Here is a 144,179-nt window from a genome sequence, read left to right as displayed (position 1 = left end):
AACTCTATAGCAAAAGGTGGGTGAAATCTGCCTACACCAATAGCAAAAGGACTACTATGTCATTAATGATGTCCACCCTCAGCTTTCTGTGAATACAGGTATTTTATCTCCCCCACTGAAGTGACAACCCTGGATGATTAACATTAAAGATGATTAACATTCTTGGTTCCCTACTGCTCAGCAGGTACAAAGACCCTCGTGCCCCAACACCAAACCAGCCACAAACCCTTTGATCCACAATGGTGTCCTATCTGCAAGATATGCTAGTGCAAGAGTGGCACAAAGCTATGGGAGTGACCAGCCACTCCCTCTCTACCACACGATAAACCCATACCTGACACTGCTTGGGTGACCAAGACCTGAGATTTGAGACTAGATAGTCCAGGGACCTAGGGTAAAACCTAATGCTACAGTTGAACACATGACAATAAAATGACTCCTAGTGACATTCTGCTGTACTCCAAAAAACAACAACAAACAAACAATGAAAAAACCCAGAGCCCCTGAACCAACAGGATGGACACACGTATGAACTCACAGAGCTGAGGCAGCATGCACAGGGCCTGCATGGGTCTGCACAGTGCTGTCCTAGGGCTGAAGAAGTGGGCACATGCCCACCCCTAACCCAGAAGCTGTCTCCAGTTGGTAGGCACTTGCAAATGAGCATTTCTCTCTGTCCAAGGACATCTCGCTGGGGACAAATGACTCTAGAATAGGCAGTGTGCCCAGTAAGAGCAGACGGACAACAAGGAATGAACTCCGGGCGTCCTTGGAGGTTCCTTCTCTCACGATGTCATGTCAGGGTTCTTCCGTTTTCATTTTCCTTTTTCATATTTATTACCTTAAAATTTTTTATCTTATTATTTTCCAGTTTAACTTTTTAATTTTATTTATATATTTTTCTTCTTGCCTTTTTTCCTTAGAGACCTTTTTTGTGTTGTGGCTTCCAGTTTGGGAATTTTGTAGAAGGACCTCTGAGCATGTTGCAAGTGTGTCTCTGTTTCTTGTGCTATTTTCCTTCTGTCTGTTTTATCCGTTTTCAATGCCTTTTCATCTTATGATATCACAGAGTATGTATAGTATGTACTTGTGTCATTCTGTTTCCTCAGTAGCCGGTTTGTTTTCTAATTAGAGACAGAAAAGTGGTGGATCTGGGAGGGGAGGTAGGGAGTAACTGGGAGGAGTAGAGGAGGGGAGACCGAAATAAGGATATATTCAGTGAGAGGGAAAATTGTTTTCGTTTTTTTTGGGACTATATCTTTCTATGTAATCCTGTCCTTGAACTCAGAGATCTGCCTGCATCTGCCTCCTGAATGTTGGATTTAAAGTGTACACCACCATGCCCAGCCTAAGAAAAAGAAGTCTATTTTCAATAAAAGGAAAAACTTTTCCAAAGTTGAGCTGGAATGTGGCCCAGCAATAGTGTGCTTACATTGTCTTCGTATGCACAAAGCCCTAGGCTCTGTCCAGCACCACAGAGGTGAAAAAACGGCAACAGCGACAGCAGCAACAACCACAACATCAGTAGGAATCACAACAACACAACAATCACAACAACAGTAGGAATTACACCTGGCAGAGTTGTAGTATCCAGAAAATATAAAGAACTCAACTGAAAACGGGCACACGCCAACTCAGGACCATGAAGACATAGGAAATTTGAAAAGGGCCAATTTAGGAGATTAAATCAGAAACCAAATATCTCCATAAAGAGAAAGCGAGACCACATAGATGGTTGAAATCTTCCAAACATCAATCAAAGAATTCATGCCAGTCATCTTTAGACTGATCCCAAACTGAAGAAGTACGTTCGAACCCAGGAAAGAGTTTCTGTAAGAGAGGCTGGCAGTGTTATCTGATCACTATTGATACAGAACTTGTGGAGGAGACGCTGGCAGCTGTATCCATCGGCACAGGAAGGGGAGTACACAACCGGCACACAGAAATTGTTCTGGGAAGGAAAGGATGCTTCACCACAGTAAGATCATGAGAGCATGTTAGCAGACAGACAAACATACCATTGCTCCAGTTAGTGCAAAAGAAGTATAGCCAGCCCACCATTTGCTGTGGTAAAAATAAGTAATAAATAGGGGAAGAATGTAGAGAATTACCACAGCCCAGTGAAAAAACCCAGCTAGCATCAGGCTGAATGGTGAAAGTCAGCTTTTCCTCCAAAATCAAGAATAAGAGAAAGGTGCTGACTTGAACCATTCTTTTCAAGGTCTGAACACCTAACCAGGGGATCCAAATTAGGAAGATTATCTGTGTTCACAGATGATATTTTACATATTAAAAGAAAACTCTAAATATCTTAGTCTGGGGCTAGAAAGATGGCTTAGGGGTTAAGAGCAATGGCTGTTCTTCCAGAGGTCCTGAGTTCAATCCCCAGCAACTACATGGTGGCTCACAACCGTCTGCAATGAGATCCAGTGTCATCTTCTGGTGTGCAGACAAATGTACAGAGAGAGAGAGAGAGAGAGAGAGAGAGAGAGAGAGAGAGAGAGAGAGAGAGAGAGAGAGACTTATATACATATTTTTTAAAGCTTAAAAAATATATATCCTATATCATATATATTATAAAAATATATATCCTATATCCACACATACATACTCCATTAGAACAATGGATTCAGAAATAAGACAAGATATGGCCATCGATCAGGTAAAGGAGCATGTCACCAAGCCTGGCAGTCTGTTCAATCTCAGGACTGACAAAGCAGAGACAACTGGAGCTGTGCTCTGTCCTCTACGAACATCCCACATAGTTCCCATGCATCCCTCCCTATGCACTATAAATACATACTTTAAAAAGGCATGATACAAACATGATACAAACTATTTCTATGCATTAACAATGAACAAGTCAAAAAGACTGAGCACGGCCAGATACACCTGTTAGACTGGATCAGGGCACTACTTGACTGGAGCAGGAGGATCTTGAGTTATAAGCCAGTCTGAGTTACACAGATAGCCCAACCCTGCCCCCGTCCCAAGAAACCCTATGAAAATGAATATCACATTTCCAAAACCACCATGAGAATAAAATACACATGCTTCATGGGAACCCTGTGGCATTTGATCACTCCGCACTTTGGAATGCAGGCTGTGTTATCCCTGGCCACCTTGGATTTGCCATACATTTTCCCCTGCTGGTCCTAGAGCCACTCCTTTCCTGGATTCCCTTCCCAGGCACCGCACATAGATCTTTCTCTTGGCCTACCCGGGCCCAGGTGCTGTGCTTCTGCCTGACCAGACCGGGAAATAGCCACAGGCTTATAAATGACCAACCATCTCCAGCCAGCTTCTGAACCTGCTGGTGGGAGTTTGTTCTGGCAAGGTCCTGGTGGGACCCTGTCAGACCTTCTAGACACAGGATCAACATTACACTCTGGACACAGTCTGAAGCTACAACTACAGTGGAGAAAGAATGGATTTTGGTCATCAAAAATATTTTTTAGAAGAAGAAGAAGAAGAAGAAGAAGAAGAAGAAGAAGAAGAAGAAGAAGAAGAAGAAGAAGAAGAAGAAGAAGAAGAAGAAGAAAGAGGAGGAAGAGAAGAAGGATGAAAAGAGGAGGAGGAGGAGGAGGAGGAGGAGGAGGAGGAGGAGGAGGAGGAGGAGAGAAGAAGAAGAAGAAGAAGAAGAAGAAGAAGAAGAAGAAGAAGAAGAAGAAGAAGAAGAAGAAGAAGAAGAAGAAGAAGAAGAAGAAGAAGAAGAAGAAGAAGCAGCAGCAGCAAGTGGGAGGACTCACAACTCCTGCTTTCAAAGCATATTACAGAGTTAGAGCAATGGGAGCGACACTCGCATGGAGCCAGTCACAGCACAGTGCATCCAGAAGCCCATGACCAGCCCCTTGCATATGGTCAGCAGCCTTTAAATAGGATGGGAGCTGCATTCAAAGGGGAGTGGTAGCTTATTCAACTAGTGCTGCTGGGAGACTCACATGCAAAACAAGAAAGGCCTTGCTCTACCCCAAGTCAAAATGAGGTTGACTAAGGATGTAAAACGCAAATCTACACGCTTTAAAATTGTAGACTAAAGCGGCTGGAAATACTCATGAGCTTTGAGCACAACAGCTCACACCCATGGTCCCAGCACTAGGAAAGCTAGGACAGGAGGACCCTTGGAGCTCGAGGGTCAAGCCAGCCCCGCTGTCTGCTGAGGTCCAGAATCAGTAAGAGACTCTGTCTCTAAAAACAAATTAGGAAATGGTTGAAGAAGACACCCAACACAGACCTTCATACACTTCATCAGGATGGAAAAAAAGACCTGTAAATCCTGTATTGTTAAGGGTTAATAACCAGAATATAGAAAGAACTACAACTTTACGAAAACAAAATCAATTTAAAAAGGGCAGCGGACTTGGACATCTCCCAGGATGATGTGCAAACAGTTACCAGATATGAAAGTGTTTAACCCTGAAGAGGTGCAAAGCAAACCCATGATGTGGGACTCGAGAGACGGCTCCGTGGTTGAGAGCACCGCTGGTGGTCTTCAGCTTCTTCTTGAGGACCCAAGTTTGGTTCCCAATAAACTACCTGTGAGTACAGCCTCAGAGAACCAACTCCTTCTGGCCTTGATAAATACCCACAATATTCATACACGAACCTCTGCGCAGTTATACACGTATACACATAATTAAAAATAAAATGTTTAGATATTATCCCACACCCTTTGGATATTTACTTTGAAAACAGAAGGAAAAAGAAAGTGATCGTAAGTGGTCAAGACACTGGAAAAATGTTTAGCACATGGAGTACTGTTGGGAAGGCTATAAAGCAGTAAAGCCACTACAGATAACCACGTCCATCCCTCAAAACCCTTAAAACCACCACATCCTCTAGTGATCTCACTTCTGAGCATAGCTCAAAGCAGGGCCTCAAAGAGGTGTATGTACACCTAGGCTCATAGATGCGCTGTTCCAAATAGCCAAGAGTTGAAAACCATCTGTAGATGCACGAGGAAGCAGAATGAGTATGTGTGTAGACATACTGTGGAACTTATTCAGCCTTGAACAGGAAAGAAATCCTGCCGTATACTTCAAGGACTTTTGTGGGCATCCTGCTGTGAAATAAGACAGTCCCAAGAGGACAAGTGCTGTGGTTTCACATTGAAATCTAAAGTAGTAAGTTCTGAGAAAAAGAAAAGTTAGTGTTGATTGGGGACAACAGATGGAAGGAAGCGGGACGCTGTTAAAAGAACACAGAGGTATTGCTGTTTTAAACAGTGTTTATCATTCAGCAGAAAGCCGAAACAGAAATTCGGCTTATGAAAATAAGAAAGCAGGAATTGCTGCTCGCCAAGCACAGCCTCCATCTATAGTGAAAGGCCCTGGCAATCCTTTGGGTCATCATTCCTGTCTCTATTCCCACGTGGAGGCTTGGACCGGCTGGCTGGTTTTGCATGACGGTCTGGCTGATCATTACGGGGTCTGCAGCAATAGTGACCAGTTTGGCGGCCCCATGTTTTCCTAGGTGAAGATTTACAGCCCCAGCTTCCAGCATGCCTTTTACAGTAAGAACTAACAACTTCAATATCTAATCCAGAACTTTTTGTGTCTTGGTGTACTACATAAAGTTCTCACATTCTTCCCTGGTTTTACGTCAACGCCCACGGGATAGCTTCAAACATGCCAGCAAACCTCCTAAAGGCATACTGTGGAAGTCCAGGACATGTATCTCCGTATGAAGTGATCTGTGGGCCAGCGTAATCTCACTGGCCTCCGTCAGGTATAAAATGTGCCTCTGAAAACTGGCTATCAACGCCACTGTGCACTGGCTTCCTCTACCGCCCATCCGGCTCTCTACAGAGCTCAGCTGCAGCACAAATGGCACCTTCTTTTTCATGCTTCACCATCACCTGTGTCTGACTCCTGGGAGTACACTTGTCACAGTTCCAAGTCAGTCTGGGAAGAGCTTCAGTGCCAACTGCTTACGTCTTCTGAGGTCCTGTTTTGAGCTCTGCCTCTTCACCATATTAGGGTCACCCAAGGAAGAGTCATGTTTACCGCTGAACTGCCAGTCTCTGAGACCTGCCCCAGTGCCAGCAATGGCTTTGGGAATCCAGGAAATTGTCTTCTCCTCCCCACTAAAGACTGCAGTCTTTGCAGGCACTGCTCCCTTGGTCTCTGCTCTGCCAGCAGGACAGGCCTATGCTGCTGTTTTTGCACCGTGGAGCAGTAAGTTCACCTTTGCTCTCCTTCTTAAACATGGGCCGAGAAACACTCAAGAGCCTAGGACTTTACACTGATTTTATAAACAAATACACATGCCTCAGCAAGAGTTTAGCCAGAAAACTTCATTATCGTGTGTGTGTGTGTGTGTGTGTGTGTGTGTGTGTGTGTGTGTGTGTATGGATGGATGGACGGATGGATGGATATACATACTACATGCTTCATCATGGGTCACAAACAATTTATCATTTAAAAGTCGAACACGGGTGCTCGAGAGATGACTCAGCAGTAAAGAGCACTGCCTGGTGTTCCAGAGGAGCTGGGTTCAAGTCCCAGCATCCACACAGCAGCTCACGAGTGTCGGTAACTTCAGTTCTAAGGGATGCGATGCCCTCACACAGACATACATGCAGACAAAACACCAATGCATAGGAAATAAAAAAGTTGAACAGACTTTAGACTAGAGAATCCTAGGTATATTTCTAAACATTTAAACAAACACTTGTATATAAATGTAGATAGCACTATTATTTAACCTAATATCAAACTAAACCCAGACTACCTATCAACTGACAGCTACATAAACAACGTATATCTGTACAGTGAATGTACTTTAGTTATAGAAAGGAATGGTGCTGTTATTCATTACAGTATATGGTAAGCCTTGGGATCATTAAACCACAAACCATGTATTTACGATTTCGTGTATGGGAAATGTTCACGAGGGATGGAGCTGCAGACTCAGGAAGGCGTTACCACGGGTAGGTGCCGAGGAAAAGGCAGCTGGGGACAGTCCAGAGGCCGCATCTTTAGTGGAAATGTTCACCACTGTACAGCCTCAAGAAAATGGGAAAAGCTGTTGAAATTGTACACTTTAAGCAGGTGACGTTCATTAAATTATGTCATAATAAAAATGTTCGCCAACTAATACAAGATGTGAAGGCACACTATAACCAAGTGTGCTTGATCCAGAAATGCACGTGCTCTAATAGCCAAAAACGTCATCAGTGTGGTACATATGCAAAAAGGACAGCCAAAATAATGATCTAAACAGACATTTAAAAAGTACTCAGAAAAATCTTTTGTTAACTAGGAAAAATGGCATTTAAAATACTTATCAGACCTAATGGTGAAAAACAGATGTTTTCTCTGTAAAACTGGGTAAAAGGCAGGACACTTTTACCATATCATACTATTCAGTATCAACACCACACTAGCCAGTAAAAGAAGACAACAGAACGTAAATCCATATGGATTAAGAAGACAGAATTACGCCATCGTCCTTTGCGAATGGAACAATGATCTATGTAACATATCGTGAAGGAGTCATTGAAGATTGGAGCTTATAAAGGCGTAGAGCAGCAGCATGGCACTCGGATAAATGGACAAAACCTCATTTTATTCTACATACTAGTCACAAAGTATTACACATGAAATAAAGAAATTCACAGTGACATAAAAATGTAAATAGTGCAATTCTTATAGGGAAGTCACAAAGTTTGCTAGGAGAATTTAAAGATCTAAGCTAGTAAATATATATTATTCTTCTGGGGTAGATTTTTCTTTACACCTAAAATGATGATCGTTCTCAATGCACAGATTTAAGGCAAAGTTTCTGAACAGCGCTCCTGCTGTTTGGCCCTGAGCGCTGCTTCCTGGGACACTGTGCTTGCTGTTCACCTGCCCCTGTCCACGAGGTGCTGGCACTCCACCACACTCCACTTGTAGTAAAACGTGTCTGACAGTAGAACTGGGAAATAAACCCCACGTGGTGGGCTGCTGGCCTATTGACAAGGTATCAGTATGATTAAATGGGGGAGGGTATAACCTGATCGAATAGAACTGGAATCTAGACTCTGTACCACATTAAAACTTAAATGGACCGAACTCAAGTGGTCTGAACTATAAAATACATAGAAAAGGAGGAAGAAATCTTAGTGACCTTCAGTTAGGTAAAAATCTCTTAAGTTATAACACAACACTTGTCCATTGTTCTTTATCAGTTTTGGGTCAAGGGAAGGAGGGTTGAGATGAGGGGAGGAGGAGAGGGAGGGAGGGAAGGAGGAGAGAGGAGAGTGGGAGGGAGAGAGACTAAGAAAATGTAGATGCCCCTGCTTGAGCATGCAAACACATGTGCACACACTAGATGCAAAATTTATACATATTACCTGGAATAAATGACCATGCCCAGAATATATTTAAAAGTCTCTTATAACTCAATAAGAAACGAGGCAAGAAGGTGGAAGATCAGTGTCAGCCGGGGCTACATTTTAGATGGACTCTGTCGTCTATAAAGCCCTGTCACTGTGCCGCACCCCTGAGGACCCAGAAGGATGGAACTGTGGGAGAGAGAGCTGCTGACAGCCTGAGGAATGCATGTTTCAACAGCAGACACAGTCTGAGGGTACCGAGGGGGCTTTTCCTTCTCAGAGGGGGAGTGGACCATTTGTGTGAGAGGGTTACTGGGGGGGGGTGGGGCTGGTATTGGGATATAAAGTGAATACATTTTTTACTGTAGAACATAAGGCACCTCAAATTCTTGCTCTGAACTTCTGCACTCAGCCCCAACAAACCAACCCATAGACCAAACCAAAACTGCGTTTTTCGTATGAGCTTCTGACTGGCTTAAGCCTGCATCTGAGTGAGTCTCCGAATGGCCTGGAAGAATTCAGTGCCGTTTCCTACAGTGAAGCTTCCTTGTTCCTGCTTGCTCAGGTCTTCTTACCTAAAGACATCTATTCTGCAGGCCCAGTGCTGCTCTCTTAGATGAGATGCTGCCTGTTCATACATTTCAAACAAAAATCTGTTAGGGCATTTAACTACTTTGTTGAAATTCTGTCATTCAACAGTGCTCAGGTGTATTTGACCCCTACAAGGTCCTCACCTTTCCAGTGCAGACGCGTTTACTGGCATGGAATCAGCCAAACTAGCAAGACTAGAGCAGGTTCCTTTGCTCTCAGGAAAAGGAGCCATCCACTTCCCCTGTGGCACCTAAAAGTGTGCAGAATCAACCTCCTTACACATATGGCAATGCTTTCAAAAGCTGAGGATAAAGCAGGAGAAGCTCAAGGGAAATTCAAAGAATTCTCTAAATGTAGAATTCCCAGCTTCTTCAGGAAACCCTGCGGGATATTATTAGAGTTTGTGTCTTCTGTCCCCAGGTAACAGGAGGACACAGGAATTACCAGCCACCCTTCCTTGCTGCTCAAGGGAGGTACAGCAGGGAGACCCCTGACTCAATGCAGCTGAGTGTAACTAATCTATACAACAGCCTCACGACCCTGAGGGAGAGCAGCAGGTACAGCCTGCCCCAGGCCAACCTCTTCCAAAGATCTGAACACATCAGCCAGGTCCCACTGCAGGCATTTACCAAGTTCCTTTCATCAAAGATTACGAAGACATAGGTCTTTTTAAAGGGAACATTCTGAAGGGGAAATTGAAGGCATGTGTGCACTAATCCTGCATATTAGAAAAACGCCTAATTAAGTACAATGTATATGCCACCCCAAGGCATAAGGCTCAGTGTGCTCAGGTATCTAATTAGCTTGCACCCATTAGCAGACATTTTCACTTTCCAGCAAGCGCTCCAGTCACAAATTCTTCTCCGTGACTCTGCCTGTTGTACACACATCTTACAAATGGAATCATAGCTTTTCCCCTTTAAGATGTCAAGGTCATCCACGTTGTGGCGTCTTATTTCCTTGAATTGGCACACACAGCACTGAGTGTAAAGTAACTACAGAATCTCCCACTGGCCACCTCCACAGCGCCTGCCCATTCTGCCTTCACAGCACGGGGTCCACTCCCCTCCCCCTTCCCCTCATGGTCCCCTGTCTACTTTTATAGCTAGTAGTTACACTCATGCCCAGAGATATACACATGTATAAAATCAAAAGGTAAGGCCTGAGTATGACCCTGGGTTACCTCAGTATTTTCTACATTTCCTTGCAATTTTTGTATTTAGCTGAATAAAATTCAACTGTGCATATGTACTGTACTTTCCCTATCCATCCGTCCATGGATGAACACTGTGGTAGTTTCTGTGGTGGGATGGAGTCCTGAGTATACACCCATGAGGCACACATGGCTCACAAAGTACTGTCTTTACAGATTTCTACAATGGCTGCTGTCTACGTTTACTGCCACCAATAAAGAGCAAGCGTTATTTCTCCACATCCTCACCAACAATTTGTTGCAGTTTATGATAAACATTAAACTGGAGTTAAAATCTCAAAGTAGTTTTATTTTGCATTTCTCTAATATCTAAGGGTGTTTTTAAAATACTTTTTATTGCCCATTTCATTCCTTCCTGACAAGCACGGTCGAACTCTGTAGGTGCACATCCCTTCACCAGCCCGGTGTGCTCACATCGCTTCTTGTTAGTTCCCATACTTTGAACATTTTATAATTTTTTTATATGAATGGCTGTTTTCCATTCTCTTGAGTATACCTAGAATTCTTAGATCACATGCTAATTCTGCATTTAATGTATTCAGGGAAAGCCAATCTTTTTCCTGAAGCCAGTGCAACAGTTTCCAATCCCACCCACAAAATCCAACCGTTCACTTCTCTACAGCCTCAGCCACAAGTCAAACCCAGGGGGTCACGTGTGCAAAGCAAGGGCTGTCACCTGACAAACTCAGTTCCTGCTCAACTCGAGGAGAGCAATGCCTGTTGAGAAGTGGCTTCTCTGCAGGTTGATTTACCTCATCCTAGTGATGATGTTGGAGTCTTTCCTTATGCTAAGTGGACAGTTAGAAACAAAGAAACTACAGAAATGACTGCTTCGTTTATTTGGGAACTGGATCTAGGAGTCTGGCCTGTGAGTAAAGGTGCCTGCTGCAGAAGCCTGGCACACACACACACACACACACACACACACACACACACACACACACGCACGCACAATACTAATTATTTTTTAAAAGGCCAAGAGTCCATCTATTTTCTCAGCCTACCACATTGGCTGTTTCCAGTCTGCTGACCTAACTATAAACTAGCTTCTCATGTCACATTCATTAATGTTCAAAGTATGTTCAAGTTAAGATACATATTTTTACTAAGTACATCAAAATTTCACTATAAAGTTTTGAAATTGCACATAAAAAATTAAAGCCATGACAGGTATCTCAAATAAATTACAAGGTATAGGTGAAGGGATTTAGGAAGACACATGTAATGTATGGCTCCTGCATGCATCATACCGCATGCATAAATACTGACTTTACTGTGTATATGAAAACACAGTTTGCTGGGTGGTGGTGGCCACACTTTTAATCCCAGCCCTCGGGAGGCAGAGGCAGATGCAGTCAGATGTCTAAGTTAAAGGCCAGCCTGGACTAAAGTGAGTTCCAGAACAGCCGAGACTCGCACAGAAAAACCTTGTCTTGAAAAATAAAAGCAACAACAAGAATATCAACAAGAAGAATGGGGTTTATATGGCATTAGAAATGGTAAGAAACTACTGATAACTACATGGAAAAATAGAATGTGGTAATATTTTAAAACCCTTACATTGAAATAATTACCAGTTAAATAATTTGCTTTCCGGGAATTGCTTCTAAACGAATCAAGGTCCAAACACCGTGGCATGCACGTACCTTATGCCTGGCACACAGGTGGCGAGCACGTACCTTAAGTCTGACCAGGAACTAAGCATGTTTTTGTTTCTGACTTTTCTGTCTGAAAATTTTCATTAAAATTGTAAGGAACACAGCTGCATAAAAAAGCACAGCAGTTTGTAATCTGAAAGGCTGGTCTGATTTATTTGTTGTCATGGGAGCCTACCTCAGGGCCTTGTTCACGCTAGACAAGGGCTGTTTGAACAGCTAAGCCCCGCCCCCAGTGCCACGCTGCCTTTTTACCCGGAACCAGGGACTTGAGGCAGAGGCAGCCTTGAACAGTACACAGGCAGCTGAAACAACAGAACGGCAAGCAACACTTCGGGAATTTCACCAAAATTTCAGTGACCTCAAAAGTAAAAGATCCGGAGAGCATGCACAGTACTTCACACCATTCCAAAACCTCACACCTAAAGACTAATGTTACACATGGCACCGTGCAGTCAGTCACCACCCACCCTGCACTCAAGGCGGCTCCAGAACCACTCACTTGCACGGCTTTGGGAAATTACCTTCGTGGAGGAACACAGCCCAGACTGATTCTTTTTCCCAGTTCTAGAGCAATCTCCCAGATCATCTCAAAGTCCCCCAGACTGCACATCCTGTAGACAAGAGAGCTAATCTGAAAAATCTCTCCACTGGAATGAACATGTGTGTAAAGTACCGAGGAGAACCAGCAATACGTGTGTGGACGTAGAACATCTCTAAGTGGTACAGCCACAATTCCAAATCTGAAACTGTGAGAGACAAAAATGAATCCACGAAAAGATAGACATTCCTTCATAGCATCATCATCTTAAAAAAAAACCAACTGGGAACATTAAATGTCTGCCGCAATTGAGAACACAGATGGAGTCAGGGTCACTCCAGACTGGAAGCACTCGAGGTTCAACCAGAACAGAACACCCCAGGGCAATGCAAGCTTACAAACTGTAGGATTCTTTCTTGAATGGAAATGTCTTTAGGAGGTAGATCAGCAGGGGTCCTTGGAGGGACAGGAGCAGCTCAGGGGACATTTCCAGTCTGGTGGCCCTGTCCTAAAACTTGATAAAGCTATTGAGTCTGCTGGGTGACTGAACCATGTAGGTGCAAGGATTATACTTCAAAGGAGCCATGTATGGTGCTGATGCCATGGCTACCACCGACTGTACCTTCATCCTCCTGTGATAAGACTGTTAGAGCTCTGGCTGGCAGGCAGTCCAGAGACGAGATATCAATTCTAATGACTGTTAGGACACAATCCACGTTCGCTTGGAAGCATGTTACCTGTAAAGGATCCCATGTCAACATACTCTTCTCAGTGGCTGCTGTCTGCTGAGGGCCACGGCAGCCACGTAACCTCTGTCCACAGCAGCACAGCACCTGGTCATTTTACACATTCATCTCACTCTAAACTTATCCATCCCAATCTTGATCTCTGTTTTCTTCTGGAAAAAAATTCTTGCTCGATATCACCTTTTTTTTTTTTCCATTGGATAAAAAGTTTTCTCTATCTTATAACCTGAAATGAAATTGTAATATTTATATTGGATATATTTTTACATACAAACACTTCTAGATGTAAAAGGATTGCATTTTCTCCTTCCATGTTTGTTAATGAAGCTGCTCCTTGTATGTTTCACACAACTGTTCCAAATCGACCTTTGTTTTCACGATTTTGGTTCAAAACTCTTCCATTTTCTTTAAACTTGATGGGTTCTTTCTTCCAGGGAAGGGCTTGCTTCTAAGCTGATGCTGGCTTTTCTTCTCATCTTCACGTCTTTGCTCTGGCTGGCAGATGTGCTGAAGAGGCAGAGTTACCTTCTCAGACAACCAACAGCACATCTTAGTGGCAGGTGTGCAGCTCTGCTGATCAGTGCTTCTGGGGGCCCTGGGTTCTGTCTCCAGCACTGCATAAGCCATGCCCATGATCCTAGCCCTCAGGGGTAGGAGGGTCCAGGTGTTCAAGATCATCCCCAGTTATAAGAGTTCAAGGCCACATAAGACCACCCTCAAAAGCAAAGACAAAACATTTTAAAACTCAAATATTAAGAACTAAGCTAAGGAACCGGAGGGAGGCCCAGCAGTTAAGAGCACTGGCTGCTCTTCCTTAGGATCTGAGTTCCATTTCCAGAAGCCACATGGTGGCTCACCAGACTTCTGTCTCAGGGGAACCAGTGTCCTCTTCTGGGCTCCTTGAACATGACATACAGAAAAGCACAAAGGCAAAACACCCACACACATAAAAGAGAGGAAGAAAAACCACCCAAGCCAGTCATTTGGGAAGTGGAGAGGCACTGGGCTATAGAATGCCGCATTTCCAAGATTGCAGTATCAAAACAAAGTTAAAAAATCTAATCCTAACAAATCCCCCATGAAACACTTGGAGGAGAGAAAAGCAGTAGGGTCTGCTGACACGCTCCTTTAACCCCAGCCTTTAGGAGGCTGAGGCAGGGGGATTTCTGAGTTCATGGCCAGCTGTCTCAAAACCCACACTAACAAAATAAGCAAAACCAAAACAAACCCCCCAAACCCCACTAGCAGCAGCAGCAGCAGCAGCAGCAGCAGCAGCAGCAGCAGCAGCAGCAGCAGCAGCAGCAGCACCACCACCACCACCAACAACAACAACAACAACTACCCACAGAAGATAAGAGTGTAATATCCTGACGGACGTCTCAGCACCTTGTGCCATAGCTTGCAAACCAAAGGACAGTCTGACTGCAAAAGCTTAAACAAAGTAACCTGCTTGTGAGGGAAGAGAGCCTGTGTATACACTTCAGCCCGTCTTTAACATTTCAGTTTAAAAGAGTAGGTGGGTGTGGCTTAGTATTGCTTTGCTTGTCTAGCATACACAATGCCACCTTTGATCCATGGCTCCTAATGAACCAGGTGTGGTGGTACACACTTGGAATCCCGGCACTCAGGAGGTGGGGGCTAGAAGATCAGAAGTTCAAGGCTATCCTTGGTTACAAAGGGGTTCTGAGAACAGCCTAAGAGTCCATGAGGCCTCCATTTCCAAACAGTAACAACAAAAGCAAAAGTGAGTAACTACAAAGGAATTCTCTTTAAACCACCCTAGATAGAGCCATTACCCTTTGGGCTGTGATAAGTCTGCTCTTTTCACCATGATTTCTATTATTATTATTATTATTATTATTATTATTATTATTATTAGAGTACACTGTAGCTATCTTCAGACACACTAGAAGAGGGCATCAGGTCTTACTACACATGGTTGCTGGGAATTGAACTCAGGACCTCTGGAAGAGCAGTCAGTGCTCTTAACCACTGAGCCATCTCTCCAGCGCCATGATTTGTTCATGAGAGGTTTTATGTTATTATTTTTGATGATGTTTGTTTTTCAAATTAACCTGGGGCTGGAGATTAAAGATAGCTTGCTGGGCTTACCGTCTCGGCAGCTGCTTTAGCTCGCTAGCAAGGGCCCATTGCTCTAGCTGTCCGGGATCCCGTGCACTCTTTTGGCCTTAATCAGCACCTGTAACCATGTATACATACCACACATACCCTCAGCCACATAATTTAAAATAAAAGACTCTAGAAAAACAGTCAATCAAAGAGAAGTCAAAAGCTGCATTAGCACTGATTACTGAGCCCAGGGCAAGGCTGTCCGAGAGGTGGTCTATAGGAAATGACACTTCCCAAACAGGCAATACAGAAAAGATGCCACCAAGAGGGCCCTGAGGAACAATGGTGACAGTTCCAAGCTTATCTGTTTTGTCTCCAGATGAAGCCAATTCAGCTAAATGGAGTAAATGGAAACCAGAAATTAACTTCACTAAACTCCTATGAAACAAAAAATATTGCTTTGATTATAAAAATGGAAGCAATAAAAAGGTTCAGAAATACACTCAAGTTTATAATCAATTAAATGGTGAGCCAGTGTGACCCTATCCGTCATCTGTTATATAAAAACCACAATTCAGTTATTAAGATAAATAGTTCACATTTTAAAACATTTATCATTACATTATCAAATTTGATAAACTCTTATCAAAACATCTCAGCATTCAATATAAATCATATTATTCAAAGTTTAAGGTAACAATAATAACAACAACAAAAAAAGCCCAGAGATGTCAGGTAAATTATTTCCTATTAAATACACAGTTTAACATTCAGAGCCACATAAATTCTCACTAAAAGTTGATTCATTTTACAAAGGCATACTTTGTAAACAATTGTAATTTTTCCCAACACCATTTTCCCATTTTTAATCCCAAAATTATTCTTAGGTCAACTTGTTTCTTCTATTTGTATGCCAAAATTACAGGTTTCCAACCAGCAGTCCTTAACAGTAACATACCTAAACCCCTAAGCAGAGTGGGCATGGAATGACTCAAAACTTATCATCAAAGGAAAAAATAAATAACCACAGTAGATCTCTGAGGAAAAGAGTCGTCTACCTTGTCTAAGAATTGTTCAGGAGGGCTGGAGAGATGGCTAAGCGGTTAAGAGCACTGACTGCTCTTCCAGAGGTCCTGAGTTCAATTCCCAGCAACCACATGGTGGCTCACAACCATCTGTAATGGGATCTGATGCCCTCTTCTGGTGTCTGAAGATATAGCTACAGTGTATTCATATACATAATAAAGAAATTTAAAAAAAAAGGATGAAAGGTTAAGTACTTTAAAAAAAAAGAATTGTTCAGGAAAGAGATTACATAAAAGGCTTCTGACGTTTTCGCTGAGTGAATTTACTGTCACTAAACTTTTAAAAAGCAGGACGACGGATGCACACTCATAACGCCGCCGTACACGACAACACAGTCAGATGACCGTGTGGCGAGCAGTGGCGGCGAGCAGTCGTGGACACTACGAGTGTGCACTTGGCACAGCTTCTCTCCCCCAGAGGAGCCACTAGAGTTCGTCTATCATGACTCTTCTGCAAACGTCCTCAAGTATAGTCTAGCTTTGTGAAACTCTGAAACACTGAAATAAGATGTAAAGGATTTAGTCATGGCAAATTTACTGAAGCTTTTATTGCCTCCGTGGGTAATATGACAGGGGTTGGAAAGACACACTTGAACTTACAGAGATATGCAGATGAAGAGAACCTTGACCAAGTATTTTTATATGTGGGTACTTCTCATTTTATACATTTTACTATTTAAAAAGCATTACATTTAAAAATGTGTACCTGTTATGACATTTGGCAAAAAGTAAACTCTCCTTGTGGCTCTGTCTGAAAAAAGAAAGGAATCGGCTTGGAAACCTCACCCAAAGACCCCATGAACTGAAGCGGTAGAGCTCGCTGTGTACGCACATGGCCTCTCTCAGACTTGCCGACGCCCCTCCCCCAGCAGGGTAAGCATTTCTAGTACAAAACATTCCCTATAACCAGACATTCACCCTCAGAATAAACACATTAAATCAACTTTCTCGTTTGAGCCCTAGCAATGGTTTTGTTTAATTCTAAGATGCCATCACTGTGAACAGCCTTAACGTTTTTTGCTACATAATCAAAAGCTTTATATATTTTTGTTTATAATTACACAGTAATTGTAAATGTTTAGTGCCAAACTGATGACAATCACTATTTTGTTCCAAAGTCTTGCATTTAAAAATAAAATCTGTAAAACCCAAAGCATTAGGCCACACACAAATATCAAGATTTTTATGAAAAAAAAATTTATGAGGCAGGGAAAGAAGCTAATGGAGTCTCATTTGAAAACAAATTGTATCTGAATCAATCAATCTGAAAACAATACCAAGAACTCAAAATGTTCCACGTAGGGAATAAACAATATAGGTCTGCAAAACTTTTAAAGATATATATATACATATATCTTTAATTTTTTTCATAATTGAAGTTCTTCATATTTACAAAAATAAAATCAAGAAATACTGAAAACAGCAAGATTCTATTTTCTTTTAATAACCAATCCCTGTAACATGAATAGAAATTTACTCTAAGCTTCTTTTGGTAGAAATGCATTCCTCAATTAAAGTTATGATTGGATTAATGATATGTAAGTTTTCTATGCATTCTCCAAATCATGTGACTAGAAAGCAGTTTTAATCATTTCCATATCTGCATAAACTGTTCTGCTATCCTGAGGAACACTCCTTAGTACCCTGCAGAGGACCTGGATACATGAAGCAAAATCTGTTCCTACTGAAGACCAGTCACCCAACATTTAGGTCATCATTTTCACTTCCTCATGGAGATATTTATGAATACACGTGTCAGTGTGTTAACAGACAAACAAGCATTTTCAGCAGGAGAGCAATTCGTGAGTCCTGTCATGGAAAAAAACCCCAAAACCAAAACAAACAATCAAGACTGCATTCTGCTTTGATGTGGAAATAGCAAATGCAAGGGAAACAAAAACAGTCAAAAGTCAAATAATTTATACAACAGAAGCCATTGGTATTCTGCACCAGTGCTCGCCCGTCTGACAGTCTCCGCTCTTGGAGTAAAGACTTGGCAACCACAGTGATTTAGCAGTAAAGCCATTTCAGCAGCCAGCCGTCAGCAGGGCTGGCCCATCGCCTGAAAGAGCAGTGCCACATGAGAAAGGGCGAACTTCACGGCTCATCACAACCATTTTGAAAATTTAAATCTTACTGTCTTCTTATAAATTAAGTGAATTGCATTGTGTTCCATTGTGCGATGACAAAAAATTAAAAAACAACAACAAAAACAAAATCCAAAACCTAAAACCCTCATGCCTAAATTTAGAATATTATATTGTATAGCAATCCAAAACATTCAAAACCAATGAAATAGTTTAACTTATTCGAAAGGCATAGAAGCATCTCAAAGCGTAATGGAATCCAATGATGTGGTGTGTGGTGCACATGAGAGTGGGGTCTAACATTCCATCTCATTACAATACTTTGTAAATCAAAGTTCACTGCAGGACACTGTGTATACACGGGTAAGATAGCCACAGACTTGTTTTGTAGAACCTTCGCGAGAGTCTGAAACACAGGGCATATTTCAGGGAGTCATCAAATTATCCTTTTCATGTGTTGGCTATTTTGACACGTCTTTATCAGGTATTCTACTCACACCAACAGTGCATATGGTTTGCCAGGAAAACTAAATTCCCCCAAATCAAACACCACTCAAGATGCGGTACACTCAGATAACACTCTCATTTGAAGTGCTACAGCATAGTCTTTGCAACTAGCCCAAAGCATATACTTAACAAGTTTTTATAAATTGTTTGTGGTGTTCATTATTATGTTTAATTCTTATGCCAAACTGTTTTCTGATGAAGACAGCATTGTGCTTTATGCAAGAATGGAAACCTCAAAATAATCCCCATCAAGCGTCTATGACTTATGGGAAGACAAACTAAGATGGTCCACAGGTTTAAGATGGAATCCACAATGTTGGAGTTATAAATGTTTAGAGTGGCCCAGACTAGAAGACAAGCCCAAACCACCAGTAGAAGAATGGAGTACGATATGGTCCGAGATGTATCCTTAAAGTTTTGTCTCAACCCTCAGTTTGAACTATGAGGATTGATCTTCAGTTCAGTCCAGCCAGCAGAAATTGACTGTGCATTTTTCCGTTGTGTTTATTGTACAGACTATGTACATTCTAGAAGGTTCCTTTAGTGCTACACTGTTGTACTTTTTGTCCCAGCAATTTGAGGGCGTGCAAATTCCACAAAGTCATCAATAAGAACAGGCCATGCTCCTGGAAAAAAAGAAAAAAAATGGGAGGAAAGGGAACAGAGAACAGCAGAATCAAAGCTAATATTTTACTAGGATCCTTTGTTGTTCATAGCTTCCTCAGAAGAATTGCACAACGTTACTCTTATCACTCTCACTGATCACTCTTTAAAAATACCACCATCATGTCTTCTGTTAATGTAGCCTGTCTTTAATCTATTATTCTAAAGTGGGGTCATTGCTTAACCAATGAAGATTATATCTTCTGAGCAATAAATCAATAATTCAGTAGTAGTACGGTTTTCAAAGAGTTTTATTAAGTCAGGCAGTCTACTTAATGATGTTGTGAAAAGTTCTACAGTCCTTATGAGCACTTCTCACTTTTAGTGACAAGGAAATGGAGGCTAAGCCGCAAGGTCCTAGGACATTGTGAAGACAGGAAGTCTACGGGAGGCCTTTCAAAGAATATCCTACACTCAAACATTTAAACAATGATTGGTTGGTTCTCATAAGAAACTAGGCAACTGTGAAGAATTAACAGATAGAGTTTATGAACAATGGCTGAATGCAAGTAAGACCACCAGGCAGCTGGAATCATTTCAAATTATACAAATCCAGCACACAAGTTTGCAGACAAGACTAACAGAAAACAAACAAAACCAAAAACAACCTCACTAGATTCAAATGCGATAAATACATTAAGAGGCTGCAACTCCTAAACTGAAGATGTTGAGTATGAGTGGGGATTCTTATGTCTCTCTAGAGGACAAACACTGGAAGACTTTTTTCTCCTTTGTGTGGTGCTACAGAGTCCAGACCCCACAAACGTTCTGCACCTAAGCTAGTACTTCATCCCATCCTCCTTCACAGCAGTTGGCTAAGAGGCAAAAATGAATGAATGAGAGAATGAATAAAAATAAAAAATAAAATAAAAAATTCTGATTAGGCACTCAAATGCACTTGTGTTACAGCAAGTGCTTAGCAGATTAAAGCCTAGGTTCAATTTCTAGCACATGTGCACACACACACACACACACACACACACACACACACACACACACTCACACTCATATATACACAGTGGGGTCTGTATATGTAAGAACTCAGAAAGCAAGGTCACTTCCATGGAAACAGTGGGTGAAAGGTCAGGCAAGGCAAATGCTTTTGCTACCTTCTTCATCGTAATTGGACATGTCATCTGCAATCATTGAACTGAAGTCTAACAGAAGATTCCACGTGTCTTTTGGTATTGATCGTTTATGATGCTCCTATTAAGATATCAAAAACAAGATGCCTTTAAACTATGGAAACGGTTGGGAAAAGCTAGTCCAGCTGTTACAAAACATTAGAAAATGTAACACTTGTAAATGAAATTCTGGTAATCAAATTTCTCATTTACGTCCATGACATGCTGAGGTTAATGATGCCTTGAAATAAATTAATATTTAAGTACAGTATAATCTTCAGAGAAAACAGAAACTGCAAAAATGTTAACTTACCAACAAAAATTTATTCCATAAGTCTAAGAATTTAAATCTTCCATTAAGCACTAAGTTCCAGTAAGCAATGGCCATTTCTAGATCTGTAATATTAAAAATAAGTTATGAACTTTAATGCTTTGAATATATGTCCCTGCAAAAGAACAGTGAAACAAAGAAAGCCAGTTGCATTCTGAGTGTCATAGATCAAACTTTTCTTAAAGACCCGAGTCCACATGTGTAACCTGCTTCCATTCCAGTGAGCCTCCAGGCAGGGCCTCTGGGGGAAGAATAACATGGCTTACCTCACAGGGTGTTCTGATGTGGACAAGCTGGTGCAGTCACGCACTTTCCCACTGTCACGTACTCACATGTGGAGGTCCCCAGGTTCAGCAGGAACCTTCCAACATTCTGAGGCAAATAACTATTTGCTGTAGTGGCTGTGTATACAGCATGGGCCACTTAGCAGCACCCAGACTTTATCATCAGACACCAATATGTCTCTCATAGCCAAAGACAACATCAACTGGTTAAAATGCAAAGGATTGCTCGATTTCTAATCTTAAACTTCCTACCCTCCACAGTTGATGTCTAGCATGCCCTAACTATAAAGGGCCATGAAAATATTGTGGGCTTGCTTTGTTTGTTTAAGCTTAAGTCTGTTGCTCTCTTGCCCCAGAACATCATTCTCACAAAATGCATGTTCACGGCAAGGTTCATTCCTCAGCACCATGGGAAAATAAAGTAATTTAAAAATTAAACACTACTAATAACCTATGTTTTTTAAATTTCTCCATGACAACATAAAAGGCTCTTTAGCTGTACATGAACACAGAAGGCTACAGGAGTGATCCTGCCAACACCCACTGTGACAAATTCCAACTCGTTCTGCAACAGAAAGGACAAGTTAGATCTTCTCAAGGGACTCCAGTAGCTGAAGCCGCTACTAAGCCGAGCTTTTAAGAAGAGACTACGCCTGCTGCTATCACGGTGCCCACTGTGATGCTCAGAGAATCGCCCTCTGAAACTACAAATCAGAATTAAATGCTTTCTTCTATAATTTGCCTTTGTCATGGTGTCTCTCACAGTAGAAAAGTAACTACATCAGGGTTCCTTAGTAATTAGAGAAATATAAACAAACGACTTTAAGATGTCAGCTTATTGCAGTGTTAGAATAGCCAAAATTGGCAAAACTTACAGTAAAAGTTGGCAACGACAAAAGGGGAGAGGAGAACCCTCACTTGTTGTTTAGTGACTACACTGTTAAGAATTCTTAAAAAGCTAAAAATAAGCCTACAATCTGGTCCCTTCCTCAGCATTTGTGGCCTAAATAGGAACAGCCCCCTGCATATATTTGAAAGCGTGGCCATTAGGGAGTGGGCAGTGGTGCTACTAGACAGGGAATAAGAGGGGCAGCCTTGTTGGAGTAGGTGTGGCTTTGTTAGAGGAACTGTCACTGGGGTTGGGCTCTGGGGTTTCAAATGCTCAAGCCAAGGCCAGTGTCTCTCTCTCTTCCTGCTGCCTGTGCGTCCAGATGTAGAACTCTCAGTTCCTCCAGCACCATGCCTCCTCGTGTGCCTCCTTGCTTTCCACCATTCTAATAACAAACATTATGTCTGAAACTCTAAGCCAGCCTCAATTACATGCTTTCCTTTATGAGAGTTGCCATGACTGTGGTGTCTCTTCACAACAGCACAACAGTGTCTCTCAGAATACGGTTCATGAATGAAGCTGTGTGAGCAGAATTCTTAAAGCGTGTGAGTAACTCCAAGGAAGCAAGAAAAAAGTCTTGTACCCTCCATTTCTCTGTACCATGGGTTGTTCTTGGGCTTTCTGTGCCCTCCTCAAGTACAGTAAATAGCAGTGGGTTTACTTCATTATCTTATTAGTCTATTCAGATGATGGTTCCAACCACTAGTTGTCCTGACTCTATACAGCTGAAACTCCTATGACCTGTCCTTCTGACTGCAAATTGAACTCAAGTGAACTCTGCTCATCTGACCTTGCTTACCCATCAGAATATTGCAGAATACAAATTGTCCAACACTGAATGAAGTTGGCTATTGCATCAGACTTCAGTGCACCTCATTTCTAGGTTCTGCTCCCCAGTGTTCATGCTGCCAACTAGAGTGGTGACCAAGACAGAAGAATTCCAGGAGTGGGGTATTGCTGTGACAGGCCTCATAACGGTTCTTGTTCACAGATTCTGGACTTCGGGAAGGAAGGCAGCTAGTGCTTTATGGCGGGCCTCCTACTAGGAGGGAAGGCAACGGTGCTGAAAGCAACATGGACTATGATGGCCTGGCCCAGAGGTCTCAGGAAAAGAATGCTAGTAAGAAGCCTAGAAACCATTCTTAGGATATTTTGCCAAAGGATGTGCCTCCTTTTATCCTTGTCTGAAAAGTCTACCAGAGGCGAAACCAAAGAGCTTTGGATTAAATGGCATTGGCAGAGGTGATATCAAGGCAGCCCAGTGCTGACTCTGCCCTGTGACTGTCTGTAATCACTCTTCTGCGGTTGAGAATGAAAAGGTGCGAACTAAGCAGACGAGATTACAAAACGCAGCTGGAGGAGAAAAGGTGACTCTGATAATAGAGCTAAGTCCAAGGTTCAAAGACAGAAAAGGTTAAAGAAAAGCCTTATTCTAAATGTAATAAAGAGAGTGGTAACCTCAGAGCAAGATCCCAACCAGCTAGGCTTCTAACTTGTGAAAAGAAATTAAGAAAAGGTTAGGCCATGAACAAACCATCGAAAACAGAAGGCTGATGCAGGTGTAACTGAACGAAGGGTCATGATCCAGCCCCAGCAAACAGCAGAACTTGGCGACTAAGGAAAGCTGCTGAGGCCAGGCATATGTGCCTGTATGGAGCCCAGAGAGGCTTTTCCATGAGGCTGTGAAGGGAGTCACAATTAAGAAACTGCCATGAATCTCTGAAGAGACTTTGGACTTGTAAACAGTGTTGCCACTGTGGTACTATATGGCTACAAGCCTGTGGTGACCAGGAAGTGAAATGTGCTGTTTGAATAGGAATGGCCCCATAGGTACTTATAATTTGAATATGTGGTCACTAAGGAGTGGTGCTACTTGACAGGGATTACGAGGTGTGGCCTGTTGGAAGAAGTGGGTCACTGGGGTTTCAAATGCTGAAGCCAGGCCTACCTATTCTCTCTCCCCTTCCCTCTCCCCACTTCTCTCTCCCTGCTTCCTGTAGGTACATTCATAGAACTCTCACTTCCTCTAGACCCAAGTCTTTCTGTGTGCCCCCACGCTTCCCGCCATGCTGATAATGAAATATACTTTTGAAGTTGTAAACAGCACCCAATTTAATGCTTTTCTTCCTAAGAGTTGCTGTGGTCATGGTGTTTCTTCATGGCAATAGAACACTATGGCAGGACTCAACATCCTACTCCACAGACACCTGCTCAGCTCTATTCAGTTCTATTCACAGTAGTTAATAGAAACAACCTGAACATCCTCCACCTGATGACTGGGTAATGAAATGTAGTTCATGTACACTACAGAAAACTGTAAAGAAGAAAAGAAATCATAAAATTTCCAAGTAAATGGATGGAACGTACGTGTGTGTGTGTGTGTGTGTAAAGTAATCCAGATCCAGAAAGGAAAGTGTTTTAGTCAGGGTCTTACTGATGTGAGCAGGTACCATGACCAAAGCAACTCTTACAAGGATAACATTTAACTGGGGCTGACTTACAGGTTCAGAGGTTCAGTTCATTATCATCCAGGCAAGAACATGGCAGCACCCAGGCAGGCACAGTGCAGAAGCTGGGAGTTGTATCTTCATCTGAAGGCTGCTAGAAGACTAACTTTCAGGCAGCTGGGTGAGGGTCTTAAAGCCCACACACACAGTGACACACCTACTCCAACAAGGCCAGACCTCCTAATAGTGCCACTCCCTGGGGTAAGCATATTCAAACCATCACAGTAACATAATGTATTCTCTCTCAAATCCATACTTCATAGCACCAGATCTTTAGATGTAATTATATAACTTGGAGTAACTGCAGAAGCCGGGAAAGAAAGAGAGACTGTGGGGTAGAAAGCTTTAGATTGGGTCATCACAGGATATGGGTCATGTGAAAGAGGAACATGAAAAAATGGGGAGGCAGGCTCTAACTGGAGATGGAAGGTGGGGAGAGGGGGCAGAAGGAAGCAGAGGGAGGAGAGATAATTAACACTCTAATATATTTGAAATAGTCATGAGGAATCATAGTTCTGTATTTATCTAAAATTTCATAAAATATATATGTCTATTTGTACACACACACACACTGTTTAAGTTATGCTACTTAGGGTGATAATGTCCAGCATGAGCTTCCTCCTTGAGGCCTAGTATTTCAGTTAGAAGACAACATGCAGACTGCATAGAAGAGAGGAATCATCCTCTTACCCAGCTGTGATGTCTATGAACCACAATGACAGCATGGCATGCTGTCCCTACAGATGCAAAATGATAGCACTTCTGTCCTGAGAGTGACTGACAACAGTCTGAGTGGGTTTACCTACTACATGGAAATCACACCTAGTACTGTCAACTTAGCCATCTGTGGTTGGTGAGGTCACGGATCTTAGAGGACTGCCTACTATTGCACGGCCATAAACTTGAATGACTCCTAACTGTGTTTTAATTATTTATCCTTACACCCATAGATGAGTGTAGCTCTCTCTCACACACCCCAATTAAAGAAGTTTCTTTTTGTGGCAGTCCAAGCCATTACAGACAGTTACAACTGATTAGAATGCAGAGAGCTAATGATGTGGGTGCCCCACCCGACACATCCACAACAGACCAGAGCACCCAAGTCTCGGGCACATTGCTGACGAGGAAGTGGAAAGCATACAGAAGCAAGGAAACTGCTACAGAACTGTGTCTTCTAGAACATGCAGCATTTCAGGTCTCTGTTTATCCTGAGGTTGTATGACCTTGTATAATATACATCCTAATGGTATCATTTTTCAGTATATTTTACGATTATATTTTTCTTTTGAATAGTCTCCTTCCACTCCCCTCCCCCAATCCTCATTACCCATTCATTTGCTGATGGACCATTAGGTTGATTCTGACTCTTTGCTACAATATAAGAGTAGAAGCTACGATCCACAAACAAGAGAAAACATGCAGCATTATCTTTCTGGGTCTGGGTTACTTTATTCAGGATGACGATCTTTTCTAGTTCTATCCATTTACCTTCAAATTTCATTTTTTCTTTACAGCTGAAGAGTATTTTATAGCTTTATTATTTAAAAGATCTTACAAATAAAAATCACACACCAAAATGAACCAGACCCAAAGTCTATGCTAAGCAAAGACCTCAATGAATTCCTATGCATTTAGAATTACCGTCTCTGAGGCTGTACAGCTTCCGACTGGGTTTTACAGTCACTGATGAATATATTTATACACTTATCTACCACCAAAGATAAAAAGTCCACAGCAGAGTTAGACCTAAAACTGATTAGCTTTATATTCCCCTTCATAACTCATGTCGATCACCTACCTATCCTTTCCTCATGCCTTTGTCTTCCTCTTTTCTATACTAAATCTGTGTGTGTTGCCTGTAGTGCGTGCGTGCGTGTGGTAAAAGTGCGTGGGTGTGTGTGTGTGTGTGTGCTGCGTGCGCTTTACATTCGCAGGTGCACACGTTTTACTGGGTAGGTTCCACATAGAGAAGGAATATGTGCTTTAGTCACCTGGTGCTCTGTGAAGTCTGGCTGATCCCAAAGATCTCTGGTGTCATTTTCCAGTAAGAGTGGTCTGGCACCTTAAAGCACAGAAACCACTTACGCACGTATCACACAATTAAATTACTAACGTTAACCAGAGGAGAGACAGGCTTTGACAATGAAATTTATAGACCATGATGAAATTGAAACAAAAAAAAAAGTGTTTTTGCATTATAAGAATTAATGTTGCTAGAAATATCACAAAACACCTAAATGATGTACAAACTCAATGACATTTTCAAAGAACTAGGAAAACCAACCTTAAAATTCATGGAGAAGCATACCCTGCATAGGGCATGAAGACCTAACTCAGTGGTACACCACTGTCTAGCATGCGCAAGAACCACGGAGCGACCCTAGTACCACAAAAATCCAAACAACAAAGTCAGAACAGCCAAAGCCGTCTTCAACAAAAAACACTAACATCTGGGCCAGGCAAGGCATTCGCTGTACAAGCCCAGCAACCTGCGTTCAAGGCCCCACACCCACATGAATGCAGACAGAGGGAACAGCTCCCTGAGTGGTCCGACTGCCTGCACCTCGGCATGCATGCCTCTGTGCTCACACACGCACACACCCAATAACAAACACATAAATTGACAACATTAGTGTAGGCATCGGTCTCTTGGCTGAGACCTCAAAAACACAAAGGCTAAAACAGAACTCAAACCAGGAAACTTTAGCATCTTTACAGAACTAGAGTGAAGAGAAAATCTACAGAAAACACTTGTAAACTGTTTATCTGACCAAAGGCTAACTACAAAACTAAATAGAGAACTCAAAACAATAGCCACAAAACATTCCAAGAAATAAAAGAATGGGCAAGTGGTCTGATACATCTTTGTCAAAGAAGAAATACAAATGCCCAACAAATATATGAAAATAGTGTTCAAAAATGCAACTCAAAACTCCCATTGGAAAAGACAGAGACGACGAACACTTGAGGCTAGTGGTTGTCTCGTGCTCCCCCAGGGCCCACTCAGGGAAGCTCACAACCTCCTGCAATGCCAGCTCCAGTGGGCCCAAGGCTTGCATTCGCCTTTGCTGCCTCCCTCACACGCACTGTCAAACGCGTAAACATATACTCACTTAAAAACCACTTGAAAGGATGTAGAAAAAGAAAAACTGGGACTGCAAATTACTGTGGTGGTTGTGGTGGGGAATTATGGATGGGGGGAGGGGAGCCACTCAAAAGACTAAAACTGGAAACCAGGCATGGCTGTACCCATCTCTAATCCCAAAGGGTTTGAAGCCATCCTAAGATCACTCATTTAAAAAAAGGAGAGACAACAAACACAAAGATGTACCATATGACTCATATATGTTCTAAGGCAACAACTGGATATCCAAAGAAAATTAAATAAACCTACCAAAGAGATAACTACACTTCCATGTGTATGGTAGAGCAGAATCAACTTAGGTACAAATCTGAAGGAACATGCGGATATTCCACAATAATTATAAAAACATTGACAACATTTAGTGAAATTGGAGGATACAAATATACTACCTAAATTCAAAGAGAATACAGATACATGTATTCTACACTGCCAGAGTCCAGCTTGGCCAGTAGGACATGGTTTCTTGCCCCTGGAACAGAGCCAGCAGGGTGTGGGCCTCCGCAAGTGTTGACAGTTGCTGTGGGGATAAGGCTTGTTTGTATAATAGTGTACTTATTTTCACATTCCTCCTTCGAGGAATAAGACCTCTGCCAAGGCTAACAACTCCATGACAATCAGAGACAGCATGAGTCTGGGAGGCAAGGGCATGCCTATGTCTCAGCAAAATGGTAGAGCATGTGACCTCCAGGACAGCCCTTAAGGCTGTGGGAAAGCATGCTAAAAACATGAGTTCAAAAATATATAATTTCTCAACTATGCAAAATAAAAGGATGCAATATGAATTGCTTAAGGAGCCTCACAGATGTAAAGGAACAGAGGCAGCTGCACTATGAGTCAGCAGGTCAGAAAGGTACCAAGAAAGGAGAGAGAGAAAATTAAAGATTGGTGATCACAAGGCAAGATCCTACCCAGCTAAGTTTCTTTGTTTATGCTTACACCAAGGCAGGTAGATTTCTGAGTTCAAGGTCAGCTTGGACAGAGCTAATTTAGGTCCAGGCATGGTCAGGATGGTAATTTCAGGGCAGGGTGCCATCCAGGTATATTACTGTCTGTGCTTGTGCTTGCTGTCTCTTTCTCAGCATCAAGGAGCTGGGATCATGGGATGCTGACTCATCGGATGATCAAAACGGAACCAGGGGTAAAGACTGAATTGATAAGTAAATAAAGGACTGGGCTTTTGTTCTACAAGAGCCATCCAGAGAGTTTTTAGAACAGCAAGAGAAAACCGTCTCAAGCAGAATGAACACATACACACACACACACACACACACACACACACACACACACACACACACACACACTGGAAAGCCATCTCGAGCAGAACATAGACTGCCAGCTTGGACTTAAGAGTCCTTAGTTTTGCTACTCTGAAACACCCCTTCTCTCTTAGAAGCCCTCTCCAAGCCAAGGCTGGCTCTTGGCATTATGCTCTGAAAGACAGTAACTCTCAACTAAGATTATTATATCCTGCAAAATTTTCTAGCATGATTAGTGGAAAAGAAAAAAAAAAACTTGTATGGTAAACAGACAATGTATGAAAACTAAGCCAGTACTAGAGAGGCCTAAAGAAGTTCTATGCACTGAAGAGAAAAACATGTATGTGCATATGAGGACACAGAAAAGAAACACCACCATAGGGCAGTGGATAAGCAAATATGAACATGCAGGGCATAATAAAGTGACATGAATATATAAACACCCTTCGATAATAACTTGTAATATTTAACACTAGACTTTAAAGCACAATTTGAAGAGATCAATTCATACTGGACAAGGGAGCAATCAAAAACTGCTTTTACTTGTTAAGTTAGCATACAATATACTAGATATCATGCATGGCATTTTCAAAGTACACTTGGGCAGATTTTCTCTTCCTCTTATTCCCCATCTTCCTGGTACCTCTAGTTGCCCCTCATAACCTGTCAGCCAGTCTCTTTACTCCTCTCATGTCCCATGTACCCTTCTGCACACTATCCTTCCTCGTCACCCATTTCTGCCCACTTTGGTGGTCTGAATGAGATCAGCAGACACCATGGATGTGTATTATTTTCTGTGGAGGGCATGGGTGTATGCCCAGGAGTGGAACAGTTAGGTCGTATACACGACAGTAACTACTTTTAAGTTTTTGGGAAACCTCCAATGCTGAACTCATAACTATTCTACTTTGTGCTTGCCAGCAATGAATTAAAATTCTTCTTTCCAGGCTGAGAGATGGCTTAGTGGCTAAGACCACCGACTGCTCTTCCAGAGGTCCTGAGTTCAATTCTCAGCAACCGCATAGTGGCTCACAGCCATCTGAAATGCTGGTGTGTCTGAAGACAGCTACAGTGTACTCACATACATAAAATAAAGACTTCTTAAAAAAACTTCTTTCTTCCACATTCTTCTCAACATGCACTGCTATTTTTTCTGATAACCATTCTAAGGCGAGATGGTATATAAATTTACTTTTAATTGGCATTTCTCTGATAACTAGGGATGTTGAATATCTTTCAAAAACATTTGTTAGCTGTTTCTTCCTTTAAAAACTCTTGTTAACTGGAAGTTTATTTTTTTTTTTAAGTGTTAATTTTTATAGTTCTTTGTAAATTCTTTCTGTAGTTGGTAAGATTTTCTCCCATTCTGTGTTTCTTTTGTTGTGCAGGAACATTTTTTTTTTTTCATTTAAGAATATTTTATTCCAAATAGTGCTAAAGACCTATAAGAAATATAGAGGCTCAAAACAAACATATAGCATTACTATTTCATTACTATTCTACTAGGTCAAAAGTATGGATTCACATTTTTCTCTGCAATTGAATTGTTGTAGTCAAAAGAAAAATACCCTGATATTCTATATTTAAGATTAGTGTTGAAAATAGCACCAAATAAATGATGCAAGACTGATCCATTTGATGAAATAGTAGCTGGAAAACAATAATACTAAAGATTGGCTTGACCTCTATTTGACCAAGAGGAAAAATGGTACTTTAAATAAATATAAAGAACAGAATCATTCTAAGGTATGTTCTCTCAAAAGTGAGAACGTTTAAAAGAAGAGCAAATCAATCCATATAAACAGGCTGCTGTCCTGACTGACTGACTGATCTGACTATGTGGAGTTAAAAACTGTCATTTATCTCCTATTAAACCCAGCAGCATAGAGCAAGGTTATATTATCATTCTCATAAGAAAAATTCTAGTCTGCTTTATTACTGTTTTGCAGAATCGATCCCACATTCACCAACACTAATTAGTTATACAATATGAAGTGTGCAGGAACATTTTAATTTAATGTAGTACCACGTGTTAAATCGTGGGGCTCATTCATGAGATACTGGAGAGCTGTTCAGCAAATTCTTGCCTAACTTCAGGTGCATTCTCCAAATTTTCCCCTAGCAGTTTCAAGTTTTTTTTAAGTTTTGTTTTTTTTTTTTAAGATTTATTTATCCATTTTATGTATGTGAGTACACTGTAGCTGTCTTCAGACACACCAGAAGAGGGCATCAAATTCCATTACAGATGGTTGTGAGCCACCATGTGGTTGCTGGGATTTGACCTCAGGACCTCTGGAAGAGTAGTCAGTGCTCTTAACCGCTGAGCCATCTCTCCAGCCCCAGTTTCAAGTTTTAAATTAAGTTCTGTATATACTTCAAGTTGATTTTTGTATAGGGAAAGATGAATTTAATCTCATTCTTTCACAAACAGACATCCAGTTTTGCTGAATAGTCCACCTGTTTGTCACTGAATTCTTCTGACATTATTTCTGGCGCCTCTGCTCTGGCCCACTGGTCCCCGGCCAGCACCAGACTGACTGCCACTATAGCTCTGAAGTACAATCTGAGCAAAAGCATTGTTATATGTCTAGCTGTGTCCTTTCTTCTTACAATTTCTTTGCTTATTCTGGTCTGTTTGGTTTTTCTGGTCTAGTGAAGAAGGACATGAGAATTCTGAAGGCAATCACACTGACTATATGGATTTCCTTTGGGTGATGGGGCCCTTCTCACAGGATCAATTCTACCAGTCCATGGAATGCCTTCCCAGCACCGAGGGTCTTTGATGTCCTTGTTCAGTGCCCTGACGTATACATGGAGTAGTCGTTCCTCATTCTGACTAGACTTACTCACAGATTATTTTGAATTCTCAGCTATTATGAGTGAGGCGTTTCCCTCTAATTTCTTTCTCTTTTGTACATGGATTTCTTCTTTCATCCTGCAACTTGACTGGAACTGTTCATCAGACCTTGGAGTTTTCTGCTGGGTCTTTTGGATGCAGACTCATGCTGTCTATACACAGGGATTCATTACTCCTCCTTCTCTTACTGCATCCCTTTCACATTTTTCTCTTGTCTTGTTGCAAATAAGACTTCAAAGCAGTCTACTGGATGGGAGACGTGAGAGTAGGCGTCTCTGCCCAGCTACGATTTTTTTTTTTTCTTTTTTCTTTTTTTCGGAGCTGGGGACCGAACCCAGGGCCTTGCGCTTCCTAGGTAAGCGCTCTACCACTGAGCTAAATCCCCCAACCCCCCAGCTACGATTTTAAAGGCAGTGCTCTCAGTTGCTCTCCATGTAATGTTATCTTCACTTCTGTGATTGGTTCATAAGTTATTTATATGATTTACTGCATCTATTAATTTGTATATGTTGAATCAACCTTCCATCTTAATATGCCCCTGAATTTGGTCTACAAGTATGTTGATAATTTTTCATCTATGTTCATTGAGGAAACTGGTGTGAAGTTTTCCTTTTATCATTGTCTTTTTACCTGGTTTGGGTATCAGGATAATACTGGCTCCATAAAACAAATATGGTAGTGTTCCCTCCCTTAATATAAAACATAATTCTAAATATATTGCTCTAAACCAGCTTCATATAACAAACTCTCCTGGATCTGAAGACACGGATTTAATCTCGATGCAACAACAGTGGCTCACATCCATATTCTACTCACCAAAGTCACTCAGACAAACAAAACAAAACAAAAATATAAGTCAAATGAAATTATTGATTAAATGGACCTTAGGGGACCTTGAGCACATTTCATCTAAAAATCTCAGTATATACTTTGTTCTAGCAGATCAGGACATACTCTAAAACAAATCACACAACAGGGCATAAAACAAGCGAACCATTTCTTTTATTATATCCAATCATGACGAAGAAAACAGAAATCATCAGCAAGAGAAATGGCAGAAAATATGCAAACGTATGGATGAGGAACAACACACTACTGACTGACGGTCACTGAAGTAATTTAAAAAATTAAGAATGCTTAAGAATCAAATGAAAATCAAAACATAACATACCAACACCCATGGGCTGCAGTCAGTGAAAGCAATCAGAGAGGAGAGTTAATAGCTTCAAGTGCACGCTGAAAACTCAGGAGTACAGGCAGGGCAAGGCGAGTAAAGGGTAAAGGGCCAACCAAGCCTGCAGCCCTGAGGACCAGGGTACGACGCCCACCACTTACACGGCCAGGATGAGTCCCACAGTTGTCCAACTCTACATATATGCCTGTGTATACTCGTGTGTAGGGCATGTGCAAGCACACAAACATAGTTGTCCAAGCTCTGCGTAAGTACCTTGTGTCTATTCATGTGTGGCGGGTGAGCGTGCATACACATACACACAAATAAAATAAATACTAAAAGCCAGAGCTCTAAGCATAACGACTCAAAAATGTACTTTAGGACCTTGAGGGGGCGGGGTGGGGGGGAGAACACGGCATACCTACAATTGGAGACAGAAATAAGAATAAAGATCAGGACAGAAGTAAGTAAAATGGGGCTGGTGAGATGGTTCAGCGACTATGGAAGCTTTCCACCAATATGGAAGCTTGATGAGGCCTACGGTTTGATCCCTAGAACCCATACAGTGGAAGAGAGAACTGACTCCTACATTGCTGTCTGACCTTCATGTGTTAGGGCTGGTGCGCTCCCGCTCTCGCTCTCTCTCTGTCTCTGTCTCTCTGTCTCTGTCTCTCTGTCTCTGTCTCTCTCTCTCTCTCTCTGTCTCTCTCTCTCTGTCTCTCTCTCTCTCTTCCCCTCCCTCTCTCAATAAATGCATTTTTTAAGTTGAAAAGAAGAAACAGATGAAATAGAAATGAAAAGGGGTGCGGTTGTTCTCAGCCCACGCTGAGCCTGCTGCCACATCTTCTGAGCTCTTCGTCAGAGTCTGAACTCCCCCCCACCCTTCTTTTCGAAATGCCAAAATCCTAAGCATGCTTGCCTTAACACCAGGTTTCTCTGAAGACCCCTCCCTCCCCACACTTTTTATAGCTGTTTCATCCCCACTGTTGATGCTAACTCAAAACCAGGAAACTCTCTCCTTCCTCACCATGTCCTCCCTCCAGGCACCACCAGGATTTGCAGCTTCTCTGTCCTGCTCTGTTTTATTGTTTTCTGTCAGATTCCTGAAAATGGTCCTTGAGCTCCAAAGAGAATAGCAACAACACATTGCAAAACGTCAGTGACACATAGATGGTTCTTCCAAGGTGTGAAAAAGGACACATTAAAACAGTTTTGAATTAAAAGAAAAATCATTAGGATCCATCTTAAAGCACATTTTAGAGGCCTGGGGCAGTAGTGCTGTTGATAGTGTCCTAGTACAGCATGCACATAACTCAAAGGTCTGCCAGTGAGAGCCACCTAGAGTGTTATCAATTCAATCAGAGGTGACGGCTCATACCTGTCATCGCAGCACTGGGGAAGCAGGGGCGAGGAGCCTTAAAAGTCTGAGGCCAGTCTAGTTGATTTACCAACTTCCAGGCCAGACAAAGCCACATAGGAAGAGAGTTTCAACGCCCCCTCCCCCAACCCGAAACAGCAACAAAGAACACTGTAAATTATTTCTAAGCAAATTCATTTCTTCTGAGCTAAGGTTTCACTATGGAGCTTGGCTTGAAACTCACAATCCCCCAGCCTCAGCCTTGGGTGCTAGGATTGACAGACAGGTACCACTCCAGCTGGCTTTAGAGTAAATATTTAAACAATGAGGTTAAGATCTTTGAAATCATCTGCTTCACAAATACCTTTTATTGTGGTTGCATATATGGGATATGGAATTTGCCTCTACTTTTAGAACCACAGCTCTCAAGAAAATGGCCTTCAGATTCTATTCTGAAATTAGTTTATTTTAGTGGGTGTCAGAGGTGTCAGAGGTATCAGAGGACACTTTCAGCAAGCGGCTCTCTGCCACCCTCTTGTGGCATACGTGTTCTAATGCCACTGGTCAAGCCTGCCTTCCACTGCCTCTACCCACTAACCAAGGTTAATATGGTCCTTAGAAAGGCTTGGCTGTTACAGAAAATATATAAACTCTGATCAAATCAGCAGAACCAATAGCCTCCTACAGTGGCCTACATCTAACAGCCTTCTGGAGACTGGGGACAACTTTTAATGCTCAATTTGGAAAGACACCAAAGCACTAGCAGTGTGCTTAAAGGACAGCAGCAGTAACAAACATCTTAGATGACGAGTGGTAAACTGGAATACTGACCCGGAAAAGGACAAGGACGAGCAGTGATGGGCTATAATGGTTACACGTCCTCTGTTTTAAACCGAAAGACAACCGTGAGCATCACACATGTGCTCAGTAAGGAGAAGTGTGCGATGACAGCAGAGGCAACTCCATGGCAGGAGGCAACTTCCTGAAACAGTCCATGTCCCACAGTGTGCTCCTGAGCAGGGCTGGTATTTTAGGGAGGTGAAGACTTCATGCAGGGCTTACAAAAACCTCTTTCAATTTTAAGATACACAGACTAATCAGAAACGGCAGGGGACTGAAGCAGATGGCAGAGACAAGGAGAGAGCAGTGAGGTAGGCAGGGAAAGAGCTCTCAGCTCACAGCACTAGCATGGCTGCCCAGGGCTGCCACTTGCCTTCTCGTGTGCCAGGGCTTCCCGTCCTCCCATACAAACCTTCACTAACGTGTGCACTCTCACAAGACTGTCAGGAAGACCCTCCTTGTTAATCAAGGTCTTCAGTCAAACAAGGCACTGTACTTCCTACCACCCAAACGGTCTCCCTTCCTCCTTCCCAGGCCCTCTCTAAGCTCCTCGCCCTCCTACAGAGTTTCTTTTCAACCCTCAGTTCCTACAGACAAATTTATCAGTGCAGCTGATAAATCCACACAGATAGACCACTGTTAACAAACTCCTTATCCAACGTTAGGGTTCATTTCATTATAAACACTATGGTCTGGGGAGGCTCACAAATAACGTTTTATTGTGGTTATAGTTCTATTTTTAGAAATAAAAATGTAAAATACATTAAGTAATCTCCTGAATGTTATTACAAAGCAAACTCTATCACATTGAATATAATTTTTAATACTAGCAAATCATTTTTTTTCCAAAATCTGTTTTCATATAATCACTTTCTCAATTTTTTCTAATATAAAAATTCTAATTTATTATAATATTAATATATCAAATAACCATAAAATGTTGGTTTTCATTTTAGTATCAAAGTATGTATTTAGCCAAAACACCATTTATTATGTATTCTGTTAGGGCAGAAATGTGACTAAGAAACTGATTCCTAATCAATGACATCCACACCACTATAGATAATCTTATCAAAACACTGTTATACTTCTACATACCACAAAATAATGTTCAGATTGAAAGGCTTCACCAGACTTTTACTTGAGGTAAGAAGGGAAAGGGAAACTAGAAAAAGAAGAGGCTAGGCTACCCGTGTCTAACTGCAGGCAGTACAGTGCGCCTTTCCCGCCTCATCCTGAAAGGGGAGGCAGCTTCTGTGGTGGGAAGTCCATCCAGCATGATCATCTGTGCTGTGCACTGACATCATGCTGCACCCACCAGTTATGTGTAACTGTGTTGTTCAGATGCATGTAGAGAACAAGATCATGCTCATACTCAACCATCAGTTCCAAAAGGAACTTACTAGAACTTCTTTTTACAAACATTTTGAAAATCTTTAATTAATCAGTCCCATTTCATCTCTTAGGCTAGTTCTCCATTACATGCACACCTTTGTCTCTCTTCTCTAGCTCTTCTCTAATTGCTTCTTGGACTAATTCCTAGTCATAGAATTGACCTTTATCCTTATGTTCAATCTAAAACACAAGGCAGAATCAGTACAAGAGGACTCACTAGCCTCTCTGGCTACTCTATCTTCCAAAGAGAACCTGTGGCTGGGGCTAGCACAGAGCCAGAGTGTGCCCCTCGCAGAGGACCAGGTCTCACTCCTACCAATAAACACACAGACAGTAAAGCTGGGCCTGGAGTCCAAGCAGGATGCAAAGTTCAAGGTCTGATCTGCCTGGAAAAGTGAACTTCTGACCAACCCGGGCAGCCAGTAAGAGCACGAACTCAAAATCGAAGAGTACAGGGCATGGCTCAGCAGATAATGCACCTGCCTAGCATGTGCAGGGCTCTGACTCTATCCCTAGCACGTGCAGGGCTCTGACTCTATCCCTAGCATGGGCAGGGCTCTGACTCTATCCCTAGCACGTGCAGGGCTCTGACTCTATCCCTAGCACATGCAGGGCTCTGACTCTATCCCTAGCATGTGCAGGGCTCTGACTCTATCCCTAGCATATGCAGGGCTCTGACTCTATCCCTAGCACGTGCAGGGCTCTGACTCTATCCCTAGCACATGCAGAGCTCTGACTATCCGTAGCATGTGCAGAGCTCTGACTCTATCCCTAGCATGTGCAGGGCTCTGACTCTCCCTAGCATGTGCAGGGCTAGAAACCCCAACCTCTCACTCATGATTTACCTTTCCTGTGCCTAAGTTTTCTCATTTGCAAATTAAGAAGAAAAAAGTCTAGATTTGTATCTGTGAATCTGGTACCCAGGAGTAATTGCTGAAGGAAAGAATAAAATTCTTCAGCACTGCTGAACAGTACGGTGAGAACCTGGCCCACCAACGGGTATACTAAAGCTCACATTAAACAGGACCACTGATCCTATTTCTCATACTCCAATTCAAAACATTTTGTCCCATTTTCAAATGAAGCTTATGGTATTAATCTAGCTGTCTGTGTCCCATCATCTTCCTGTTGATGCCTTCTCTCTGGCATAGTCTGACTGCTCTTTAAGTGTGGGAGCCCCTAGCCCTTCATTATTACTGTAGCCTTTCTTTATCCAGCCAGATAACGAGCCTTCCACCGCTATCTCCCAAACCTGGAAAGCACTTTCTAATCTCCCTGGCTTTAATTACTCTCCTCTTCTTTGGGACCTATCTTTACCACTCAGTATTATCTACTGCTGTCTAAGCTTTTTAGGAACTTCGTAAACAAATTCCATTTCACATTTCACTTTCACAGCCCCTAACTGGCCCTGAAGCAAATGGATGCACACGGCATTTGGTACAAATTGGTTGATCTAAACTTCTAAGACCACAGGGCAAAGATGCTCTGCACTGTTCACTGCTCCCCCATAAGACTGAGTCATGACCATTTTCTTTTCACCCTTTCTTAGTTTTCAAATGTAAAAAAAGAAAGAAAAGAACCAGAAATGAAGTTTTCGGACACTGTACCCACGACTTAGTGATCTTGTACATTATCTTGTAGCACCTACCACCCTAAAACTTTCTTGGGCATCTATGGGCAAAACAGCCCAAAAAAGGTGCCAGTGAAATCCTACGGGCCACTTCTGTTCTGTACGTAGAGCTTTTGTGTTTTAGTAATTCGGTGGTTCACACAGGACATCCAAGCAACCCTCTGCTGTGCTGTGCCCACAGTTCCCTAACTAACTACTCACTGCTCCGTGTTTTCCAAAGCTGATATTTTCATAACATCATGTTCAAAACACAAGATTGTCTATTGCAAAAGTGACACTATCAATGTATTTAAATATATGTAAAATACCAAATATAATTTTAAAATATTCTTACCTAATCCTTTTTGTCCTGGATTCTTTGCAAAATTAAAAGTAAACTGGTAAAAATCCTTAAATCGTCCTGGTTCTTTCAATTCTTGTTCCATCTTGGGTATTTGGGCCTTTAGTTTTTCTATGCTGTCACATCTACATTATAAAATTAAGTTTATAAATGGTTAACTTTTCACTATAAATTAAAAACTTAACTTAATTATTCCTATGAGGGCTTGCATTTGTTTCCTAGAACTTATGTTTAAGAAATCAGATAGTTTGGATTTCATCTCTACAGAGTAAGTCCCTCACTGACCCCTGAACCCTTGGAGAGCACCATGCCCCAGCTATGCATGGCTTCCTCCTACATACACACAACTGTGATACAAAGTGCAGCTTACAGAAAAGACAAAGCAAGAGATTAATCAGAACTAATATTAAAACATTATGCAGTAAGGGAAACGCTATGCATGTGTTCTCTCGCCACTTAAAAGGCGATACTCTCTGGCACATCTGCCAATGTTGCTGCTCCTACACCTCTGGACCACTGTCAAGTAAAGTCAGGCCACCTGAACACCAGTACTGATGGTGAGGCCAAGGCTGATGCTAACCACCACCAAGGAGGGACTGACAGGCAGGCAGGGTACAGTGGGAGCATGCCGGACAAAGGGACAGCTTCTACTTCAGACAGGACAGCAGGACGGTTTAAACCTTACATCTCTACTTAGAAGGATACCCAATTTAAAACTTAGGGATTTTTTTTTCCTGGAAACTTTCAACTAATAATTTGTGAACACAGTCAACTATGAGTCACTAAAACTTCACAAAAGCCATGGATGGAGGGTAACTCTTGTCTAGAGTTAGCGTAAAGAAGGCAAAGTCCACAATGATGAAATGTTAGAATTACTACTTCTAAAAGAAACTGGCTACTCATTTTAAATGTTAATTCACCCGACTCTCGACAGGCTGACTTAGACTCTACTTCTGTGTCGTGAATAGACAAGAATGTGCACAGTACAGTGGCCCTGTATCCACCTCTTTCACTATGACAGGGACTAGGAAACTTCCAAACAACTAGGCCTCTTGCTAAGGACATGTTCTTTTTGAAAATTTGCTTTTAATAAATACTAGCTAAGACCTGAACTGCCTTCAACTAAATTATTAAAGCAGAATTAGGATTTTTCCTTATGTTTACAAAACTTTCAACATGTACCAAATTACTTTCCTCCTAACAATGGCCTTATGACAGAAGTGTCCTATGTCTTAAAGATTCCACAAACAAATCAGCCCAGTCTATCCTCTAAATACTCCTGCTTTTTATCTTCCTTGTATATTCTCCATAACATTCCACAGGATACATTATTATTACATTTTCCATAAGTAGAGACATTGCTCTTCCATAATTCTACTGACAGAAAGGTCTGTAAATAGGGTGGGCGCATCGCTAACCCACTGTCTCTTCATGTAAGCCCACCCTGCTCTGCCCTGCTTGGTAGCTGCCAGCCACAAAGCTCTGCACATCCTTTCTCCTGTGGTCAGGGTCTCCAGGGCTGAAAGGCCAGGGGAGGAAGGGGAACTTTACTCAGGTTGCTGTCAGTAGAGGGAAATGGTGTCAGTGTTTGAAAGGTCTCAGGATATTTACCAGTGGAGACAACTCCTACAGTAGTAGCCCCCATCCCCACTCCACCCACCCTGCCCTTTAACCAGTTTTATCCACCACAGTAGCAGCTTCCAAGTAGGCATCCTGCTCCTGCAGCCCTGCCTTTTCTCTCCCCGGGACTGAATTCTGACCTGACTGCCTGGCTCACTTCATGAAGCCCCAAGGGTGGCCAACAGCTACTGCCACCTCTTCACATATTCAGGTTTTCTCTTACGTGGTATAGCACTTCTTTACATTTTCTGGGTTCAGATTACTGAAGAGGCTATGTCCCTACTGTGCCCAGCTTTCCAAAGCCCCTCCGACTCAGTGAGCAGAACCCTGCTTGTAGTCCCGACTGGAACATCTATCACCTGGTTTTGTCCTCTCTTAAGGGTCAGTAAACTACTTCCCTCACAGACTGGTTATGAAGAGATAGGCAAAAAGAGTTACTGGAATGAGGCCCTGCTCGGTCAGTGTTAGCGTCTGGTTTTGTTATATTTTAGAGATAGGATCTCACACTGCAGCCCAGGCTGGCCTTGAGCTCCTATGTGCTGAGGACGATCGTCTTGCATCTGCCTTCCAAGGGCTGGGCCTCCCACCATGCCCAGCTCACACTACTTCTGCAGTCCTGTCAGCCAACTAGCCAACGGTCAGCAAACCTGTCACTAACAAGCCAGCAAGGCAGTAAGCAGAGCCAAAAGCATTTAATAATTTCTACGGAAAATCTACATTTTTAAGACTTCAGAATACACAGCCTCAAAATAGGAAACAATTGAGTTGTTCACTTTACTTTGTTATGTTAAACACTAAGGTCAGATGATTTTAATACTACTGACTCCCAGGAACAAATAACTCAGCTGCGGTTACAGAAGGCTACAAGCTTATAAGACACTAGGCAAACCCAGAACACACCAGGGAAACAGCATGCTGACTCACTGCTGCTTGTAGGCTAGTAAACACTTCATTCCCACTTAGAACAGAAGACGACGCTGAGCTGCACTGTCCTCCTGGAGCTCGCCTCGGCCGCTCTGGGTCAGATACTCACCCTAACTCTGTCATGCCGTCCATGAACTCCTGTCTGGAGAACTCGCACTGTGTGGCCGCCCTGAACTTCCATGCAATGATCAACACACTGATGCTGGCCGGATCGAGGGCCAGGTCGTCACAGAACTGCTGGATCCCATCTATGCCAATTTTATTTTCATCTTGAGGGTCTTAAAAACACCAACACAAAATACAATTAGTGCCATCCTTTGTTATATTCATAACAAAAAGATACGGTTCTATTTCCCATTTTAAAACAATTCACAATATACCAGAGACATGAAGCTGTATTATTTTCACAGACGTTTCCCTATATGACAGCCTAAGTCAGTGCACCCCTAAGGAGTACTCTTAAAGTGTACAGGAAAGTGTAAAAGTAGTTGGACATTTAGTTTTTAAAAATCTCACTAATGGAGCCACAGACTAGGTACTGCACACCTTTAGTCCCAGTACTAGGGAGACAGAGGCAGGCAGATTTCTGTGAGTTCAAGGTCAGCATGGTCTACATAGTGAATAGATAGCGCTACAGAATGAGATCTGTTAAAAAAGAATAAGAACACACGCACGCGCGCGCGCACACACACACATACACACACACAATCTGTGTAAAAATGCCACACACACAAACAAAATCAGACATGCCTATACAGGGACAAGAGACTTTTAAGTCAAGACATCCATATTTTATTAAGTATTCAAAATTAACGAATGTTAAATCAGAAATTCTTTTTACTTAAAACAAAATTCATTTTACCACAATTGTTTAAGTCTTAATAAAATGAAACATACGATTCAATCTTAATCTTAATAGTTTAAATATCTGATATTTACAATAGGAAAACTATATAAAAACAACAACAACAACAAAAAAAACCTAGACACATACAAAGAAAGAGGTTCCCCTATACTGCTACCAAATACGATTTGCTAAAAAATGTAAAATATATGGCTGTCGTCTGAGAGATCCTGTCAGCAGCTGACTGAGACAGATGCAGATACTTACAGCCAACATTGGGTTGAAGTCGGGCACCCCTATAGAGGAATTAGGGGGAGGACTGAAAGATATGAAGGGGAGGAGGACCCCATAGAAGGACCAGCAGTCTCAACTAACCTGGATCCCTGGGAGCTCCCAGAGACTGAGCCACCAACCAGGCAGCACACACAGGCTGGTCCGAGGCCCCCAGCACATACATAGCAGAGGATGCCTGGTCTGGCCTCGGTGGGAGAAGATGTGCCTAATACTCAAGAGACTTGAGGTCCCAGAAAGGGGGATTGGGCAGGGGCAGGGAGGGGGAAGCACCCTTTCAGAGGCAAGGGGGAGAGGGGAAGAGATGAAGAACTGTGGGAAGGGGGAACGGAAAGGGGGACAACAAATAAATAAAATTATTTAAAAAAGAAAAAAATGTAAAATATCAGGTAGTGACTCTCAGTTACAACAGTGCATGGTATGTAACAATACTTTGGAGCACGAATATGTATATAATATAATCCCATTTGGGGAAATTTCGAAAATAACTCTATATACATCTGCATAAAAACATGAAAGACATGTATGCAGCCATACTGGACTATTAACTACAGGTTCCCTGAGGAAAATAAGGAACGGATAAAGAAACTGTTGTCCTTTTTCATTTCCTTTTGTTCTGCTTTTTCCCTTCTCCAAGAGAGTCTTACAATTTAGGCTAACCTTGAACTCCGCCTTCACCTCTGAGATAAAGGCTTGTACCACTAATCTCAGCTGCCCTGCTTTTTAAAAGTTTGTTACTTTACAGAAAGTTATTATGCAGACTTTCTGGCTCAGCAAGTTTTACAAACACAAGGTTAGGAAAAATTGTCTCCAATCTTCCATTCTCAAGCTGCATAACTGGGAAGAGGCCAAGAAGAGATTGAGTAAAAAGGAGAACGAGTTCTCTCAGGATCGCTTAGTTCCAGGATCTGCTGTAGTTCTCCTGAGCACACTGGACTCCACAATCTGGGAAGACAAGGTCTCAGAACACGCCCACGACTTCTAACATTGAGTCAAATACTCACCTTTGTATCTATTGTACAGTTGTTCTAACTTCTTCCTGTCCAACGATCCTTTTACACTCTCCCGTATATAAAGTTCTGGATTTTGAAAAAAATTATCTGTTGCAACATCTAACTTCCAGTCATTCTGAGAAAGGCAACTTACTGCAGTTTTCTCACTAGATTGTGTGAAGATCATAAACTGACGAACTTTATCCTTCTGCGATGATTTCAACTTGTTCTACGAGAACCAGAAGACAAACTGAAACTGTGTAGGCCACCACACATGTCAATGTAATCAACTGCAGTTATTAGGGATAGTTTTCTTTTCACAAATCATAGAAACATTTTTACTAAGATTTATTTGTGATCTATCATTATAAGCAAAACAACTTAACAATATCTAGAAGACAAAGTCTGGTAGAGTTCTGGAAAAGTAAGAAACATGGAGACAGAACAAGGGAGCTCATTACATTAAAGAAGGCACCCAGACAATGAGCCAAAGCACTACGGGAAGGGAAACTAAGCAGGCATTGGCTGCCGTCCTAATGCCCAGTGCAGCTACCTGTCTGGGTCTGTGCTGTCCAGCAAATAGAGGAAATGTAATGGAATATGAACATCCTACATTTCTCCTAGTTGCTATTTACAAAACATGTAATTCTCAGTAGAATTCCCCATATTTTCCTTAAATAACAAGCATTTATCCTACTTATATCCAACCTTTAAAAAGGTTCTTTTAATTATGTATTTAGTGTGTGTTTCTCTCTTCCTCTACGTGTGTGTGCATGCGTACGTATTTAAGGTCACATACATGTCAAGATACTAATGTGAAGGTCAAAAGACAATGTGTAGTAGTCAGTTTTTCCCTTCTAACATGGGACAGAACTCAGGCCATCAGACTTGGTGGCAGGTGCCTGTCTTTACCAGCTGAGCCACCTCACTGGTCCCTGAGGCACTTCTCTCTTACTACAACTCTCTTTCACTTCTATTTTCCTAGAAGGAACCATCTCTCTTACTTCACTTGTGCCCAAGAGGCCTTGTGTTTTCCTTTTTCACTTGCCCTACACTGACAAGGATCCACCTCTCTGAAACCCAAAGCAAAATAAGACAGAGCCAGCAGGCTCTCCACTCTCCCTGCTCTCAAGGCCCGTGCCCTCCCTCCCACCAAGCCAGTCTCCTGAGCAAGGGCCACTGCACTCTTCCTCCTGTCAAGTCCCAATTCTGTTTTCTCAGCAAAATACTTGGGCTCTTCTAATAGTGCACTGTAAATGGAGGAGCAAGCACATTAAAGCCCCAGTGTTCTGCAGTGTAAGCAGCACTGCTAACATCCCCTGAGGTTCTGACCTGGCCCACAGTGACAGATCACAAACTTCAGCTTCATGACTCAACATAGGAGAGAACAGACCCAGAAGGCTAAGTACTTTGTAAAACTCAGCCAGCTTTCATAGAAGAAATGAGAGAACAAAAGTAGCCTGAGGAATTCAGATCCTAGTGATTGTCCTAGGACCCTTCCTGCCTGACAGACATTCTGAGGATCTCCGAGAGACTCTCGAAGGTGGAGGAAGCTGTGCTTCTGTCACAGAGGGAAAGAAGGCTGCACACTCAAGTATGAAGCAAACTCTCTCACAACATGAAGTACGTCTATGCCCATGAGTGTCGTCTGTCCTTCACTGAAATAGAAACTGTATCGTAGAGTAGCTTCCTGTACTGACTGACAGTCCTACCAGCTCTCCACACCTCTGCAGCTATTAGAGTCACGATTCTCAGCCCATGGGTCACAACTACTTGGGCAACCGAGCTCCAGAAATATTTACATCTCAACTCATGACAGGAACAGAATTACAGTTAGGAAGTAGCAACAGAAATCTCTTTATGGCTGGGGGTCCACAACATGAGGAACTACATTAAAGGGCCAGCACCGGGAAGGCTGAGAAGCACTGCCGCAGCCATATCTCTCAAAGACCTAGGATTATTAGTATCCTTTCAATGCATTATTCAATGACGATCTCAATGAACTAAACCGAAAAGGAAATAATTTAAATTCCTGAAAGTTAATTAACTGAAAGTAAACAAGAAGTCCATTTTTATTTAACCTTGGAAATGTTTCTGAAACACAGCATATGTTCTGCTTGGGTATCTGACACATTTACACCCTGTTAAAGTGGCTGAGTGTCGCTGGTTCACTGTACCACAGAGTGGGCTGGAAAGGCCTTCTGAACTGACCCGACAGAGTCTTAAGCAGCTTCCCTACATCCCTAAAGTGGGAGGCAGCGGACGACCTGGCCTACCTGGGACTTCAGCCCCAGTCAGTACTGTGCCCAGTGTGCTCCTCCTTGCCGAAGACGGGAACTTAAGTTAAAAAGAACAACGTAGACGACTTCTGCAAGCCAAGAACTGCTTACTGCATTGGTGGCTTCCTGACAGAAAGCTAGATATTAGAAAATGATGAGGGAAAAGATAAAAAACTGCCTTGTCCAACTAAGTATCAACATTACACAAACTATTTCATTTCATGCCATACATCTTAGTTTTAAATAAACAATTTTGTCTAGTTCAAGTATAAACTTTTCATCTGTGGGGAAATAAAAAAAAATTCTTAAAAAGGAGCTGGTTACCCATGTGCAACCTTTTAAAAACAAATGAGCAGCACCTGGCACCCAGCTGATAGGGGAGCAATTTGGTGGGTCAGGAGATGTCCCGTGTCTGGCTGCCCTGCACTGTGTGATAAGCAGCCCTACTTCCTGTAACCAGCTAACAGCACCCCTTCCAGCTCAGCACCAGAGCAAGTTTTAGCCATCACCTCCCTCCAGGAGGATGTACTGCGTCCACTGGCTCTCCTAGCTAAATTACACCTGCTCTGCTCAGAGCAAACATTTAGAACTAACATTCCCAGCTCCTTTTCCCAGGCTGCACAGGGGGTACTGGGCAAGAGAGAATGATATCAAAAGCTTGCCAACCTAAGGAAGAACAAAGGGGTTACTAGATTAAACAGAGAATTCCTGGGAGACAGAAGACAAGAGTTTGGGGGGGAAAACTGAAGAGGAAGAAAATTTGATTTTTCTTTTTTTTTAAATTTGTTTTTTCAAGGCAGGTTTCTCTATTTCTGGCTGTCCTGGAACTTACTGTATAGGCTGGCCTCAAACTCACAGAGATCCCCTGCCTCCTGAGTGCTGGGATTAAAGGCATGTGCCACCACACAGGAAGTAGTTTTTTTCTATTGCTATTAGAAACCCTGTGGAGACAGTGTCTCTTCCATGAGACAGCCTCAATGATTTGGCAGTCAATGGTGAGATGAGATTTACTTTGCTATGTATTTAAAAGGGTAGCTGGTAAATATGACTAAGCAGCACACTCTTCAATCCTCGAGTGTTAGGGCCACTTAAATATTACAAAGTTTTTCAAGAAAAGTCAGTAGTAGTGTGCATGCAGGGACATGTAGTGCTCAAGCTGTGTTAAGGGTCTTGCTTTTATTCTAGACCAATGGAGAAGGAATGAAAGGTGTGGGGAAGGGGGGCTGGAGAGATGGCTCAGTGGTTAAGAGCACCGACTGCTCTTCCTGAGGTCCTGAGTTCAAATCCCAGCAACCACCTGGTGGCTCACAACTATCTGTAATGAGATCTGATGCCCTCTTCTGGTGTGTCTGAAGGCAGCTACAGTGTACTCATATAATAAAATAAAATCTTAAAAAATAAATTAAAAAAAAAAAAGAAAGGTGTGGGGAAGAAAAAAACTAAAAAATTTCCATAATCTGAACAGTAAAACTCACCTGTTTGCTTTACAAAATAAAAAAAAAAAATGCCTAGACTGTGAGCACACACCACTTTGTGCTTAAATTTGTGTATGTTCCTGTCCCTCCTGTTTTAACTCAATAAATTTAAGAATCATATTAAGAAAAATTATTTTCCTTTATAGAGTACACACTACAAATTTAATCTCAGGCACCAAAATGAGTGGTTTAACTGAAAAAAAATCAAATACAGTATTTTGCATCTAGCCAAGCAAATTTTCAAGCTTATTTTACCACTGAACTCACACAACACAGTGACTAGATTAACAGAAGCCAAGGAATACCATAGGAAAAAGTAATAATAACAGCAAAGTCGAGAAAGTGTTCCTATTATGTTTCCCCAAGAAAAACTCTGTACATGGAAAATGGCTTCCTGGCCAACTTACACCTCAAATTCAATTAACACAATTGAAGTGACTTCAATGAGGACATGGTATTTGTAAAAGAAGAAAGATTCATTCACTTATTTCCCTCCAAAATGTTCATTTTTTTTTTTGTCCCTAAGTTTAACCTCCATCTCAACTCCATTAAGATACTCAGGTCCATGCTTCAAAGAAGTGATTTTGTTTGTAAAAGTGAGTATGGGTTTTGCCTTCAGGCATGCACGCATGCACAGCAAGTGCCTGCAGAGGTTGGATGAGGCCATCAGAAACCCTGGAACTGGAGTCACAGATGATTGTGGACTGGAATTCATTTCTGAAATGCAATTCTAGTTGGTAGATATCTAGTTCACAAGAGTCAGTGTTTCAAAAATATCGGAATCCCTTACTGAGCCCAAGTGTAGTGTCACACAGAAGGCAGATCTATGCGAGTTCAAGGTCAGCCTAGTCTACATAGCAAGTCCCAGGCTAACATGGTTACTTAGTGAGACTGACTCAAAATAAAAACAAAACAATCTTTTTGAGCATGCGTCACTATCGTAAAAGGCTCTGTGTGTCGTGGTGCCAATGACATGGCTCTGCCTGTAAAGGCACTGCCACCAAGCTTGATGACAGAGTTCAATCTCCCACAAGCTGTCCTGACTTCCATGTGCGCCCATAAACAAACAAACAAACAAACGCAATACATTTTTGAAAAGTCCTGTGTGACTATTCCTATGTGACTAGCATGTGTTTAACACTTTTGGGTTGCTGTAAGATTTGTACATGCTAGCTTTGGTCTAGCCAGCTACTTTTTCTTACATAAGACCAAGCCTGCTGTAAACACAGCCCAGTGTTACTCATACCCAAAGCACTCAACTACAAATGGCCCTCCCATAGGTCACAGGTCAAAAGTGCAGGAAACATCAATTACATGGGATGACCTTCTCCAGGAGAAGACTTTCACCTGGGCACAAAGGGAAGTCAGGCTAAGGGAAGAGTAAACAGTGCATCTTTCCTTTCACTGCAGAGGCACACTAAAGCATGGTTTACTGAAACTTAGTCTACTCTGAAGCCCAGTTACGGTAAGGTTTCCATCCCACCCCATACCTCCCGACTGCAGTACGATTTAGAGAATCTCTGCTTCAGTAAACAAAGTACTACAGTTCTAGGCATTTACCTTGAATTAATTTACCTTTAACCTTAACTTGTACATAGTAATGATTCTTATTAGTCCATAAATTAAGCAAGAATAATAGTGGGCATAGGGGTAGGCAAACAAAAAGTATTTAAATGGTAAATGAAAAATAATGACCATATCCAAAACCCTAGCAGCTTGTGTTTGGCTCACTACTGCTTCAGACTGTCTGCCAGCCAGTTACTCTTCTTCACCATTCTCTTCTCTGGGGCCGGGACACTGAGGAAGTCTAGAATCTCCCTCTGTGGCCACAGGTTAGCTTGAGACCTGAGAGACAGTCCTGTCTTAGCTGCCCAGGCTGGGTTTAGAGACAATGGGTCATCTTGATTTACATGTAATGACTGAAGAGTGGTCTCACTGAGCCCACCTTAAGGAAAAGGAGATTACGTCTAAGAGTAGCATCTACACTCACCAAAAAGTACAGAACTGGTACTGAAAGTATGTTGCCTAGCTTCATGTGAACACAGGTGATGCCAGTGCAAATGCTGACTCAGCAGAAAGTGCAGGGGTGGAGAGCGGCACTCTCTTCATCCACACTGACAGAACTAACAGTCCCCTTCTCACATGTAACTATCTCCACTCTAACTACAGGCTCCCTAAACCTTGGCTCCCACATTAGTCCCCAGGCTAATACAGGAACATACAACATCTATTTAGGGCTCTGCTGGTAAGTGGGTAGGGTTATTTTTAAGACAAATAATAAAACAAGCTGAAAGTACACTTATGGCTCCATGACAGTCTATTTTTAAACAGATGACAATCTATAGCTTTGAATAAAAAGGCAAAAAGACCTACAGCTACTAGAAGTCAGTGTTTTCTTTTCCAATGAAAAGACTTGACACAAAATATAAACACACAGGTTATGGCAAGGAAACTTAGGGAAGTGAGTACAATTTCCAACACTAAGCTAAATGAACCTGAATGCAGATTATTCTTTTACATTATAATCTGCAGTATAGAATAGTTACTTACTACTAGGCCTGTGTAGGTTAACATTCATTTTTTTAGTTTCCTGCACCATGAGTAACAGTTTAAATATCTAAGAGGTATGCAGTATCCTGCTACTGGATGGAATGTGGAGTACTCTGTGTAGTTATTATGTACAATGATAAAATCAGAAAGTTCATTTATGTGATTCAGAATGGTTGCAAACAGTGTTCCCCATGTGTTTTGAGACAGGATCATGCTTACACTGTAGCCAAGGTTGGCCAAGACCTCTCCATGCAGCCTTGAGTAGTCTTGAGTCCACACAACCCCGTGTTATCATCCCCACTGTCAGAAGCTTGCTCAATCACACCTGACCCTCACAGCATTTTAACATTTAAATAATCTTCTTTCTATTACCCCTCAAAATTGTTAAGATTACTCAAAAGATGGCTGTTGTTGGAAATGAGTATCTTGATTTCCTAAGAAAACATGTTTGACTAAGTTATTTTTACTAACTTCTAGTTATATATGATAAGAGGGCAGAAACTAGTACCTTCAACTTTACTTTTGCCAGTAACTTTCCAACTGAGCTTCCCTAATTTACTGCCTAACCATCTATCAAGCAGCCATAATAGCTAACTTTCCTCTCTAAGCTGGGTATAATGATGAATTTTGCTCAGAATACTTGGGAAACTGATATAGAAAGATCATTTGAACCCAAGAGTTGGAAATTAGCCTTGGCAATCTCATCTCAGAAATAAATAAAAATGTTTATCTCTTTCCATAAGTATTTTTCTACCAAAAAAAAGGGGGGGGGGACAGGAAAAAAAAAGAACCCAAAGAACTGAGTATTTTTAAATTTTCAGATAATTACAATGGCTAGCATTCAACAGTCAATACAATATTGTTTCATAAAGATCCTTAAAAAGTAGAATCTAATTTTAAGATTCCTTATCTACTATATCTTAACCAATATTCTTATAATGTAATAAATACTCTAAATGTAAGCTAGGGACTGCTCATGTGTCACACACATAGCTAAAGATGATTGAACGTCTGACCCTCTTGTCTAGGCATCTAGTATGCTGGGATTACAGGCATATAACACCATAGCCAGGTTATAGGGTCATGGGAATGAAACCCAGGGCTTTATAAAGCACTCTACCAACACTCAGCCCCATAAGTGGTTATTAAAATTAAAATATAGCAACTTAACAAGGAGGTAAGCTATATAAACTTCATCAACTGATCACTGAGCTCAATGGTGAGGGACTCAAAAGTTTAATTCAAGACTTTTTATTATTTTTTTTTAGAAAAGTACTATTCAAAAGTTAATCTCTTATATTTTTACAATGCAGATCCACAATTTAAACATTTCACAGAAATATTGAAGATTGCTGTGGGGTGCTTTCTCTTGGCTGAGGGTTGCAAACCTAAAGCACTGGGTCAAAGCAATCACTTAGCTCTCAGGGGCTTGTTTCTGTCCACACAGCAACTGAATCCCACGTGGAACTGTTTCTCTTCATCAACTGTCATAACCAACACCACCATGGCCCAAACACCACACAGTGAGTGCCATTTATGTGTTGATGTGCTGTTTGTTTGTTTGCTTTGAGGTAGGGTCTTACTAAACAGCCTTGGCTGTCTCTGAACTCATTATGTTGTTCAGGCTGGCCTTAAGCTCCCACTTGTGATCCTCCTGTCTCACCTCCCAGCACGCTGTCATTGCAAGCATGCACCATCATGCCCAGAACTGCACATCTTGTACTTTAAAAAGTGACTTTTCTTGGGCTGGGGATGTAGGCAATGGTAGGCTACTTGTTTACCACGCACAAGCCTTAGCACCTCAAAAGCTGTGTGTGAAAACAGCTTCCCTTGACTTTTCTTTATATATGCCCCAACCTAAAAGACCCAAATAAAAAAAGCACTATACTCAGGCTGGAGGAATGGCTCAGTGGTTAAGAGCACTGACTGCTCTTCCAGAGGTCCTGAGTTCAATTCCCAGCAACCACATGGTGGCTCATGATCATCTGTAATGGGATCCGATGCCCTTTTCTGGTGTGTCTGAAGACAGCTACAATGTACTTATATATAATAAATAAATCTTAAAAAAAAAAAAAAAGCACTATACTCAAGTGAGTCCTGCTCGTTTTACAACTTAAAAAAAAAAAAAACACTCAATTTACAATGTTCTCACCATATACCAAGAGTTTTACTTTTCAATTACATATTTAATGTTTATATCAGATCATTTGATTTAAAATAGAAGTAACTTGGTTGCATTCAATGTAACAATCTAGAGTCAGACTAGCCAGAGATTCCATATCAGTAGTGAAATATTGCTTGCTTTTTTTTTTTTTAAGCAAGGGTTGGAAAGGTGAGAACTAGAGGAGGAATTGAGTATGGATTAGGACCCTGTTTATAATCTGTCTTCCCATACCAGTTCTTGTCCTTGTTCACAGCACTAAGAACCATGAAGACATTCGCCAGCTATGCTGACAGGAGCTGGTGATGCTGCCTACTCTACAAGTGGGAGTAGGAATACATAGTTATCAGCTGTCAGACTGCATGCACTATGTTCTCAAAGTCTCAATTTCTCCTCTCCTTAAAAGCCAATTTTCTGCACACAATCATTGATTTACCAAATTACCAAAACATCCAACAATTTAAGAAAATGGTTTTTTAATTACCCCTAGAACAGCTAGAGAAAAATTTTGTATTAAACATTATATAGTGATACAGAATTCAAAACTCTGTACACATAACCCACATTAAAAAAAATTAATGAGAGTCTTGTATGTAAAGGACTGTCTTAAAATGACTGTCATATTGTAACAGGATACCTGAGACAAAAGAAAAACTGCCACACCATTCAGAGTTTAGCAGTGCTTCCTGTCTCTCTTGGAAGAAAATCTCTGGTATCTTTCCAATGTTCACCAGGCAAAGCACAACCTATTACTTCCCCACTTTGCTCTAGTGATGTCTTCAACGCACGACACACACTGCTCTCTGGCTGCAACTCTCTTCCCACCCTGTTTCTGCAAGGCTTACTCTCTCAACCTCCAGTTTGCTCAAGTTTTATCTCTCCAGTGGTGTGGACACTATTTTGTTATTTTGTATCCACACTTCCACCAGGCCCTAGTACTCCTGTAATCATCCCCTTCCCTTGATACTTACTGTCTTTCCCCCATAATATGTAACACCTTCTAAACTGTAGGGAAAGAAATATATACAATGTTTGTTTTTTGACTTTCCCTAGCTTTCGATCTGACTTTTCCAGGTTTCTGTCTGATATATACAGATAGATCTCACAGTGTGAGGTACAAAGCAGATACCTAATGAGTTTCAAAAGCAATCAGACTTTCTTTTACTTTACTTGTGGATATATGGAAGATGTGCAACAAATTCTAAAGAACAACCCAGAACAGATTTACACACTGCATTTTAGGGTCTATTTGCAGAAAATATAATTATACATTTCAAAGTCTATACATTTTAAATTCATTAAAGCAGCAATTAACAACCCCCTAATTTTAATTTTGCTACTTAACAGTTATTGTAATAGTTATTTTCCTAATTCTTATAGTTTAATCTCAAATGTAATTTTCAAACATTTTTCTGAAGTTCATGTGATTCTTAAAAGACTTATTTATATATACCACAAATACCAGGAAGTGACAGACTGGGAGAAAATAGTTACATTTTTGTAACCATCTTACAAACTTGAACTTCAAAACCTTGTGGGGCCTCAATTTCTACTTCTGTAAAAGGGAAGGGAATATTGTCAAGTGATCTAAGATACTATAGGTCTAAAGGTTTCTGTAATTTATAAAAAAAAAATCTAAAAGATTACATCATCTACATAGATCTTTCACATTTAAAAAGTCATTAGAACCATAAATTTATTAAACTTGGTAATACTTTAAAAGTTAACAAACCTAGTCCTGTCATCTAATAAATAAGGAAAAAACTCAGATGTTTTGAATACTTCTTAAAATACACTTGCCAATCACGCATGAAACCCTGCCTAGGTTTGATCCCAGCCCTAGGCTATTTTTGGTCTCTGTGTGAGTGTAAGAGGTAGGTAACTTTCCCCCCTTATAAAGAAAGATATGTGAGATATTCTATTATTATGTCTTTCCTAAAACTGACAAAAATTCGTGTTGTAGAAATTAGTTGTGGTGCACATACCAAAAACAAAACTCTGAAACTGTTTGATAGCGTTTAGGAAAACAACTATACACTTATAATGAAATACTTTTACTGTAAGAATCTTATTTGCCCATATTGACTTTCTAAACGAACAAGATCATACCAAGACAGTATGTGTGACATAAAATGAGTAAAGGCATAGAAAGTACTTTAAGTTAAGGGCATCTTAACTAGTTAACCACAACCAGTACGATTGCATGACGGATGGCTAAGCTCCAAAATGAGCTAATTTAATATTAACCAAAGGAACAGAAGGCTACAAGTCCTAACCCAAAGTGAGCTCTCGGGAAACGGCGTGAATCCTATATTTCTAATGAGCACCGGCAGGCACTGAATTCAAGGGCAGGCAGGTGTCTGATGTGGGCTGTGGGAAACTGCTTACATGCACATGATGAATGTCCACCAGAGAAGCGCGCTACATTACTGCAGCCGGCTAAAAGCACCTCAGTAAGAGAGTGAAACTCTTGGGGGTTCAGGAGTCATACCCAAGGCCTGTTCAAATAATTAAAGGAGAAACTGCACACTCTGCTGGGTCTCTGAACTTTTACTGTACTTTCAATCTAAACACTAACCTGAACTTTCTTACAAATATAAAGTTTTACGAACTTAGCACAGAAGAGAAATCTTGAATATGTGGGACCAAACCACATAAGACACACATGATACCAAGGCAGCTGGGGCCATATAAGTGTCACTGAGCAAAAACAACCCCCAACGACTGAAGACTGAGGCTTACATCCTCCCCAAAGAGGCCTTTCAGCTCTCAGGAGCGAAAGACTTATCACTTTTACTCTTCTCCCAGGAGCCTGCCGGGAACTCCAACAAGGTGTGACTGTATACTTCCAAACTGAAAAGCAGTGACCAGCAGCGGCCAGGTACTTAATGACAAAGGACTCAGCTCACCACGGCGTCTTCCAGCTTCCGTGACTTTTTCTCACCCAAACAAAAACCAGGAGAGGAGCAACTTGACAAACTGTTTTTTTAAGAATCACAAATGGTCCCTAACTGCTATAATAAAGCAATTACTCCTCCCACCCCAAGCAAATAGAGCAGGCGCTCGGAAGGCAGCAGGTCTCGGGTCCCCCGGCTGCACTTCCGTCCGCAGCCCGGAGCCTCCCAGTCCCCTCGCGGGGACCGAGCCTCAGCCCAGCCGCCCCAACTCCTGGGCGCCTGGCGCCAGCGCGGACCCGCAAGGCCGACGCCGGCTCGCCAGGGCCGCCAGCACCCAGGGGCCCGGCCGGGACCAGGCAGCGCAAGGCCCGCTGCCCAGGCGCCGCCCGGCCGCACAATGGGGCGCGGGCCGTCCCCAACGCCTCCGCGCCCGGCGCCCGGCCCCGCTCCGGCGACTGGGCCCCGCCGCGCTCCGCTGCCCGGCTCTCGCGTAGCGGCGGCGCCGGAAGGGACGGCAGAGCTGGGCGCCGGCTGAGCAGCGGTAGCGGAGTGCGGCGGGGTCGGGGGCCCAGGCCGGGCGGCACGGCGCCGCGGTGCCTCACCATGTTGGTGTCCTCCGGACCTCTCCCTCCTCCTCCGGCTCCGCAGCGAATGGACGGCGGCGGCGGCGGCGGCGCTCTCACGGGCTCGCCGGGCTCCCGCTCATGCGCAGTGCAGCGGGCCCGCGGAGCGGCTGGCCGCAGGAGGCGGAGGGCGCGGGCCCCAGGGTAGGCGGCCTGGCCTGCCGGCATCCGTGGCGCGAGCGGCCGGGCGACCCGGCCGCCCGGGCTGCGGACACGCGCTGAGACCCGCGCGGCTGGCGGCCGCGGGCACAGTGAGGACGAAGCGCCGGGGCCCTGCCTGCGCCCCCACTCCGGGCGCCCTCGTCACGGCCGCGTCCCGTCCTCCGTGCGCTCCTAATAGCTCCACGTCAGAGTTCCCGGGTAAGTTTTTGGAAGAAACTGGGAGACTATTGCGCCTAGAGTCACTGTCATGCCCGGTGGTCGGGCCAAGCTTGACCTAGCCTGGCTGCTGAGCTGCAGTCCAGAGGACGCATGTGTGCTGCAAGGAGAAGGAAATACCGTACTCCCTGCAGAGGAAGGAAATAAAACAAAGGTATGGTACTTAGGAAAAGCTGTCCAAGATTGCCCAGGTTTGTATGTGTCACTCAACAAGTACCATCCTCATCTTCATCACCAAACCTGGGTCTCCCTTCACCACCGGCAAACAGCACCAGTTCGGCCCTAGAAGTTCCAAGTTTCTGTTAAAACAACTGTGTCTTCACTCCTCTAGGTTTCCTGTTACTGCTTAGAACTAGCCACGTGGTGGGAGCTCCCGAGTCCTGCAGCGGCAGATCTTTGGCACTGCAGTCCTGTCGTCACCCATTCATTCTTTACACCATCAGTGTGTGTGTGTGTGTGTGTTGATGTTGCTAGCCTCTTGCTAAGCCCTAAGAAAATAACATGTAGCAAGGGTGAAACAGGATCACACTTGTGGATATTCTCTAGGAACTCAACCTACCAACCTAAAATATTAACGAAGAGGACTCAGTCTCTTGCTACATTCCATTAGACTTTACTGCAACAATAGCTCGTAGGTTTTCTTAAAGCTTTTTCCTATGTGCCAACTCCAAGGGGTGATTCTTAGTTCCACTTGACCTCTTTCTCTCCTTCATTTGAGCATGTCCTCCTAGAATTTCCATAAAGTTTCATAACTTGAATTATTTCTAGTCTCCCTCCTCATACCATTCTTCTTTGCTAGTTAAACCCTGGCTTTTCAGTGGTGGGCTTCCCAGAACCATCTTGAATCTCTTCATGTATTGTTTTTCCTAGACCATGCCCATATTCCAGTGAGTCCAAAATCTTAACTAAAGTTCTTCAGTGACGTGTCTTGAGCACAAATTCTGCTCATTCCACAGACCCCCAAAACTCTACAAAGCCAAAATCTTATACCCAAAAATCCTTAACCCTGCTTTTTCATCACACATGCTAAATATTAGAAGCACCCACAGAGTATCTGCCTCATCTCCCTTAGTCAAAGCTGGCTGATTTCATCGCCTGAGCAAACATGCATTCTACCTCTGTCCCTTAACAGGGGTTCATCTCTCATCAGGACCCTCTTTTCTCCATCGCCTTTGAGATGGGGTTTCATTATGTAGCCCAGGCTAACTGCTGGTCCTGCCTGAGCTGCCTGGGATTACAGGCAAGTGTGTCCCCCATCGCATCTTCTCTGTACTTTTCCTTCTGCACCAGAGTTGTCTGTCTGCAATGCAGACTGGAGTCTCTTCCTTGAGGTCTCCGAGAACTTTCCTAACATGAGTCCCTCTGGAGTCATCGGCAGCTGTCTCCCCTCATCTTCCTACTCCCTTTCTCATGACCTCGGAACAAACACAGCTCCTGTTTCAGTGCTAAGCATATTATACTTCCTATTTCCTGGCTTGGTCTTATTTTGTCCCTGGCACTCTAGGTCACCAGAGTGAGGATTCCCCATATATTGTACTATCTAAGCCCATAGCACTCATGCAGACTTCAAGTTGGAGCTACACCCATTTTGTAGGGAGCACTGAAATACAGAGTGGGTAAGTAATATGCCTAAGGTTCCACAGCAAGTAATACAGCTGGGAACTAGACTCAATCTGCTCATAATGTGTTCTCTTAGCTACTATAGTTTATTTCTTACTCTGGACTTCTTCAATTGGGGCATCTCCTTTGCAATTGTATAACCCCTAGATTAGATTTAGGACATCATCTGATAATCATTTCCTCCAAGGCCAGGGCAAAGACCTGATCACACCCATCTTTGAGGTAAGTTTGTTTGCTTTGTTTTTATATGAGGTCACTGATGCCATGCCATTTGTATGGAGGTCAGAGGACAGAGGACAACCTCAGGTGTCAGCTCATGTGTCTGCTTTGTTTAAAGCAGGCTCCCTATTGTTTTTCCACCTGATCTGCCAGACTGGCTGACCCTTGAACTTCTTGGGATTCTTCAGTGTCTACCTTCCATCTCCCTGTAGTACTGAGACCACAGGCATGAACTATATTTTTACATACTTTCCAGAAATTTGAACTCAAATCTTCACATTTATGTGGCAAGTATTTTACCCACTAAGCCAACTTATCTTTGAGTTTCAGTGTTGGCTAAGAAGCTGACCTGTGTCCCTATCCCTCCCTCTCTCCCTCTCTCCCTCTCTCCTTCTCCCCTTTTCCCTCTCCCTCTCTTCCTCCCTCTCTCTCTCTTCCTTCTTCCTCCCTTTCTCCCCCTTTCCCCCTTCTCTCTCCCCCTTTCTCCTCCCCCTCTCTCCCTCTCCATCTCCATCTCTCTCACATATACCACAGTAGCAGTTGTATAAATTAAAAGAAAATAATCTGATGACTCTCTGTTGGTCTTGTCGGTCAAAAGACTGCAAAGAACTATGGGTATACAGCTCAGTAGTGGAATGTTACAGAACACAGTAACAATTGGACCCAGTGTGGCAGCACATGCTTTTAATTTAGTACTTGCTAGGCTGATACAAGTGTAGGCCAGCCTGATCTACATGGCAGGTTGCAGTTCAGTCAGAATCACACAGTGAGAAAGCTCAAAAAAGTTATAATGACAGTGCCCATACTATTTGTTATTGTGGCGGGAGAGTCGTGCTCCTTGGGAGATGCATATTGTACACATGGTCATATGACAAATCCAAAGCAATTGTGCCCATCCCACATTTCCAGGCCACAGAACCTGACATAATAGGAGAGCATTAACCATTGTTACTATATGAGATGGAAATTGTTCGTGGAAATTGTCCTGGTTACTTTTTTTTAAACAGAAGGTTCCTGAAGGTAAAGCCTAAGGTACAATATTTGATTAACAGAAAGGTGCTCATTAACATGTTGTTTCAAGTATTTTAGGGTTTTTCAAATATGGAAACGTGTGTTTGTGTGTGTGCACTCGTGTGCTGTGAACAGGGGTGCACGTACCTTTGCACACATGGGAGGCCAGTGAGGAGATCAGATACAGTGTTCCATCACTCCAGGCCTCACTCTTCTGCAGCAGGGTCTCCTACTGAACCTGGATAGGGAAGCTGCCAGCAGCCTCCAGTGGTCCCCTTACCTCTGTCTCACCCCATACAGGGGTTACAGACTGGCATGCCTAACTTGAATGTGGGTCTGGGATCTGAACTCAGGTGCCTGTGTTTAAGCATCAGGCTCTCTCACCTACTGAGCGCTCTCTCCAGCCCCTCAAATACATAATTATAAATAACTACTTTTATAGCAGTAATTTTGGTTTAGAAAAAAAAAAAGATAAAAACATGTGGCTGAAACCCAGTGCTGCACACATGCATACACACATTCTTTTTACACCCAAAACTATAAGGACATAGTGTTTGTAGGTAGGTGACGGTCCAAGGTTGACCGACTTGGAAAACATTGCTGCGAAGCTTAAATTTTTCATGGAAAGGCGAATGTTCACTGATAAAAATCAATGCAACTCTGTTCACCGAAACGTGTAAAACCGAAGTCTATAGTCCTAGCATCTGTGTTTAGCAGAAAGAGAAGAGATCTGAAGAGACAGACTGCTGGCCTTTCTGGGAGCCGTTTATCTAAAATGGCCGGCTGTTATGCCCAACTGCAGTTCTGAGGCATGAGCCTGAGCACGGAGTCACCAGCTTCTCCCTCATAACTTCGGTGGGGGCAGTTCAGTCCTGTGTTACAAAATGGCTCGTTGTGCCCAAGCTCGCTTATCCATAAGTGTGCGCTGGCTGTGACTGCTGCACCATATTTTAGCCTGAATAAAGTAGCATGTAGAGCTGTCTGATGCAGAATTGTGACATGTTTGTGCACGCGTGTGCTGGAATTAACTCTGGGCCTCGCACATGATGAGCACACCTGTGCCTCTGTACTGGACTCTCAGCCTCCAAAAGATACATGTTTAAGGGAGAAGCCTGTTTGAGGATTAGACCTTATGGCCCACGTGGAATCCGTGGTGGCCACAGGCCCCATTCAAACCAGAATTGTAAGAGTAGGCTTAGAAGTAAAAGCCTTGCTGTCCCCTGCCCCCGTACACATTACCAGTGAAGCTGAAGGAATGACTGCCTGGGACTCTTTCCTCCACATTCGGAACCATTCGAAGAGGAAGCCTTGATCAGGACAAAGGGAAAAGCCTCAGGGAACTGGGCATCATTATCCAATTCATAGTAAAAACGTAATACTTTGGTGGGTCACCTTCTAAATAGAAAATAGGAATATTCACCAGAGCCAGTCTGTCACCTCAAGGTCCATGCGGATCTGCTGATTTTAGCTGTTTCACACTCATGGTAGAGGATTGGGCTTGGAGCAAGTAACAGCCTGAACTGGGTGGGTCATCATAGGAAACTCAGACCGTCACTGCTGATGTCACAATGTCCTACTGTCCCAGAGGGAACCTGCCTCTCTGCCCACGTAGGCCCAGTCCTTGCTAGATGAGACCCCTGTCTGCTCAGGTATCCATCCTGAACAACTCTTTCCCAGTTTCAACGGATGAATTCAATGTGGAGACCATAACCACTGAAAGGAGTCCACAGAGCAAGGCTGAAGGTCCCTGGTTCCTCTGTCATCTACCAGGTATGGCGGAAGAATTCTATTATTGAACTATTACTGCTTCCTGTCTTCAGTGAATGGATAGCACCCAAGGTATAAAGCTGTCCTTCCAGGACTTGGTATTCTCAAGTACAAATGAAAATATTGTGTTAATTCTAATAAATTCCACAAAAATCCTGTTTGTTTGATTCGTTGCTAGTGAACTATCCCAAATCAGGGGGGCTAGGTTTCCACACCTGTAACCCCAGCTTGGGGAGGCTGAGGCAGAAGAATCTTGGCCAGCAAGAGCCACACAATTGAGACCTCAACTCACAAAACAAAGAAAAGAATTCAGGAAAATATAATCAGTTTTACCTGTCACTCTGGGTGTGTGACGTTCATAGGCCACCACTGTTTCACAACCTAACACTACAAGTGTGGGGAAATGGGAAACTTTTAAATTCACGGTGACATTTAAAAGTTTTCAAAGGTCTCACCTATTATTTAACCCAAATATATATTAATGTACAGTGTTACGGAGATACTTTGTATCCTGTTTTCCAGGTAGGATTGTGTTGGGTGAGTACTCCTGCCCAAAGCACATCCTAAGTCAGAACACTAGGTCACAGCCCCGGTGCTGTTTGCAGGAACAGCCCCTAGAAGCTCAACAGTCGTGGGAAGTTAGTAGTATTATTGAGATGTTTTTAAATATGTGTGGGTGTTTGCGTACAGTGTGTCTGATTCTCGAAGCTTAGAAATAGGTGTTGAGCCTCCTGGGAATGGACTCAAAGACAGGCGGGAGCTGCCACGTTCATGCAGGAAAGAACCTGGGCCTCAGGAAGAGCATTCCGTCTCTTCACTGAGGCATCGTTCCAGCCCCAAAGTTAATATTCTCACCTTCAGAAAATAGAGAGAAAGCAAAGTAAATCTGGAATATTTATGTCTGGCCAATAGGAAGCACAGACATTTAGCACTTGGGAAGCTAAGAGAGTTCAGTTAGAATAAAACATTGGACAAGAGGAAAATAAAAGGCAATCTTTGTAAACCTCTCAGAGCAGCTCACGGAGTAGCGTTGCCTACCGTGCACAAAGCTCTGGCTCCTTCCCCCAGCAACCATAGTCAGGTGTGGTAACATACCTTCTAATGCAGCACTCAGGTGGGGCAGGAGGATCACGTGTTTGTCATCATTGGCTATATACTCAGGGCAGCCTCGGCTACATGAGATTCTGTCTCCAGTGTGAGTGCATGCGCGCACAAGTGGGTGTGTTTGTGTGTTTGAGTGTGAATGTGCATGTCAGTGTGTGTGTGTGTCTGTGAGTTTTCAAGAGTGTGTGTGTTCCCTTCTTTTTGCTTTGCTAGTGTATGACTATTTGCTGTGTTTTCATGGATGTAGTTAACCATCGTGTTCTGGAGATTTCTTTCTAGGATCTTCTGTAAGGATGGATTTGTATATAGATGTTTACATTTGAGTTAATTCTACCTGCCTTGAATATGTATCTTTTTAAAAAGATACATATTTTAGGAAAAGCACATACTGAAAACTTTTTTTGAGGTACTAGGGGATTGAACCTAAGATCTTATGTATGCCAGACAAGCAAACCATCTACCGCTGAGCTACATTCCAACCCTCTTTTTACTTTTTTTTTTTTCAAGTCAGAATCTGCTTAAGTTGTGAAGCCCGACCTTGAACTCACCCCTAATTGGCCCTGACCTTGTACCTTCCTAACCACACTGGATAATAATTTCAAAGGGAAATAGTTTCAAAGAAGTTATTTAGGACAAATGGGAAGAGTCAAGAATTAAATTTCTTTGCAAACATTAGAAAATGGAGAGAATGCAAATACCAGACTCTGGTTAGGCTAAACGAACGAGAATAATAAAAATAACTGAAAGCGGCCGGGTGGTAGTGCACACCTAATCCCAGCACTCAGGAGGTGGGGGCAGGCAGAGCTCTGTGGGTTTGAGGTCAGCCTGCTCTCCAGAGCTAGTTTTAGGATAGCCAAGGCTACACAGAGAACACCCGTCTGTCTGCTTACATTAGGAGACGATCATTTTGAGGACATATCTATACAGAAATAAATGCCAATGAGAAAAGGCACAGCCCAGTGGACTTAACATGTGAAAATCTAGGAACCTTTTAATGTAGCATGAGAGACAAAGGAGGACCTTTTAGCTCAATTGAGGAAGGAAGTGACTGCTAGATTCCTCATGGGCGGGACATGGCACAGCAGCCTTAATTGACCAGCAGTGAGACAGGCTGTGACCACAGCCTTCTAGGATGGACCCAAACTGAATTTTAGAGAATTTGATGTTTGACGGTTGTCTTTGCTTTTGTCTGCTGCACTGTGGCAGAAGAGGTTGGTTTTCTTGATAATCCTGACTACAGATGGGATGGGTGGGGTGGATGTCGACTAGGGAGGAAGGAAGCCTGAGGCCTGTGGCTGGGCAGGCCTGCTGAGCTCTGGTGTGAGGGGGAAGACAGCACAACCAGCAGGTCAGGCCTAGCTGGAAGAAGCAGCCATTGGGAGGGGTTGAGAGAGGTCACATATATTCTTCATCCATGGACCTGGTCCTGTGGAGTAAGAACAGCTCCATACTTGTCACTGAGAATGAGCCAGGCCACATGCCTCGGGGATTCTGTGGCTCACCTCTCAGGCTCTTAGTTTACTAGCACTGAGCCAGGGTCAGGTTGGCTGACTGGGGCCTGAGAGAGGCTTTGGCTTATTTCCAGGTGGGGGTGGGGGTGGGGGTGGGAATACGCAGAAGAACTAATAAGCAGCTTTGGTAAGTACAAAGTCACCGTGGTTGGAATTTTCCATGGCACCTCTGATACTTGAAGGTGAGATTCCCTTAGTTTTTTGTTTGTTTTTGTTTTACAGGTTTTTCTTTGACAACTTACAAACTGGAGTATGATATCAGTTCGACCTAAGCTTGAGGGTTACATGAACTAGTCACAGAAGGGAGATATGTCCCATTTTGTTTATCAGTACATGACTGGGCCAATGACACCTCCCTTCTCTGAGGTCCCCTTCCCCTGACTAGAAACAAAGTCTACACTAAATACTTAGTCCTTCCTATGTCAAAGTTTCTAGAAGTATAGCTGTTTTCAGTAAGTCACCTGTTTCAACACAGTGCACTCTAGAATAAAAACACACAGTTCTGGCAGACCTGCCCAAGCTACTCAACCAGGAGTTCTGCGTCGAGCTCTATGGAGTCTGCGTGAGGTGGGGTCTCTGAGAAAACTGCAAGTGCTGGGGAAGAGCTCGGCAAGCAGAAGGCTACCTTGTTAACAGGAGAGGCTAACTTGAGTTGCCCGAATCTGTGCTTGAACCAAACTGATCGTTTTATCTAGAGGTGATAACTTCCTAACCTCTTTGGCCCCAGGGTCCTCACCTGTAAAACGCCCACCTCACAACCTGTGTGAAGGGCAAAGAAGACAGTGCAAGCTGACAGGCAGTGCTGCTCATCCCAGAAGAGTTGACGCGAGCTGGGGTTTGAAGAATGAACAGCAGTAAATATCAAGCCAGGATGATTTTGTTCTGTTTACCATACCACAAGTTTTATGTGCCAAGATCAGTTAATTTGGAAAGAAGCCGTTCTTTTCGCATTATATTTGTACTATACTGCACTTCACAAATGGAACAATAACCCAGACCAGTGGTGATCATAACAAGTGCTATGGATGCATGGCGAAGGTAGCGTTGGTTAAGTCTGATCTCTTGAAACACTAGGTTGACAGTCGACAGATTCTTCTGACAGCCAATTGGACCTTGGCATCTGGAGACACTAAACAGCTTGGTCATTCATAAATGTGTGCATCACTATGACGTATCTCCTCCAGGTCTCAAGAGAATGTGATAAGCTGGGATGGCAGCGGCCAGCGATGACTCCGTGATACAGAACAGTAGAAGTAGGCAGCACACTCCTCTTCTGTCAGTGATGCTGAGGTCCATGGCCTCAGTAACAATGTCTGCCACCAGTAGCCACACTTGAAGCTTCTTGCTACTATTTCAAGACAGGTCTTTACTATACAGCTTGACCGTTCTAGAACTTTTGATCCTCCTGTCTCAGCCTTCCAAGTGCTACCATTTCTAGCATATTAGGTAATGTGCATCTGTTCTGATCAGCAACAAGATACAGTACAAGACTTTGGACATGTTCTCACATGATGACCACCAATTAGACAGTGGTCAAACTAGTGATTGAGGACTGGCTTATTCCTTAACAAAACCTTGGGAGTTGGCTGAGACCATGGTTTAGTCACAGAGTGCAAACTTAAATACTAGGTCCAATCCAAGCACCAAATGGTTCATGGAAATTCCACTTACATGTCTGCAGAAACATGCCATCATTCTACGAGCCAATATCCTGACTCCAGAACACAAAAGAAAAGTCAAATCAGGAAATAAAACTAAAGACTAATATCTCTTAAATATAGATACAAAAAAATACTTTGAACTATATTAGAAGGCTGGGCATGATGTTGTATTCTTGAAATCATAGCACTTGGAAGGCTGAGACAGGAGGAACACAAGCTCCAGAACATCCAAGCAATATAGTAAGAACCTGTCTTCAAGTATTAGCAAACATCCTGGAGTGTAGCTACTGGTGGCAGGCACTGTCTTCATCGATGCCCTGAACTAAATGCCCAGCACAGACAAAAACTTGGCACATTAAGTCAAAACGTATAGTATGACCAAGTGCCATAAATTCAGTTGATTTTATCAATGAAAATCAACTAAAATCTTATATGGCTTTAAGAGAATCAAAGATACACCTTATAATCATGCAGAAATAGCATTTAATAAAATCTGACACCCATTTATGATATATGCTCTAGATGAATAGAACTGATGGAAAGAATATGTACATATATGTGAGCATGTTAAGAAAAAGTTTTATTAGAGTGACTTACAGGCTGTGGTCGAGCTAATCTGAATGTCTCCTGACAGGCCCAGAACCTAGTGGTTCAGTTCATGAGGTTGGATGTCTCAGCTCAGCCTATGCTGAAATCCTGACTAAGTTGGTTCTAATGGTATTGAACCATTCCATTAGAATGGTTCACAGCAAGAAAGAAGAACTTGCCTAGTGAGTGTGAGGGCAAGCAGGCCAAAAACAAAAGTTTCCTCCTTCCATGTTCTGTGTAGTCTGCCACCGGAAGTTGTGGCCCAGATTTAGGGTGGGTCTTCTCACCTTAAATGATCCAATCAAGAAAATTTCTTCAGAAGCCTGCCCAGCTGCTTGGGTTATAGTTGATTCCAGATGAAGTCAAGTTGACAATGAAAATTAGCCACCACAAGCCTACCCCTTGTCAACTTGACATACAATCACATCTCCTTATGTATGCTTAATTTACAAATGGAAACAATAACCAGATTATAATTACACCTAATATGTAACTCTCCCACAAACAACTACAAAGTACCTCACACCCACCTGCAAATGAATGATACATTTTAGAATATCCCTTGAGGGACATTCTTTAAGTATCTTATAACTTAACTATGCAGCCACTGATAATATCAACTGGTATCTTGTTACATAATAAATAGGAAGGAAAACCCAAATCTGTGTGTGTGTGTGTGTGTGTGTGTGTGTGTGTGTGTGTGTGTGTGTGTTAGCAGGTCTTGGATCTTAGAGGAGCGACCCATACCTTCATTCCTTTAGGGTCTGAATTCTTTGACATCTAGCTTCAATAGTGTTGTAGTTTCCTATTGACTTCAATCACAAGATATTGGAACACCAAGAGAGACTTTCTCATGAACCTCCTACACTCTAGACATGATCTTTACTTCCTTTGAGGAGAACAAATCCAATCCCCCTCCCCCATAATCTGGATCAATCACCCATCCTAACACAGATATTCCTTTCTTAGCCCGTTGACTTAAAAGCATAAGAAACCTAAAATGGTCAGGGGAAGTATGAGTTTCCAGTTCAATGGAATGTTTATTTTAGCTCCTGGCAGGAGTGCTCACCCATCTAGAACCAAAACTTCTAGGCCATCACAACTTATGGTCATGGGAACAAGAAGCAAAATTTTCCTAATGAGTCTCTAGGGGTGGTAGTGGAATGAGTCTCATTTCCACCCCTGGATTCCTAGACCCCATGAATCTTGACTAGAAGAGAAACTACCATATATTTGATGTTGATCCAAAGCATCTTTTTTTTTGTTGTTGAGAAGCCTGCTACAGCCTTTCCAGCTACTGTAACCTAATTGGTACTGTAACTGTGTCTTCAAAGGCCATTCCACTCTTGTACAGAACCAGCTGCTTCAGAATCATGGGGAACATGGTAAGACCAGTGGAATCCATGAGTGTGGGTCCGCTGTCACACTTCTCTGAAGTGAGTTCCTTGGTCAGAAGCTGTACTATGTGGAATACCATAATGCAAGATCAAGCATTCTATAAATGCATGGATGGTGGTTTTGGCAGAAACATTACATGTAAAATAGGCAAACCCATAGCCAGAATGAGTATCTACTCTAGTAAGGACAAAGTGTGACCATTTCAACAACGGAAATAGTCCAATGTAGTTAACCTGCCACCAGGTTACTGGCTGGTCACACCAGGAAATTGTGCCATATTGGGTCTCAGGGTTGGTCTCTGCAACTGGCAGGTCAGGCACTCAGCAGAAGCTATATCCAGGTCAGCCTTACTCAATGGCAGTCCATGTGTTACATCCATGCATAACCTTCATCTCTGACACCATGGACACTTTGTTCATTGGTCCATTGGGTAATGATAGGGATGTCTAGGGAAAGAGGCTGACAGTCTACAGATTGGGGTCATCCTAATAGACTTAATTTACTGAACTCAGCTGAAGTCACCTTTGGATGAGCATTTACATAGAACACAAGTATGTTCATATCCTTTGCCCATTCAGAGAGATCTGCCTCCATCTTCTCCACATGTCTTTCTCACCAACATTCCAGCCATGCTCTTTTCCATGTCTCTGGCCAGCCAGCCAGCCAGTCCATTCACTACAGCCCATGAATCAGTAAACTGCACATCTGGCCATTTCTTCCTCCAAGAAAAATGTCAAACCATGTGTTCTACATGAAGTTCTGCCCACGGTGAAGACTCCCTCCTCACTGGTGTCTTTCAAGGTTATCCCAGGAAGGGTTTGTAACACTGCAGCTTTCCTCTTCTGGGTGGTGCCTACATGGCATTCAGAACCATCAGTAAGCCAGACTCTAGCCTTTTGTCCCTCAGACAGTTGATCACAGGGCAGACCCTCGAAAGCTCTAGGCATATACACAGGAGGAGAAGACATTTTAACAGTAGAGCCCATAGGTATCAGAACATGATCCAATAATAGGGTCTTGTGAGATTTCTCAGTGCTTCTGAAAAAATTCCAAGAAAACAAGACAAGATCGTATGACCTCAGTTTCTTCCAAAATGTGAACTTGTTCTTGGATTATGCTTTCACATAGTGGATAGGAGTGAGTTTACTTCAAATTATTCACCACAGCTGGCTATTGTCATTCATATACCTCTATGGGAAAACATGTTTGCTGTGTGCGGCTTGTCCACCACATGTAGCTTACTTTTGTGACTACATTTTATCCATGTGACTCCTCTTAACCCTCAGAGTATAAATTGTCTGATGTCCTGAATAAAGCTTGTTATCACACGGAACTTCAGTCTGCCTCATTTCTCAGCTCCACCACTGTAGCGATGAATTTGGGCAACATCACTTTGGTGGTGTTTTGATTTTATCCTGTATCACCATATGAACACCATGCTTTCAATTCTATATCATATCTTTCAATGCTAAACAAAGTTTGCTTAAGAGGCTATAACTAGTTTTCAACCCTGTTAGAAGTCCAAGAACAATTTAAATATTATCTGAGTATATAGGGAGCACCAAACATAGCTTCTAAAACGTAAACAATTGTAGAGACAGCTGATCCCTGCACAGCCCCTATTCTTTATAATGTTGGAGCATCTGTCTTCAGCCTTCTGGCTCAGAACCATCTGACAGACCTTACAATGGAGCAGGAACTATGAAGGACTAGTTTGTTCTGTCTTGGCAGACTCTCCCACATTGAGTGTCCTTTCCTGGATGTATTATGTCTGTAGATAGATAGGGCAATTTTTGCCCTGTGGCTACCTTGCCACAATAAGCAACCTTGAGTGGAGGTAAAGATGCCTTATTCTCCTTTGAAGAAGAAGACATATCTCATTGTCAAATGATCCTTAATAATGAAATAACATTAATGTCACATTCTGTAGATTTCTGATGTTTTTGAAGACTGTCTATGTAAATTATATTTTAACTGGTAAACTTTAGCTACTCTTAGTCATTTCTATTTGAGTACATTGAAAGCATTTTATTATAATTAAATTAGAATCTAACATATCCATGAGTTTATTATCTAGCCCTTCACTTGTATTATAAGTAATGCATCTTAAACAGTTTATAATAGCAGCTATTAGAAGGACTGGGTCACCCGTTGAAGGAATCAGAGAAAGAACTGGAAATCTTGAAGGGGCTCGAGACCCCATATGAACAACAATGCCAAGCAACCAGAGCTTCCAGGGACTAAGCCACTACCTAAAGACTATACATGGACTGACCCTGGACTCTGACCTCATAGGTAGCAATGAATATCCTAGTACGAGCACCAGTGGAAGGGGAAGCCCTTGGTCCTGAGTGATTGTTGGGGGGGAGGGTGGCAATGGGGGGAGGATGGGGAGGGGAACACCCATCAAGAAGGGGAGGGGGAGGGGTTGGGGGATGTTGGCCCGTAAACCGGGAAAGGGAATAACACTCGAAATGTAAATAAATACTCAAGTTAATAAAAAAAAAAAAAAAGAAGGACTGGGTCAAAGCCTTGTAGTCTTAAATGAGTTGCATAGGCACAATGTCTATCTAAGAGTAACAATATTAATTTCAAATTTTGTATTCATTATACAAATTTATACCAATGAAAACCTTAATCATCAATATATACATTTTATACCAATGTAAGAAATTATAGCTTCGGGGGTTGGGGATTTAGCTCAGTGGTAGAGCGCTTGCCTAGCAAGCCAAGGCCCTGGGTTCAGTCCCCAGCTCCTGAAAAAAAAAAAAAAAAAGGAAAAAAAAGAAATTATACCTTCAATTTTGTATCATTTACAAAGATTTCTTTGAATGTAAGATTATGGCTATACAATGCTTTGTTCAAGAATGAAATTTAGTAATGCCTCTATTTCCTCCCTATTCAAAATTATGACCATTTCCAAATTATCCCTTAAAATGACGGCCTATCTATAGTTTGTAAAAATAACTATAACCAAATAACCAAACCCAGGGAATTGGCTTCTTCCTGCTGAATAGGGGTGATGAGAAATTCTTTAAAGGGGTGGGGAGGGGTAGGAAAATTAGGAAAAAGTGGTTAGACTTAAGAAAGCTAGCTTTAGCATCTGTTATCCTGTCTCTCTATGCTTAGAAGGCTCAGGGCTTGACTGAAGTTCTGACTGGATCCATCTAAAAGGTTGGATGAGGTGAAATGAACTGGAATCAGTAGCAGTTCCTGAAACTCTTCTTGAAGCAAGTCTCTGGACAGCATCAGTTCAGCATTTCTGAAGATGAATCTTGTCAAAGCTATATATTCTGTAATATATGAATCTCACAACCAAAATTTTAGTATCATTATGATATTTGTATGGATTGTGCAGGGTGCACAGATCAATTAAGGCTGAAATTTTGCTTCTTGTTTGAGCAGGTGAAAGACAGCTGTCTTTTTTATGAGTGAATTTTATTAATAACCAATGGTAATAAGTCTTAATGTCAAGTGAAGGAGGGCACAAAGAATCTTAAGGATTCCGTAACCAATAAGATTTATTGTCTAATTTTAGTTGAATTTTGCTACAGACATTTTTATGTCTAAGCTAGTTATTGAGCTGTCCCCATGTCAAGAAATCAGCAGATCAAGTTACCTGTCCTGTTTGATTTTCTCAAATTTTTCGAGCTCTGCAGGGGGCCTTCCCCTGTCATATCTGATTCATATTACTTCGGAATGGGTCCAAAATCTTTTCTCCTCGCCTGTCAGCACAAATACAGAGCCTCTCTCCCAAAATAGCATGTCCTTGGTCTAGTAATTGAAAATCATTAAAGGTATAACTTGGCCTCTCTCCTAGAGGAATTTTAATATAATCACAAACTCATAACCATATGCGTTTTGATAATTAAAGCAATTCAAAGCAATTAGAGCAATCTAAACAAATATCTGTTGAGCTAGTGCTTCTTTACCATCTCCTGCTTTTCAACCTATAATTTACGATCAAATGCCTCAATATTTTATACATCCATGTACACTTAAATCCTCCCTACTGTGGAAATTAATATAGAATTTATGGTAGTATGCCCCTTTCTCTTTATATAGTTCTCAAGGCCCCAGTTTCCACTGTCTGAGATAGGATAGGCTTTCTAACCCCTGCTTTTGACCTAATTTAAGATCAAAAGCCTCAGTGTTTATTATCTATGTCTACTCACTGTGTGAGCCACTTCCAGGGTCTATTTATGTTGTGCCAGGCAAAAGCAATCCCCAAAATACCATGTGGACCATGTTCAAAGATTGAGAATTTGCCTTGGCAAGACTTTTAAATTTCTTTAAAGCAGTTTTCTTTCATTCAATCTCCCTTCTGTCCTTAAAAACAATTAAATCAAATTTATTTGTCTCGCGGGGTTGGGGATTTAGCTCAGTGGTAGAGCGCTTGCCTAGCAAGTGCAAGGCCCTGGGTTCGGTCCCCAGCTCCGAAAAATAGAAAAGAAAAAAAAATGTATTTGTCTCCATCCTTTGATTATGTTTGTAGGAAGCCAGATGTGTTTATCATCTGGCTCTCTGCTTTTCACTGTCTTCCTACTAGCAGGTAAAGTGACTGTGTTCCTTTGTTCTCATTTCACAGCTTGTGCGAGAACCACACCACTTGACTCGTGACTCAGCTTGCTGAGAGACTAATTCTCCCTCCTCCTAAGCTATATCATTGTGTGTGTGTAGTCCATCTGATAATCTCTAAATAATTTTAGAAATGCATTCTCACATATCACATTGGCCTCCATCTATAGTGGTGAGTTTGGGCTACACTGCTTTGGCTCCCAGCTTCGGATCACTCACGTATACCCACCCAGGAGCTATCCAGATTCACAAATGGAAAACACACACGCGCATGCATGCACGCACGCACGCACACACACACATGCACACACACACACCAGTTAATTTTAAAGTGCTTCGGCTACTTCAAAAGCTAGGCACTCCTAAACCTTCCTCTGCCAACCCAGGCCCAATTGGGGAAGTGGCCAATGGCCACTTACCCGAATTCTTTTTTTTTTTTTAATTTTTTTTTTAAAGTTTAAGGATACATTTATTGTAAAATATAAAATTTACATTTTTTTTTTAACTTGAGTATTTCTTATATACATTTCTAGTGTTATTCCCTTTCCCGGTTTCCGGGCAAACATCCCCCCTCCCCTTCCTATGGGTGTTCCCCTCCCAACCCTCCCCCATTGCTGCCCTCTCCCCAACAGTCTAGTTCACTGGGGTTCAGTCTTAACAGGACCCAGGGCTTCCCTTTCCACTGGTGCTCTTACTAGGATATTCATTGCTACCTATGAGGTCAGAGTCCAGGGTCAGTCCATGTATAGTCTTTGGGTAGTGGCTTAGTCCCTGGAAGCTCTGGTTGGTTGGCGTTGCTGTACATATGGGGTCTCGAGCTCCTTCAAGCTCTTCCAGTTCTTTCTCTGATTCCTTCAACGACTTACCCGAATTCTTACATGTCTTGTTGCCTTTCTCTCCTGCAGCTCTAAATCTCTTCCATCAGCCACCAAACCATAGATATTCTGTCTCCCCACCCCAACCCCCCCGGGTCCTAGCCATTCTCCCATTGCCCAGCCATTGACTTCTGACATCTTTATTTATCAATCAAAAGCCAATTGAGGACAAAGACCTTTAGCATTTGGCAGATTCCCAATTGAATCAAAGCATTAGAACCAATCTCCAACACACCACCTCTAAAGTGGTAAATAAATAAATAATAGGTATCTGGGCAATAAATTCATGTAACCTTCTTATAAGCTGGCAATCACATACATACAACTTTAATAATGGATTGCTGCGGTGTGTATCCTATTCTTGGTGGGTCAGATACCCAGTTCAGGTTGCATAATAACTTGGTGGCCATTGGCAAACATTCAGTTTCCACTAAGCCTAATAGTGAACCAAGAGCTATCTCTCAAAGGGAGAATAGTTGTCTCCTGATGATTGTAGAGCCTTATTCTGATATCCCAAGGGTCTCCTCTGTGATTCAGCTATAGCTTCTAAATGGTCCAAGCGGCATCTTTATCTGCCATGGACTCCTTTGGTGCCATTGGGTCTGCTGGTCACATGGTTCCAAGTGGTAGCCCATTCTGCACATCAGCCTGAACCTGTTGAAGTGCCTCCTCCTGTTCCAGGACCCACTGAAAGTTAAGTTTTCTGAGTCACTTGGTTTATGGGTCAGAATAACACACACAAGTGAGGAATTTAAACAAAATTCCAAAATTTAAACAGTCCTAAATGTTGTGTGTGTTTCTTGGTAGTGGGAGGGGCCAAGTACAATATCTTGTCTTTCACCTTAGAGAATACATCTTCATGCCTCTACCTCTGGGCTCCTAAGAATTTCACTGGATTTGAAGGCTCTTGAACTTTGGATGGATTTATTTTCAATCCTCTGATTCTCATGTGTGCGATCAACAAGTCCAAAGTGGTTGCTACCTCCTGCTCATTTGGTCCAATCATCAAAATGTCATCAATATAATGGGCCTGTGTGATAATTCATGGAAGAGACAAAGACCATAACTATCCTTTCAAGTTATGTTATGACACAAGGTTTGAAAGTTAGATACATTTGAGGTAAAAACCATAAAGGCAGAAAGCAAATTGCCTCTGGTAGTCCTTATAGAGAAGCATTGCTAGATCAGTAGTTGTGTCCTGTACCTGGAGACGTGCTAATCTGCTCAAGTAATGATACCACATCTGCAGTTAAAGCCACCATTTGATTAAGTTTGTGATAATCAGCTGTCAGTTTCCATGGTTAATTTGTTGAAGAGTTGAAGGGAAATGTAGGAACCACCATCCCTGCCTCATTCAAGTCTTTGACATGGCACTAATTTCTACAATTCATCCAGGTTCAGTATACTCTTTGGTTCACTCTTATCCTAGTAGAGGCAACTCCAGTGGCTTCCATTTGGCCTTTCCAACCACAATAGCCATCACACCACTCCACAGGCCAGGGAACCAATATGGGAATTCTGCCAAGTTCTAATTACATCTATCCCAATTATACCTTCTGGAACTGGGGAAATAAACATGGGATTTGTTGGGAGACACTCTAGACCCACTGCGAGTTGGACTCAACCCAAATTCCATTAACTACTTGATGTCTATAAGCTCCACTTTAACTCGAAGAGCACAGTGTTTCTTGAGGTTTCCCAAACTGATGTTGATGGTAAACCAGTATCTAATAGACTCTGGAAAGTAATTGTTTCATTTAACCAAGTGTACAGTAAGGATGGGAGAAAGGCTAAAGTAAACTCTTAGGTATTTTAGAAAGGTCCTTCTCAGGTAGATCTGGCCATCCTTTTACTTAAGAGGTTTTGGGCCTGCAGACTGTCTCAAGTCTGGAAATTGATAGGCCGAGTTCTCTCTTACTATGATCCAATGTAGCCTTTCTTTCATTTGTTCCAGAATTATTCTCCTTATCCTTATACGAATTGAATAAAAATGTAGTAAATTGATCATTTTCTTCCTGGAAACACCAAGACAGATTAGCCAGTAGCAAAGGTCCGTGCAAGGCATTCCACCAAACACCACTTTGCCTGTGTTCCCTATTACAGCAACTACAATCATCTTGTCTTTAAACAATTCAGTGCTGTCACCTGGTCCCTGCTACGCCAGGGCCCAGTCAATCTATCATATTTAACTTGCCCAATCGGGAAGCAGCAGCATCAACTCGAAGGTCTAGGACAAAGAAAAGAGCCACCACAAAGCTCTTCAAATACGCTACTGCCCCTCTCATCATTTTGTGTCTTACAGGATTCATGAAGACCATGTCTTTCTGCCCCTCTATTGTGCAGGATTAAGTTTTGCATGTCATTCCCACTCTATCATTGTAGTTTCCCTGAGCCTTAACACCCCCTCATCAACACTAAGCCAAGGGACATCAGGCATCTCTAGCTACTTCTCAGGAGGCCATCTCTTGACAAAAGCTTCAAACGACCAGTAAAACAAACTTTGACACCTTAAAAAAACTGTTCAGGTGTCCATATTAAACCTAGACTCTCCACTCGGTAGAGATGTGATGGCTATGTGGCAAGTGATGGCTAATCTGGGTTGTCAACTTGACTTCATCCAAAATAAACTGAAACACAAACAGGTAGACGTGCACAGGAAGGGGTTTTCTCTACTGGATCATTTGAAGGAAGAACCACCCCAACTCTGGGCCACAGCTTCTAGTGTAGTGGAAGGATATAGAAGAAGGGAACCTTTGCTTTTTGCCTCTCTCTCTCTCTCTCTCTCTCTCTCTCTCTCTCTCTCTCTCTCTCTCTCTCTCTCTCTCTCTCTCTCTCTCTCTCTCTCTCTCTCTCTCTCTCTCTCTCTCTCTCTCTCGTGCGTGCCTGTTTGTATGTGTATGTGTAGGATGATGTCATTATGCAGCAAGGTGGGTGCAGGATAAGGCAAAGCCTATCATTGGGTGAGAAGGAAGGGTAGGCGGGGAAAAGTCTAGGAAGGAGGGAGACGGAGGAGGAGCCAGGAGGAAGACGGTAACAGAGGAGGATGATTCCGGTCCAGGTGGTCTAGGTCAATTTTTATCTTGTCTACATGGGTGGTTTCTATCGTTATTAATTGGCAGTGAATTTATTCTGTGGATGTATTGTAGATTGAGAATTTAACATAAAAATCTAATTGTTAAACTACAAGTTTCTAGAGCTTTGATCTTACCAGGTTACAGGAGATGTGAGCAAAGTTCCTGGCGAACAACCAGAGCAAGGGGCTCCTGCTTGGATCCTCGCAGAGTGGGAACAGCAGAGTGGGAACAGCAGAGTGGGAACAGCAGAGTGGGAACAGCAGAGTGGGACCAGCAGAGCGGGGCAGAGCGGGACCAGCAGAGCGGGACCAGCAGAGCGGGACCAGCAGAGCGGGACCAGCAGAGTGGGAACGCAGAGCGGGAACAGCAGAGCGGGAACATGCAGGAACCGGTTCCGCTGCTTTTTAAATTTTTACCACAACATGTGTGTATTCAATTAGTTCTGTTCTTCTAGAGAACCCTGACTAATGCTAACCCTGAGAGCTCTGTGGTACCAGAAGTAAAGTGGGTCTTCTCACCTCAAATAATTCAACCAAAAAAGTCTTTCACAGTATTCCCAGCTGCTAATGTTTTAGTTGATTCCAAATAAATTTAAGTTGACAACCAAGATTATCCATCACAGTTACTTTTCTCAATAAACTAGTAATAAAAGAAAATTCCATACCTCACAAAGGGCCTGAAGAAAAATCCTAGCACCAACATCATACTTATTGGTGAATAAATGAAATCCTGGAATGCTTCTCCCTAAAATGGGAAGACAAGTATGTCTAGTTATCACCCTTAGTATTGGTCTATTTCCATTGCTGTAACAATATAATTAATTAAAGCTAGTGTGTTATGATTCTTTAGAAAAAATGAACTGATGGAACAACTCTATAAAATACTTAGGGATGAATTTAACACATGAAGTGCAAGATGTACACATCTGACAATTATAAAACATTGCCAGAAGTTAAGACTGATATAAGCCAATGTTATCCCATGTTCATGAACTTGCGATGTTCCCCCACAAATTAACTTTGTGACTCAGTCCAATCTCTACCAAGATCTTATTAGGCCTTGTAGAAACTGATAATCTATGAAAGATTGATATGAAAATTCATAGGACCTAGAATAGCAACAGAACGTGGAAAACTATAGCAAAATTCGATAACTTACATTTCCTCGTTGTGGACCTTACTAATAAGGCTGATAATAAACATTATAGTAATAGCATAGAGACAGACATGAGCCAATTGCCCATAACTGAGAGCTCTCAACCAACCTTTACAGTCATGATTTTCAACAAAAGGATCCAGGCAACTTAGTAAGGGAAATGATACTCAGCAAATATTGCTGGGGCAACTGGATTTTCAAAGAATGAATTTAATTTTTTCTTTGTATTATGCTAAAATAACTAAGTAACATATGGATCACAGACTTGAGGTAAGAGCTAAACCTAAGACATTAGAAGAAAAAGAGAAGAACATGTTCATGGTTTGGTCAGTTGTTGTTGTAAATTATAAAAAAAATAAGATGTTTTCTTTTTTACCCCACTAGGTCCCGCACTGCCGTGCCCCAAGATATCTGTCAGATATCTTAAGTCTCAGTCAGCAAAGTGTCTCACCCGCTCTGCTCCATCCTATATCACACTGCCAAAGGCCTCTCTCTGAGCCTGGCAGCAATCACTCTACCTATCTAGTTCCCAAGGCAGGTTTCCATGCCAGAAGCACACATCCCAACTCTGTGGCAGCCCAGTGTCTCTGCCACCATACACTTTCTTACACTTAAGTCTGCACAAGAAAGAACACACAAACAATAACCTTTGATCCAATTGATAAGATATAATTGCCCACCTAAACATACCAAGCCCTATACACATCCATCCCTCAAGCACATTCATACACCTGAAAATACACAGAGTGGAATCTTAATGCCAGCTTCCATGTTCTCTCAGCCACGGCTTCTCTCTGTCTCCTGCCCTCTTCCTTCTCCTTCTCCACCTCTTCCTTCGAACTTTTCTCCCACCCATCCTTCCTTCTCGTCCAATGACAGGCCTCATTCTATCTTGTGCCTGCCTCACCTGTGACATCATCCCACAGTCAGTTCTTAGAAATGACCCCAAAACACAGTTTATCAAAGAAAATGACTCACCAATGTTTTTAAAATTACACTTCCAAAGACAGCAGTTATACAATGAAGAGAGAGGCCCAAGGCCACAGGAAGCACCTACAGATTCTGTCAGATAAAGGATGTCCAGAATGTGCAAAGAATTCCTGCAGGCAAATAGTAAGAGCCCCAACCTTTACACGGACAAGAGTTGAATAGATATTTCACCAAGAAGAAGAGCAGAATAGCTAGCAGGTAAATGAAAAGGTGTCCATCGTTTATTTCTAGGGAAATGCAGAATAAATTCCTATACGATTCTGTTACACTCACCAGAGGGCTGTGTAGAACGTTACTTTTACTGTGAATGGGGGACTCCTTCACTGCTTGCTTTGTGAGTGTAATGAAATGCCAGGATACGTAAGATAGAGTCGTGCTTAACTGCTAGTGGAACTAGAGCTCGGTAGGTGGAGGATGAAGTCTCTGAATTTATTTAATTGTAAGGGATGTTTGCTTTCTTTGAGAATCCGCACATGTATACAATGTATTTGATCACACCCACCCACTCTTCTCATGTGGACTCTCCCTGGACCCCCTTCTCAGCTTCATTTTCATCTCCTCGTCCTCCCTATCCCTCACCCTCCTCCCAACTCACTGTGGTCATTGGTGCTGCCTGTATGTACTGGAGTGTGGAACCATCCACTGGAACCTGGCATTTCCCAAAGGCAGATGAAAATCCCTCCTCTGGCAGCCATCAACTTCCAGTCATTTCTCAGCTAGCAGTGAGGCCTCACAAGCCCCTTCCCTACACATGCTATGATTTTGATACCTTGATCTCATGCATAAGCACAGTTGTGGTGAGTCCATGGACACAAGTGTCACGCCATGTCTAGAAGGCACATTTCCTGTCTGTCAACTCTTCGACTTTTCCCTCCCTATGTTCTCTGAATCTGGACAGAGTTAATATAAATGATCATTTAGGACTGATCAGTCCCTTTCTCACAGAACTCTGAGCAGTTATGAGTCTCTGCATTAGCTGTAAATGCTTCTCTTACAGAGGCTGAGGGCCGCACTAGTCTACAGGTATAAACATAAATATTAGAAGGAAGTCTGACACTACGGCCAGTTAGCAAAGCAAAAGAAGTAAGTTCTCGCCTAAAGCTATGACCTCCCCAGCCATAAATAACCTTCTGACTAGCTTCACATTATACGCTGGCTGGGTTTATGTCAACCGGACACAAGGTAGGTCATCTGGGAAGATGGATCATTTCACATTTATTTTATTCACCTTATATCCCAAGATCAGATCCTTCTTTCCTCACACAAATCCTCCCCACATTTTCCTCTCCCTTTCCTCCCTGAGAATGGAGAGTCTCCACCCGGGTAACTATTCTGGACCCTTGGGGGCTCCCAGAAACTGAATCACCAACCAGAGATTGAGCTCGGGCTGGACCTAGGCCCCCTGCACATCTGTAGCAGATGTGCGCCTTGGTCTTCATGCAGGTCCCCCAACAACAGGGGCGGGAGCTGACCCTGACTCTGTTGCCTGCATGTGGATCCTGTTCCCCTAACTGAGCAGCCTTGTCTGGCCTCAGTGTGAGAGGATGTGCCTAGTCCTGCAGTGACTTGAAGACAAGGTCTTAAGAGAATGCCTCCATAGTATTGTAGGCAAGTCTGTAGGGCGTTTTCTTGATTCCTGATGATGAAGAAGGGCTCATATCACTGTAGGCGGAGCCACCCCTGGGAAGATGGTCCTGGGTGTGTATGAAAACAAACTGAACACATAACGAGGAGCAAGCCAGTAGGCAGCTCTGCTCTATGGCCTCTGCGTCAGTTCCTGCCTCCAGGTTCCTGCTTTGAGTGCCTTTCCTGAGTTCCACAATGATGAGCGACAAGTCATAAGATGAAATATATAAACCCTTTCTTCCCAACTTGGTTTTTGTCATGGTGTTTTATCACAACGATAGAAACCCCAACTAAGCCAGTACTAGGTATGAGTTCTCTTTTGTAAAATAGGACTTAACTCCAGTTTAGAAAAGGTGTTTGATTACCTCTATTATTTCTGCCACCCCTAGAAATCTTTGGTGTGGTTACATCGATAGGCAGATCTTGCCTGGCATATCAGCATTCTGTCATGCAGGGTCAAGATCTAGGTAAGACTCCCCCCATAACACCGTCTGGCTTCATGAAAGCTAGCCAGCAGAAGGACATTTTCTGGTCATTTCCAGATAAATTCTCTGTCCTGAAACCCAAGTGTGTGCTATCTTCAACAACAGACTCTTACCGTCTAGTTCTGGTAGGCAAAGACAGTAGCCTGTGTTAATTTGAAGCCTCTAGGACCTCATTGATCAAGAGCTCAGGGAGATGACCCTAGTGTGGTGCTAAGATTGTCTTAGGGGCCATATTGTCTGATCACCCATGTTGTGTACCACCATTCAAACTCCTTAAAAAAAATTATTAGCTAACGAAGTACTGGTTTTCCACAAGTTTTTCATATATCCTTTCTCCCTTAATTTGCTTTTGTCAGGGTATTTTAAGACAGCAATTGGAAAAGTTACTAAGTCAGTTTTGGGGTGTGTATTGCTAGGAATTAATCCCAGGGCCTTACACAGGTTAACTACATTCTCTGGTACTGAGCTACACTACTCAACTCCTTGACAATTATTTCTACACTAATATAAAGACAATAACAAGGATCATTATATACAAAGAATTGAGTCAGCCATTACTTGGGGTAGAAGGAATTTATGTCACTGATGAGGCTTTCAGGGTCGACAAAGAGTATGTATCTTGGGAACTTATCATGGGAGATTGTGGAACCAAGGCGTCCTGATTCCAGAAGCTGTAAGGAAAATATCTAGTGATGGGGATACTCTGGGAACCCCATAGCCCTCACGGAATAGTGTCTGCAGGGTCATTGCATGGTCCTGGAGAAAAGGGCAAGATGCTTCCACTCGGCCTGTGGCTTGAGAGCTATGAGCAGGAGTTTCAGGGTGCCTGGAAGGATTTAAAATTCTATCATGGCCTTGGCTGCAACCTGAGAAAGTGCGAACAAGTGTGCCAGCAGGAGAGGAGCCATGACCAAGGGTTCCCTGTATTGGGCACTATGGTAGTTTGAATCAAAAAGGCTCCCTTTTCATTCATAGGCTCACACATTTGAATACTTGACCCTTCCTCCATTAGTGGAACTGTTTGGGAAGGATTTAGGGGTGTGCCCATGCTGGAGAAGGTGTGTTGCTGAGGGTAGGCAACCTCTGAAATTTTAGAAGACCCTCAAGAGTCCCAGCACTCATTCTCTTCCTCGTGCTTGCTGGTGAAGGTCTGAGCTCGCAGCTACTGCTCCTGTACCATGCTTGCCTACCTGCTGCCATGCTCCCCAGTACTAGTCAAGATCGCCATTCTTTTGAAATGGTAACCCTCGAGTAAACACAATCTTTTTAAGTTGTCTTGGTCATGGGGTTTTATTACATTAATAGGGAAGTAGCTAATACTTACTAGTCTTGCTATCTACCTAACTCATGCCAAGGGCCCAGTCTCCGCCTTCCAAGGGTGGGATTATAGGCAGCCTGGCGTGCAGACGCGGCATTTTCATGGGCTCTAGCAATCAAAACTTCAGTCCTTGCTTTTGTGTAGGTACTTTTATTCACTCCATGTAAAACTGGTTTGTTTTTTTTCATTTCTTTTTGTTTGTTTGTTTGTTTGTTTTGTTTTTCAAGACAGGGTTTCTCTGTGTAGTCCTGACTGTCTGGGAGCTCACTCCGTAGACCAGGCAGGCCTCGGACTCATAGAGATCTGCCTGCTTCTTCCTCTCGAGTGCTGCGATTAATGGTGTGAACCACCACCACCGCCCAGCCACTATTTTTTGTTTTCTTTTAATTTATCCAAATTAAAGATAAATAGCATTCTAGTGAAGCAGTAAGTTAATTGGCTCTAAATTACCAGGTGGGTGTGCGTGTGAGCTTCTCACCACTCACCCTTATGTCTGGATCCCAGATGGTCACACACACACACACACACACACACACACACACACACACACACACTATACTTTAATATGGCTTAACTAGCTCAGTGGCTGGGCCACTCCTGAACCTCCATGTGGCTAACACACTCCCCTCGATATTCCTGAGTTAATATTTACTAAGTCTCTATTTTATCTTTGCTGCCCCGGACCCTTCTGGCAGCCCTCCTGGGGCTTTCCTCTTTACACTTCAGCCGTCTCTCCCTCCTGAACATTCCCAGCATGGCCTGTCTCCTATACCCTTGTCGTGGTGGAATCCCTTCCTCCACCTGTGTTTCTTGCCCCAGAATCCTAAAAGTCCCGCCTCTGTCTCCCTGCCCAGCCATTGGCCGCTGGCAACTTTATCTCCCAATCAGAACCAACTGAGGGCAGGGACCCTCAGTGCAGACGGGTGGGTTCCTGATTTAACACAAATGGCATTAGAACCAATCCACAACGTTCTAGTTTGATTCAAACACCCTTTAAAACACTTAGCAAGAACATTCCTGCCATGTCCAGCAGAGATCCAGGGATAGACCTGATAGGCTTGGCAAGAGGATGAAGAGGAGCACCAGAGACACAGCAAAAGCTGGGATCAGATGGGTGGTCTGTAATGGAAACCACCGCTGCGCCTTGGATGCTCAGGGCGAACAAGGAGGTGGGATTGTTGCGTACAGATAAACAAGGACACAGGGTTTATGGTGTGCAGCTGGACCAGGGCCACAGGGGCAGCTAATTTTTGGTAGGAGCAGTCTCTGCTAGAGATCGGGCTGTAAACATCCCAGGGGACAGAAGGCTGTGGCGGACATTTTCTGCACACAATATCCATATCTGCACATGAAACAGAGGAATGCTTTCCCCAAATTCCTCTGAGCCTTACCCCCACACCCGAAACAAGGGGATCTTGGCAAGAAGAAGAGGGTAGGAAGAGCCTTTGCCATTTGGGGGGCGGGTCTAAGGTGATGTGAGGTCCTTGATAGGGTATGGCCATGTCAACAGCACACAGGGCTGACTTGACAGCATCAGGGCTTCCTGGGCTCCCCACAAATACAACAAAGGCAGAAGTATTTAGAGAGAAAAGTCCCAAACATAAGGACAAGAGACAAATGCCACTCATGTCCTACTTGATTAATTACTGTTGGCTGAGTTTAGCTCTGTGACATGAGCCTCTGAAGCATGTTACTGTTATGTCATCAGGGGTGACTGGAAAGCCATTCATCTACATGACTTTTCCTCTTCTGTTTTGATAAAGCTGTCCCCTATCTTATTCCTAAAAGAGTACAACATATGTGACTTAAAGAAAACATTAGTTTCCAAATAAAGAAAATACAACTCGGTTTTATTTCTATGAAATCTTTTGAGATAATTTATACGTATGAAAGGGTTTAAATACAATCACACCATCATTGATTTAATAAAGCTCCTCTTTCCAAGATTGAGACCGAAGAGGCACTTGCTGTTTGCAGACAGGTAAGGCGCTGTGCAGTAGACCATTTCTCTGGGGACACAGTTCACTGTGACTGGCATTTGTCAGACTTCCTCCTCTTCAAACTCCACTAAAGGTGCATGTCTGTTGGCTTGGGCTCCTTCGCTGAAAAACACCTTTTTTATCCTGCCATCCTTTGGGGCTTTTATGGTGTGCTGCAGGGACATAGAGAACAATGGTTGTCATGCCGGTGAGTGCCAGCTCACACCGAGCCAGTGTTTTGTTTACTTTTATTGAGAAGGGTCAATACTGAGCAGTCATACACTCAAGGGCACGACTGGGAAGCTCTTGTCTACCTAGAGGTCTGGTGTGACATCCAGACTCTCATGTGGGCAGCTTACATGAAGTACTAGACTCAGGGCACCCACCTAGCTGCATAAGACCCCGGATCAGTCCCAGAATGACAGCACAGCGCCGATCCCTGTGCCTCACTGGGGACGTTCAACGTCCACTTGTCTCTGGAAGCTTCCAAAGACAAGGCTTCCAAAAGTAAATGTAGTATCTGTCCGGGGCTAGGAGCCACTGGCCTACAGTCTAGTGCTTGCCATCCTTAATTCAGCTTTAGGAATAATGACGGAGTCAGCCGGGATCCTGCTGACGATAATGTCGTTAAGTTCAGAATGGCAGCTATGGCTTCACAAAATGAAATTGTACTCCAGAAGGGGGGTTGCTTTGGCTTCTTTCAACTAATGCGCATCCAGTTCACGACCCTTACAGCACTTGAAGCGTTACTAACCCATCGCATAATGCAAACGACCAGGCCCGGGGCCCTGAGGTTAACCTGGCAGCTGAACTCGTGCCTTACCTCCATCTTCATGGCGATCATAACCATCAGAGCGTCTCCAGCCTTTACTCTGTCTCCAGCCTTCACGAACACCTGGGGATGGAGAGATGCATCGACATGGGTCCTTCTTGCTCTCCAGAGTTGTGCATGAACAAACACAACAGAAGCACATGCCTACATGTCTGTGTTATTTGCCAAAGACAAGTAAGCTGGAGCCTGCTGTCCACGCAGCATGGCTGGCACTGTTGAGTGTGCACGCGCCTGCTGTGTCTCCTCAGTTATGATCTGGCTGTGCTGTTTCAGAGGAAGGGATTTTTACACAACCTGGTACTGCTTTTCTTTTTTCTCTCGTGAATGTAGAATCAGGACAACCACACATGTCTGATACACGGAGATGACACACAGAAGGACAGAAGGACAGATACCTGTAAACGGCTAATACAGGGTAGAGGACAAAGGTCCTGACTAGTTCTGGTTTAGGAGGCCAAACGCCTTTTTAATTAGCACAGTTACTAAACAGCCTATAAAGACATCGCCAAGAGAGCTAGAGCTCAGTCTCGAGCACCAAGCATGTGTGGATGCTCCAAAGAGCACCTGAACCTTGGTGATGCTCCGTTGGTGCAGCCTCTGGAAGCCAATGTGTGCACGATTTTAGATGTAAGATGAATGTTTGCTGATGGCATTCCTCACTGTGTGATGCTGGTGTGAACTGAGATCATCCTAAAAGCAGATCTAAGTCTGTCAGCTCACATAGTGGGAGAATAGTGTGCGATTGTGATTATTTTCCTCTTTTTTGTGTGTGGGTTCCAAGAATATACAGCTGAATTGAACTTATTATTGTTTCTATTGTCTGCCTATCTATCTATCTATCTATCTATCTATCTATCTATCTATCTATCTACCTACCTACCTACCTACCTACCTACCTACCTATCTTTGCAGTACTGGTGAATGAACAGAACCACATCTCTAGCCACGATGGAATTGTTATGACTTGCTGTACTGGGGAGACCAGAAATCTATCCCCACAGCAGTTACACCATCTTGCGTTACCATCGGAATGCCTGCATTCTGCTGCAATTCATGGTGAAATACTAAACCCAAGGTGATGGTTTGGAGCTAGGGTTTCTCGGAGGTGATTAGGTCACCAGGGATCTGCACCATTGCAGGGAAAGCCCCAGAGAGGTCCTGTGGGATGCGATAGGCTGTCTGGTGTGATACCAAGAAGACTTCTCACCAGCCATACAATCCACTGGTGCCTTGCTCTGAGATTTTCTCAACCTCCGGAACCAGGAAGAATAAAACATGTGTAGTTTCGGCTCTGAAGTGTCTGCAATCCTGTGCTAGCAGCCCAAATGGACAGAGTGAGGACTATCCCTGATTCCACCTTTAAGACTCCGTCAAGCCATGTGACTTTCTGGGTGTGGAGGTGTGTGCTCGTAATTTCAGCACTTGGAGAACTGGGCAAGGCAAGTGCTCTAAGTCTGAGGTCATCTGGGCCACACAGTGAAACAAACAACTTCCTCTTCAACCTGCACCCCACCCTGAACCACATGGGTCTCCCCAATACCGGTCTTCTAAAATTTATTTTAACACAAATGCAATATGTCACTATTTCATGACAAAACTGTTTTTTGTTAAATTTCACATTAAAACATTGACTTTCTAGATAATGTTTGGTGAATTTGCATAGACCCTGTACATTCTGAGTTGGGTGTGGTGGCATCCCTGGGAGGCTGGAGGAGGAGGGGGGAGGAGGAGGAGGAGGAGGGAGGAGGAGGAAGAGGGGAGAGGAGGAGGGAGGAGAAGGAGAAGGAGGAGGAGAAAGAGGGGGAGGAGGGGGAAGAAGAAGAGGGGGATGAGGAGGAGGGCAGAGAAGGGGAGGAAGAAGGGGGAGGGAGGAGGAGGAGGAGAAGGAGGAGGAGGAAGAGAAAGAGGAGGAGGAGGAAGAGGAAGAGGAGGAGGAGGGGAAGGAGTAGAGGAGGGGGAACAGAAGGAGGAAGAAGAGAGGGAGGAAGGGGAGGGGAAGGAGGGGGGGGAGAGGAGGAGGAGGGGGAGGAAGAAGAGGAGGAGGAGGAAAAGGAGGAAGAGGAGAAGGAGGAAGAGGAGGAGGAGGAAGAGGGAGGAGGAGGAGGAGGGGAGGAAGAAGGGGGAAGAGGATAGCCTTGCCCAGGAATCAAGACCAGCCTGGGAAATCTTTTCTGTTGAAAGGAGAAATTGCTTATTTGTATTCCTCTTTTAGTTCACCCCTCTCTTTTCTCCTCCTCTCTTCTGGCAGGGGATTGGATCCACATCCCCGAGCATGCTAAGCACACGCTTTGCCACTGAGCTGCACTCACAGGCTCAAGGCATCGGTAAGACACATTGTTCTGTGATGGAAACGGTGGCTCAGTGGTTAAGGGCGCTGGCCGCTCTTCCAGGGGACCCAGTTTGTTTCCCCGGATCTACACGGAAGCTCACAACAGTCTCTAAGTCCAGTTTCAGGGCCTCTAATACCCTCTTCTGGCCTCTGTGGGCACTGTGCACATGTGGCGTGTAGACATATATGCAGGCAAAACATACACATACATAAAATAAAGTTAAAATACAATAAATAAATAAATAAACAACCTCCCCCAGTAGTTTTGGGGTGGAGTTCAGGTGCAGAGTTTTCAACATGTATGAGGCTCTGGGTTTGGATTCAAATGTGTGCACTACCCCACACCCCAACCCCAAAACCCAGGAATTTTTATGAAAAAAAAATAGGCAAATAGTTATTTTCACTGACAAATGAACCACTATAATATAATCTTATTTTCTTGAAGTGAGTGCTTCCCAGTGAGCAAAATTTAGGGAGAGAAAGGATATCACAAGGAAAGCACACACCAAACTCCAAAAAGACATTTACTAGCCACTGTTGGCATCATTTGACAGATGTCCCCTGATTACCTTTTCAATGGTTCCAGTCATGGGAGCGATGGTGCCTCCCTGAGTTCCTTCTGCGCTCACTGGAGACAAGTACTTGGGTACTGGAATGCCAACTTCAATACTGCCTTCCTATAGACAACAGTGAACACAGGATCAAGATCTTATCCCTTCCCACCAGTCCAAGGGGGTCGGACAGTTTCAAGGTGTGAGTAACTGTTCGTTGTCATGGACACCAGGTGATAATAAGCCTTATGATGCTAACAGGTTACGAAGCCTTGCTCAGTCTCCTCTCCCACGACACAGAGGCCATGGCTTAAACGCCTGACCAGGGCTTAGGAATTAAAGGACAGGACTGTAGGTGACCTGATGGTCCCTTTCTGGAAGTGGATTTTGGTAGCATCTTTACTGTGGACAGCACAATGTCCAGTGAGAACTTTATACTTATATAGACACTATGTCATTAATTGTCACAACTCTATAAGTAGGCATGCTTATGAGTCAAGGTTAAAGACAGTAGACCCAGTCCCAGAAAGATTACCTGTACAAGGTCACACACCTGCCCAGTGTCAGGACCAGGGTTTGATCCACGACTTTACCTTCCAGAGTCATTTGCCCTTTCATGCCCTGTCTCCCAGGGCACTCTTCCCTAGCACTTGGAAAACTAAGGCAGGAGGATTGCCCTGAGTTCTAGCCTAGCTTGGACTATAGACTGAGACTTCATCAAAGCAAGACAAGACAAGAATAAGAGGCATCACCATAGAAAACAGGTAGATGGTGTTGTCCAGGAGGATGAACTTGGATTTACTGGCAACTCCATTAACAGAAGACTTCAGGTAGGTATCGCCATCCTCATTGGAAAGATCGCCCAGGACTCGGAATAACTTATTTTCAATCTGGGGGGAAAAGTCTTTAAATAAATGACCGTGCAGAGTTAATAAAATCAGAACATCTTCATCTTTAGCAGTTCAGAAGCATAGTTTTTCAATGAACCAAGTAGAATCCGCCTCCAAGATTCCTAACCAGAGCAACTTAGATACAAATAGCAGTAAGATAATTAAAAGAAAGATAACTGTACGTAAGTTATCCATGCCAATATAATACCACAGATGAAAGTTCATCTGAGAACGGAAAGAATGGCTTCCTTTTCTGAGAGATGGCTCAGCAGTGATGGGCATGTGCTGCTCTCGCAAGACCTGAGCTCAGGGCCCTGCACCCATGGCAAGCAGCTCACATCACCTCAACTCCAGTTCCAGGGGTCTGATGCCCTCTTCTGTCCTCTCCAGACAACTTCCCTCAGCTGTACGTATCCACGTGACTCAAAATACAAACAGACAGAAAGACAGACAGACAACAAACAAAATTATTCAGCTCTCCTGGCTGTACTCTATCCTGGTACTCATTTCTGAGTTCTCAAGTGTGCTTTCCCATGCCAAGGTCAGCTTTATCCAGTCCAGATAAAGCTGGAGTCCACACAGAGTTAGAGGGCATTTCTTCTATCTCATCAGCACACAGATCTGACCCGTACACTGTGGTTATGATCAGAAAACACAGAGGCACTGCAGACGATCACAGTTGCCTTGCTCTCAGAGGCTGTGCCAGGTGACAACTTACGTCTCAAGGGAGGTGGCAATGGACACAAGTTTTCTGTCTTGAAGTGTTTTCTCGAATGTACATGTAAGAGAAGATTTCCCTCGCACACAGAAAATTCATTTAAATCTATGTTTTTCTTTCCAATTTCCAACATATTTGTATAGAAGTCTGTGTCTGTTCTTTGTAAATACGCTGTTTGGGCTGGAGTGAAGTAGGTTACATGGCAGTATTTGTACACTGGTCCTCATCTCACGTGAGTTAAACATGGCATTTACTCTGCCCTCTAAGTGACTAAAACAGCTCTTTGAATATCTGTGAGATCTTAGGGTATAAAAGTTTTGTCTAAAAGTTCACATCAATATATTTATTCCCACAAACCAAACAGAATAAATTTGCTGTCGTCACGGGACAGGGACAAGAAAGGGTCCCCACACAAGAGGCACCGGAATGAAGCACAGTGTACATGTCTACAGTGAGTAGACCTCCCGTGGCTCTGTGACAGAGAAAACTGCTGTGTCCCAAAGTGCTGGGTATCACTGATACATCCATTCTGTAGAATGTGAAATCTCTCAGTTCCTATTAAAAGTGGTCTATTAGATTTACTTTAAGAACTTGTAACTGAATTCTTACATTTTAACACCCTTTAAAAGAGCCAAGCAAGATGGCCCAGTAAATGGTGTCTGCCACCAAGCCTGATGACCTGAGTTTCACGTTTGAGCTTCAGGAGCCCGCACCGGAAATGGGACCGACTCCTGTGAATCGTTCTCTGGCTCCTACACAGGCTCTGTGACGCATGCGTGAGCCTACACACAAAAATAGACAGCAACAAGGACCCTCTCGGCTTCTCTGCTTGCAACAGACTTAAACTAAGGGCTAGCTTTACCCTGCAGCTTCTTACACAATGACTTCGCCTCCCTGGGTTTTCTAACAGCCATTCGGAGAGCCTATAAAATTAAACTATCCTCACATTAAGGCCAAGATGCTATCGGGCTTTTAAAACAACTCCCCCCCCCATGAGTATGGAGTAGAATTCACTAGAAGCCACTGAACCTTTGAGAATATTACACTTTATGATGACTACTGTAATGGGTACTTGTGTGATCTTAGATTTTTTTCTAGTCTTCCCATAACTCAACAGCAACAACAAAATAGTTGGATTAAAATATAGATAGGCAAAGGTAACAGAGATAAAGACATACCAATGGCCAGTAAGTACACACACACACACACACACACACACACACACACACACACACACACACACACACACACACACACACACACACACACACACACACACACACACACAGTAAAAAAAAAGAAAAACAGCCATTATTCTTAAGTCATTTATAAATCAAAGATTCAAAGCATCAACACTTTGCCACTTGCCAAACTTAAGATGGTTGTTACTAAACAACAAGAAAGGGGGAAATGGCAAGTACTCTGGCCAGGATGGAGACAAAGTCCTGTGTACTGCTGGTGAGAATGCAGAACACTGCAGTTGCTACAGGAAACTACAGTAGTTCCTCAAAAATGAAAACCAGAGTTGCTGCATGATAAAGCAGTTCTACTTTTAGACACACAAACATTTAAAACGACTTTGAAGAACTATCTGTGCACACACACCACTAGCGGCGTTTTTTACAACAGCCAAAAGTTAGAAAGAACCCCTCTGCAGCCATGCATGAATGGATAAGGAGACCACAGTGCATGAACATTATCCACGTCCAAAAGGAAGCTTTGATCCTTGAAGACATGATACTAAAGTGAAGTGTGCCAGTCACAAACGGACCAATATTAAGTTGTTCCATGTCTATCAGGCACCTACAGCATCAGACTCACAAGGGAAGCGGAACAGAGGTTCTCAGGAACAGGGGAGGAGACTGTAGCTCAGTGAGTCTCAACCGTCCTAATGCTGCGGACCCTGTAATACTGTCCCGCATCTTGTAGTGACCCCCCGACCATAAAATCATTTTCATTGCTACTTCTTAACTGTAACTTTGCTACTGTTACAAATGGTAATGTGCAGATCTGTGCTTTCCGTTGGCCTTAGGTGCCCTGTGAAAGGGGTCTTGACCCCCAAGTTGAGAATCACTGCTGTAGCTGCTTACAAGGCAGAGTGTTGGTTTTAAACGATGAAGAGAACGCCTCATATTGTCACCGGCACCACCTTCTAAATGTTTGTGTTTCTGCCAGTTCATCAGTGGGTGATGTCCCTTATTGAAATGGCTGATAGTTGATACAGAGACGTACAAGTGGCCAGTGTGCTGAGCATAAGAGTCATGAGTGCGCACCCACAGATGGGTACCCATCTCACCCTCTCCAAGCCCAGCATCGCGGAAGAGGAGGTGGAAAGAACAGAAGAAAACAGAGAATGAGGAGGTGTGCTGTAAACACCGTGAACCCCCAAGACCCAGTCAGGGCACAGTAACTATGCACTCCTGCACAAGGCCTGGACGAGACTGGCTCTTCAGCATTCTGTTATAGATGGGGCGGGGCCTTATGGGGAGGACGAGGAAGGGGAGGAGAAAGAGGAGGAGGAAGAGGGGCCATTGGCAGTTAGTGGTTGCTGGGGAAGGGCATTGCTTTCTTAAGTGGTGTAACTAGTCAGGAGTTGCCTATGGCCAGCAGATAGCTCCCTAGCCGTGCTCACACAAGCAGCCCTGACTGACTTAGTGGGCTCCAATAGTCATGAAGCTTGGAGGACTAGCTGAGGGCTAGTAAGAGGGCAATGGAAGATGGAATGTGTTCCCAGTACACTGCATTTATGAGAAACTCTCAGAGAATGAGAGAGAAGAAGAAAGGAAAGTCTTTGTTTGTAATTTTAAACAGCTCTGTTGACGAGTGGTGGTGATGGTTACACAATGTGAGTGTATTCGTGCCACTAAGCTGCACGACTAATTTTCTTAGCTTTTCTGATAGCTCTTTGCACATCTGACCTCCCAATAACTTTTAAGTGTGTATAGGGTTCCTGAAAATCCCGAGGGCTGCTGTTTTGGTGAAATCGTGCAAGTACCCGAGGGGCTTATTACCCATTTAATTCTAGGCTACTCTTTTTGCTAAGTTTTTATGCTTAAGGGAATCACTGCAAACTGAGTAAACAAGTCAGAAACAATGCAGGGGTGATTCCCTTAAACTGCTCTGAAATGAAAGCATGCGGCACTCACTATGATTACAATAGTCAAAGGCTTACAGGAAAGTTGAGAAGGAAAACTGACCCTACTCAGGATGAGGGAGATAGGATTTGGCTCTGAGCCACAGACCAGAACCAACATGGCTTACCTGCATGTCATATGACCCATCTCGGTTATACGTCACAGCTATGACTATATCTTTATGGAATGAGGGAGAAATTGAAGAAAAAAAAAGAGAAGGCATTATGTAACAACTGAGATGATTCAACTCTCCCTCAACATTAGGCAACTACTCAAGGGAAAGGCAACGTCTTAACTCTGAGGGATACAATGCTTTTCTTAGCAAAGTCTCTGACTGGGCTCAGTACAGACCGATCGGAAAACCTTTCTCTTTTAAAAATGGACTCTTCGTATTCCACATGTTTTCACCTGTACACAAAGGCTACAGCAATCGTGCAGAAAGAGCGATCAACTAGAAAGAGGTCTGGTTTAAGAACCAAATCTACCATCTAGTTACTGCTGTGGCCTTGGCTAAGTCACTGTTTCTATGGGCCTCCCTGGCCAGCCATTGGATAGGTGTGTGAATGTCATAACTAGTAAATGTGAAACAGTAACAGATCATAAGAATATGAGATGATTCATGCCGTACATGAATATGGAATTGGGTGAAGACTATTCTCCAAGTTGGAAATCAGAAGGTTTTATTTTAAATGTCCTCCTGTATCTACAAGGTCCTGGGTCGATCTCCAGCAGCACACATTTTTTGTGCCCGGAGTTATGCAAGTCAACACCATTTGATGGTCTCCTGAAGTCTTGGCCGTCATCTGGATGCCTCCAATCTTGATCTTCTCCACAGCCCTGATTAGTTATGCCTGGCTAAACGCTGCTGACATCTTGAGATGAGCACGTTGTCCCCTGTTGTCCCACCTGCCTCATGAGCTCCACACTGGCACGGCTATTCTCCTACCATCCGGGTGGAAGCCCTTTACCTTTGCCTGACACCATGTCCAGTGGGCAGCACCTGACTGCCAAGTTCTTTCCTTCCAAAACCTGTCTTACGGGTCTCTTCCTTCCCCTCCTGGTGCTGTACCAGAGTGACCTAGGCTGACTAACTCCGAAGACATCTTCTGGGCTCTCCCTGCTACCCATCTCAACCCTCATATTAAATTACTGTCCTGGGAACAAGGGCCCAGCCTCTCAGCATTGTTTTCTCTTTCCCCTCTGTGTGACTTAGCTAGCAGTCAACAGGAAAATGGAGCACCTGATACCCCACAGGCCTTTGCTGATGATTACCCTTTCCCTACTCCTTACACCTCCATGGGAGGCCATGCAAGGATTACCCCTTCCCCACACTCCTCACATCACCACGGGAGTCCAGGCCTTATTTACTGCCTATTTACATGACATGGCCTTGGGAAGTGTCTGCCTAGGTCTTTGAACTCAGCCTTCAGAACATTTCTAGACTTCTACCTATAAAACAATTAGGATTCCCTCTTCATACCAACTTATGGGAAAGTTTTCTCTTAAAAAAAAATCCCATAAAACTGAAACTATTCACAAATGAATTCTATTAACCCTGTGGCTGGCACCTTTACATACGACAATACCCACAATCCATCCACATACACCTCCGAAGAGCGAAGGGTGGAATCTTCCTCCCTTCCTCCCCTCCCTCCCTCCCCGTTCCTCCCCTCCCCCCACCACCAAGAGAGGGGACAGAAACTGGTTAGCTCTTTCCAGCATCTATCTCCACCATGATTTCAGAAGTTTTGCACTGGGTAGCTGAAAATTCTCCACTCTGTGTATTATAAACATGCTTTAAAATTTTAGGAGAAAATGTCTTCAATTATACCAGATCCTATTTTCCAATTACAAGACAGTAAAAGTGTGTAAGTGACATCAGTGCAAGTAGAATTACAGCAGAGATCTGACTGTAATTTCACAGCATGGAATTGTGATTCCCTCCCCAGATATTTTTATTTCCCATTGGAGACTCTTAAACAGCTCTGTACACATTTAATAAGGCATGGAAATTTAGTGGGTGTAGTGTTATGTAAGCATGCATTCCTTGGAGTATGGGGTCAAACCTGGGCTGCAATTAGCTTGGTGTGACCTTTGGAAAAATACTAATATCCGAGCTTTGTCCTTGGTTAAGAAAAATTAGTTGCTAAAGAAAATAAAGGTGTATTAATAACAGTGTGAATCTTACAGGCCTGCTCTGAAAAATGCAAATGAGGCAGTCTCTGGAGAATGTTTACTATTGTATCTGAAAGCCTTGAATAACTTTGAGCTATTATTACTATTGAGGGCCAACTCGGGGATTCTGAAAACATGGTCACCAGTAACAAAATAACACATAAAAGATTCAACTTATAAACATGGTACTGAAACACGAGGTCATTTTCATTAATAAGACTGAAGACTGGTCCTATGTCAGACTCATAAATGCCTTGGGCTTCATGTCCGGGCTACTCCCCTGGTTACTCTCATTAACAATTTGCAAGAACTCCCTAAAGCATTTCCAGGGAGTTACATTTAGAATCAGAGCATCTTTGTGGAGTAGTGTTAAAAAAGAACCATGCATAGTGAACAGCAATCATGGCGGCTTTTCAACTATGCACTCATTCATTTCTAAATTAAAACGTTTTTAATTCTAAGAAAATTCAGTACAATTCAAAGCAGCACTGAGTGGTTCAATGAAGACCCACGCCAAATAACACGGTTGGCTCATTGGAATTTCCATGGCACACGTGGTTTTTCTGTCTGATTTAGGTTGGAGAGCACATGAAAATGTCCCTGACTCCGATGTGTGCATTCAGCACACAGGGGTGGTTAGGGAGACATCCTCAGACCTTGGAGATCGATTTGCAGGACAATATGAGTAAACACTCCAGCCCAGGACACAGGGTCACCCACTTATGCTATAGAGGGGAGGGGCACTTGCAAACTTCCTTGGAGACCACCCAGTGTAGTTCTAGTAATGTCCATCTAGACACAGTAGTTACAATGAGTTACTTTGTGAAGGACGCATTGGCTAAACAGGAATGACATCTGTGATTTTGGAGTTAGGAAAGCCCTGCTCTGCTAGGAGAAAAGGGTGTTTGATGCTGGCCGGGAGCTGCTCTAGCGAGTAGGCCTGTTTTTCATGAGCGCTGTCATGGCTCAGGGATACTTCACACACTCAAATCCAGCGTGCTTCATCTACCCTGGCATCTCATGCACACTGGCCTGTAGCAAAGGGACAGTCACTGGCTCTCATGGCGGGCGTTCTGACCCTCTGTATCCTGCCTGCTCACAATTCATTAACTATCTTCCGGATTAGGTGCCAGCGTCTTCTAACTTTAGTTAAAACATTGAGCCTTCTCAAACTAGTACACGGTTAAAAACCAAAACGAAAACAAAAGCCTGGAGTCATATCAAAGGAGTGGGCGTCCACAGTACTCTGCGCTGACTGGCCTTTAGCGAGTCACCCTGCTTTCTGTGCTTCTGCATCTGTACATGAGCAGCGACTCCCTCATTCCCCTAGTGAAGTTGTGAGGATAAACACTGACTGACTGGGTTTCGGGTATAGCCTGAACAGTGGGCAACCCTGTCTCCCACAGTTCGCAACATTGTTTCCTTATTTTAAAAAAAAGTACAAAGAAAGACCTAGCCTCAAATCACACCCTAGTCACCTCACTGACACTTCGCCATATTTCACTTCGGCTGTCTGCTAGGGTATCTCTTACCACTTATCTTCAGGACGTTTAAACACACAGAAGTAGGGAAAATATCTGCACCGTTAGCCCCATGGCCCTGAGCCAGTCAGTTCCACCTCGGCCACTTGAGAACTCCCAGCTGACTGTGCTTTGGTTTGATTTGCTGGGTCTCTACGCTCTGAGTTGATCTTATATCGGTACATCACTCACCGTTTTTCCCACTTCTTAGAGTCATGTTCCTGGTGTAAGAGATATTCAGTCTTCTCCCACTGCTGAATGAAAACGGAGAGAATTGATCTAGAAAAAAATGTAAAATACAACAACAAAATTACAAGTATCGAGCCCCCGAACACGAATACTTTACAAAAGTGAGCGTAAACCACGGGTCCTCGGGCGGCAGCTCAGACGTGTGCGCACTTGTATCTCAGAGGTCCCAGCTTCTCCAGAAGAACGAGTATCCGTGACTCAGCTCCTGTCCTCTGGTGGCACAGAGGTCCACCGTGCCTCAGTCCCTACCATTCACTGCCTCCCTTCCCTGTGTCTCTGTCACTGTCACTGGCCCAGCTCTAGGTGCTGAGCACACACCCTGCTGGATACACCCCGTGGCTGTGGTGCGGCTAAACCGCAGCCATCTAGTGTGACGCTTGTGACTGTGATACTTCACAAACCTAAAGACACAGATATACTCTTTAAGCTTTCGATATAATGACCATGAACAGAGCCAAAAATCAAAAATTTGAACAACAGAATCCTATAGGAAGCAGGAACATATAATAATCCTCAGGCTAAAGAGATGGCTTGATGGTTAACAGCAGGGGCTGCTCTTCCAGATGCTCTCCCAGAGAGATAGAGGTTTATGTCCATCCATAGGTCCGGTCCTAGGGTTTATGATGCCCTCTTCTGGCCCCCATAGGTACTGCATGCATATAAAGCACAGCCCTAGATGCAGGGAAAACACTCATACTCCTAAAATAAACCAAAAATATAATAATTCTAATAATAAAAAATAAATAGATTTAAGAATTATGTTCACTCCAATGATCAGCATTAGTAAATACTGTGGGGCAGGTTTGAGGGAGTATACATGTCTCAATAGTTTAGAGGGAGAGGCCTCTCACTGCAGAGCTGACAGAAGCCGGAAGTCATCATGTGACAGAAGAAATTTGGGAAACCATTGAGAGCACTCTGGAGAAGGAGCATATGTGTGGCAAATCTTTCCACGGTGCATCCTCTGACAGCCTGAAGGGCCTAAACCTCTGCTCAGACAGAAATTCAATCATAGGGTGGAAACACAGAGGAAGAAGAGATTCAGGGGAGTCCGATTCTCCGTGTTCTGTCCTTAGACCAAGGGCCGGGCCCTAGGTACAGCAGGTACAGTGAAGCAAGCCACAGGAGCACTGAACGCACACGGCCAGCAGGGGTCAGCGTGAGATACCGAAAGAACTGGTGTTGGCTTAGAGGCCCATTTCTACAATGCTAGGGCATTCGTCGAGCTCAATAGTGCTTATGTGTGTGCATTAGTGATAAAAGCATGTATGATATATGCACTTAAGCTTATGCATGCACTTGCGATATACGTATGTATGCTCATGTACTTACGGTATATGAAGAGTTCTTTTTACAACACACACACACACACACACACACACACATATGAAGGAAAGGAAGGAAGGAAAGAAGGAAGGAAGGAAGGAAAAAAGAAGGAAAAAAGAAAATAAGAACCCCCCCCCCAAAATCATCAGAAAATAGATTCAGCCACTGGAAGCCAAAAGGCAAGAATGTTGCAGACACAGAAGCATGTTTCCTGCTGATTCAGAGAACACAGCAAGGGAAGAAGAGCGCTCTGTACCTTGAGTGTGGAGTTTGAAAGCGCTGGTCATTTCTTTCTCTTTGAGGATAAGTCCCAAGGCTGCCTGGCACACAGACTCCTTGGCTATGGTGCTGTGAGTGGGCAGCAGGTCCTGGTGGTGTTGAGGGATGAAGTCAGTGTGTACATTCCCAGCTTCAAACTCGGAATGGCTGGAGAGCCGGAGCAGGAAGTCCACATTGGTACGCAAGCCAACAATCTAGGAAGAGAAGCAAACCAGGTTCCCGCTGAGCATAGGAAACAGCACATTCAGGAAGGCGACACTCACTGTCACTGGATTTATCTGGACTTTCATTTCAAAACTGTGGTTTAACAGGAGAAGCAGGATGTGGGACATGGCATGGCAGGGAGGGTGTTTAATTGACTTACATTAGGAAAGCGATGAAAGTTAAAAGACAGACATGAAATTTATTTGCAAGAGACCAAAAATTTTCATTTAGAACACTCCACAAAATAGGAGCCTGCAAATACAGGCGAGCCAGACTGAGAGAGGGGAGGGAAGGGGAACACAGCCTGAAAGGAACCTTCTTCCAGCACTGAAGCCCAACGTTCACACATGGCTATGAAGATTAAAAAAAGGAACACCACCATCTCCAATTCTCCCTTCAAGGAATAGTAAAAGGATTAAAGATGGAGGTAACCACAGCTCTGGGGGCACGCGCTCGCTCACCCAGCCACGTCCCCTTACTTCATTCTCTGAGCAGCTGTAAGTACCAGGCTCTGACATTGGCTCTGGGGACAGTGAGAGGCAAAACAAATGCAGCCCCTGCCTTCCAAGGGCCATGACAGAGGCTGAGGCTGGCCAAGGTGACAGAGAACGGCACCTGAGGACAGAGAGTGTCCCTGTCTAAATGGAACAGTGAACCCTGAGGAAGCTGATGGAGGCCAGTGAGCACACCGGGGGGTGAAGACGTGCTGAAGGGGAGCCAAGAGCACTTCTCCACACTGGTCCGCTGAAGGGATAGCAAGTGTGGCCACAGTGATCGGAGCCATAGAAATCACAGCTTTTACCCGGATTAATCACACATGATAAATGTGTTTTTCCATGAAGTGAAATTAAGGTGGTCGGGACTTATACATCACGAAAATTAATGACACACACACACACTCACACACACACTCACACACGCACACACACAAAGCAAGAACAACAACAAAACCCTATCTCTGACCAGTGGATGAAAATGAAGATCAAATTTTTTAAAAAAGAAACCTGATTAGACATCCTATAGTTGGCTTTATTTATAGATGGCTAGGATGTCCCTGGAATGCTGTGGGACATCAGTGGTTGTATTTCTACAACCCTTTGTTTTCCAACAGAAAGAAGGATGAGCTCAAAGCCCACACACACTGGTGCCTGGGAGCTGCCCTGTAGGAACCGCCTGTGTCTGACACACAGGAGGGCAGGGGGAGGCGCGAGCACCGGGGAGGAGGTGCGAGTACTGGGCCTCCGGCCTCCGCTCTCTCACGTTGTACTGATGGAGACTGTATCTCAGTTTTGACAGGGCTGACTGTGTCTGACACACAGGAGGGCAGGGGGAGGCGCGAGCACCGGGTCTCCGGCCTCCGCCCACTCACGTTGTACTGATGGAGACTGTATCTCAGTTTTGACAGGGCCGACTGGCGATCTGAGGCCCACACCACGAGCTTTGCGATCATGGGGTCGTAATGCACCAAGACTTCATCCCCTGGAACCGAGAGACACTGTAAGCTGTCAATGCCAGATCTCTGAGGATTGAAGCAAGGCCGGGAAAGACATTTTTCCTGTCACCTCACGCCCAGTCCTTCCGATTCCTGCATGGCAGGTGCCCTTGGCACAATTTTATTTCCATGGCTCAGAGGGATTTAAAAACTCGTCCAAAATCTGACAAGGCCTGGTCACCACGAGTTCAGACTTCCTCATGTGGTTCAGCGACACACAGGCAGGCTTTCTTCAGCCTGTCTTTTCTTCCTTTCTCTCTTTGGAGGCCAAGGCAAAGTCCTACCCTCTCTTATTAAACTGATTTCCCCTCTGAGCTTCTAAGCCTTCAATCTCCTGTGTGTCGTCCTAGGTTCTACACATGCTCACTGTGCACACATGCACCAATCCCCAAAGTAATTAGAAAATAAAACGTGAAACAAGACCATGCCAGTGATAATGTGGTTACACCTGGGTATGGTGGTGAGGTCTACAGTTTTAACTCATGGGCAAGTGGGGGTGGGAGACTCACTTGAGCCCTGAAGATGAAGGCCAGTCTGGGCAAAACACTACGGCCTAATCTTAGAGAAAAGTAACAAATTAAGAGTTTAATCAGGGGCTGGCGAGATGGCTCAGTGGTTAAGAGCACTGACTGCTCTTCCTGAGGTCCTGAGTTCAAATCCCAGCAACCACATGGTGGCTCACAACCATCTGTAATGGGATCTGATGCCCTCTTCTGGTGTGTCTGAAGACAGCCACGGTGTACTCATATACAATAAAATAAAATCTTAAAAAATAAATTAAAAAAAAAGAGTTTAATCAGAGTGCTGGCTTTGACCTTACTTAATGTTACCTTGCCGTACTCCAGTTTCGATCCTTGTAGACATGTCTGGCGGAGGGGTAGAGAGGTGAACTAATGGTCCAGCTCCTGGCATGAAGTTATTGTCAGGATCCTCTGCATAGATTCTGGCCTCAAAGGCATGGCCCTGCAGAGGGATTTCTTCCTGGCTCAAAGGGATCTTCTCCCCTGCTGCAATCTGTTGACAAAATAGTGCGTTTTATGAAAGTGCCTGGTAAGAGTTAGCAAACAGACTTGCAGGTCAGTGGTCTTGCTTATACCCTGGACAAATGAGTCTGTGAAGCAGTCAAATAAAACAGGTGGCCGTCCATCCCCAGTTCTAGGTAAGACAGACATGGATCAGAGGAAATAGTCAGCATGGGCTCTAGAGTTTTCAGTGGAGAAAGAACTGGTGTTTAATACCATGAAACCCTAAGTTTCTTACTGGTGAGACTGTTCCCATGTGGGATATAATACTCAGTTTCCCACACACCTTTGTATTTTCACTTGGTGTTTGAATTACATTCACACCCATGACAAGGGCTGTGAGCAGCCCATCTGAGCCTTTGCTCTCTCCACCAAATGCATGACACCCTAAGGCAGGAAGAACTGGAGGCCTGTGTGACCCCAGACCACAAGCTGTGGAACTGTGTTCGTTCACTGTTACTAAATACTTGGCATTTGGACTCACATAGGGCAATTCAATACATTTCATTCCCTAATAAGTATGACTTGGAAAAGCTAATGGAGATTATGTGGCCACTTCCTCCCTCTTTACAAACTTTTCCCAAGATCACACACACACACACACACACACACACACACACGAAAGCAACATAGACACAGGAGAAAAAGACTATAGGTAACTTAACCTAATGACTCTGAGCTGAAAAGGTAAGCCTACAACAGAGATAAGGTCGTCCCTCAGAACCTGCTATCAGGAAAGACCAGGAACCGTACTACAGAACCAGAGTAGAAATAACTGAATTCAGTGTGTTTATGGTGTTTCAAACCACAGCCTTTGTCTATCCTGACTGGGCTCAGTTCGTCTCTACACTCACCCTGACCAGGGAAATTTCTCAAGCTTCTGCATTCAGAGCCTGGCTACAGAAGGCACTGTGTTCCCAGTATCCCTTTCCTTCCTATGTTTCGAAATGAAACTTTGATATGATAATAGAGTTCTAATTGTCTTCTTATGCAAAAGAAAACAAGTGTTGGCCATGAGTCTCACAGTTTAAGACATTATCTTATCTCTGACATTATCTTATCTCTTATCACACAGACTTTTGGAACTGGCTTATCTGTAATGGATTTTCCCTCTTGAGACTAGCTTCTATCCAAGTACCAGGGAGACTGACTGGTCCTAACTGCACCCTCAGTTGGGAATCCTGTGCCTTATCACCCTCAAACAGTTACTAAGTATCCGAGAGCTTTGACGTTTGCTTCCCTGGCCCCTGAACCCTGCTGACCACCTGTACTGAAGCCTGAATTCAGCTGTTTGAACCACAAAACCCCATTTTTAAGAAGTTGTTGAGCAGACAGGGGGTGGTGTGGCACGGCTTAAATACCTCAGCCAGGATCTCTGTGCATCAGAGGACACACTGGTATACAAAGGGAGTTCCAGGAGAGCCATGTGGAAAAACAAGATACAGTGAAACGGCTTGCTTGCCTGCAGCCCAGGGCCCAAGGGGAGGTGAAGGTAATTGACAAATTAGGACTCTGTGTCCTTAAAGTTCTAATAACATTGCAATGTCAGATGCATTTTGTAAAAAAAAAAAAAAAAAAAAAATCTTGATTTCCTGTCCGCATCACAACCACAAAACTGAGTCCCACCCAAAGCAGCATAAGAAGGAGTCCGGAACACAGTGCGTTCGCAGCTCTGACCTCATTTCTGGTAGTGCTAGGGCTGCTCCCAGGCACCGCTCATGCTAGGCAGGCACACCACAGCCCAGGACTGACATCTACCAGGAAAACCTTCTCACCCTGAGCTGCCACTCCACCAAGTCAGTCCCCGTGATCATCTCAGTGACCGGATGCTCCACTTGTAGCCTTGTGTTCATTTCCATGAAATAAAAATTGTGCTTTGAGTCCATAATGAATTCCACGGTTCCTGGGAGATAAGATACAGTGTCACTCTTCAGTGGTAGTCAGCAGCAAATCAGGATTCGCTAGGGCGGGGGCTGGAAAGACAGCTCAGCAGCTAAGAGCACCAGATCCCCCTGACCAGTTCAGTTCCCAGGTCCCACAGGGGACTAATGGACATCTGATGTCCTCTTCCGGCCTCCACAGGAGTGCTGCCTAGGCATGCATGCAGGCAGAACACCCACGCACGGAGAAAGATACAGATATGATTTAAATATAATTTTTAAAATGTTTATAAAATATTTTCTATGATGCAGTGCATCGATCTAACTGCAGCAGACTTCGTGTATGGTACATAATTTGCGTTTCATGAAGAAAACACTATATTTTCAGCAGCAAATGAGTCTCCAATTAGAATAGAGAACCGTATGAAATGTTGGCAATGGAAAATGTCTCCAGAATCCTGAGCAAACGCTGAGCTCAAATTATACACCAGGGGTGCCTGCTGCGGTAATGAGAACACGTTTGGACTGTGAGGCACTGTCCCAGCATCCCTACCCCAGAAGCCTCGTACCATGATGCCCACCTCACTTCAACTCTAGACAAAGACATAACTTTCTTTCCCTGATCACTGTGGGCTCACAAGCTCTCCCTTAAAGTCCTTGTGTGGTGTGGGGCTGTAGCTCCATGGTAATCTTTTATGTCAGGCTCCCCTGCCCCAATAAGAGAAGTCCGTTTGTCAGGAACACTGGACAGTCTTCTAGCGCTCGGTGTCCAAGCCATATGCCAAGGCCAAGTCTGTTGGCATCAGTACTAAGAGCTGCAACACTTCTGGATTTTTTTTTTTTAAGTGCTTGGGGTGGTTCCCAGACCCGAGTGTAGGCAAATGTCCTTCAGTTTTATTAGGCTTAAGTTTATACAATACTTTGATTATTTTAGGTGTAGGAGAGCTGATTTTGTCAAATGACTATAACCATTATCCCAGCCTTGTAAGAGATGTGTGTCTATATAAAGGAATAATCATAAAATACCGAGGTGAGAGTAGAATGGATTCAGTTCATTTGCTTTGATTGACTGCTAGTTGATTTAACAGTTTAAAATAACAGAAATGAAGATTGGTTATGATTAGGTATGTCCCCGTATGTGTGCTTATATAACAATATTGCATGACAACAGTAACAGAAGGGACAAGTGGAGGAGTTAGAGATGCCTGATTATTATTATAAAGTACCTGTGCTTATGCTATGATATGGTAAGACTTTTTAAAAGTTTTATTTATTTATTGAGTGTGTGTGTGTGTGTGTGTGTGTGTGTGTGTGTGTGTGTGTGTGTGTGTGTGTAATATGAGTGGAGACACATACATGACACATGTGGGGGTCGGAAGATGACTTTGGGGGTCAGTCCTCTCCTTCCACTGTGGATCCTGGGGCTGAGCTCAGATGGTCAGGCTGCAATGACGAGTGCGTCTGACTGGCCTAAGCCCATCATCTGAAAGTGAACTAGGATTCATTTGAATGCATATTGTGAGACTTGGGATACTAACTAATAATGTTAGGGGAAAGGGGAAAATCCTATAAATGCTCAGTAAACCATGAAAGTAACAGAACTGAGTAAGGGAAAAGCACGGAAGGAAGAAACCGAGGGAAGGACAAGAACAAGAATGAAGAGCAAAGGCAGCAGATGGCCAACAGCCCTGAGCACGGCAGACATCACCTGAGTGGTAGCAGCAACCGCTGAAGAGTCCGATAGTCCCATACCAACAAAAGACAGAATCCAAGTAAGAGAATAAAAAAGACCCAACTGTATACTGTCTACAAGAAACTCATCTTTAATTTAAAAACTTAACTCACTTAAAGAAAAAATATAGAAGAAAGGTACTTCATATACACACCAAAGACAGCAGGAGTAGCTATTTGAGACAGATCACATTCCAGAGCAAGGAATGTTATCATGGGTGTGTAATAACAAAGATTATCATCTTTACATTATATAGTAATCATATAAAGATTATAAAAATGGTAAAGGGGTCAGACCTGCAAAAGTACCTAGCGATGTCTGAATACGTGTGGCAAAACCCAAGAACAAGGAGACATAGATAAATTCATCACAGGAGTTAAAAATGACAACGTTCTATCAGATTAGGCAGAACCAGAAGGCCGATAATTAGCAAGGACATATTCTTAAAGTGAATGGCACCATCAATCAAATAGGTAAATTGTCACCTATGAACCACAATGGTAGAAAATATTCTCAAAGATCATATTCTGGGCTACAGATGACTCCTTAGCAACGAGAAGCAGAAATGAAATTATAAATACATAATCAGCCACTTCTCTAGGGAATAGAATCAAAACAACCAGGGAGCAGATGTTCTTGAACTTGTGATGATGAGGTGATGAATTTAGCTGCAAACAGACACTTGACAAGGTCCAGAAGTTTGGGGAGCAAAGGGTGAGAAGAGAGCTTTAGGCAAATGGCCCACAGTGCACCTGAGGGAGGGTAAAGGAGAAAACTGAGGGGCCAGACCAAGGAGGCAGTTAGCACAGGCTCAGGGCAGTCTACACACATGTAGGACCTAAAATCTTGCAAGACATGAAAATTCAGCAGCATAACATCTTTAGGGCTATCACAAGAATATCCGTCTGAGTTTACTGTTTTGGGAGTCAAAGGCCCTAACACTGTTCTGGATCGGGAACCTGCAGCAAAGGTTATGCACATGCACTGGGCATTGGCCTTCAGAGCTGGTTTGAGAATGAGGGGAAGATTCTGAAGCAGAAGTGCTGAGAGCTCTGTGCTGGGACGAAACGTGGTCCAGGACAGTAAGGGAACAAAGGTTGAGAAAAGGGCACACGGTTGCATGAAAAAACTTAGGAGCTACATTTTGGAGTGCAGGAGTGTGATCCGGCACAGCCCCCACGCACGCTCCCTCGGTGTGGGTGCCTGACCCAATCCCATCAGAGCAGGCTGTGATCCGTCCATACAAATCACTTCTCTGTTGCTGTGATGGAGCACCATGACCAGAGCAACTCAGAAGACCGTACCTGGGCTTACAGCTCCGAAGGGTGCCAGGTGGCAAATATGGCAGCTGGAGCAGGAGGCTGAGGGCTCACATCTGGAACCACAAGTGCAGCACAGAGAGAGCACTGGGCATGGCCCGAGGCTTTGAGACCTGAAAGCCTGCCCCTGTGACACGCTTCCTCCGGTAAGGCCACGCTTCCTAAACCTACCCAAACAGCACCACCAACTAGGGACCTGGTGAACATGGTGCCTGTGGGAGACACTCTCGTTCAAACCACCACACTGCTAAAGATTAGTTATTATAGTATAGAAATTACCTTAGATATAAACAAACACACGCTTATGTGTGGTATGGAATTACACATTCAAAGTGTTCTCTTGCTGGGCTTTAATCGTGTGTGGTTGTGAAGGACCCACGTCTGGGGATTAGTTATACTGCAGTCTGGCTTTTCTCATCGGTTACTCTCACAGCCCGGAACTCCAGCTCATGAGGTCTGCACGCCGGGGAAATGCCCGCACCACCACTTCAGAGAAGGACAGTGTGTCCTGGTGATAACATCCCAGTGCTTTCGATGCTGTCAGTAACCCCAGGCCACAGGCAGGCAGGAGCTCGAGCAGGTACAGATTTTGCTTACCCTTTTCTCTTGTTAACATGCAATTTTCCCTCTAAAAGCTTGTAATTGGATCTTTCCTCCTTATTTTCCTGCCCATCTTTCCTCTCCATTCTTCCCTCTGAAATGCTGAAGGTAACGCACACCTCGCGCCCCCAGTTTTTATTTTAATTTGGTCTCCTTTTCCCTGTTTTCATTTAGCACTTCTGAAATCTTATTGTCTAGACTTGTACACCTTTAATCCCAGCACCTGGGAGGCAAAGGCAGATAAATCTCTCTGAGTTGGGAGTTAGCCTGGTCTACATAGTAAGTTCCAGGTCAGCCTGAGCTGTATGGTGAGACCCGGTCTCAAAACAAAGGTTTTTTCCTACATTTTTCATTCTTTTAAAAATATTTTTGTTTTATTGTTTTTTAACCAATAAAATCATTTTTATTGGTCTCTATATTTTTATTAATTATTTATTCAATTAATATCCAAATTGCAGCCCTCCCCTCCTTTCTTCCCAGTCCTGAGAGCTTCTTTTCCTCAGAGCCCCGCGCCCCCAGCCCTGATCCAATCTGCCCTGGCACATCAAGTCTCCTCAGGACTAAGCACATCCTCTCACTGAGGCCAGACCTAAACCTAACAGAAGAGAAAGTGGAGAGCAGCCTTGATTATATTGGTATGATGAGATAACTTCCTGAACAGAACACCAATGGCTTAGGCTCTAAGATCAACAATTAGTAAATTAGTAAATGGGACCTTTATGAAACTGCAAAGCTTCTGTAAGGCAAAGGATGCTGTCAGTAGGACAAAACAGCAGGCCACAGAGTAGGAGAATCCGACATCTGACAGGAGGCTAATATCCAAAAAGTATAAAGAACTCAAGAAAGTAAACACCAACGACCCAAATAAAATAATAATTTTATTATTCCCATATTTATCAACTAATACCCTTTTGGTTCATGTCACATGATCTTTGTGTCCCTGTCTTCTGTTATTCGTATTGTGCTAGGAAAAGCTCTTAGCTGCTGCAGCATTTCTGTGTCTGGTTGTTACTATGTCATTACTATTACTGCTGTTTTCTTCTCTATCATGATGGAGCCAGAGCCTGGGACGTTAACCATGCTGAATGGGTGGTGTGGCACAGAGCTGCCCCAGCCCAGTCTTTTGAAACTGCCTCAATCCAACCATGATATAGTTCTCCCTGAATCCTCATGTATTCGTTCCTTTCCCTGTTGCTGTGACAATCCCTGATCAAAGCAATAAAAGGACAGAGGGATTTATTTGAGCTCAGAGTTCAGAGGGAGAGTCTGACCAGGCAATGCAATGGTGACTGTCATATTTTGTCCATCGGCAGGAAGAAGAGAGGATGAATGCTGGTCACTGAGTGAGGTGGGATCTCCCACCTCAATTAACTTAATCTCAGTGAACTTGACCTAGGTAACCCTTCTGAGGCCCATCTGCCTAGTCTCTTTGGTGATTCTGGATCCTGAGTAGTTGACAATCTATGTTAACCATCATGCTTGACAATGCTTTAACCTAATGAGGGACTGACCAAATTCGCCACAGTGAGCACAAGTGGGGAAGTCCAAGGCCCCATTCCTAGTCATTCACCCTACAGCAGCACGGCAAGGAAGGGTCTCCACTCACTTCAGACCACATGTGGCTGGCACATCTGTGGTAACACACACACACACACACACACACACACACGTATGCATACACACACGTGTGCACACACATGTACAGATGTCTAGCATATGTACCTCAGATTCCACAGTATCTCTACCCTGTTGACCTACACAGAAAGCAGGTGACTTGGGCTCCAACACAAAATACTCTGTATCAAACACCACTAGCCATGAGCAAAAGAAGCCAACTGACAGTAAGAAGTCATTTGTGATTAAGGGCAACAGGACACAAAGCAATGTGGACACATTGTCTTCTCTCAATAAATGTGTAAGGTACTTAGTTACCAGATGTGGGCTAACTCAACATAGAACACAACAAATATGAACACAAACAACAGACTCCTCAAATGCTAGCTGGCAACACCCTAGACAAGGAGGCCAAAGACACAGAAGAGGACGGACTAAGTGACTAAAAGTGTGAAGGATTGATCCTGAAATTGCCACCAAATTCACATGAATTGCCGAAGAAATTAAAGGCATGGAATTATGGAGCATGAAAGAAGAATTCAATAAAATTCTGAAAAAGAACCAAACAGAAATCTTAGAAATGAAAGCTGAGTAAGTAAAATTTCAAAAGGGTACAGAGTAGAGCTCGGTGGTTAGGAGAACTGACTGTTTTTCCAAGAGTTGGTCTCAGTACTCACATGGTGATTCACAGCGGTCTGTAATTACAGTCACAGGAGATCTGACACCTTTGTATGGCCTCTGAGGGCACCGGGCATGCACGTGGTACCCAGACACACATTTAGACAAAACACCTTTAAGTCTAAAATGAATAAATAATTTTTAAAAAGAAAGAAAGAAAGCTCAGTGGGCCCAGGCTTGGAGGGGCTCACCTGTAGTTTCAGCATCAGAGAGGCTGAGCAAGGATCACCACACACTGTGTCTGAGCTACCCTGTGAACCTCTTTCTCAGAACCAAATACAAACCAGAGAAACAAAACAAAACAGGAAAACAGCCCAGTTTAAAGAATCATTGATGGATGCGATCAAATAAAAGAAAGAACATTAGGGCTTAAAGGGCAAGTCGGTGGGTTAGAATGTTCTGTAATAACAAAACAAGAAAGCACAGACCACAGCGTACGCAGGGCTCCGAGACACCAGCAGCAGGCGGCATGACAACATAGGAGCCACAGTGCAGGCTAATGCCATGGGCAACCCTCTTGGTGGATAAGCAAGAAGAAGCAAAAAGATGGTGGAAGGGAAGGCACTGTGAAAAGCAGCACTTCTCAAGACGTGGGAGGCACGGACATGCAAGTACAGGAGGTAATCAGAGCTCCATTACACAGGACCAGAAAGGAACCTCTCTACTTGGTTGTCAAACTGCCAGAAGCAAAGGGACCTCAGAGATGCAAGGGAGAGAAATACCACAGCAGTTATGAGGAGAAACCCATGACAGATTTCTCTGAAACTCTGAAGCCCAGGAGGATATGGAATGCTGTATTTTATTTTGTTTTGTTTGGTGGTTTTTTGTTTTTAAAAGAGTGGGTTTTTCTTTGTAGCCCTGGTTGTCCTGGAACTCGATCTGCAGACCAGGCTGGCCTCAAACTCAACAGAGATCTGCCTGTCTCTGCCTCCTAGGTACTGGAATTAAAGGAATTCCCATGCCAGCTACGGAATGCTGTATTTCAGACTCAGAAATAACTGCCAGTGGGAGAGTGTTACCGAGAAAAATTGTCATTCAGAATCAAAGGAGAAATAAAGGCCTGCCAATACAGGCATAAGATAAAGACATTCATGGCTAATAGCTCAGCATTATAAAAGATCTATCTATCTATCTATCTATCTATCTATCTATCTATCTATCTATCTATCATCTGTCTATCTATCTATCTATCTATCTATCTATCTACGTATTTTCCTACTTATTTATTTGAGACGATCTCTCTACATAATTCTGGCTATCCTGGAACTATGTACTCCAGGCTGGCCTTGAACTCACAGACAGCCTAATTACAACAAGCCCCTAATAACAACAAAGCAGAAAGACATGAACATAAATATTGAGAACAGCCACAAGAAAACAACAAATCATTAAGAACTGGTACACGTCATCAGGAAAAACCTGACTGTGAATGAACATGTAGATACTACAACAGACCAATCGCAACACACAAAACTGTAAACACATATGCAGCAAACGTCCAAACACTCCATTTAAAAATAAACGTGTCAGAGCCTGCGGGCGAGGTAGACCCTAATATCACTTTCACCTCATGCCAGTTAATTTTTGTGGGCGTGACAGAACCTGGAGCCACCAGGGAAGAGGCAACTTCAGGCGAGTTGTCTTTGTCGACTGTGGGCGCATTGGCGATGCATTTTCTGGATTGGTGTGGGAGGGCCCAGCGCACCCTAGGCAGTGCCACCCCTGGACAAGTGATCCCGGACTGTAAATAAAGCAGGCGAGGGAGCCAGTGCATAGCAGGGCCTGAAAATGGGGCTCTTAGGGATGGAGCAGGAACTCAAGCAGGGAAAGAAGTAGAGGGATGGCAGAGGGAAGAGTGAAGACCACCAAAAGCATCACATGTGGAAAATCACAGGGGGAACCCACTGATTTTACAAATGCATTAATAACTGTAACAATAAAAACAGTATCAATAACATTTGCTTGCAGAAGAAAATGGTGCTAAACTAGAAACCAAGATCAGACATATACCTGGAAATGTATTTTATATTAAATGAAATATTTTTATATTAAGGAAATTTAATAGATACTTATATTAAATATATACTGTATTTATATCATAATTACTATAAATTAATATGTTATGTTTATATCATATTTTATATAAATTTACTAATTTATATCTAATGTAATATTTATATAATAAATATACTAATGTAAATATATTTATATTAAATGAAAACATGATTAAGATGAATGTAACAGAGACCATGCACATAAATTTATAGCTGAAAAAAGGAAGAAAGAGTATATCAAATTAAATCCAATAATACAATAATGTAAGTCAAACAATACAAATTATGACGGAGGCCTTGAGAAACGGCTCAGAAGGTTTGCTGCCTCGCCTGGTGACCTGAGGTCAGTCTTTGGAGGTCACATGGTGAAGAAGAAAACTGAGTCTCCAAAGTCACCCCCTGATCTCCTCTCGTGAGGTGTGGCACACCTGTGCGCACGTGAGCACAGGTCCAAGCAGCAGTTACCTAGGCTTAGGATAGCATCGTTCACAGTAGCTAGGCGAGGACAGACTCAAAGGAATGGTTAGAGAAAAGATTGATGCTAGAAAAATGGGAATCAAAACACAGTAAGTTTATAGCTCATCCAGTTAGACTGGCTAATTAAAAAATAGCAAAGAAATGTACACACACACACACAGAAGAAATAAAATAAGATATCATGAAATTATAAAAATCAATAGAGAAAGATAAAAAATAAAAAACAGAGTCCCTTGAAAAGATCAATAAAATCAGCAGCATTTAGCCAGGCTGAGGGAAGGAGAGAACAGAAATGACTGTTGGAATAGAGTAAGAACATCAGCAGGTCTCAGGACGGTTAAAGGGGACGCTGCCCTTTCCCTGTTGGTGCTGGGGGTTGAGCCCAGAGCCTTCCATGTAGCAGGTATGAGAAAGCACAGCCAGACCTAAAGGAATATTATCAGTAACTCTATACTCATGAACTCAGTAATCATGATGAAACAGACCAATACCAATTCCTCACAAGGAACAAGAAACTGACCACTGAACAATCTCTGCTCTCTATCTCTACACACACACACACACACACACACACACACACGCATGTGCACACACACCAATCAGGGGACAAGAGCGAGGGCCCAGGGTGAACAGCACTGGCTGCTCTTGCACAGGATCCCAGTTGGATTCCCCACACCCACATGGTGGATCACAACCATCTGTAAATCCAGGTCCAGGGGATCAACATGCTCTTCTGGCCTCTGCGGCACTAGACACACACTTAGTGTGCACACATACATCCAGGCAAACTAATGGTCCACGTAAAAATAAATCTTTAAAAAAGTAAAACAACCGAATCAACTGTTGAGTTAACAATTCAGGAGAATGGAGGAATGACAGTACTCAGCTTGAACTGTCAATTATTAATGGGAATGTAAAAACAGTACATTCTGGAAGACAGAAGTTTCTTTTAAAATAAATATATTTGTATCATGATCTAACAATTATAATCCTTTGCATTTATACAAATAAAATGAAAATTTATACCCACACAAAATTCTATGTATGAATATTTATAGTAACTTTATCTGTAATTGCCAAAAATTGGAAGTAACCAAGCTTATCAATGGATAAGTTATACAGACATGGCATATTATTTAGAACAATAAGAAATAAATATCAAAGTGAACCAGTCAAACAGCTCCCTGTACCCAAATCCCGTGGGGGAGAGAGCTGGACCCCCAGGAGTAAGGACATTCCTGAGAAATCAGAGGTGACTACCCTCTGCCCACACTCCTGACCCAAGAGGAAATCACCTAGTGGCAGCTGTGCCCCCTGGGCACAGAGACCCTAGGAACAATCAGGGGCAGGACCCTTCTGATTCCTGCCTGCACCTAGAGCTGAAAGACAGTCACCCGAGCGCCTACACACCTGAGAGCAGAGATAAAACTGACTTTTCTGCAAGTGACCTGCCTGGTGGACTCAGGACACGCTGAGGCAGAAGTCCTCTGGGACAGGGCACTTCTGGTTTCTGGCTCTGCCTGGAAGTGAACTGATCCCATCCCACAGCTCCCTGCACCTAAATCCCATAGGGAAGAGAGCTGAACACCCAGAAGTGCAGACCATCCTGAGACCGAAGGACAGACTGCCACTTCTGCCCACCTCTGCCCACCCCTGGTCCAAGAAAAAATTGCATAGTGCCTCTGGACACAGGAATATAGAAAAAGTCACCTGCCGGTACCAGAATAGAACAGATGGAGCACTACCAAATTCCTTCTATGAAGCCACAATTACTCTTATACCTAAACCACACAAACACCCAACAAAGAAAGAGAACTTCAGACCAATTTCCCTTATGAATATCGACGCAAAAATAATCAATAAAATTCTTGAAAACCGAATCCAAGAATGCATCAAAACAATCATCCACCATGATCAAGTAGACTTCAACCCAGGGATGCAAGGATGGGTCAATATATGGAAATCCATCAACGTAATCCACTATATAAACAAACTCAAAGATAAAAACCACATGATCATTTCATTAGATACTGAGAAAGCATTTCACAAAATTCAACACCCTTTCATGATAATAGTCCTGGAAAGATCAGGAATTCAAGGCCCATACCTAAACATAGTAAAAGCCATATACAGCAAACCAGTAGCTAACATTAAACTAAATAGAGAGAAACTCGAAGAAATCTCACTAAAATCAGGGACTAGACAAGGCTGCCCACGCTCTCCCTACTTATTCAATATAGTACTCGAAGTTCTAGCCAGAGCAATCAGACAACAAAAGGAGTTCAAAGGGATACAAATTGGAAGGGGAGAAGTCAAAATATCACTATTTGCAGATAATATGATTGTATACTTAAGTGACTCCAAAAATTCCACCAGAGAACTCCTAAACCTGATAAACAGCTTGAGCAAAGTGGCTGGGTATAAAATTAACTCAAACAATCAGTAACCTTCCTCTACTCAAAGGATAAACAAGGCTGAGAAACAAACTAGAGAAACGACACCCTTCACAATAGTACCAAATGATATAAAATACCTTGGGGTGACTCTAACCAAGCAAGTGAAAGATCTGTATGGCAAGAACTTCTGAAGAAAGTCTCTGAAGAAAGAAATTGAAGAAGATCTCAGAAGATGGAAAGATCTCTCATGCTCATGGATTGGCAGGGCTAATACAGTAAAAATGGCCATTTTGCCAAAAGCAATCTACAGATTCAATGTAATCCCCATCAAAATTCCTACTCACTTCTTCATAGAGTTAGAAAGAGCAATTTGCAAATTCATTTGGAATAACAAAAAACCCAGGATAATGAAAACTATACTCAACAATAAAACAACTTCTGGGGGAATCATCATCCCTGACCTCAAGCAGTATTACAGAGCAATAGTGATAAAAACTGTATGGTATTAGTACAGAGATAGGCAGATAGACCAGTGGAACAGAATTGAAGACCCAGAAATAAACCCACACACCTATGGTCATTTGATCTTTGACAAAGGAGCTAAAACCATCCAATGGAAAAAAGATAGCATTTTCAACAAATGGTGCTGGTTCAACTGGCAGTCAGCCATGTAGAAGAATGCAAATCGATCCATTCTTATCACCATGTACAAAGCTTAAGTCCAAGTGGATCAAGGACCTCCACATCAAACCAGATACACTCAAACTAATAGAAGAAAAAGTGGGGAAGCATCTCGAACACATGGGCACTGGAGAAAATTTCCTGAACAAAACACCAATGGCTTATGTTCTACAATCAAGAATCGGCAAATGGGACCTCATAAAACTGCAAAGCTTCTGTAAGACAAAGGACACTGTCATTAAGACAAAACGGCAACCAACAGGTTGGGAAAAGATCTCTACCAACCCTACAACTGATAGAGGGCTTATATCCAAAATATACAAAGAACTCAAGAAGTTAAGACTGCAGGGAGACAAATAACCCTATTAAAAAATGGGGTTCAGAGCTAAACAAAGAATTCACAACTGAGGAATAACAAATGGCTGAGAAGCACCTAAAGAAATGTTCAACATCCTTAGTCATCAGCCAAATGCAAATCAAAACAACTCTGAGATTTCACCTCACACCAGTCAGAATGGCTAAGATAAAAAACTCAGGTGACAGCAGATGCTGGCGAGGATGTAAAGAAAGAGAAACACTCCTCCATTGTTGGTGGGATTGCAGACTGGTACAACCACTCTGGAAATCAGTCTGGAGGTTCCTCAGAAAATTGGACATTGTACTACCTGAGGACCCAGCTATACCTCTCGTGGGCATGTACCCAAAAGATGTCCCAACATATAACAAAGACACATGCTCCACTATATTCATAGCAGCCTTATTTATAATAGCCAGAAGCTGGAAATAACCCAGATCCCCTTCAACAGAGGAATGGATACAGAAAATGTGGTACATCTACACAATGGAATATTACTCAGCTATCAAAAACAATGCCTTTATGAAATTCATAGGCAAATGGTTGGAACTGGAAAATATCATCCTGAATGAGGTAACCCAATCACAGAAAAACACACGTGGTATGCACTCATTGATAAGTGGCTAGTAGCCCAAATGCTTGAATTACCCTAGATGCACGGAACACATGAAACTCAAGAAGGATGACCAAAATGCGAATGCTTCACTCCTTCTTTAAAAGGGGAACAAGAATACCCTTGGCAGGGAATAGGGAGGCAAAGTTTAGAACAGAGGCAGAAGGAACACCCATTAAGAGCCTGTCCCACATGTGGCCCATACATATACAGCTAACCAATTAGACAAGATGGATGAAGCAAAGAAGTGCAGGCCGACAGGAACCAGATGTAGATCTCTCCTGAGAGACACAGCCAGAATACAGCAAATGCAGAGGTGAATGCTAGCAGCAAACCACCGAACTGAGAACGGGACCCCCTTTGGGGGAATTTGAGAAAGAATTGAAGGAGCTGAAGGGACTTGCAACCCTATAAGAACAACAATGCCAACCAACCAGAGCTTCCAGGGACTAAACCACTACCGAAAGACTATACATGGACTGACCCAGGGCTCCAACTGCATATGTAGCAGAGAATAGCCTTGTTGGGCACCAATGGAAGGGGAGCCCTTGGTCCTGCGAATGTTGGACCCCCAGTGCAGGGGAATGCTGGGGGGGTTAAGGGAGGGTGGATGGGGGAACACCCTTATGGGGGAGGGGGGATAGGGGCTTATGGACAGGAAACTGGAAAGGGAATAACATTTGAAATGTAAAATAAAGAGATATATCCAATAAAAAAGGGAAAGAAAGAAATATCAAACCATGAGATGACATGGAGGAAAATTAAATATACCTGGCCCTAAGGAGAAGGGACCACTCTGTGAAGGATTCACATTGTATGATTCCAGTTGTTTAAGTTCGTGCAATAGTACAAGAAGGCTATATAAAGAGTGATGGATGCTGGTGTTTAATGCCCAGGAAGGAATGCACAGAGAGAGCAGAGAGGATATTTATGTCTGTGAAACTACTCTGTGTGACACTAATAATGCAGGAGGCGGCACCTTTCATTACACGTTTCTCAAAATTCATAGGCTGTACAACCCCATGGACTAGGGTCGGGTGTGAACCATGCAAGTGCACACATTGTCTGACTCTGGTCTGGGGATGCTAACACAGCTAGAGGCTGTGATGGGGCAGGCTAGGTATAAATACAACTTTGGCTTTCTGTTCAGTTTTGCTCTGATCTAAAAACCACTCTTAAAGACTTTTGGGGTACCTTCATGATAAAGCTCTTGACCAGCATATGTGAGGCCTAGCTTCAACTCTTAGCTCAAAAGAAAAACAATTCATTCATCTTATCTTGAAATAGAACAGGAAGTATCAAACTTTTACATATCTGATTAGGCTAAGAACTGATTAGGAGAATGCTTTTTTCTTAAAAGTATATTTCTTACTGTAGATATTGTTAAAACATCAAGGGAGCCTAATTTATATCCCTCTAATCTCCTGAAACAAATACAATTTTCACAAGGAAGTTTTAACACACCTGCTCCCACATAGTTGACAGCCTTCGCAGCTCTGACTGCAGCCTCTCCCAGCCTCCTCCTTACTTCAGGATCAATGCCAGGCTACAGGAAGATATTGAAGATAATTTCCATTAGTACTTAGTCTCACAATACATTTATACCAAATGTAAAGACAATGCAGCTGCATTAAAAAGATAATGTACAACTTTGTCTTCACTATACCAAAGTTGAATGCTTCTGCTCATCTATGACTCAGTGCTAATACATATTTTTATACCTTGTATTTTCATAACAACCTCCATAACATTCTGATAGAAGGTTATATAGAAGATAACACGTATTGAGCTGGAGAGGTGGATCAGTGGAGTGTGTGCTGCTCTTGCAGAGGGTTAGAATTTAATTCCCATCACCCATATCATATCAGGCAGCTCACGACCTGTAAGGGAACCCAGGAGAATCTGATGCATCTTGCTTCTGCAGGCACAGTCATAGGCATCTAAATAATCACTGCTTAAAATTAAGCTTTACTGAAGTTGTTGACATCTATTTCACATATTTAATATATATTCTGAAACAAAATATTCTCTTTTGAACAGTGTAAGAGCTAGGTTAACTAGGAACCTCAAACCCCTGATGTTTCAGAAATACAGACATGAATCTCGCCAATGGCCATTGTAAGTCCCAAAGGAACATAAACCCAAAAATAAGTAGCCCTGGCTCCTAGCAACCTGAACCAACTAAGGGATGGGAACCATACTAAAGGGGAGATGTCAGTGATTACAGTTCCTCCTCAGTATAAGTACTGCGCAAGGGGATGACTGAAATAGCTTAGGAACACACTGAAACAGTGGTTAAAGCAAGAGTCTTCTCTATGAAGATGTCCAACAACTAGACAATAACTATAGCTTAAACGGTGTGCTCTAACCTCACTGTCCAGTTGGTAATGTCAGTTCTAGGTCAGACACTTGCACCAAGGTAGACCTTTTTGAACTCTGTCCAGAAGGAACAGGACTCACCTGTGTCTGGTCCCAGAGCAATACTCTACTTCCCAACCACAGATCCTCAGCTGTGCATCAAAGTTTTATCATTATGTTACTATTCGGATGCTAGGGATAGGAGACTTTAGCTTTCTAGATCGGTCATGAAAACGAGATTAAACAGGGCACACATTCAAGAGAACCTCAGAAATGTCCTTTTAGCTTCCTTACCGCTGGGGCCTCCTCAATGATCTTCTGATGTCGCCTCTGCACACTACAGTCTCTTTCAAACAAGTACACTGCGTTGCCATGGTGATCACCAAACACCTGGACTTCCACATGCCTATTTCAAAAAGGAACACATGTTAATAAACTTCATTCAGGGTTGAGAGACTTCACATTTATCAGCCCAAACAATTGGCCAAAATGACCAAGATCCTCCATTTTCTTTGAGAAACGTGTTATCTGCACTGTATGTGGAGATTACAACCTAGGAACATGGGTACAATCTTATAAAATCTGAGTTAAAAGATTCCAAAAGTTTGTATGATAAACTGCAGAAAACAAATTAATGTATCTGAAATGGCTGGTAGGCAAGAAGAGTGAAAATACAGGAGATTCAAAATATAGGTTAATCACAAAATAAAAGACTTAATCAAAGACTGATTAATTTGTTACAAAAATTAATTACAAACTATAGCTCATGGGAAGGCCAATAATTACTAGTTTAAAAAACCAAAAAGGCCTTTTACAGTTAGATTTTAAAAATCAATGACAACTGAAATCAAACTGTCTCATCTACAAAGGAGTTAAGACATACATCAAATAATTAAAAGTAAACATAGATTAGTATTTTAAGAGTGTGCTAACATTAAATCATGATAAACAGAAACAAAAAGGCACTTTAATATTGAGTAAAGAAAAGCTAGTAAATTCTGATAAGTCATACTGAGAGTGGACCTATGTAATGCCTAGAAAAATGAGGCTTCCACACTACTTGGTCCCAGCTCACTACCCAGGGCTACTGAACTCACAGGTCCTGGAGAAGAACCTACAGGCACCACCACCTCACCAAGCCAGTGCAATCCCTAACAGCAGTGGAAACATCTGCTGGACACACAGATAGTGGAGTCCTCACCCCTTGTCAAGGAAACATCTCTTTATAACAGACGGACGCTACGGAAAACCAGAACCAATCAAACACTGACTCATGGAACCTAGTCCCAGTCAATACATCTACAAACCGCACCTGCTCCGATGGCTCGGGGAATATTGTACAAGAGGGGTGGAGCGATCCTAAGAGCCAGAGGGTCAGGGGTTTTGCATCTCTTAGTAATGTTGGAGGTTACACCCATGACGTTGCACCAAAGTGACTGCCTAGACATGAGCCGAACAAGAACAAGCATGCCAGAGTGGATGGCAGAAAGGACAGATGGCTCCACTCAACCTTACACAAAGAACTATAGGCAAGTAAAGAGCACTGAGAAAAGAAGAAACAGTCTTCCCCAGGGACATGAGTTGGTCAGCCAATGCCGGATGGTCAGCTCTAAGAAGATACATACAAGTAACACTGTACAGACTGAGAAGGTTATACTTAGATATATGCATGTACATATATGCATGCATAACATCACATTTATGAAAAAAAAGGCCATGCATTTGAAAGACAACAAGGCATGGTATGTAGGAGGATTTTGAGGGAAGAAAGGGAGTGGCAAAATTATACTTTCAAAACTTAAAAATAAATAAATCATAAAAAGATAAACTATTGTCATTGTGGTTCATGGTTGCTGGGATTCAATCCACAACCAACTGGCCCTGCTGCCCTGGGCCTTTGACAGCTCATCTAGGGGGAAGGGCACAGCAGAGCCAAATACACCTCACAGCTAAGAAAGGGAACGAGGGGTGGGCCCCGTTGTCTCTTCCAAGGGCACATCCTCCTGGAATATCTCAGACCAGGCTTTTCCTCCCAAGAATGTCAAGCTGGAGACTAAACCTTCTCACAAATATGAGTGTTTCAGATCCAAACGAGCAGCCTTCCCCTCCCATAGATTCCATGTCTCCCAGGTTAAACTTCGCGTGCACAGGAGAGCTGGTCATCTGTCTCCTTCTATGGTCTTGTGGACCACGACTTTGGTAAGTCCTTGACTATAACTACTTCAAATTACTTCTTCCTTTTGTTCCTTCTTTTGTTATTCAGGGAACACAGAGTACCTTTAAAACGGTTCTGTTGGGAGTTCAGTTTCTTTTTATGCTTTTGCCATGACTCTGCTTCTGATTCCCATTTTGTTCTGCTGCGTTTTCTGTTTGTCGGGTCAAAGCCCGTAATGAATTAATGAGTTACTTTACACTTTCTATCCGGTAGTGCTTAGATTCGGTCACGGCTGTTTGGTTGGAGTGCTCACTTTGTTTCTTCAGGACGTGCTTTTCTGGCCTTGTAACTTTTTTTTTTTTTTTGTCAGAAATAGAATATGCTGTACTAGGTGACAGACCTGAGCCCTCAGGTTAGCCCAGGAATGATGGAGTTGGTGGTCAGCATCACACACACCACAGATTCAGTTTCTTCTTGTAATGTCATTCCATGTTTGCTGTTTTCTCCTGACTGATTGGGTTTCTCCAACCAAACCTGCACTACAGCTCCTTCGGGGCAGCACGCCGTCACCACAGGGAGTCTGGAGACACAGTCTAGTCCATTCTGCCTATTATTACAAAACGCCTTAGGCTGAGATATTTATAAACAACATAAGTTTATGTCTTACAGCTCAGGAGGGTGTGAAGTACAAGATGGACCCGAGCTTGAGCGTGGTGAGAGCCTGTTCTCACAGGTGGTGTCTTATTGCTGTGTCTTCGTGTGGTACAAAGACAAGCAGATGGTTTCCCTGAAGCCCTTCTGGAAGGGCACTAGTTCCACTCACAAGGCAAGGCTCATGACCTAACACTCACAAAAGGCCCTAATTACTTTAAAAGGCTTTCTTAGTTCTGAGGTTGAACCCAAAGGCTTGCAAATGGCAGACAAATGTTCCACACTTAGCTCCATCCAAGGTCTTGTCGCCATTCTGGCTGTTGGATTTTTGCAGAAATAGTACACTGGGTGGTGCCTTTCTCACTGTATAAAACCTGAGCATGGTTTCCCTGCAGGATAAGCTTCTCAAAGAGAGCAGAATATTCTAGGCCGAGTATTAAATGCTTTTCCCACCACCTCTCCAAATCATGAGGTCATTTGGATTTTCCATGAAAGTGGGTGCATCCATGACACAGGAGCCTCTCTTTCATGTTGACTGATACTTAAGTCACCAAACACTGGTGGGAATTCCTGTGAAGTCTGAGGGCTTCAGCAGCAGCTACCTCAGGTAAGGCGATCTCAACTGCAACTTGTGTTCATAGGCAGGTCCACATTGCCGAGTGGACTGCTTTGTGATGCATCCAAATGTCATTCAGAGGGTTTTTTTTTCCTGCTTTCATTGGTATCCAACCTCTTTACACATCAGCTATGAAGTGTGTTTGCCTCTCTCACGTTTTCATTGCTCTGTGGAAGGAAACACTACAGTAGTGACTCCAAGGTATGAAGGTCACGTGTGGTCCAAACTGTACACAGGAGCTGCCCTCTGAGACTCAGAACTAGGAAATTCCTCTCCTTTGGAACTTAATATGTAAGGAGGCTCAGTACAGACTCTGGTTCTGCTGCGGTCTCTGAGATCATCCGATGGCCCTCATTCTCTTCTTTCTTGGTGTCCTTTCCTTGTGCAGAGGTCAAGGGCCCAGTGCATAGATGCATCTGACCAGTGGTTCCAACTCAGCCAATGCTAAGTCTGGTTAGAAAGGAGACATGAGCTGCGGGACGGTACAGCAGTGCATGGACTGTCAAGGGATAAACACCAAAAATATGTCTGTTCGCAAGTCATCTAGAACACGTGCTAAATGTAATCTGAAAAAGGAATGTGGCATTTTATCTCTAACATCATATACTTTGAAGATGCTTCCCCATCCCGTCTCTTACATAAACAATAATGCTAATTGGATTTGCAAGCACGACTACAAGTTCCCTGGAGCTCTACTCCAGGAGGGAGCTATTCAGCAGGCTATAAGAACACCATGGTAACTGTGCTATTAAAGGATTCGAGGGTTTTGACTAGAAGTTACAGGACAGAAACACTAACTTGATCAGGTTGGATGTGGTAGTGCCTGCCAGCTCTGGGGAGGCAGAGTTGGGGTGGGGTGGTCATGAGCTCAGGGTCTCTGGATAGTGTGTTCCAGGTCAGCATGGTGGTCCGGCTGCAGGATACGGCCCTGCCTCCAATAATCACTGTTTGCTGTTTGAACCACACACACACTGGGACAGCCAGCAAGTGCTCCTACAGAGCTCACGTAAGAGGACGCTGACTTGGATGACCCATCTGTTTTCTTCTGAAAGGCATTACAAAAGGAAACATCTAGAACCTTCTTCATTTCTGCCTTACTCCCACTAGTAGGTGGCATCTGCTATGCTCTCCTAATAATCACCCTGCTTTGAATTGATTTATTTTTTAACTATCAAACTGCAATTAAATTTCATTTATTGTATCATTCTCGGGTATAGTTCTATTTTTTTAAAGATAGACTTACGTTTGTGTCATGTGTATGGTGTTTTGCCTCTATATATAATCATGCACCACATGCATCCTGGTGCCAGGCCCACAGAAACCAGGAGAGATCACTGGATCCTCTGTAATCTGAGTTACAGATGGTTATGAGCTGCCATGTGGCCGCTGGGAATGAAACCCAGGTCATCTGCAGGAGTATCAAGTCCTCTTTCCTGCTGAGCCATCTCTCCAGCCACCAGTTCTACCTTTCATAAGGTGTAAACCAAAAGCAAAACCAACTCAGGCCCTCTTTAAAGAGAAGATAATATTAAAAAGAGAGGTCCTTCTTGGACTTTGTTTTAAGAAAAGAACTCAGTACTTCTAGTTCATTGCCTGCAAGGGAAAAACTTTCTACCCATATTTCAGAAATGAATTGTTCTTTCCACTTGATTTAAAGGTTATATTCACATACAAAAATCTACGATATAGGTAATTTTATCATTATCTTATTTTAAAAAACAGAAAAAGCTAGGAATCTTTATGATCCTTCAATGGTGGCGTCTAGAGATGCACCCCAGTGCAATGGTCTCGAATGTGAACTCTGAAGTCAACCTGTCTGCACTCAAATTCCAGCTTCTCAACCGTGGGTGACCACAGACAGCACGGTCGCTCTATTGCCCAGTGCCCTGACGCACAGACTGAAGGTAGGATTACACGTATGGGGGATTGTGTTAAAATGACGACAATAAGATTACCTAGCCTACGAGACGTAGAACCTGGCATATGGTTAGTGCTGGCGAGGAGGGTTACAGCTTGTTAAAATACCACGAAATGATGAGAAAAATCTTCATAATCAACTCTAGTTAACTCACACGCTCCACTTTTCTGAGTCCTTCGATTATCGCTTAGAGCACACAGCTGATTCTTAGAAGAACTTGTTTATACTGGAAGAAAACCCCAACTTCCACCAGTAACAAGCATGTTTTGGGGCATCAATGTCACGGGATCACTTTACCTTGAACAAAGGTACTAAGAGAGTTATTTTTTACTGATACAGAAAGATGCCTGGGGTATAATACCATTGCATACCATTATTATGTTATAACTGGTTCTGTCCACTGTTCTTTTGGACATAGTTTGTTTCTTATGTGCGTATACGTGCGTTTTCTATTAACACAGAAGAACATGTTTAGGAGCAAGCACACTGTCCATGACTACAGAGGTAGAACTGGGGGACTTCAAGAACTTCCATAGAATTACAACATCATAGCTAACAGAATATGCATGCATTGCTTATAGCCCAACAAAAACAAACACACAAACGAAAACCCAACCAGCATCCACCTTGGCGTGTCCACGAACTTCTCGATCAGCATTGCGTCATCGTTGAAAGACTTCTTCGCCTCCCTCCGGGCTGATTCTAACTGCTCTTGGAATTCTTTTTCTGACCTAATGATCCTCATGCCCTAAGAAAGAAAGGATTGTTACCACAACGTGAATACAGACCTCTAGCCAGAAATGACAGGGGCAGGTACCCAGGGCCTCACTTTTCCTCCTCCACCACGGATGGCTTTGATCATCACAGGATACCCGATTTTCCCTGCATGCTCTTTCAGGCACTCATCAGATTGGTCGTTGCCATGGTAACCTTCCACAACAGGTACTCCAGCGGCAGCCATGATGGACTTGGATGTGCTTTAGAGGGAAAAACTCCAAGATGACCCAATTAAAATCTACAAACCACAACTCTTTAAAGAAACCGTCACACCGCAGGTGTAGACAGGGCTTACACCAGGAACCAATGTTAACACACACACTGAAAAGTCCTTGTTCCATACCTGCTCTTACTTCATTGTGGTAGCTTATCCCGCCATCCGTCTTCTAACCCCAGACAACTAATGTGCATCTTGCAATTACAATGCAATTATGTCTATATTTTCCAAAATCCAGTGGAATTTCCTTATATTTTGGAAGAATGCCAACCAAAGAGTACAGTTTGAAATGCCTATTAATGGAGCTGGTAATATGGCTTCGTGGATAAAGTGCTTGCCCTGACTATTTGAGTTTAGTCCTGCATGCAGAACCCATGCAAAGGAGGAATGCCCCTGCACTTGGCTTGCAGAAACACACCAATAATAATGCATTTAATTTGATTTTAAAATTCCCTGTAGTAATAAACGAATTCAATTTGTCTTCTGACACTTACCTCTTTATACCCATGTCTCTAATTGCAGATGAAGGAGGACCTATAAAAATAATTCCTTCTTGCTTACAAAGTTCAGCAAACTCCATATTTTCTGAAAGAAAACCATATCCTGGATGGATGGCCTACAGGAGAGAGAGCACAAGGAACTCACTCACTAGCTCTCAGCTGGCAAAGCTGCCTTCTGAGACCTCTCCAGACATGGCTGACAAGACAACGAGGTCTCTGTTATAAGTTCCTCCTGAAGAGATGCCTAGAACATTCGTGTTGAAGTTTTGAAGCCTGTTTTACAACAGAAAAATCTCCGTTTTCTTTCTTCACATCAAACCCAGGCCTCACTTGTACGAAGGCAAGTTGTCTACCGTGGAGTTCCATCCTCAGCCTTGGTCCTTTTATTGTAGTCATACACAGGAAAGCTCAAGGCCCCCGTCTCAGCAGCTGGGGCAGCCTCCTCCTGCCATCAGCCTCTGTCTGCAAAGCATCGTCACCATCCTAGACCTACTCCCTGTGGCCAGGCACCTACTGTTTCCCTTGCTATGAATTTGCAGGTGTAACTGTCGCCTGTTGATGGAATTGTATACCCAAGTGTCTACAATTGGCTTATTTAACATTGCATGATTTCAAAGGTCATCCCTGCAGCAACCTGTATAGAATTTCATCTATTGTAAGGCTAATATTTCACTCTACATACTTCCTGCATTTGTTCATCCACTAGTTCATTCACAGGTATGTGAGTTGTTTCTACTTTTAATCTTCTATAAACAATGTGACTGTGAACTATGGTATACAAGGATGAGCCCCTGGTATAAATTATTTGATATAAACCTAGAAGTACAATTAACAGGGCAGTAAGATATAAAGTGGGTAAAGTTTCTACAGAAAGCCTGGCAGCTTGAGCTTGATTCCTGGAAGCCATCAGAAGGTAGAAGGAGAAAACTGACTCCTCAAAGTTGTTCTCATGAGCTCTTAGCCCTACAGAAGCACACACACACAGACACACACACACACACACACACACACGCACACACACACACACACACTATACACACAAAACACATATATACACACACAAAACACATATATATACACACAAAACACATATACACACATATATGTAAATATCCATACACATAAATGCAAACACACACATACACATACATGCAAAAAATACACACATATAATAAAATTTTAAAGTAGAATTAATGAGTAATATTGTAACTCTAGAAAACTTATATATACATTACATTTTTAATCTTTATATAAAACTTTAAAAAACTAAAACAACTTATTATATATATATATATATATATATATATATATATATATATATGCAGCTGTCTTCAGACACCCCAGAAGAGGGCATCAGATCCCATTACAGACGGCTGTGAGCCACCATGTGGTTGATGGGAATTGAACTCAGTACCTCTGGAAGAACAGTTAGTGCTCTTAACCACTGAGCCATCTCTCCAGCCCCAATTTTCAAAATTTTTAATAACTGAACTTTTAAATCAAGGAGTGGCTATTATTATAAGTTAAATTAAAAAAACAATCAAAATATACTTTCCCTTTTTATCTTAAGACATATTTTAGGTTAAAAGATAGTGATGGCTATTAAATAGTTGTTACTATATCTTTTACTCTGTGTGTGCGCGCGCGCGTGTGTGTGTGTGTGTGTGTGTGTGTGTGTGTGTGTTTTGTGGGGTGAGCATGTGGATGTCAGCAGACAATTTGGAGGAGTCAGTTGTCAGCTCTCAGGAACTGAACTCAGGTTGACAGGCTCAGCAGCAAAACAACATCTTTATTGAAGAAAGAAAAGGACTGCACCCTGGAAAGAGGGATTTGCTAACTATTGTTTTTGTGTAAAACTAGCCTGACCTCTAACATTTGAGGTTCCAAGAAGAGCTCAACTCTCTTAACTCTAATTTATAGTTTAGATTCTCCCTCCTCTTGCTTCCCAAAAGAGTTCAAGTGTAGAGGACACAGTAAGAAAGCTAAGGAGAAGAAATGAATACAGCTTACAAGGATAACTCAATAATCAGATGTAAAAACTAGCTAAAGAGAGAAAATGTCTATAAAGAAGTAAGTTTGCATAAACTATGGAAGATTGATTTGCTTCGTATTGTGAAGTTTTCTGCATGTCTCACCTGTGCTGCAGAGCTCTTGGCCACTTGGATGATTTTCTCCATTGCGAGGTAGCTCTGCTGAGACGGCGCAGGGCCAATGGAATACGCCTCGTCTGCCTGTAAAGGAAGACATGGTTAGTTTGTATTATATACAGAACCACATCAGCCTTACTTACTATTAAATATAGACTGCTGGGCAATGCTAATGGCGTGAAAAATTTAAAAATGAAGCAGAAGCAGCCAATTTAGGACTCAACCTTGCACATAAGGAGAGTCAAACCTCGATTTTCCCAAATAAACTGCATTCCAGATTCAATCACACTTGATTATGATCTTAAATGTCTCTAATGCCAAAAGTCATTATTTGAAAACAGATACAAAATACATGAAGAGAAATACGCAGCAGGAAAATGTTACAAAGTTTATAGAATCTCTCACAATTGTGAATCAGCCTACCCTATCCTTTAAATTTCTCATCTGACCGAGGCATCCCTTGAAGCAGCCTAAGTAGAAGTCGTGCATTCACTCATTTACATACACGTGCAGAATGCCTACTGTGTGCCAGGCTTCGATCTGGGAAGTGTTCTGCACAGAGGGAAGGCAGCCATTAGCATTTACACACAAATGGAAGCTGTGACAAAGGCCCTAAGGGAGGGGGGACTGTGAAGGTGATGGAAGGACTGGCTCTGGTCAGCAGGTAGCCAGGGTGAGCTAGCAGGGTCAAGGCAGGTTCCTCCAGGTTGGTAAGAACTTTGTCTAGGGGTGGATGGAAAAAGTGGACCCAGGAAGGGATTGGATCGGAGACCTTCCATGCAGAGAACACAACACATGTGAAGATCCAGATGGTCAGGAGCCTGGTCTGTGTAAGCAACCAAGGACAGCCCATGTGGCTGGGCCACAGCAAGCCAGGGGTCGGGGACCAGTGATAACACAGATTTCATGAGGCATCTGGGAAGTAAAAAACATTTGTAATTTTTCTTTCCTAATAGAACTCAGTATGAGTTTGGGGGGGAAAAATGAGGCAGAAAAACACCAAAAATACTATATTTTAACTTTTAACATCACAAAACACAGGTCTGTTCTCACTCTGAGAAACACGGACAATAATAACACAATGGCAAACTGGCCTTAGGCAGTGCCCTTTCTGCGTTACAGTTCCCCCAGGCACGTTTCCACTATAATCAGCTTAGGACACTTTATCCATTTTTTTTATTTGTTCACATAAACATGGATCACTGTGTAGAATAGTTGTACAGAATGGAGGTACCACAGCTCATTTAATCACAAGCCTCTTTGCTTAATTTGAGTTGTAGTGGCATGGCACTGGACACGGGCAACGCTGAAAAGATTCTTTACATGCCTGTATGCATTTGTATCTGAGCCTATGTTGGGGCCACAGACCTAAGAGAATGTTTGCAGGGCAGGGTTAAGAATGTGTACATTTGAGTTGGAGAGATGGTTCAGTGGTTAAGAGCACTGACTGCTCTTCCAGAGGTCCTGAGTTCAATTCTTAGCAACCACGTGGTGGCTCACAACCGTCTGTAATGAGATCTGATGCCCTCTTCTGGTTTATCCAAAGACAGCGGTAGTGTCCTTATATTAAATAAATAAATAAATAATTAAACTTTAAGAAAAAAAGAATGTGTACATTTTAATAGCTCCTAGTTCATTACTACTTGGGTTTCACTAACATCTGCATCAACACAGCAATTCTACCCAACTTTACCAACGCCAAGTATTATCTGTTTCTTGAGATACCCCTGACTGGAAGAGTTAGATACAAGGTTTAAAGCAATTACACCATATGAACCAGCTGTGGTTCAGAACTTGTCTGGCCGAAATGTAAGAAACAGATCATTAGAGTGGACCAGGAGGAGACAGTTAGAAGGCTCACCAGGCTGCCGCACACCCTAGTCAAGACAAGATAGTGACCAGACTTTGGGTGCAGGGAGGAGAGGGCAGGAGGAAGTGGGCAGGAGGGTCTGGGCAGCAGAAGTAACTCGGAGTGTGTTGTAAATGAGGGAGGAATGAAGTGTAAAGTTGGAAGAGGAAGGGAGGCGTTAAAGATACCCAGATCTCTGCATCATTATTCCTACAAGCACAGGTGGTGTTGGGGAAGCATGTGGGGTGTCTATGGACACAGGCTCAAAAGGAAGTCTGAGCTACAAAAGAGAAACCTGGAGATTTCCCTTAAAGGGGAAGGTGATCTAGAATGAACGACTTCAGGGAGAAGAAAGAAGAGGATCAAGTCTTGACAGCTGAACTGAAAGGAGAAGGTGTCGAGGCCTGAAAGGCAGCCGAACTTAAGCTGGTCCGGGAACTCGAACTGGTACGTGCAGTCCTGCGCTGGGCCTGAAGAGTCAGCAGCGGAACAAAGGAGATGGTGATTTTAGCTGGGATTTTCCTGACGAGCTAAAGTTCAGAAACATCAGGTGACTTGTCTAAGGCAGCAGCTCAAGCCAGTAGTTGACCACTGTTAACAAGTGTCTTGGTCGTTTTGTCCTTGGATGTCAGGGACCTGGAGTGAAGCAGTCCCCTCGGAGATCAGGTACCTGGCCTATAAATCAGGTGACTGAGCATGCTGTCTGGTTCAACTGGTGTTACGTCTTAAAAGTGTCTCCAAGAGGAGTGCTTACTGAGTAGCTGGAACCCACCTACGTGAGCCTTGTTCACGGTTTCGAGCATCAGCTGTTACCATCAAGAACTAAACTGAGCTGGGCAGTGGTGGTGCACGCCTTTGAGCCCAGCATTTGGGGGGCAGATCTCTGTGAGCTCAAGGCCAGTGTTATCTACAGAGGGAGTTCTAGGGCAGTCAGGGCTACACAGGGAAACCCTGTCTCAAACAAACAAACAAACAGAAAGCCAAAGCGACAACAACAAAACCAAATAAATATACAAATAAAAATAATAAAAAACGCAACTTCTACAACTAAACTTAATCATGATTATGTCTGGAGAGATGACTCAGTGGTTAAGAGCACTGGCCTACAAGGCAGATCACAGTTGTCTATAACTCCAATTCTATAATCATGCACACAGGCAGGACACCAATGTACGAAATAAAAATAAATATAATCCAAGGAGCCGAACTGGACACAAGCAAATACATACAATCATTAGCAAGATTCTGTTCTGGCTTTTGACAACATACCATATCTACATGCATGGAATTCCTGTCGGCCTCGCTGTAAACAGCCACAGATTGTACACCCATTTTTCTGGCTGTTCGTATCACCCTGCAGGCAATTTCTCCTCTGTTTGCAATGAGGACCTTGGTGATGCTTCCTCCTGTTAAAAATCATGAGGAATGACCCAAATGTTATTGGGAAATAAGAAGTTAAAAACATGTTATTAGTTAGCGCATAAGGGTTTGTTTTAATAGAACTGCATATGAATGGCTAAAATTACCATTTTATTATTAGATAGTGGATTTCTTTTCTACTCACTAATGTTCATGATAGCTTTGTTAATGCAAACTTGAGTTACTCCATAAAAGATACATAAATCTTAAAAATCATATAGACTGTATGACATTCATATGGGAAGGGTAGGACAATTAAGTCAAGAAGTGCAGTGCGAAGGAGGCACAACTTGGTCCTCTCAGTCTTTCTCTCTTGTCATGCCATGGAAACTCCCCACTGCGGCTGTGGGATGCCATCCCTGCGATGTCAGTAGCATCTGCACTCTCAGCTCACTGATGTTTCTATCTCTCTAATGTCAATTTCCACATGGAAGTCTCCTTGTCAACTTAACATCAGAGAATCAAACTATGGCTTCTTTCCACAGACACTCTTTTCCCAGTTCCCAAACTCTGGGCAAGTTAAGATTATCGTTTCTCTGGAAGTGCCAGCCATTATTCAGTCAAGTTAGGTGTGTTCCCAATGCTTCCTTACACTCTTTCTTGAAGTGTGAGAATTCCTTCCCACTTTTATTAACCTAAACCTAATTAGTACAGGCATTTCAAATATGTCCACAGGGGCCTTCTTTTGCCAACCACTCTGCATAGTTCTTTCCATTTTATGTCTGAAAAAGTCATTTGTACTGATCACATGCTGTTCACAAACTCACGGTTCATCCATAAGATAACCACCTATGTAATTTTATAAGGGAATAATATCGTATGGTGGTCAACACTCCTTACACTATTGCCTGCACTCTCACCTGATGATTTATACTTAATTCTGAATTTTTGTTTCAACCATGGCAAAAAAAAATGTCCGATCTAGAAAAATAATATGATGAATAGTTTCATCATCGCACGTGAGCTAAACGCTGAGAGCTTAAAATCAGGTTTCTCTTAAATAATAAGGTTTCCTATAACTTGAAATGTTTTCCCACACGATCTAAATATTCCAAGCACCGTGACGGGCCCTTGAGGCTGCTGCGATCTAGAATAAGTAGGCGTCGTATCCACTCAACTAGAGTTTATTCCGTTATAATCAGTTGTATCAATTTATCTCTGAATTCCTTGTAAAATTCCACTTCAAGAAAATAACAGTGCTTTTATTAAAAGGCAGAAATTACATTAGTATAAAGGCCCTCACCAGGCACTGTGTTGCATGCCTTTACCCCTGGTACCTGGGAGGCAGAGGCAGGTGGATCTCTGTGGGTTCCAGGCCAGCCTGATCTACACAGTGAGTTCCAGGACAACCAGGGCTGTGTAGAGAGACCCTGTCTCAAACATTTTTAGAAGTTCTCCGTCATCACACATCAAAATTCACACAAAGGATTTGACACAGAGAGCAAAGCTGGTGACTGAGCGTGAATAAGAAAGTTATTGTGAAAATACAAAAGTATGAAGGTTTGTGAGTGCTAGTTCTACTGTGCACACATTAAAGGTTAAACATTTCCTTTTCCTGGTTCACACTCTCATGCAAAGCTAAGGGAACTGTGCTGGTACCTGGGGTTGTTCCATATTTCACGGTTCTGTGCTTCCAAGGCCATTCCCTACAATATAAACCCAAACAGAATTATAATTCACCACAACATACGAGATTGGCGGCTGCTCTTTCAAAACTTATAAACAAGTCCAGATATGGTGGATGGTCAACCTTAAGCCCATTAGCAATTACTGATTTAGTAAGACTCTCTGTGGAAAGAAAACGTACACAGAGCCTGAGATGTTGAGTTCTGGCTAGTTTCCCTCTCTGTTCACGTCTTTGGATGAGTCACCTGCCTTGTTTAATATCTGAAGCTGGCATCTGGCCAGAGAGACGATTAAAAAGCCCAGGTGCTTTAAAAATCGTCTACCTTGGCTAGGTCATCTAGCTCCCATTTTGTAAGAGGTAAATCCTGAAGACACTTCCCAGTTTTAAAGTATACAATTTTCCCCAACAAAGCCATGGTCATATATAGACTGATAAGTTTAGTTCCTTCACAAAGCACAAAGGTCACAGGATACACTAGATATTAGATGACTGCAACAGTATGTATATACCCTTTACATGTGACTGTGCAACCAGCAGGACACAAGGGTCATTGAGGAACACATACACTTGTCATCCCGGGAGGCACACGTCATCGGATGCTGTCATCCTGGAGCCTACTGGGAAAACATACATCTTTGGCATGAGAGCTTTTCAGATGGCTTCTCCAGAGAATGGTGCTCCCAAATCTTTCCAATACAGCCCGGCTCTCAGTCTTACTCTTCAAGGAGGAAGACTTAACTTTCCTGATCTTTTGAAGGAATTTTCCAGCTTGGAGCATGGCTTTCCCTTTGACCTCTTCAGGTAAGCTGGGATATTAGGCCTTTCCAGCAGCCATGCCTATGAAATGTCGGCCTTGCATGTATTCAACCTGGGATCACCGACAGACAGCCTAAAGCTTTTTCAGCTAGTAAAGACTGAAGACTAAGTGACACAGACAGACACACCCCTTAATTGCAGTCCTCTATCTTGACAATGCTCCGATTTCTCTATCCCATTTTTCCAAGTTCTTTTTGCTACATCTCAAAACATTTAAACAAGATGAGTCAATTGCCTGCCAGGAGATAATCCACTGCTTAAGACCGTCTCTATTCTCATGGGGGAACCTTACTATTCTGAATTCTTTTTTCTGAGGTATTGGAGGAATGATGGCTGGCAAAAAAAAAAAAATTTAAAATTCTCATGCTGGTAAGAGTTTTAATTTTAAAAACAGCAGAATGCTTTGAGAGACAAGAGAATGAGCCTGTGATATTCTTAAGAACCTAAGGAAATTCAAAAGAAGGAAAACAACAGTAATATGATTTTTACCATCTTTCTTATTTAAAATATAGTGTGAATATATTTTAGTATTCACCAAAATCTGGGGCACCGACCAGATTTAACCACATATGGTTGAATGGACCATATGTGATTAAATTTTTATCCACAAACGACTAGTATTGTCTTAATATCATCTCGGTTAGATACAAGCATCATCACCTTCTCCTAGGAGAAGAAACCGAAGCACAGATATTAAGTAACTCGGCCAAGGTTACAGGTGTAGTGAGCAGCTAATGTGGACCCAACCTTCTGCCAGCAGCTCTTGCCCTTGGGCCAGCACATCTTTCAGAATGCAGGGAGGTGATGGTTATGATGAAGCAATCTACCTACACGACTCGGGGTTTTCACTGTACCCAAAGTGCGGAGCTTCATCTCCAAAAGGATCCGGGGTACTCATCTGTCAGCTTTGTTCAAACTTGTGAACAAGAGCGTTCGACCAAACTCACCTCTCATTAATTTGATTCTTCCCAGCAATGGGAAAGATCTCTAGGAATCCTTCTCTGAACTGCACTCAAAACGGGGGAGCTGAGCTGACAGAGACTTTGGGAAGGGGGTCCTGGTGCAAGCCTCTAGCTATGTATGTATGCCATCTTCGGTTGCAGCAGCATTCCGGACGCCTAGCCCCTCAAGCTCAGAGCAGAAACCAGACCAGGCCGCTGGGTCTGTAGGAAGAGCCAAAAGGGTGAAGAGGGATAGCGCCTACCTAAACTACACACAGACACGTAAAGGGCTGCTCACGTGACCCAGCGCCCCCGCATAGATCGGCAATCTGTACACAGGCCCGTTGCCCCCACGAGTCACCTCGGCTGCAGCAGCAGGATCGGGACCCGCCGCAACTGGTTCCTGTCCACCGCAGCCAACAGAGCCGCCGCCGCCATCTCCGCACTGCCTTGTTGTCCGCCAAAAACTGCTCGGCTTACTCGTGAAAGCGTTCCTCCCTGCGCAAGCCTCTTGTTCCCTGTCGGCCGCCCTCCAAAGAGCAAGTGGGCGTCTCCGCAAGAGCCAATCATAGAACTGGGTGTCTCAAAGGCTCCGGTTGGCTGATTGGACCATGTGCCTGGGGGTGGGGTGAACTGTGAGGGGCTGGGCTCCAGTATGACAGGAAAATACAGAGCCTTTCAAACCACCACTCGAAATGCAAGCGTTTTCACTAAACATCAAGAAAGAGGGGTAGTGGGAACTGCGTGGCAGAATATCAGGGAAAGAAAGACACAGTAAAAACTATCCCTACGTATTTAATACAACTGGGGCAGGGCTCATATTGGGAGTGGGGAGGAGGAAGCACGTAAGTGAAACAGCCAGTTGAATGGTTACAAGTGCTGAAAGAAATGGAGCATAGTGGCGTATATTTGCAATCCCAGAGCTGAAGAAGCTGAAGCAGAAGGATTGTGCTAAGTTAGAGGACAGACTAGACAGTGAGTTCCAAGCCAGCCTGAGCAATATGTTGAAGCTGTCCCTCAAAAACCAAAATAAATAAGATATAAAAAGTAAACATGAATGCAGAAGGAAAATAAAGGTAAAGAGGAATAAATTATTGAACCCAGAAAACTAATACCAAAGGACAAATAAACCCAGGAACTAAGATAATACCTAAGAACATAATCAGAAATAAATGGGGGTGGGGGTGGGGATAGGGAGTTCTAGCTCACCCTCACGGACAGAGTAAGCTCTCTGCCTGAACCTGTCTTTAAAATCTAAGATGTTTTCTTGAAAGTTTTGAACTTTTAGAAGCTCTGGATACAAACTGGCTTGCTTGTGTATTCTCAAAAAGTTCCTAGTTATCTGGTCCATTGGTCAGCACAAGAGAACCCATTCCTCTGTAGTTCACCAGTAATGGATTCCTTCCTTCAGAAAGATGATTATGAATGGAAGGAAGAATATCTTATATTGGATAAGTTTAAACCTTTATCAGTAGAGTCAACAAATAGTTTCAAACCTTCACTGGGAATACTTGCCATTGGCTTGCTCTGTGTGGCTGGATACCATTTTCCCCTACAGAGTTGTAAGAACTCTATTTATAGAGGTTAATATTTTCTCACAGTTACTTGTGGTTAATATTTCCTCAGGTTTTAATTCAGTTGTTTACTTTTATGCTGTTTCAGGTATGAAGAGTCCAATTTTTTTTAAAAATAAACCACACACTGTTTTCTGGGCTGGGGAGAAATTGTTTCTACCTTGTACTTAAAATGAATATAAGATATATTTTAAAAATAACAAAAAAGTGAACAGGGCTCCCAAATAAGTAAGAAATAAAGAGAAAAAAATCTCACATAACTTTTTTTTCCTTTTTAAGACAGTGTCTCACTATGTACCCCTGACTGTCCTGGAACTCACTATGTAGACCGGGCTGGCTTCAAATTCAGAGTTTGAGAGCCTGCCTCTGCCTCCTAAGGGTTAGGACTGAATGTGTGCAGAACCACACTGGTCTTGACATAATATTTTAATAGGAGGAAAATCATATATAAAAAACAATAAATTACCAAGAAGCTAATTTTTGCACAGCTTTGAACAAACTAGAAATGAAATGGATTTTATAAGAAAATACTCTTCACTAAAATAGATGCTGGAAAAGAGACAAGATCTAAACAAACCATCAGTGCAGGGGAACGAGACTATATGATCAAAGATCAATCCTTCCATTCTGAGCCCCTCTTTACCTCCACCCCAATGGATTAAAAAGCTCACTTTCTCTAGCTAAAAGAAGCTCCATGTGTAATAAACAATGGCTCACTGCAATGCTATTAATTTCTTCTAGAGCACAAAAGATGGAAAATTTTAGAGTTCCTTCTATGAAGTGAAGATAACATTAATGCCAAAATCAATTAAAAAAAACCAACATGTACTTCACACACGTTGATAGTCAAATGTCACTGCGGGTATTAATAGAAAACCTCTTATAAGTATTAGCTAAAACACACAATGATATATAAAAAGGTAAATTTTATTGTAGAAATGTAAGGTTGGTTTACTTTTGTGAAGTCACTGACATAGTTGATCATGTTAATGTTTGAAAGAAGAAAACATGCTCATAGGTAGTTGATCACTGTTTGACAAAACCCAGGCGTGGTTCCTTATTTTAACTCAATTCAAGAGATAGGGTTAGGGGGGTTGGGGATTTAGCTCAGCGGTAGAGCGCTTGCCTAGCAATCACAAGGGCCTGGGTTCGCTCCTAAGCTCAGGAGCTCAGGTCCCCAGCTCCGAAAAATAGAAAAGAAAAAAGAATTGGCAGAAGTGCAATGCTTTAAAAAAGAGATAGGGTTAGGCTCTCTGGAAAAGAAATGTTGGATCCTGTGATGGTTTGTATAGGCTTGGCCGAGGGAGTGGCACTATTAGAAGGTATGGCCTTGTTGGACTAGGTGTGTCACTGCGGGTGTGGGCTTTAATACCCTAGTCCTAGCTACCTGAACGTCAGTATTCTGCTAGCAGCCTTCAGATGAAGATGTAGAACTCTCCTGCACCATGCCTGCCTGGGTGCTGCCATACTCCCACCTTGATGATAATGGACTGAACCTCTGAACCTGTAAGCCAGCCCCCATTAAATGTTGTCCTTGTAAGAGTTGCCTTGGTCATAGTGTCTGTTCATAGCAGTAAAACCCTGAATAAGACAGATCTTTTTTCATTGACGCTCAATGTCAAATAAGGCTTAAATGGACAAAAACACATTCACACATGCATGTGTAGCTTCCTATAATCTCAATGCCATACATATACTTTACAGATGTGGAAAATCTGTAATACTTCATTCACCATTAGCAGCTTATCACGTGAAATACACATACTGACATGGGAATCTTCGCTTTTGAGTCACAAACTGCCTCTGAAATTTAATGTATCACAGTGACTAAAAGTCACAGTATATAACTGAAATTTTGGTTGAAGTGTCAGATTCCTAGATCTTTTGGATAAATGTGCGCTCTTCTTAAGAAAAAGTTATCTGGGGAGAAACAGCAACACATTGGCACTAACATAAAAATCACAGAGACCAGTGTGAAGGGAACAATCGGGCTATGCAAAGGCAGCCAGACGCATCACAGAAGACAGATGAATGGATCCTATCAAAGCAGGAGGAGGATGGAGAGAGAGTCAGATCCAACAGAGAAGCCTGGTCAGATCAAGCCAGATGGTTAGTGCAAACGCCACGAACCAGCATAGGCTACATGAGACACTGCCCTAAGAATGAAATAGATTTTACTTTCCTGTTAGTATTATGTGAGGGCTAACGTTATGTTTTTAGCTTTAATTGCTGTGCTTAGGGGACCTATAAAACACAAATGCCTGGGACCCATGTGCTGCACTTGTCCAAGAACAGATAATGTCCTGGAATGCTGGCGGCTGTTGTTCGAGTTTCACTTTTGTAAACAAGGTTGGTTGCCCCAACTGCACAGGATGTGCTTGGTCCCAAGTAGCTGGGAGATACATACTCAGAAGTACATCAGGGTGCATGCTTGTCCCTGATTGGACACACGTGAGACGTACGGAGCCTTGTGGGGTTTGCCTTTATAAGCAAGGGGTTAACATATGTCTTGGTCATTCTCTGGGAGTCCCAACCATGGACGATGTGTCCATCCTCGTGCTAGTACTTAACATGGCCTGCTTTGAATTTGGCTCAAAAACTGTGGTAGTTGTCTTATTCTTGCCCAGTGGGGTTAATGGTTACTTTTCCAAATTGTTGTTTGTGATTCTTATACGCTAAAGCTATTTTTCCTCAGCTATGTTAGTTGAGGGGCTTCTAAAACTATGACAGGGTTCTTTCACTGTGTATTTCCCCTCCCCTCTAGATTGTCCTGGTTGCATGAGACCCACATGCCACAGCTGAGAAAGTGTGGAGCTCCCCAAGGTCAGCCAAGTATCACAGATGCTGGAAGGCTGCCAAGCCACTCATGGACTTGACATCAATTTCTATTGAAAAAGTTAGAAAAATTGCACTTGGTTTTAAAAGCACTACAAAAATCATGAGGAAATTGTTGTGTAACTTCTTCCAGTTATTTCTACAGCTTTGTCTTTTTCCTTGGACCTACATTTCTACAACAACAAAAACAAAAGCTATCAGAGCATTGGATATTAATAGATTTTTTTCTCACTTAATATATGCTGATTTCCTGTCAGGAGCTGTCATAGGAGAAGCTAATAACTAGCAGGTGATCTTCCTGAGATGACTCTACCTTGGATTAAAAATCTACAGGGTTGGAGATTTGGCTCAGTGGTAGAGCGCTTGCCTAGCAAGCGCAAGGCCCTGGGTTCGGTCCCCAGCTCTGAAAAAAAAGAAAAGAAAAAAAAAACTACAACAGAGATCCAATAGGCAAGGCCCATGAGAAATTCATTTAGGAAAGATCCCTGCTATTAATATACTTTTCCTGTTATTATTAAACAAATATAACAATCTCTATGTATTAGCCCACCCCTTTGAGCAGATCTCTGCAGAACAGCAAAGGTGTACTGTCTTGTAGTGATGCTATATAGACAAATAGATGATTTCTTAATCCTTAATGATGATCCTATAAGAATTCATAAACTTATAGCATTTATTAAGCTCCTTTAATAATAACACTGATATTTAATCCTTTCCGATAGTGAAAACTGCAATGGGAACTCTGCCAGTCTTTAGTGTCATGAGTTAATTGCTTCTGAGACTGTAGGCAGGCATTCTACTACTCAGAGCACATTCCAAGAGGTTGAAAACCCCTTAACCAAAGGTTATAAAAGGGAACTAATGATGTATTATAGGTGCTAGGACAGAAGATAAAATATTGACTGGGTTTATCTATACAAAGCTTCACTAATAACTTAGTTGTGGCTTTTAACTCTCAGTGAACCTATGGAGCTGTGACAGGTGATGGATATTTAGCCAGATAATTATTCCTAATGGATATGCATGTGAACATTCTGTGTTGTAAATTTCTTATTCGATTTATTATTTGAATTTATGTGTAGACTTGTGATGTACTTTTTACCCTATGATCGTGTATTCTGAAAGATGTTTAAGTGCTGAGGACAAGAGAGGAGAACAATGTGTTTCTTAGCATTATCTCCCCCTTCTTAGCGATTCTCTCCTTATTCTGCTTTTCTTAGATCCTGCTTATCCCCTTTGTCTTAGACTCCTTCTTACCCTTTTCTTACAAGCCCTTCCCCCCTTTTCTTAAAGAGCTTTTATAAGAAACTTTTACAACGTATAAATAATTGCTAAAATCACTTTTCAAAGTGTCTTTTTTCCTTGTGACTTCAATTAGCAGGCTGATGTTAGAGCCCTCTAATTTCTCTGGAGATAGAACAAAGGCTACTTTACTTCTGCAGCTGTTAGACTGTAGGTGTTAATTGCCCAAGGCAGTAGTTTTTAACCCTCAAAAACAGCAAGAAAAAAATCTAGGACCTTTGGGAAGCTATCTACAAGTATTTAGTATAGTTAGAGAGCTAGAACATCTGGATACCATCAGTCTTTAAAGCTGCACCTGGCTGGACTGTATCTCATTTCAATCCTCTCCCGGGAAGGTGGTTCCCAGCAGTTTCCCCTGCTTCTCCCACCCCCTCTCCACCCCCAGTTCCTCCCTACCTCTCCTCCTATCCAGATCCACCTTCTTGTTGTCTCTCATCAGAAAAACAAAACAAAACAACAAACAAACAACAAAAAAGGCTTCCAAAGGGTAATAATAAAACCAGACAAAACCAACAGGTTGGGATTGGATAAAACAAACAAACTGAAGGAAAAGAGCCCAAGAGAAGACACAAAAACCAGAGACCCACTCATTCACACCCTCAGGAGTCTCATAAAGACACTAAACTCGAAACCATGCTATACACGCAAAGGACCTGGTGCAGATGCGTACTGCCCCTGTGCTGGCTACCTCAGTGTCTATGAGTTCAAGCAAACTTTTACCATGTTGGTTTACATCAAACAAACATGGACAAAAATGAAGAGCAAAGTATGAATAAGGCTTTTAAAATTTGATCCTAAATATATAATTACTGTGATGGTTTGAATGAGATGTCCCAAAGTCTGACCTTTGAAGGTTTGATTCCTGGTTGCCAGTGTGGTGAGAGGAGGCTTAGAAGGTGGGATCTTGCTGGAGGAGGCGTGTCACTGGGGTGGGCTTTGAGATTCCCAAGGCCAGTGCAATCCCACTTAGCTCTCTCTGCTTCCTGCTTCCTATTCAAGATGTGAACTCTCAGCTATTCTTGTCATCCCTCTGCTACCTGCTGCCATGATTCTCTGCCATGAAGGACTCTTACTCTGGAACCAGAAGCCCCAGATAAACGCTTTCTTCTGTAAGCTGCCTTGGTCATGGTATTTTATCATAGCAATAGAAAAACAGCTAATGCGACAACGTCGGCCTGTACGAGGGGACGCAACGGAGGCAGGTTGGAGCCGCTGCCGTCGCCATGACCCGCGGTAACCAGAGAGAGCTCGCCGGCCAGAACATGAAGAAGCAGAGCGACTCGGTTAAGGGAAAGCGCCGAGATGATGGGCTTTCTGCTGCCGACCGCAAGCAGAAGGACTCGGAGATTATGCAGCAGAAGCAGAAAAAGGCAAACGAGAAGAAGGAGGAACCCAAGTAGCTTTGTGGCTTCGTGTCCAACCCTCTTGCCCTACGCCTGTGTGCCTGGAGCCAGTCCCACCGTGCTCGAGTTTCTTCCTGTAGTGCTCACAGGTCCCAGCACCAATCATCCCCTCTGCCCTGAGTCTGCAGCGGGTTCCTTTTGTCCTTCCTTTCCTCAGGTAGCCTCTCTCCCTCTGGGCCACTGCTGGGGGTGAGGGGGTTACCACTTCCCAGTGTTTTTTATTCCTGTGGGGCACACCCCAAAGTATTAAAAGTAGCTTTGTAATTAAAAAAAAAAAAAAAAAGCTAATGCAACTATATACTTTCCTTAATATATAAAGAACCTCAGATGAACTAAGGGAATAATCTATAATGCAAGACAGAAAGTGCTCCAATATAAAGAGTACAGATTAGAGGTGTTTATGGATCACCTGACTTTTCTTTCTAGGATTTGTTTACTGTACATGAGCACACTGTCACTCTTCAGACACACCAGAAGATGGCACCAGATCCCCTTACAGATGGCTGTGAACCCATGTGGTTGCTGGGAATTGAACTCACGACCTCTGAAAGAGCAGCCATGCTCTTAAGTGCTGAGCCATCTCTCCAACCCCCACAGCTCTCGTCTTAAAGGAAGTAAGGGCTGGTTTGTTCTTGAGCAACCCGAGTGAGCATGTCCTGGAACAGAGATTTAGGTCACCCTCCGTTCCATGTTCTAACGTGGAAACAGTTTCATGGAGTTTTGTAGTTTTACAGAGCCAAAATCCATAAGCTGAGGCAAGTTATAATGGATCGGTGGGTGCACTTGAGCAGTGGTTACAGCGAGGAGGGGCTTTGCTCTACATCTAAAATGCTTTCTTATGGCATTCTTAGCTTTTGGGGTTGGTGGTGAGAGCCATTGCATCTGCTAAGCTAATGGATTCCAAAAGCGTTTGTGGATTAGTCACACGAGGTTAATTATATCACAGAAGTGGCCAGGATGGCTGGCTAAATCTAGACCAAGATAAGGTAATCAGCCTCTAGGCCTGTGTGTAACATTCCAATCTCTTCACAGTATTGAAATTCTAATCAGTGTCTACAGAGAGTTTTCTTTCAGGAGTTTTCATTTACAGTATTTTGACAGTATTTATAAAATTTGTCCATTCATACTTCAATCTACCAAATTATTTCTTGACACTCAGCACACAGAGAAGACAGTCACTGGCCGCATGGAAACTATTCTGAGCTAGGGCCCTGTGCTATGGGGCTGAGTCCCGCTACTGTCTCAGCAGAAATTCAGCTCAACAAGTCAAACTGAGGCATTGTGATGAGTGAGTAGGTACTGAAGACAGCAGCATAGAGAATAACATAAGGAAGAAGCCAGCTGTCAGAGAAAGACTGCAAACCCTTCTCCATGTGAGCAACATACAACAAGTAAGAGTGTGACAAAGTCCTGCACACAAATACCCCAACCAAACCTCCGCACAAAACAGTGCCACCAACTGGGAAACAAATGTTCAAGCACTGGAGGCTACGGGGGTACATTCCTTATTCAAAAAGTTGTCTATTGTTAAAAATGGAGTATTGAAATCACCCATTACTATTGTGTTGGGATCAATCTGTGATTTTTAGATCTACCAGTGGTTCTTTTATGAAATTGTGTGCCCCTGTGTTTGGTGTACATGCGTTTACTATTGTAGTATACTATTGGTAGTTTTTTTTTTTCCTTTGAGGAGAGTGAAGAATTCCTCTGCCTTAGTTTGGGTTTTAGTACTGTGAACAGACACCATGACCAAGGCAACTCTTACAAGGACAATATTTAATTGGGGCTAGCTTATAGGTTCAGAGGTTCAGTCCTTTATCATAGGGAGGAGCATGGCAGCATCCAGGCAGGCACAGCACAGGGGCTGAGAGTTGTTCCGAAGGCAAACAGAAGACTGGCTTCTAGGCAGCTAGGACAAGGGTCTTAAAGCCCACACCCACAGTGACACATCTATTCCAACAAGGTCAGATATCCTAATAGTGCCACTCCCTGGGCCAAGCATACACAAACCATCACACCCTCCTTACCTCTTTTGGTTTGAAGTCTATTTTATCAGATATTAGAATGTGTTTGCATTTTAGTTTCTTTTTGTTTTCAATACTTTTTTTTTAAAAAAAATCTTTTTACTCTAAGGTGATGTCTATTTTTGTGTGAGGCATGTTTCTTAGAGGCAGAAAAAAATAGGTCCTGTTTTCTTTTTTCTTTTTTTTTTGTCGTCGGAGCTGGGGACCGAACCCAGGGCCTTGCGCTTCCTAGGCAAGCGCTCTACCACTGAGCTAAATCCCCAACCCCTAGGTCCTGTTTTCTAACCCAATCTTTTAATCTGTCTTTTTATTAGGGAATTGAGACAACTGACATTCATAGTTCTTTTAAAAATAAACCAATTGCTATCATTTTGTTAATTTTGTGGGATTTTCTCATATCTTGTTGGATTCCCTGCCATAGCATTGTTTATTTCATTTCTGTGACCTCTTGGCGTGTTTAGCCTTCTCTTCAGACTGAAGCATTCCTTTTGTCCCCCTCCCCCTGACAGAGCTGACTTAGTAGTAGTAAATTTCTTCTATCTATCCTTTGCATGGAAAGTTTTTATTTCTCCCCCAATTTTCAGGGATAGTTTTGCTGAGTATAATAGTCTGGGTTGACTGTGTTCTTTTACAGCTTGGAATCTTTTCTGACCCCTCCAGCTTTAAGGGTTTCTGTTAGATAATCCAGTGTTATTCTAAATAGTCTTTGTTTATCAGTAACTTGACCTTTTTCTGTTGTAGCTTCTTTATCCTGTGTCTAATGTTTTAAATATAGCATGCCATGGGAGTTTCATTTCTGGTCTTGTCTATTTTGTTTTGCACAGGCCTCTTACACTGGGCTATGCATCTCTTTCTCTAAGTTGGAGAACTTGTGCCCCATGATTTTACTAAAGAGAATCCCTATGCCTTGGTGATAGTTTTCTTATTATTCTTCTTTACCAATAACCCAGGTATCAGGCCAAGCTAAAAGTCTCCAGTTTTTTCGTAGAGTCTCCAGATTCTCCCGTGTTCCATTCATATGGTTTAGCCTTTGCAGAATGAGCCAATTCAACTTTGTCTTCCATACCTGACTCTGTTTTTGTTATGAGCAAGTCTCTTGCTAAAGCTTTCCACTGAGTTCTGGAATTGGTTTATTATTTCATTTCCAATACTGTTTCATTTTGGGTTTTCATTAAAAATTCAAACTTTATTTTCATGTCTTGGATTGACTCTTTTTTCCTACCTTCCTTCCTTCCTTCCTTCCTTCCTTCCTTCCTTCCTTCCTTCCTTCCTTCCTTCTTTCCTTTCTGTTGAATTGTTTGGCCATAGCTATAATTATTCTTTTGAATTCTTTGTCTGGAATTCCTCCATGTCATTTTCATTTTTGACATTACTATGGGATTTGTACGTTTAGGTAAGGTGATATGTTTTTCATATTTTGATGTTTGTTTTAGGATTTGCACAGCTTGAGTTAGTTTGTTGGTTGACTTTTCTTACTTTAGCGGTGGCACTTATGTTTAGGGGGACCTAATTCATATGAGGATTGGAACCTCGATTTGCCCTGTTTATCTAGTATTTGGGACTACAGCCTCCATCTTGTATCTTTGGTTCTCTGCTAGAGTCTGGTGCCTTTAGAACTTTGGCCCAGAAGCCTAAAACAATTTCCTGGCACCGACTGGACATGGGTCTCAGAACTGAGGAGGGCGATGGAAGGTTCCTGCTCAGGCAGCAGGCTGAGCTTTGCCTCTCTTTCCATGTGCTGGCTTGAGGGTCCAGGCGGGAGTGGGCTAAACCACAGGACGTGGCCGTCCATTGAAAGCAGCTGCAGAGCTTAACCCACCCTAATGGACGGAAGCTATGACAGAAAGTGCAGGGAGGCCGGGACTATACCAAGTATGAAAGCTTCATAGTAGTGACTGAGCTGGGATCAGTCTGGTCCCAAAGACAGGGAAGGTGCCCAAGAGGAGGTTGTGGTACTTGGGTAACCAGAAAGGGGGAAGCTGGAGAAAGAGAGTATGGGTAGCCTAACTGGGTATGCACTAATTGTAGCTAAAGAGTTCCTGGCAGCAAGAAAACTGGGGTGGGGTAAATCATGCAGGGAGACTGTCTGAGAGCAAGTCATCGTTCCTAACAAGTAGGTATGGGACTTGGGTGACCCGAATCTTATTGAATACTCTTGTTCATTAGAGATTTTAGTTCCTAATTCTCTGTTTTGTAGGGTATGTCTGGTTGGGTAATATTAGCCTTTTTTTTAAATTGGAGGGAAAGGGAATGGGGTAGGGAGAGAGGGGAACATGATCTGGTATTGGGTGGGGGAAAAAAGACTGAGGGCCAGCAGAAAGAATGGAAACAGGTGACCTTGGGAAGGAGGTGGTTGGGAGTACCCTCCAGAATGTACCAGAGACCTGGGAGGTGAGAGACTCTCTCAGGACTCAAAGGGAGGGATCCTAGATGAAATGCCCTGCAGTGGGGAGAGGGAACTTGCTGAACCCACCCCCAGCAGAAAGACAGGGCATCAAGTGAGGGATGGGGTTGCTATCCCACAGTCAAAACTCTGACCCATAACTCTTTCTGTCTGAGAGAAGTGCAGGGATGGAAATGGAGAGGAGCCAGAGGAAAAGAAGGTCCAGCAACAGGCCCAAAGGGGAATCCAGCTCAAGGGGAGGCTCCAAGACCTGACACCATTACCGAGGCTATGGGGCATTCGAAAAAAGAGACCTATCATGACTGCCCTCCAAAAGACCCAACAAGCAGCTGAAAGAGTCAGATGCGGATATGTACACCCAACCAATGGACAGAAGCTGCTGACCCCTGTGGTTAAATTAAGGAAAAGCTGGAGGAGCTGAGGAGGAGGGTGACCCTGTAGGAGGACCAGCAGTCTCAATTAACCTGGACCCCTGAGATCTCTCAGACACTGGATCACCAACCAGGCAGCAGACACCAGCTGAGATGAGGCCCCCAACACATATACAGCAGGGGACTCCCAGGTCTGAATTTAGTCAGAGAAGATGTACCTAACCCTCAAGAGACTGGAGGCCCCAGGGAGTTAAAGGTCTGGTAGGATGGGTGGGGTGGGGACCTCCTTGTGGAGACAAAGGAGGCAGGGAGGAGGTATGGGATGTGGAACAGTTGGAGGGTGGACCGGGAGGGGAATAAAATCTGGAGTGTAAAAATAAATAAATAAATAAATATAAATAAATAAATAAATATTTGGAAATCTTCATTTTCTGCTTATGGAATAAGTTAAGGAGTATCAGTGTTAATTCTTATTTGAATATGTGGTAGAATTTTGAGCTAAATCCATCTGGCCCTGGACTTTTTTTTAGTTGAGAGATTTTTTAATTACCATTT

The 144,179-nt window shown here is 43.0% G+C and overlaps 3 protein-coding genes across 3 annotated transcripts; 1 reads left to right on the top strand and 2 right to left on the bottom strand.

The window, feature by feature from the left end:
- Positions 1-17,594: 17,594 nt before the first annotated feature.
- On the bottom strand, positions 17,595-55,502 carry Dcun1d1 (defective in cullin neddylation 1 domain containing 1). The gene is made up of 7 exons (XM_032898505.1): positions 55,243-55,502; positions 43,291-43,507; positions 41,261-41,429; positions 38,602-38,732; positions 20,916-20,998; positions 20,588-20,684; positions 17,595-19,441 (listed from the first exon to the last, which is right to left on the bottom strand). Exons 1-7 carry the CDS (start codon positions 55,429-55,431, stop codon positions 19,362-19,364), a joined length of 966 nt encoding a protein of 321 aa, XP_032754396.1. The 5' UTR covers positions 55,432-55,502; the 3' UTR covers positions 17,595-19,361.
- A 26,940-nt stretch (positions 55,503-82,442) lies between these two features.
- Positions 82,443-132,238, bottom strand: Mccc1 (methylcrotonoyl-CoA carboxylase 1). Its single transcript, XM_032898504.1, has 19 exons — positions 132,073-132,238; positions 129,927-129,973; positions 128,178-128,314; positions 125,048-125,143; positions 122,907-123,028; positions 122,248-122,395; positions 122,045-122,166; positions 116,373-116,484; positions 115,185-115,266; positions 101,097-101,224; positions 99,130-99,313; positions 98,177-98,286; positions 96,581-96,797; positions 94,942-95,028; positions 91,182-91,231; positions 87,065-87,202; positions 86,331-86,438; positions 83,424-83,495; positions 82,443-82,773 (listed from the first exon to the last, which is right to left on the bottom strand). The coding sequence occupies exons 1-19, from the start codon at positions 132,147-132,149 to the stop codon at positions 82,663-82,665; spliced, it is 2,148 nt and encodes a 715-aa protein (XP_032754395.1). The 5' UTR covers positions 132,150-132,238; the 3' UTR covers positions 82,443-82,662.
- Positions 132,239-138,607: 6,369 nt separating this feature from the next.
- LOC116895521 (small EDRK-rich factor 2-like) lies at positions 138,608-138,920 on the top strand. The gene has a single exon (XM_032896766.1). It carries the CDS (start codon positions 138,646-138,648, stop codon positions 138,820-138,822), a length of 177 nt encoding a protein of 58 aa, XP_032752657.1. The 5' UTR covers positions 138,608-138,645; the 3' UTR covers positions 138,823-138,920.
- Positions 138,921-144,179: the final 5,259 nt, after the last annotated feature.

Source organism: Rattus rattus, chromosome 3 (genome assembly GCF_011064425.1).
Source record: "Rattus rattus isolate New Zealand chromosome 3, Rrattus_CSIRO_v1, whole genome shotgun sequence".
Classification (NCBI taxonomy): Eukaryota; Metazoa; Chordata; class Mammalia; order Rodentia; family Muridae; genus Rattus; species Rattus rattus.
This window is presented reverse-complemented; position numbering and strand designations above follow the sequence as displayed.

Bases quoted from the DNA above. Each gene is read 5' to 3' on its own strand.
- Dcun1d1 (XM_032898505.1), bottom strand. From the start codon at position 55,431: ATGCCGGCAGGCCAGGCCGCCTACCCTGGGGCCCGCGCCCTCCGCCTC. The intron at 43,508-55,242 runs GTGAGGCACCGC...TGGTTCTCGTAG, and splicing joins GTCCGGAGGACACCAACATG to AACAAGTTGAAATCATCGCA. The intron at 20,685-20,915 runs GTAAGTTAACAT...ATATCTTAATAG, and splicing joins TATGGAATAAATTTTTGTTG to GAGCATCATAAACGATCAAT.
- Mccc1 (XM_032898504.1), bottom strand. From the start codon at position 132,149: ATGGCGGCGGCGGCTCTGTTGGCTGCGGTGGACAGGAACCAGTTGCGG. The intron at 91,232-94,941 runs GTGAGTGATGTA...CATTCCATAAAG, and splicing joins TCTAAGAAGTGGGAAAAACG to ATATAGTCATAGCTGTGACG. The intron at 86,439-87,064 runs GTGATGCCTCTT...TGTTGTCTATAG, and splicing joins CCATCTACCTGTTTTCTATG to GAAGGCAGTATTGAAGTTGG.
- LOC116895521 (XM_032896766.1), top strand. From the start codon at position 138,646: ATGACCCGCGGTAACCAGAGAGAGCTCGCCGGCCAGAACATGAAGAAG.